This window comes from Leuresthes tenuis, unplaced genomic scaffold (genome assembly GCF_036924035.1).
Source record: "Leuresthes tenuis unplaced genomic scaffold, fLeuTen1.0.hap1 SCAF_19, whole genome shotgun sequence".
Classification (NCBI taxonomy): domain Eukaryota; kingdom Metazoa; phylum Chordata; class Actinopteri; order Atheriniformes; family Atherinopsidae; genus Leuresthes; species Leuresthes tenuis.
The window spans coordinates 3297547-3419442 of record NW_027325373.1 but is presented as its reverse complement, the minus strand read 5'-3'; the positions used below and the strand labels follow the sequence as shown (position 1 = coordinate 3419442).

Below are 121896 nucleotides of genomic sequence, written 5' to 3'. Positions count from 1 at the left end.
TAGAACATCATTTTTTAAGATTTTACTGGATGATAAAAAGATTTAACTGGAATAGAAAGATGACCTCTTGAGGGAACATAGCTTGATCATAGCATGCCATAGTTTTATCAGGATCGTCCAATAACTGGAAGGTCGGTGGTTTGATCCCCACTCTTCATCCCACTTTTATTCAGATTGATGAACTGACAGCTGGAGGGGTGGCAGTCCACCTCCTTGCCATGGCTGAGGTGCCCTTGAGCAAGGCACCCTTACCCCCAGGCGCTGTGATTGGCTGCCCACCGCTCCAAAGTCCTAATAAGAATTAGGGTGACTTTGGATTTTAAATACTGTCCTTATGGTACCAAATCTTTTAACATGGATGTGACACATATTTAGCAAACAATCAAGTTAAATATGCTTAAATATGAGCCACGCTGGAATTTTTTCTAACCTTTATCTAATCATCCAGTGTCAGCTTGTGACGGCCTTATCCAGGATAAACACAAGTGATGCAACCGCTGCAGTCTCTCTCCAGTGAGGCTATTCTCAGCGGATTTCATCATTTGTTCTTTTGAATCACAGAGCACAAAGTGCACACTGTTGACGGGAAAAATACTCATCGTGCTGTTGGTGGAAAATGCAAAAATACAAGAGCAAAACAAAGCTCTCAGAGGACTGAAGAACACTGGGTCCTTGTTCGTGACTCATTGCATGAACTGGGGCAGCACAACGAACATTTCTTCACTCAGGGAATTCCTGAACTCTTTACAGAAATCCTGCCCCCCTCCCATCTCCTACCAGGTGATTATATTGCCCGGCCTAGTTTGGTGCTGGATCAGACGATAACGCTGAACTCTGAGCAGCACATCATGAAGGTAAAACCCTCAAAAAAACAAAGATTTATCCAACATTCTTAAGACTGTGTGATAATGTCTGATGTTTAGCTTTAATAATCTGGATTTATTGGCAGGGGTGTAAAAAATGGGAAGTTTAAAAGGATTAAGAAATGTTCTTTTCAGATTGAGTAAAATACCTTTTTCCTCCTTGTCCACAGCTGAATTTGGCTGCCACTGTGGTGTTATCTCTTGCCTTTGTGTCACAGATTTGGTAGGCATACGCACACATCTACGTCTTTACATTTCGCCGCAGTTTATCAGTTGAATTGTCATATTAACATGTTTCTCTTATCCGTTTGTCTTGTCAGAGAGCTGTGGTTTTCACTTCTATTTCCAGTAGCTTATGTTATTCTAATAGAGCTTGAAATGTCCCCTTCTATCAGCTGCCAGCAGCCTGTACACTGCAGATGGGGATCTTATGGAGCTTGGTCCGACTGCGATGGCTGCACCAGGACGAAGGTAATTCAGAGCACCGCTCTCTTTATACTTTGGTTGTACAGACCTGAGTCACAAAGCTAATCTTATTCCAACATACATTTGACTGAATAAGTCTCACTGCTGGGAAAGACATGAACAGATGTTTGTGTTGACAGGACTTGTTTTTTTTCTTTTTTAGGTGCGAACTCGTCATGTGGAGGTGTATGCTCAGTTTGGCGGGTTGCCATGTTTAGGAGAAGTCTCTGAAACGCAGCCGTGCGTCCCACAGAAGAAATGTCCCCTGGATTCAGGCTGTGGAGGCAGATTTCGTTGTACCTCTGGTATGTTGTAACACACAGTAAATGAATAATATCTTAAATCTTTCATAGTTTCATTCCTGTCTGCTGCCTACAATATGTAGTAAAGACTGTTTTACTGAACCCTGATGCAGGTCAGTGTATCAGCCAATCCTTGGTGTGTAATGGAGACCAGGACTGTGAGGATGGTCTGGATGAACGAAACTGTAACCAAGACGACAGCCAGTACTCATGTGATCTTGCCAAAACACCTCCTAACTCTGACTTCACAGGCAGAGGGTTAGTAGTTACTGCAACCGTGAATTTACTGCCTAATAGCAGCGTGTTAACCAGAGCATGAAGTTAGGAGCAGAAAACCTGTTAGATAAAAGTTAATGAAAGCATTTATTGTATTGTCTCAAAGGTACGACGTGCTGACAGGGAAACTGAAAGCAGGCGTGATCAACACTCTGAGTTTTGGAGGGCAGTGCAGGAAAGTCTACAGCGGGGACCACAAAGTGACATATAGACTGCCACAGAATATACTCAAATACAACTTTGAGGTGAGTCAAAGGAGCAACTCTGCAGTAAATAAAAATACTGACTTTTTGTGGTTTAACTAGATAGTTAATAGTTAATAATTTGCTTTCATGGATTTTTTAAATCTAAAAGAAAAAATTGCAAATATTACAGTTTTACCATTAGTCATCTTGTCAGTTTGATCCTGTGAGATTGTGCTTATGAGCCATCTTATCTGTCTCATCTTCAGTAGACAATAGTCAGAGTTCTGTCTCCTCAGTTTGGAGAATCGGAAACAAATTCTGATGGACAAGCAAAGCTAAAAACTACTCAGAGGGGAGCCATAAGAAGAGTGAATCTTTGGTGAAAAATGGTGTCATCAAACACTATTAGTGAGGGGAGTATGTCCCGTCCATCCAAAAGTTGTGAAAAGTTGGCTCGAACACATAAAAATAGCTCATGCCGGTATTTCAGAAACACCAAAAGTCAGTACGGCTAAGTACAGAAGAATATGTTTTTCTACCCTCCATTTTCCAAAAATCACACGTTTACGAAAAAAGAAAGATCCATCCACTTGAAAATACACAATTGAAGCACTGAGTGCATGCAGCTTTTTTAAGAGGTGACCTCATTACAGTTTCCTGCCCTTCAATGTGTGGGCGAAGCAGCTCGGTCAGTTGCAAAAACGATGTCCAAGAAAAGTTTTCTCAGGGAAAAACACCATATTCTCAAAGCTGTCCCACCAATAGAGGTCAACGTCGGCATTGTTATCTGTGTTGTTTTCTGTAGCAGTGTACTCTGTTATGCAACTGCACATTTATGTGCAAAACATACAAAAAAGTCTTGCTAACAAAGTTAGCACCAGAGCTATCTTGGCTAAGTCCCTATTGCCATGCCGACAGAGGGGAGATCGGCATATGTTCTAACAGTAAACCAATGACACAATCTTATGTTGCAAAATAAACCCGGTTACCAGCTGGCACATAAACATTACAGTCAGTGAAAACCTTCATCCTGGAAGGTGTTTTTTTCCGAAAAAAAAGTGTCAAAAACTGCGTTTATTTGGGGATTAAAGGTGCAAATGCATAGAAATGTGTTTAGTGTGCACATACTCTAACATATGTTCTTTGGGGCCAATGATTATCTGCAAAAGCCTTCACTGCAGTCCACATTGTTGCTACTGTTGTTGAGTACATGAGCCTGGATCGAGGTGGTGAGCGAACAACTTTGCATCAATGTGGTCTTAGAGGCTAAGATCAAAACAGGCAATATTATATCAGAAGCTGCCCTAAGGATGGTTATTCAGGTGTGTTGCCTTTGTCTGTATCTTAGGTGCAAGTGGACAATGAAGAGAGTGATGAGTCCTATGAGAGTACCTGGTCCTACATGCAGCACATCCAGTCAAACGCCCTGGTGGGATATGACCGGCGCACCTTTCACAAAACGGTCACAGATGATAAGGTGACTGTATAACTTGATCTGCTTCACAAATCACTGCTGACATTAAAACGTGTTCAAATTAGACAGAAATGACATTCAGTCTTTTCCTAATTGTCCTCCAGGCTTACAGACTCATAGTCTTGAAGAATAAAGTGAAGCTGGCCCAGTTTCAAAACTCTGCCCCCCAGTACCTGACTCTGTCCGAGGCCTTCTGGAAGGCCTTGACTTCACTGCCCCTCACCTATGACTACTCGGCTTACCGAAAGTTGCTGCAGACTTACGGCACACACTACCTCTCAGAAGGGTCACTTGGAGGCGAATACCAAGGCTTATTAGAAATGGATCGTCAGGCATTCGCTTCAAGCAGTAAGAACTCTTTGTGTGAATACTGTTGCCTTTAGTATTAAACCTTTACATGTCCAAATAACCTGATTTAACTAATTAAATGTAAATGTAAATGTAATTTATTTATACAGCCCTTTACAACAATCCATTTCGGTACTAAAGTGCTTTACAGCAGATAATAAATAAAGAAAAGAATAAGTACAAAAGAATAAAATAACAGTAAACGCAAAAAAAAACAGCAAAATTGAATCAGATAATATAAAAGTGTCACCATACTACTAAATCTAAGGGGGAATTATGTCAGTTTATTATAACAAACTTATACAATATACAAATGTTACTTTCATGCTGGCGGATTATTCTACAACAAATTTCCTGACCTTTCAGTTGTAAACCCCAAACTTTAGATCCATTTATCCAATTATGTATCAATTATTCACAGAAAAATCGATCAAAATAAACCTTGATGTGTTTTAAGTGAGAATATATATATACATATACAGATATATCTATTCAAAGACATCTCTCTTATTCTAAAATATACACATATTCTGCAGTAAGAACTCTTTGTGTGAATACTGTTGCTTTTAGTATAAAAGTTTTACATGTCCAAATAACCTGTTTTAACTCATTAAATCTAAAGGGGAATTATGTCAGCTTATTATAACAAACTTAGGATATACAAATGTCACTTTCATGCTTGTTGATTATTTTACAACAAATTTCCTGACCTCAAACTTCTTTCTGTTGTAAACTTCAAACTTTAGATCCATTTATCCAATTATGTATCAATCATTCACGGAAAAATCTATCAAAATAAACCTTGATGTGTTTTAAGTGAGTAAATATATATATACATATACAGATATATCTATTCAAAGACATCCATCTAAAATTTGTTCTCTTATTCTAAAATATACACATATTCTGCAAGAACATTGAGTTCAAAATGTGTTGACTAACATGACACCTTAGATATTTGTAACTTTAAACATTTTAATATCTTTTTTTTTTACTAATTGATGGTGTGAAGCCCAGGTTGTGGTGGCATATTACAAGAGTCTAAGTTCATCAAAAGATCTGTCATTTTGTTTGGTATGACGCCATCTGCAGTGTTTTATTAATGTTTGTATCCGTCTTGTTTGCATACAGGCACAACAGATATAGAGTACCAAAGGTGCTGGAGAAAGGTGAAGCGCTTTCTTTTCTTTAAGAAAGTCAAAATCACCTGTGAAAAACTGAAAAAAGCTTTGGCATCCAAATCCAGTGAGTCAAAGTTCCCATATTGAGACTTTCAAATTACTCAAATAAAATCAGATAAAAAAAATTAAGTCAAACTATACAAAAAAAACAGATTTGATTGCCATTTTTCCACAGGACACGGTGTAAACAAGTTGCCCATTAAGATCAATGTGTTTGGCGGAGATGCTTCCTTCATAGCTGCTCTTTCTGTTCTGGATCTGGAAAACCCAGAAGCTAACGGACAGGTGTACAGTGACTGGGCCTCATCTGTCAGAGACTTCCCTGATGTTATAGACCAGAAGGTAGGAGCCACATATGCCCTTGGTGTTTCATAGGTATTGATTATCTATTTTGAGCATCAGTAAAAAATCTGTTTGGAGTTAGGTCGAGTTAGCACTGGCTCGAGGTCAGACCTCCTTAGGGTTTAACAAGCAAGCCTTTGTTTAGCCCAACAATCACTTTTGTTGTTTCCTCTGACCTTGCAAAGATTAAAATGATCTGACACACCAGCTGTTTCCAGTCTGAACCAGTAAACAATAAACTCATGTAACTGAGTGGTGTCTCCCCAGATCTGATACAACATCACAGATATTCCAAGAGATTAAAGCACTTCCATAGAAAGACATCTTTCCATTTTCTTCTTGGGGATGTCCACCACAGTTGTGTTTTCTTCCTCTAGTTCTGTTTCCAGTTAGGGCAGCAACTTCTACTAAAGTGTAACCACCACAATCAACCTCAAACCAGTCAGTGGAAACATGTGATTCACATTTCTTTTTTGCACCCTCTCAAATAGAGAAGTTTAGCTTAAGATTAGCTTAGTTACTCAATGGAAACCCAGCTAATGTTGCTGCGTACTTTCTTGTCTGGCCTAGGATATTTATAGTTACTGAGAAAACTCATATTATCAGCCAGTTAGTTGATGTTAACTCTGTAAACTAGCTGAAAACCTAATGAATTGGATTGTTATTGGCTTGAATTAGACTGTGTCTCTAAAGGGCCTTGAGATAACATTTGTTATGATTTGGCGCGATATATAGATCAGACTTAACTGAACTGTAAACTCTCTTCAGCTGGGAAAGTCTCCTAAAACCACACTTGACTGCTACATGAGAATCACATGTGGAGTTCCCCAAGGTTCCATCCTGGGACCTCTTCTGTTTAACATCTACATGCTCCCACTGGCACAGATTATAAAAAACAACCAAATAAACTACCATAGCTATGCAGATGACACACAGATATATATTAAAATGTCACCACGAGACCAAGGAGGCCTGTAGAGGCCCTTGGTAAATGCATTGAGGAGATTAATGACTGGATGTGCCACAACTTCCTCCAGCTAAACAAAAACAAAACTGAGGTAATTGTCTTTGGAGCCAAAGATAAACGATTGAAAGTCACCACAGAGCTTCAATCTATAAATCTAAAAACTACCAACCTAAAACCACACTTGACTGCTGCATACATAATATTTTTCTAAAAGGCTGAAGCTCTTTTTTCCTCTTGTCTAAATTAACGTTGATAAGCTGTGAACTTGTTTCCCAGCTCAGCCCCCTGTACGAGCTGGTGAAGGAGGTGCAGTGTGCAGGTTTGAAGAAGCTCCATCTGAAAAGGGCCATAGAGGAGTACATGGCAGAGGAGCATCCCTGCCACTGCCGGCCCTGCCAGAACAACGGCCAGCCGCTGGTGACGGGCAGCGAGTGTCGCTGCGTTTGCCGGCCTGGAACCTCCGGAGCGGCCTGCCATATAGGAACTGTGATCGGAGAACAAGCAGGTAAACAACCAATAATTGACCGTTAATGACCAGATTTTGAACAGGCATTTAGCCTAAAGCAGCAAGTTTGGACAGGGCATAATTCAGAGGTGAATGAAATGATTAAAAAGGATAAGCGGCTCCTTCTTTTGTTGGTGTGACAGACTCCCACTGAGGGAAAGCAGGACAAGAATGAGAATCTCTCCCTCTCATCCTCACAGGGGTTATCCATGGTAGCTGGAGCTGTTGGTCCTCATGGGGTTCTTGCTCTGGAGGTAAAAGATCAAGGACCCGAAGCTGCAACAATCCTGCCCCTAGAGGAGGGGGCCTCCACTGCATCGGGCTGCAGGTGGAGGAGAAGCGTTGCGAGGACCCAGATATCCAATACTTACAGTGAGGACACGCAAACCCTTGTTTTTATCCAGTAGGATAGCAATTTGAGAATGATTTAATCCCAAATGAATAGTCTTATGTATAAAATGTAGATTTCTATTGTACTTTTGTCACAGGATAATTATGACCAGTCACATTTTATTTAATCTACATTCTAGAAGAAGAACGAAAGCGTCACCGTGATTTCCATAACAGTTTCCTTCTATTTATTAAAAGTTTATATAATTGTACTACAATTTCCCTCAAATATATTTTCATCTCCAGTCTGAACAGTTTAGTTTCAGTAAAATCAAAGATTTTAACAAGCAGAAATGACAGTTGATGTACTTATGGCATCTTATTTTTTTATGTTTGCTCTCAGGACGATGGAGCCTCAGTGTTTTAGTCTTTCTGTAGCTCCACCAAAAACCTGTGGATCCCCTCCGCACCTGTCGAATGGCTTCATTCGGGTGAGGATATCAGCTTTTTTGAGCCTGCAGTGTCTTGCATGTGGCCCAAAAAGGTTCCTTAACCTTGTAAAGGCTAGAGAAATGATGGTTGGTTGGTTTTTCTCTCAGAATCCTAAAGATTTTTACACAGTTGGAGACAGAGTGGATTACACCTGCATACCGGGGTATTACCTCACTGGAACTGCTGAAGTCCAATGTCATGAAGACCAGAGTTGGAGCGCGGGAGCGAGGGTTTGTAAATGTACGTCTACACCTCAAAAAACAACCAAAACTCACCATTTTACTGTACGTCTAAAACTACTTACCGTAAAAGATCCAGGGAAGTTGTTACCGAACTTGTGGATGATCTGTGTGGGTCAAATCTAATTAGTCCATATGATATTTGATACAGACAAGATGCTTAGTGGCAAATTAGACAATCATGAAGTCATAAATTGCTGCCATGACTGTGAGGTTGTCTTCGCACATAAAGCATGTCGTTGTTCGTTTGGCTTCCTGTTATTCTAAATTCCTTTATTCTTGTTCCAGCTGCCACTTGTGAGATTCCTACAGTCAACAGTTTGGTTCAAGCAACGCCCACCAAGACCGTGTATGAGATTGGAGAACATGTGTCCCTGTCCTGTCCCGTGGGCTGGGTGCTGAACGGTGATGTCTCAGAGATTATGTGCAGTTCCAGTCTGCAGTGGTCTCCTTCTCCCAACGATATTCACTGTGAATCAGGTATAGCACATGCAGAATAAGCTCACTGTCACTGTTGTGTACCTTAAACCTGTGGCCGTCTCGCTGAACTGTGGGAATTTGTGACATCATCACAGTGCCATAAGTGTTTGTGGTAGTTACAGGTGCTCGAACTGACTGCAGTTTCAGTATCTCTGAACCTCAGCTTTGATCTTTCTACAGGGAAAATAGCTCTGGATCGTAGAGGAGAAGAAGTCAGAGAGGAAGCACACTATGCATATGCAAACATAACCAAATGATCTTAGCTTCCCTGTTTCACTTTGAAATGTTCATGAAACAGTTCCAGTAGCTGTACCTTGTTGGGTTTGGATGGGTCGGTCCGTGCAAACCAGGTTTTATAAGTTTGACATAAATCAGGAGATGCACTCTCTACTGCTGGGAAAGTCTCCTAAAACCACACTTGACTGCTACATGAGAATCACATGTGGAGTTCCCCAAGGTTCCATCCTGGGACCTCTTCTGTTTAACATCTACATGCTCCCACTGGCACAGATTATAAAAAACAACCAAATAAACTACCATAGCTATGCAGATGACACACAGATATATATTAAAATGTCACCAGGAGACCGAGGGCCTGTAGAGGTAAATGCATTGAGGAGATTAATGAGTGGATGTGCCACAACTTCCTCCAGCTAAACAAAAACAAAACTGTGGTAATTGTCTTTGGAGCCAAAGATAAACGATTGAAAGTCACCACAGAGCTTCAATCTATAAATCTAAAAACTACCAACCTAAAACCACACTTGACTGCTACATACATAATATTTTTCTAAAAGGCTGAAGCTCTTTTTTCCTCTTGTCTAAATGAACGTTAATAAGCTGTGAACTTGTTTCCCAGCTCAGCCCCCTGTACGAGCTGGTGAAGGAGGTGCAGTGTGCAATTTGACAGTTCCCTGTTTCACTTTGAAATGTTCATGAAACAGTTCCAGTAGCTGTACCTTGTTGGGTTTGGATGGGTCGGTCTGTGCAAACCAGGTTTTATAAGTTTGACGTAAATCAGGAGAAGCAGGACAGGCCGAAACCACCAAAGCATCTAGTGTGCCCGCTTTTGAAATGTCAATCTTCAGCACACGAGGGTGAAAACAGCATCCATAAACCAAGCATCGAGGGAATATTTAGCATTTTAGCTGCTAGATATTTAATCCTGTTCCACTTCTATAAAGTTGCCAGGTTTGTCTAAATTCTGATGCTGGAATAGTAAAGCTCTTCTCTTTCTTTCTTTTTATATAATTATATCTCGCTGTGAACGGCTGTAGTTTCTGTTGGGGTGAACAAAGACCCATCTTCTTCATTTCAATTTAGTTCAGTTCAGTTTTATTGCGCCAAATCACAACAAATATCATCTCAAAGCGCTTCAAAGATACAGGCCAATTGCAGCCAATTCATTGTGACACAATCAATTCCAATTCACGGAACTCCAAATTATTTTCTTCTCAGCGACCACAGCTCCGCAGCCTCCGAACGGCCTGAGGTGTAAAGTGTGGGAGAACGTGGGAAAACGAGGGTGTGTTTGTAAAATGCCGTTTCAGTGCCCGTGAGTATGATTTCAGGGAATTATTTATTATTTCTGTCTTTGCTACAAAGACAAAAACTCTAAAATGCTGCGCTTTTCTCCAAATGAATCTTCTTCCAGGGCTTCGCTTCAGTTGTGCGCCACGGTGACATCACAGCCCACACCCCGCTTATTAGGAGTCTGTCAGCTGGGAGCTCTGCGGTGTTTAGGACGGAGCTTCACGTTGACCAGTGACGGAGACTGTGACAGGTCGGAGGAGACGTTCACATCCTGCAACGACTGCCAGCCAGGGACAATCTGTCAAGGTATCTGTAACGTCTGAACACAATGTGACGTTTCTGTCTCAGCCCTGGTTGAAAAGCAAAACAGTGGACAAATCTTTCAACCTGTCGTTTTTCTTTCTTTTTTTTACTGTAGAACCTGGAAGAAAATGCATTTGCCAGAATGCATCAGAATGCCCTAAAGACAGCCCCCCCCTGTGCGTCCGATCCGGCGGTGACGGCGCCTCCGTGAACATGACAGAATGTGAGGTGGGGGCCAGGCGGTGCGCCGGCGAGCAAATCGAAGTGATCAGCATCGATGCCTGTCCAGAGTGAAGAAGGCGGTTATTTTATTTCTTTTTTATTGTAAATAGAATTGTCTAACGCTGTGTTTGTTGTGGTGCACTGATGTTTGAGGACGTCTCAGTTAATGTTTTGTCAGTTTTTGTTGTAGAAAATGATTAAAACATTTTTTGGAATAGTTTCGGATCTCCTGATTTTAGTTTCTCTTCTTATCGACCGATCAATCGAGGACGATACAAGTTCCTCCACCTATCGACTGAGGTGAAAAAAAGCGGCTATCAGAACATGCGATGTGCCTTTTCAATGTGTTCCACTTTATTCTGGAGCTCCATCTTAAAATGGTGGTCTGTACTGAATATGACAAGAATTCTTTTTGATTTTCCCTCCTTAGACTCAAAGACTGAGAAGAAGGGGAAAAAAGGGAAAGAAACAGTCACTTTTTGCATTTTTGTATCTTTATTCTTACACGTGAAACACATTCAGACTGTAAATATTCCACTCTGTGCCTGCATTTAGACTTTATGGACAAAAAAAGACTTCATGGATCTGTTCATCACACTAAAAGCTGTTGTTTAAAGGTTTGAGCATCATAGTTATGAGGAGGAACTTCAAATATCAGCCACATTTTCATCGATCTTTGTTTGCATAAAGTAACTGAAAGAAAAAGCGCTGAATTTATTCAGTCAGTTTAATTAAGCAGCTGCAACTGTAGAAGTTTCATGTCACTTACTGGATGTCAGACATCATGAGATTTGTTATGTGCGAATTGTATAATCGATTTCAGCAATTATCCAATACGGTCATATAGTTTTAAAGCTTCAACCGTATTTAGTTTAATGTTCCGGGACACTGAATCATCTTACTCTACCTCTCGGTTCAAACGGTTTACAGTGTACTCATTATTTTGACGTGACAGATGGGTCTAAATGGCACAAATTGGCAGTTTCAAGAGCTGACGGAGAAGAAAGCGTTATAAGAGCAAACTGGACTGTCTTAAAGTGTTAAAGTGACTTTTTTTTAAAAGTGGGATCATGTGAAGTGAAGTTATGAGCGGCCTATTTAACCCTAAAAAAGCTTCCTTTGCTTCCCTTGCCCTCGAAAAAAACTCAAACCGTAACCACGGTAACCAAAGACCGGGTCCTCCTAACACAAATCTTGCTGTGGTTAATATATATATTAAAAAAAAAAATTAAAACACAGCGTTTGCTCAAACTTCTGTCATGTTTAGGTTTGAGTTGATTTGGATGGTGAAAAATTCTCTTCCCTGGCTACTGTGCAACTCTCTTTTAATTCAACCTGCGAACATTTTAAGCAACACATTCTTCTGTCTTTGACTTTACGTCAATCACCGGATAGTTTGTGATACAGCTGTCAATCATTTGAAGCAAATACAAGCAGAAGAAGTGCTTCAGCTGTGAGTCCCTCGGACTTTTAACCCGTACACTGCCCTGCACAAGTCTCCTTAAATGCATTTTACATCTTAAATGTACATGTTTTATGATGTTATGTAAAGGTCTGACAAAACATGGTCTAAACTGGTCACGTAAAGTTAAAACACCGAAAGATGTCCCTTTTGTTTTGAAACTCTAACATCACGAACCAAGCGGCACAACGATGACCAAAAAACTTTCCAAACAGGTCGGGAACAAAACTTAGAAGAAATAGAGCTTAGGGTTGAATTGCTTATGAATGAATATGAGAAAAACCTCCTGAAAATATCCTGAAGCGCTCCATTAAATCCTTTTACTAAAGGATATATGTGGCGAAATAAGGTGGTGGCAGCATCATGCTGTGGGGATGTTTGTCATATAACTGAAGGAAAGGTTGAAGGCACTAAATATAGACACTTTCTTGAAGATTTCTTTCAGGAATGAGGATAGATTCCAGTGGTAAGATGTGCTTAGAAAGACACATTGCAGCCGTCCTTGTGGGGGGGGGGATACTTATGCACACCCATGTTTTATGTCTCCTGTCTTATGTATTGTTTATTTCACATTTTGCAACTTCTAAGTGTCAGAAAGGTTGTGTTTAAAAATAAAAAGTGAGTGAATCGTAAGCATTTCAAACAATGTGACCGTCTTTTACTGCTCATCTGGTCGGGCAGGGTCCCTCGCTGACAATTTCAAAGTTATGGCCGGAATATTTGGCGCTGGCCAATAAGCAGAGGGTGAGGCTACGCATCGACTCGGTGTTCGCCACCTTCACGCAGTACGTCTGCTCCTGGTCGGATCTGGGGCAGTTACGAGGACCTTTGCACTGACACTGATTCAAATCTGAAAACACATGAATTCATTTTAGCCTCAAACATTTTACATCAAACCTAATTTCTGCTCATGGAGACATCTAATGCAGCTTTATTACAAGAGGTTTAACTACACAGAATTAAGCTATTGTTAACTATCAAACATAATAAACTATCAAAGGAAATTCATGAAGAACTCCAAGTGGAACTAAAGTGGAAATCTGTTGTTGAACAAACTCACCGGAGCAGGTCTCCCAGTCGTAACATGTGTCAAGACTGCAGGGCACGTGAAGGGAGCTCTTGGAGGACATCTGGGCCCTGAACATGGCCCACTCCAGCTTGTTCACATCCGCCGGATCACACTTGCTCTCGCTGATGAAAAAGAGCGGATCACCGTGGCAACGGCCAGATTGGAAGGAGCAGAGGGACATCGACACGGCGACACCAAGGTCCACGTTCAGGATGCAGAGAGTCTCTGGACTTGAGCTGCGCACACGAGTAGATTCAAAGGTCAGATGGTTGCTGGGCAAATATTCAACATTGGCCACACATTTAATACTAACTCAAGATGTCTTATATGTCTCAAATAATAGATTTTAGACCGTGATGGTGCTTCACGCTCAGATAAATGCTCAGATAAATGCTGAAAACTTACAGGCAGCTCTCCCGTTCGATACAAACGCAGCGAGAGCCCTGGAGCTTCTGCCCTGGACCACACTGACCATCAGGAACAAACGGCTCCTCTACGCTCAGGAAACACAGGAAACCTTAGTTAGCATTAGTTTGCATTTTGTTCTGATCGATCGAAGGCTTCCCCTCCAGCCGATCAGAGCATCGCTGTTCTTAACACAGCTGTCATGATAGGCAAGGCAAGGCAAGGCAAGGCAAGGCAAGGCAAGGCAAGGCAAGGCAAGGCAAGGCAAGGCAAGGCAAGGCAAGGCAAGGCAAGGCAAGGCAAGGCAAGGCAAGGCAAGGCAAGGCAGGTTTATTTGTACAGAACAATTCAACGACAAGGTGATTCAAAGTGCTTTACAGAGACATTAAAACAGAAGAAATAATATATAAAAAGCATGATTTAAAATTTAAGCAAAAGAAAGAAATAGGAACAATAGATAAATTATATATATGAAAGATAAAGTCAGGAGTTAAAATATGATTCCGTTTTGAAACTCAAACTTATTCAAATGCAGCTGAAAATAGATGTTTTCAACCTGGACTTAAATACTGAGAGTTTCAGCTGATCTGAGGCTTTCTGGGAGTTTGTTCCAGACATGTGGAGCATAGAAGCTGAATGCAGCTTCTCCAGGTCTGGTTCTGACTCTGGGAACTGATAAAAAACCGGATCCAGATGACCTGAGGGGTCTGGGAGGTTCATGGTGGGTCAGGAGGTCACTGATGTATTTTGGACCATTCAGAGCTTTATAGACCAGCATCAGAACTTTAAAGTCTATCCTCTGATGGACCGGCAGCCGGTGTAAAGACCTCACAGCTGGACTGATGTGCTCCACTTTTTTGGTCTTAGTCTGATACCAGAATTTCAAACTCAGGAAAAACGCTCGATACGAGGTGCTACCGTACCATCAGTGCAGCGTAGGTCAGCGGGTAATGGAGGGTCCCAGGTGAGAAGGCGGTTGCAGGTGTAAAAGCCTGCTGGCGCTGGTATTAGGCCACTAGCTTTGCAGTTCAAACCCACAGAATCACCCACTTTGTAAATGTCTTTGGTGGGGAACAGCGTCATGTCATCAGGAATCTTTAGAGAAGGGCAGTATTTCCCTGAAGGTTAAAGGAGGCCAGATGTTAAGGATCTTAAGTGCAGAAACGTGTCCTGGTGAAGAAATCAACGAGATAATCCCAACACATAGATGCCAAATAAGTTTAAATATTGCACAAAAAACAGACTTACTGGTGCATTCTCCTGTCGGCTCACTCCAGGTTCCATCAGGAAGACAGTTGATGAACTGAAAACCCTCGAGGTCAAATCCAGTGAAGCACTGGAACTCCTCATCCTCACCAAAGCTGTAATACGGTTTCGCTTTCTGTTGGAGGGGAAATTATTAAGCACAAGAAAAGTGTAAATATGCACCCTGGAAATCATGCTTAACGTCTGAAATATGAGTCTTGAGCCTTTCCTGTAACCTTTCAAAGTGGTCTTTAACGCTTGTTCTTCCGGCTTTGCGAAGGTCTTTTAACAGTTTCATTCTGACTATTTTTTCACTGTTTTTCAGCCATGTTTTGAGGATTTTTTTGTTAGTCACTGACCTATGAATCATTCAAGCACTTGTGCACAGTACCGTAAACATTTCTTACAATGACTGTAACACGCTTCCGCATGAAATTTCATTAAAATACCAGCAGTAAGCATTATTTTAGTGTACGATTTTACCCTGAGGAAGCTGTTGGCAGGCCTCTTTGGCCTCAGACAGCCCTTCACACCAGGAGGCAGCTCATCCTTCCAGCCGACAGTGAAGTCGTCATCATTGTCACAGGAGTCTTGTCTGCAGAGGACAAAGGAAGCAGAGCAGCGAACCCCACGTTCAACCGACTTGTTTTCCACAAATTAACATGCACCAATGGTCTTTGTTCATCCTACTTTTCGAAAAGGGAGACGTGACACGGCTCATCTTGTTTGTCTGGACCTTCGCAGGTTTGGCCTCCTTTAAGGGGGGCAGGGTTGTTGCACTGCCTCGTCCGATGTCTCCTCATAAAGGCTCCGCACTTACTCCATGCCCCCCAGCAGCTCCAGTAACCATCCACTGCCTCTGTGGAAGTCACACACCACACATTTCAGAATAAGCATTTCCAAACCTGGTCAGATTTAGTTGTTGGTATCAACGGAGCATTGGCTCGAAAGGCTGAGCTCACACAGTGTTCACAGTGCACAAAAAGTAAAGTTCTGGAGTGTAGCCACCACTAATGGAGCTAAAAATAGTTTGTGTAATCCAGAGGGTAGAACTAATGAAGCAGAACAGCGACTGAGAATCACTTCCATCATTTCATTGGACTTAAATTAATTAAATCACATCGTTTCTGAGAAACAAAAATATCACAAGCATCGTTAGCACATGTCCTGTGTTTGTGTTAGAAAAATTAACTCACAGACAATGGCATGAAACCAAGAAAACCCTCAGAGGCCTCAGTATTTTACTTGCAAGGGGAGAACAACACACGAACCTTCTCTCTGCAGATTCACAAGAGTTCTCCAACGAGTGGTTGCCTCCCTTGCTCTTTTATTTGGTGACACATACATACAAATCTCTATATGCCCAGGTCTGGTATATCTCCTGAGTTTGGAGGCATCTCCTTATTTGGGGAGCTATAAAGATAAGGATCAGTGGGGAGACAACATTCCTTCTTAACACACAGTTCTCTTTGTCTCCCAACTTCTCCTTGTGGAGTTTTGATATGAAATGGCCTCTCTGGCTGTGACTTTTATATAATGATAATAAGCAAACTTTTCTGACAGTTTGCTAACAAACACCAAGGAGAAAGGTAAGCTGAGATGGAAAATTCAGCGTGGATGGAGACCCCAATTCTTAAAAAAGGTGAGAAACTGAATAAAATGCAGAGTTAGAACCTTCTATTTCCAGTGACCATAATATAGCATAATATAGATAATCTGCTGACTGAAGTTGGTCTGTGAAAACACTGATCATTCCCTCAAACCTGTGTCGCTTAAATAAAAGTTTTTGTTGGATTTTAGAAAGTTTTGACTACTTTTCCTGGTTATCACCCAGTTCTCATGACTTAAACTAGCAGGCACCGTGCTTACCTGCGGTGTAGTCAGGAGCCCGTTTCTCACAGTTGGTCCCGAAGGTGCCAGCCTGGCAGACACACTTGCACTCGGTGCCAGAGAGAACTGGTTTAGCGTTGTTGGGACATGGGGCGCACTTGCAGGTATCAAACTCCTCCAGGTACTGCAGCATGGCTCTCCTCAGGTGCCTCCTCTTTGTGACGGCACAGGGAATTCCTCGTACCAGATCTATGATGGGAAGCAGCTGGACAAACACAAACAGATATCAGCTTTCCAAAACGATGACAGAGAAGATGTTTCTGGGATGCTTTTAGCGAGGAACTCCAAAGTTAACCTGGTAATCAACCACAGAAGGGTTGTCGATGACGGACTTGGCCCAGTTCTTGAAGGATATTTTGTCCGGAGAAGAGCCCTGTCTCTCCCAGGCTAGAGCTGCTGCCTCTCTGGATCGACCTCCTTTTACCATGGAGAAAGACTTCTCTGATGCCTGAATGTATGACCCTGGACAAAGGAAATGGAATGGAAATAAGCAAACTGAGGCAGTAACACTGAAATCTGGAAAGCATTATTTCTGGAAGACTTTTGGTGGAACCTTCATATTTTTCAGTCATCTTGTTGTTAGTGCATCGGGATACACTGCTGTGTTCAGAGTAAAGGATGACGGTAAAGGTGCTGTCTCGTTTAAGGCAGCCTGTGAGGTGCTCTTCAGTTTCACCTGTCAGAGGGGAAGAGTGCACAGCATTCAAGAAACAAAAGAACTCCAGCGAGATTTTCTAGTTTCCTTTATACCGACTGCTTTCCAGTCATAGGCTTACATGCCTCAACCTTTTGGTTACACTACCTGACCAGGCTGTGACAAACTGCCGTACCTGAACTCTTCATCTCCTCTCTGCTGTACTGGTACAGCAGGTCATAGTGGCCTCCCAGTCTCCCTAAGCTGTGGTAGTGTGTTCCAAAGCGCTGGAAGATTTCCCTGTAGAGTGCGTAGTTGTACTCAAGGGGAAGAGCGTGGAGGAACTCAAGGAAAGGCAGTGAAAGGACGAGGTCGTCCGTGTCCCTCACTTTGAATGTGGACACGGGAAGAATCTGATGCACTCGGAAAAATTTGGAGTCCTTCAAAGCAAAGAGCAGGAAATAAAGAGACTTCGTACTGCAGGTGCAACCATCAGAATTTGTGCATGTGAAAAGAAACGTGCATGCATGATGGCGCTTGTATATACTGTGTGACATTTGATGACTGCATCGGCCACCTTTTTCTTGGAGGCTTCGAAAGCAGCCTTGTTAGAGCTGATCCGTGAGCGAGATGATTTGTGGAGAAGAAAGAGGATGAAGAGAAAGTCGTTTCGATTTGGACCGTAGCTTGTAGACGATGAACTGGACTTCAAATTGATGGGCTCGCTGTGCACCGCCTGGGGCTCAGTGCTGAAATCCTCCAGCACGCCAACCTAAACAGCAACAAATATATCAGCAACACAAAACAGTTCTCCTTTGTATAAGTCTCTAAGTTAAATTCATTCCAATCAACATAATGGACTTTGTGTGTGAATGATTTTTATGATTTTACTGTTTTGTATCTGCCTCACTGACATAATAATGAGTTCTAATGACATCTAATGTCTGAAAAACTATGATTATGAAACAAACTATAAGATTCTGATGATTAAAAGTTAAACTGATGCAATGGAAAAGAGTAAACTTGCCTGACCAGTTTCAGGCGGGTCATGAGCATAACTTACATCAAGTGTTCACTTGGACTGAGTTTCTCCACAAGTGAGAGTTTCACAATTCGAGCAAGAAGTACCTTCAGTGTTTAGGAGGCAGGGCAGCCAACTGGAACAAAGTCGAAATCAACTAAATCTATTGCCATTTTTTCCTGGAAGATACTTCCCTCCAACAGAAGCACAAGCAGCGGTCCATCAGACTATGATCTTGATGCACAACAATTATCTACAGCGTATTAACCTGCTTGGCCAGCTAGCAAAGATCTAAAGATGAGTGAGTAATGACAAGACCCATGTCACTTCAGAGCCCTGCTGTAATAATGATGGCGACATACTGTAAGAATAATTTCCATCTGATTGTTAACGAGGACACCTTAAGTCCCGAAAGGTGTCGTATCCTTCCTGAAAAGGCAAACATGCTAATGTTTCTGCACAAAAACTGTTATTGTGCAAAAGTTGATCATTGCAACAATGTTCATTTGAAAAAGTTCCCGTGTTTCAGCTTAAGCCAGCTTTGATTTAGTTGAAGTTGAGTGAAAAATGTTGGTGCATATTTGAAATTAAAGTGTTACTGCAACCAAAGCCATTTGTACTATATTTAACTGGATGAGAATCGATAAGAGAATCGATAAGGGACCGAATCGATAAGTGATATCGATAATGGAACCGGATTTGCTAAATTCTTAACGATTCCCATTGCTTGTTATTCAACATGAAATTGTAAAAAAATGGAATATTCCATTATCAGTCGATCATAACATTAAAAGGTTCCAAGAACCTGGAGATATTTCTATGGGACACGGACAAAAATGAAAACTGGATGTTAATCTGTTAAAAATAAAAAACATGGGGTATGTGCTGCTGAGGGAAGGCATTTTGCATCTATTACAACAGCTCTGTTTTGTACTAAAAGAATCCAGGTGCAGGGCTGACCAACTAAAAGCCCATCATAAAATGCAAACTACAACACAGAAGATCAAGGCCTGTCGAGCAGCTTCGATCCCATATCAGACTCGAGTGGAACAGCATTTCTCTCCCAAAGGTGCAGCACTTTCATCAGTTCCCAGATGTTTCCAGACTGTTGTTAAAGGAAGAGGCGATGCTACCCAGTGGCCCAACTTATTTTGAGGTGTGTTGCTGCCGTCAAATTCAAGATGAGCTAATATTTTTCATGAAATACTAAATTGTTTCACTTTTAACTTTATCTATGTTTTATCTTATTTACATTAGACAGAAACTGAGAAATGAACATGGCAGTAGCGAAAGAAATGTGCCTTTAAAGTCAGTCAAATTCCTTCACTCAATTTGGTTGTGCTCTACTTTGTTACCTTAATCCAAACTCTTAAAGAGGATTCCAGGACTCTTGCTGGAGAGAATCAATCAACATTTTTTTGGTTTGGCCCAAAAACTCCTCTGAAAAGGACTTTCCTGTTCAAGCTCTGAGACTCGGGGCTTGATTTACTTCCTTATTTCTTGGAATTATACCCAAGGGCCGAAGCAAAGGTGACAAATAGCTTGCAACATAATTTACTTGATCTGCTTAATGGAAGAAATATTTGTTCTCTATCTTACAAATAAAAGGGAGTTAATTCTGGAGAAAATGGGACTGTTATTGCAGCTGCCTTTTTTTTTTTAATGTTCCTGCATTCCTTATTTTCTACACATCATGAATTGTGACTGGACTCTCTGACTGTTATAATCCTTCAGACCTCATTTGTTCTGGTTCTAAAAATGAGATAAAAGTCAGAAGAAAGACAATATAAAATATATTCATTATACATCAACTGCAGGCATAGTATTTACCTGAAAATTGAATTAATCCGGAAACACAAGCTCTACATGAAGCGCTTCCTCATTTGCTGACAGGTGAGGAAGTTGGCAGCAACAAAAATCTAGATGTCATGCTGCAGCTTACTGCCACAGCGGGTGGTTTCAGCCGTCTTACATGACTAATATTGGGCTGGATAGTGTAGTGGTATGATTGCCACCTTCCATGTGGGAGACCTGGGTTCAAATCCCCTGCATGAAAGGTATTACCTCCAGTAGGGGTCCTTAGGCAAGACCCCCTTATTACAATGTAATCCCTTGGTCATTCCTATATAAGGTTGATTAGGGCGATTAGATGTAGAACTCTGTGATAACTGGCCGATGGCTTCTCCGGTCAGTGAAAACATCTGGTCAGTGAATGCAGGACAACAAAACCAATGACTACCTTAATTTCAAAGCTCTCCATGTTGTGAGGAACGCGATGGTAGGTGTTTAAGGTTCGGGGCCTCTTGATGGTGCAAGTTCCTCCCATAAACATGTTGTCGAGCACTGCTCCCCTCGGCTCCTCCGCAAGAGCATCAAACCTTCAACACACATCAAGGTGGAGTCAGATCTTGTATGTCTATTGAACTTTAAGTCTTTAAGGGTATCACAAGATGTGGTTGATACGGTGAGGCCACCATTGCAGGGATTTGCTGGTATTACTGTACATGTACCCTGATTGTGGCCTATATGTGTGGTTTTCTGTCTTTGCCAGCACTCCCTTGTAAAAGAGATAGTTTATCTCAATAAATGAATGTCAGATCAAATTTATAACGTAAATAAACAAAAGGTGTCTACATCTTTACGTCTGACTTTAGATGGCTTCATCCACTGAGCCAGGCGCAAAGTGAGGGCTGCATGAACATTTTCAAAATGTTGATCGACATTAGGCAAGGCAGGTTTATTTGTAGAGCACAATTCAAAGGGATTTACAGCTACATAAAATCACAAGAAGGAAAATAAAATCATTAAAACATAAAAATAATCACTAATTAACTCAATTAAAAGCGAAGCGTGCAGATAAATACTTTCAGTTGTCATTTGCACAGCTAAATAAACTGTTTTCAGCCTGGATTTAAACAGAGCTGAGGCCTGTCTCACATCTTCTGGAAGACTTTTCCAGACTTTAGGAGCATAAACCTGAAAGGCAGCCTCAGCTTGTTCAGTCCTGACTCTGGACACCAGCAGGAGACCCCCCCCCCAGAGTCCCAGCTGGTTCATATGGCTCTAACATGTCAGAGATGTACACGAGCAGAACTGTTTTAAAGTCTATTCTCTGAGCGACAGGAAGCCAGTGCAGAGACCTGAGATCTGGACTAATATGGTCGTATTTCCTGGTTCTAGTCAAGACTTGAGCAGCAGAGTTCTGGATGTCCTGCAGCTGTCTTACGGCCCGTTTAGAGCCCAGTGAGACAAACGCATGGATTAGTCTGGTTTAGACACTATTCCTTTGATTCTGGCCATGTTTTTTAGATGGTAAAAAGCTGCTGATGTTTTTTATTTAATGTGGCTGTTAAAGTTCAGGTCTGAGTCTAATATTACCCCCAGATTTCTAACCTGATTATTAGGTTTCAGAGAGAGACTCTCAAGGTGACTGATAACACTTTCTCTTTGTTTCTGTGGGCCACAGACAATGATTTCAGTTTTGTCTGAGTCTAGCTGGAGAAACTAGTTTTGCATCCACACTCTGATCTGTTCAATGCAGTGACACAATGTCTCTACAGGGCCGTGTTCTCCTGCCATATTCACCATTAGCTTACCCATTTCCCACCAGGTCAAGCCCGGGGGCAACTGCCTTGTCAGCTGGGCATACGGTTGTGAAGCTGCTACAGTCCCTCTCATCGGAGTTATCTCCACAGTCATTCTGTTTGTTGCATGTTAGTGTGGCGTTAATGCAGCGCCCTGCAGCAGGAGAAACCTTTTTTAGTGTGTCTATGAAAACTTATGGCAAAGTCTGTGTTCAGAGAAAAACAAAACTTTTTCTGGTGGTGTAAGAAAATAAAGTTAAATAACTAAATATTAGAGAAGAAAGAGCAGGACTCACCATTTCCACACTTGAATTTCTCTCTGCAGTCAATGGATGGTAACTTGCACTCTTTGGAGGGATAACAGGGCCTCTCCTCTGCCAACTCCACACTGCAGGCTGATCCTCCGAACTGGGACGCTCTCTCAATAGACCGAGTACGAAACTATGTCAAAAGGATAAGAGAGTCTTTAAATTAAATGACATTAGAATCTAGCCAAGCACCGACTACTCCTTGAGCTGAACATGGCAGCTGAAACTGGAGAAACTGGGGTTAGAATCAAAGAAGATACATCACAGATATGCATTTACTCTTGCAGCCAGTGTGCCATGACATGAAATTAACTGCGGAAAGACATGAAAAGTCTTACCGTTTTCATCCTGCAGGTTGGGCGTTACTCTCTTTTCTGAACTGAAGAAGCTAATCTGAGTTAGCCTTTCTGCCAGGATGCATTTTGTGCAGACGTGACGCGGCTGTAACAACCCAACCACGTGTTTTCCTGGTTTCTAACAGGTTTCTAATACGTTGCCAGCAGGCGAAGTTCATCACACACATTTCTTTCTTTCTGGGGGACGATAATTCGCCTGATTCTTGTTCTTTCCTGGCCTTTTGCAATCTTCCTGGTATTTTCTACGATTTTCTGACTGTGATCTGTTCATCCACTTTTAGGTTTCATGTCTGGATACACCTGACACCAAAACCCTGCATGGAATGTGTAAGCATGGATGAAATAACACAACAGCGAAGGCATGCTTTGGTGTGATCGCGTCTTCCTTGCCTGTTTCTTGGCGCAGGGCGAGCAGTCAGACCACGGGCTAAACTCTGTCAGAATGCAGTTTATCGGACATGCATGGTCATTGCATGCGCCCGTGTCATAATGCACACACATCTGGTGGCAGCTGTTCTTCCAGTAATAGTCATCATAGTTAATGCGCCTGTTGAAGAGACATGGAAATCTCATTTGGATGCATGAACTGCTGCATTAGGTTCTCAGTTAAACTGATTAAATCAGGAGAGAAAAGATCATTACTCAGTATAGCATTGCTAACATCATCTCACCAGTACCTTCTCTGTATATGGAGCACGGATGCATGTGCCGTCTCACCTTTGTCTGCTCCGAGTACCGTGGTTGCAGGACCTCGAGCAGGCGGTCCAGGGGGTCCACGGGTATCTGTCACAGTGACAGGCCAGACCGGCTGATATGCAGCTCAGGAGCTGCAGCAGCAGGATCAAGCTGCTGGAGGGAGCCATCGTGGGAGCTCCAGCTGTTTTAACCTTCTCTGAAAATCATTTCACACAACCACGATCAACAACAATCCCTGATTATTCATCTGAGACGACGGGTTTAGCTGTAATATCTGCTTTTAATGATAAGAAGAAAGAAAAAAGATACATTTGAAATGTTAAATAGAGAAGTTGAATCTGACTCACCACTCCTAATGAAGTCCTCCTCTGCAGTTATATGAACAAATACTAACTGGATACAGCTGATAAGAGCAGAAGAGGAGTCTGTGGTTTGTGCACTGCAGCCAGATCTGAATCTGAAGTTTGTGCCTGGGTTGACTGCAGGGTTATTAACTCCACTGTGATTCCCCTGGGAATCAACTTCCTTATGAGCTCATATTGACCAATCAGTGTCCAAACATACATGATAACAATAATAACAGAAAATACATCAATTTGTTTTACAAGCTTTTTGTTCCTCGTTGTTACGGGAAGAGCTCGAGAGTTTCCCAGCTGCTGAGATGTAAACCAGATGTTCTGTGTTTGGAACTTGACAGCTTAAGTTACAGAGTGCAGAGGACCTTTCCTCACTTTCTTTAAACTGCTCGAACATTTTCACAATCTGGGAATTTACACAATCAACCCATTGTTTTGGTAAAACGGCACATGAACGACTTCAGCCCAATTTGTACAGTTGCAACACAAAAAAACACAAAAAAAACACTTTTATAGAAAACTTTATTGGTGTTATAAAATTCCAGAGGCTGTACATGAGTTAAGCCATGTTTTTCTACATTGCAGGACACGTACACTGAGTCATACACGTGCCAAATCAAAAGATCACCAAGGGCACAGACACTTATTTACAAGTCACTATGCACTTACATTCAATGTGACAATGGCTGGACTGTTGAAGATGAAGAACCACACGAGTAGGTTTAATTGGGTGTTTTTGGTATGTGTGCCTTTCAAAGTATGTGGAACATCTGCTTTTTTTGTTGTCATTTTGGGAGGGAAGACTGCTGAGCGATGAACACACTGAGGGCATTATTATATCCCAAAAATATGCCAGTAAAAATACGCATTTAAATTAGAACAATTGATTGAATTGTTTTACAACAACGGAGCATGAAAAGTGTTCTTTTGTTTTATCAGTTCACAGAACTCTTCACGCTTTGACTGCCAGTGCTTCTGTTGTGGTCAAATGTGATGCACCAAAGTGAAATCTTTGTGCTCATGCTCATGGGCACAATGAGAATGGGACCAGTCAGTCAGAATAAGGAGATTTATGAGCCGTTTGTGACTGTTAGCTATAAAGCAGGCAGTGTTGTTTCCTAACCAACTAGTTTTTAACAGTTGACCCTAAAAAAGTAACTATTAAATTCTGAGTAATGCAGATGTAGATGTTTGAATACATGTTAGAAAATGACTTCTTAAAAAGACTGAACTGTGTTGTTCTGTATTGTGGAGTTTAGACATTTTTTCATTGTTCTTCAGTTCAGGGCCTTTAGGACATTTTTGAGTATTAAAGGCAAGCAAAAGTGCACCCTGCCCCTAAAACTGTACGGGTGAAAACAGGCCTAAATAGTTACAATAGTTATAATGCATTAGCCACAAACAAGCCATGCCTTGCTGCTTATATGACAACTAGCTGGCTAACGGTTCTGCCTTCATCGTGGAAACGCATCTTCCTCGGATGCTGCAACTTTCAGAGCTTAGGCTGTTTACTTAAACTGCAGAATAATACTGAGGTATTCACCTGCATCACTCAAAGCTCCTGCAGATGGGTATGTTTTCAGTGCAGATGGACAGACGTGCAATACTCCAAGAAGCTATCAGCGCATAGGCCGTCTAGAAGTTTGCTCGAGCCTCGGGGGCCAGCAACATCAGATTTCATAATACAGAGGGTGAAGCACCAAAAACTATAAACAAAGATGCCTAGGTGAAAAGCACAGACAGCAGCTGCAATTAACAACCTTCATTAGCTAACATTTAGTTAAAGCAGATCTTTGTCCACCCTGACTTCTGTGATTTCAAGCAGATAAGCAAAGCTAAAGCATCAACAACATCACCAACACAACCAAGAGCGGCCCACAGCTAAATTTCTGATTCTCCCCCCAGGTGGCAGGAAAATGCCAAAACATGTAGACTCACATGTGCAAAGCCCCACAGCAGGGAGTGGAGGGGGCTACATTAATTTATACTCAGTGGATGAAGGGTCAAGGTAACTATACTGAACCAAAAACTGTTCAAAAAACATCCTCCTTCAGAGCCACACTCTGAAATGTCTTAGCATTAAAAGGGGATTATCCACTGAGGAGAAGACTTGCAAATCAATGATACATCTTCGGATTTAGACATGGAACAGAAGGTTTTGGCAGATGATAAAGCCGAGGTTAGTAATGTCAGTGATATCCATCCACTGGGGACCCTCAAAATCCATATAATTGATAAGTTTTTAAGGACCGATTGGAACTGCAAAAAGTTCAGAAAGTTACCAAAAGCGATTAGAAACCATGATCTGTCCTAACTGGGTCTATCTGGACAGGCTAACTGACCAACATTAATGTGTTATACCAACAACATCAAAGCAAAAAACAAAAGCCGACGTAGAAACACTTATTTTTTATTTCTGGCATTAAGTTTTATATTTTTATTTTTTATACACATACTGCTGAATAAATTCTAAATTCTTTTTAATCTAGAGTAGGAGAAATGCTCTAAATCAAGGAGCCATAATACCGTAATACCCTAGATGACTTGCTTTGTCTATGTGGCTTCATATCACACAGGTTAGCAGAGAGCCGTCGGTCTCCACTAAGAGTCGCTCAGATGAGCTTAATGTGTCACACTGTGACACAAATACGGAGGCATGAAACAAGCAGTGAGACAGCTGATAACTGAAAATGCCTGTGCATAGCCTCAACATGTACATTTAGTGAGATCTGAGGATGTGCCTCTTAAAAAGCAGTGTTTGTAAAGCTCAACTCAATTGAACCTGAACGATGCCGCCAGTTGTAAAACAGCAGCGATATATATGCTTAATTTCACTCAGTACCAACTGGAATCCCTCCGGCTAGAATGTATTTGCTGGCTCTGAGACAAAGTTCCTGTTAGAATATATCTGAAAATAAACCAAACCCAAATAATCTGAAACTGTGCACACATAAACATGCTGAACCTAAACTAGCTGAATCGTAGAAGTCTGAAGAAAGCAATGATCAAAATGAGAAAGACAAACAGCAAAACAATTAGATATTCCAGGATTACAATTTTAGATATTTGTTTAAAAAAAAAAAACGTGAGGAATTCAGTTAAATAGCCTCTGTAAATAAATATTATACCACTTAATGAAACAGCTGAAGTGAGTGTCCTTTCCTCTGCGGTGCTGCCGTCACACTGTCAGCCAGACACCATGCAGCAGAGTCCGGGGAAACGTCTCTTCCTCTGTCTGACCAGTGGGTGTGGCGTCAGATTTAACAAGCTGCTGTCATCTGCAACAGACAAACATCACAAACATCAAACATCACACCGTTCCGTTTCCATCACACCGTTCGGTTTCCATCACACCGTTCGGTTTCCATGACACCGTTCGGTTTCCATCACACCGTTCGGTTTCCATCACAACGTTCGGTTTCCATGACACCGTTCGGTTTCCATCACACCGTTCGGTTTCCATCACACCGTTCAGTTTCCATGACACCGTTCGGTTTCCATGACACCGTTCAGTTTCCATCACACCGTTCGGTTTCCATCACACCGTTCCTTTTCCATCACAACGTTCAGAAAGGTGGAAACACTTTATTAAAGTCAATCTTTAATGCGGTGTACAGATTAAGACGTCTGTCTGGGCTTAGATGAGTCGAGTCAAGTCAGCTTTATTTATAATTTGCTATATTTGCAGGACTTGCAGCTAAATTTGGGGGGAAATGCAAAGGAAAACTTAAAAAGAGAGCACTAAACGACAACAAATTAGTCATAAGCTTGTAGTGTTTGCTGCCTTCTATGTCTTCTCTGTAATTTGTCCCTGATTATCTGATCTCCATGACAGGAGTTTTATGCTGAATTGTTGTTTTATAGAACAACAATTCACATAGTTCTAACTATACGATAGTATTTGCTAATAAAACTTAATATACTATTTCACTTCAGTCGAAACAGTGTGCTGCTTTCTGCAGCTTTGTTTTCTGCCTCCTTATTATACACATGTATGGATTTGCTTTCCAGTTCACAATAGTTCCCAAGAGCCAGTGAGCTTCCACCTGTTCTTCACTAACTTCAGCGTCGAGTAGCATCTCTCAGGCTTTAGTTTCTCACTGTTGATTTACCCATAATTAAGAAATGACAAACTGATTTTGCATGCAGCACGTGAAAAATCCTGTAAAATTCAAAATGTCCTGTGAACGCAATGCAACAGACTTAACAAGATGGTGTTTTGAGCCAGGAGAGACTACTACTTTCCAACTGGATCGTGTTAACATCCAAAGAAAATGGACGGCCTTCTTCTCACGTTTGAGAAATACAAAGCAGGCTCTTATCTCCCCGACTGGTTTGTGTCTCACAGTTTAAGTGGGGCCACAAATCTTCAGCTCTGTCTCTGACTTCACAAACGAGGAGATAAGGATGTTTGCCAGATGTGCAGGAAACCTTGTTTTTCCAGTAAATGTGATATTTTCACTTTCTTTTCTCGTATTCTGCTTGGTTAATTACAAATGGGATGTTTCTAGGTCACCGTGAGCTCACAGCCCTAAAATCACACTAAAATGAATAATCCACCATGAGAAATGCTGTTTACTTGGAGGGAAATCTATTATATCATCATCTTTTTTCAACAGTTTTCCATATAAATAAGGTTAGTCTTCCCTTTACACTTGTTGTACTTTCGTGTTGGAGGCAGATAGCTGACAAGTTGGTCTGCGTCTCCAGAGACAGAAAAGGCCACAAAGCATATAAAGAAGAGATTTCACGACCTTTGCTAAGCTCTGATTCTGAGCTCATGGACACAGGCAGTTACGCTAAATCTCCTGTCAGAGTTTTCTGCTTAGCACCATCATTTCCTTCCACACATTTTAGATTTTCAGCTGCTAAAACAGGAGCGTGTTGACTCCATGTGTTGAATCCATATTCATCATTTATTCGAGCCTTTCAGAGCATGGATGCTTAAACAGTTGAGTTTGTGAGCGGCGGCTTGGTGTCAGAAAGATAAAAGCAATATATAAAAGCAATTCAGCATTAAATGATTGTTTACTTGAAAGATAAAAATAAGATAATGTCACTTTGCATCAAGCTCAGGATCCTCTGAGGCTTCTTTCATCTTCAGTTTTCTTCTTTTCCTTTCATCACTCGATCGTTTTCATGTACTCATTTTACTAGAATTTTATATTTTTCAAAGATTTACTCACAAACCGATAAGTTCCCCAGCTACACGCATAAATTACCTTGGTTTTTCAGTGGCAATGGCATCGTCTCCCTGAGTTTGCTGAGTAGGTTTCGCATCTGTCTCATATCTCTGTGAACACGAAGAAAAAAACTAATCAGCTGATGTTTCTGATGCTTTGCCAGCATCAGAAAACAGGAGAAAAACTGCGATTAGAGGGTGTACCTCTCTATGTTTTCAATATCCGTCCCCACCAGCCACTGCTCCTGAGGGAAATCAATGGGAGAGGAGGATCGATCCTCCAGGATTGGAACATCCGAGCTCTCATCCACCCTGAAGTCCATTTTTGGCTCAGAGTCTGTACCTGCAGGACCAAACAGAGACAACATTTTTAGCTACTGTTTAAAGTTAAAATGACTCCTGCCCCTAAAACAAGACTCTGTTGAATTCCCCATGCTGTATCCAATGATGCTCACATCTGTGTGGTTTCAATCATTCACTGCTTTAAGAAACAAGTGGGTGTGAGCATGTCTCATTTGTCTTGGTGTGGCCCTGTGATGGTCTGGCAAACTGTCCTGGATGCACCCTGCCTCTTGCTCCATGGCAGCTGGGACAAAGCTCCAGCCCCCGCGACCCTGAATTGGATGAAGCGAGTGCAGGAAATGGACGGATGAAAGTGAGTCCGAGGGTCCCTGTAAACATACAACTCTGCTGCCCCCTGCTGGTACAACAGGGTGCAGCAACAACTATGATTTAAATTAGGAAACTTGGGTTTTTTATCTTTTACATTTGATTAATTGATTTTGGGTTGTCACGACCATCAGTGTAAAAATATCTGCTGGCCAACACATGTCTGCAGATATTTAACAAATACTTAAATGTGTCACATGAAACTGAACTTATATTTCATGGGATTTAGGTAGGAAGCTGAGGCAAAGTTGTTCGAGACAAGAACTTCAAAATGCTGAATATACATCTGACTTGTTTTGGTAGCTTGATGCATCACTGAAAAGTGGAAGGATTTTCAAGGTGTTCCAAGGCTGAGAACTCCAGGATCTTTCTTAACTTCTACTTCAGGGAAGATAATCTCCCAGGACAAGAAGATTTAAGATCATACATGCAAGTATGACTGAATTCACCGCACAGATGTTGTCTTTAAGACACTTGAATGGTGATTTTGTCAGATGAGGTTTGGTTTATAAAACCAGGATTTTATTGGAGCAGAGCGACAGTCTAGAAATGCTTTATGGGCTGCTTTTCAATCTCAGTTTCTGCTAAGTTTAACCATCTGACAAAAGAAACTAAATATATATATATATATGCATGTGAAAGAGAGCAGCTTTATTTGAAACTTGGCTATTGTACCGCATCACTGTTTTTACAGAAAGATGTACGCTAACCCTTGTAGTTATGCTTTGGTTTTACCAGCTTCTCCTTCTGTGATCTAAATGGGAACTTCGGAGCATGTGCAGAGCAGCTCAGTTGGACGAACATAACACAAAATGCACTGAATACTATAATACTCACATATACTCAAGGCTTTCTGCAGCTTAAATACATGAAAACAATGCGCTCACTGGCTTGTCTGTCCTATTATTGGAATGCGGTTCTTGTGAAGAACACCAATGGAGCCAAAAAAGACCCAATAAAAGCAGCGTGAACAACACAGAAGAACCACAGAAAGGTTCCTGCAGTCTGAAAGCATCTTTACACGCAGGGAGTCTGCAGAAGGTTTTAATCTGAATGTTTGCTGCTGAAGGATGTGATGTCATCATGGCAAGAAGAAAAAAAAAAGCTCAAATGCTTCACGACGAAGGCAGATACTTATGAATCTTTTAAAAGATCTGCAAATGACTAGCAACCAATCTGAGGACAGTCCTCTAAATGTGGCACACAGATTTCAGGGCAACTTTTCAAACATTTGTCACCCCAGAGCTGTCCCTTCAACCAGAAAGAGATCGCACAGCTTTGGCCAGCGTGAGAGGCTTTGGTCATCAGGAAACCAGCTGAACAAGTTTTACAGTGAACATGCAGGCAGATATCAGGCCGTTTTCTTTGAATAACGCAGAAGAGATCAAGGAAAAACGAGCAGACCTCTTTACGGCAGAAAACCCTCACACCGGCTGTGACGCCATGCTTCTGCATCAGTGTTTGATGGTAATATGACACCATGTGTCGGGGCGTGAATCTTCCTGCAAGTTAACGAAGACGGGCAAAATCAGAAAGCCGTGGCTCAAGAAGGAGAAGAAATGGAGGGTTGTGGAACTGTCCCGCACACATTCAAGGTTTCAACTTTGCAGTTTTTGTAAGAAAACCCTCATAAATCTCGCTATCATTAAGATTTTTCAGTTACATAAAAACCTACGAATTATGGCAGCTTCTGAGTTGCTCAGACCTTTTTCAAAGAAGAAAGGAACATTTTCATTCAATAAATGCTTGGGAGAGGCATTTATTGCAGTCGAGTTTAAGTACATCGGTGCGAAAATATGGTTTAATCTTAAAAACCCAAGAGCATCAATGAGATGATGGCTTCAATATATTCCTGCTCTTCCCACCATCCGCTCTGTCTTAGGCTTCGAGGAACAGATTCAAACGAGAGCAGATTATGTCAATGAAACATATTTAAATGGTACATAAGTGGTTCCTGTCTGAAGAATATCTTCATATCTTCATCCAAATTAACCGCAGAGACTGCGTCTCATTGGTGCACTTCATATTTTGATCAACTTTTTTCAAATGAAACAAAAGAAAACCCTAAACCACTGAAAAGAGAGTGTATTCTTTCTGTGACGGTACTTTTTCTGTGCAGCTGCAGCACCCCCAGCAGGCACATGGACTTGAGCATCTCCGTTACGAACATCTCCAGGCAGCACTGCAGCTGGATGAAGAGCCGACAGATTTCAGGATGGATCTCTCCGTCCTCTGGCCTGTGGCGTGCAGAAAAGAGGGGAAATGGAGGGAAAGAGGAGCCTCAGTCACACCCATCACACGTTACATTCCAGCTCTTTAACGTGCTCTTTGCAGGGTCTTTGCAGGGTCTTTTCTGTTCGGATAACACGATTTACACCTACAGCAACATAACATTAATTCAGATAAATCAGCCCCCCCTCCCTTTCCTTTTAACCTCTCTATAAATTGTATGGTTTCAAACACAAAACGTCTCTCTGTAAAACATCAATTTATTAAACTGGAATAAAATATATGGAGCTGAGGATATCTTAACTGCCTTGTACGTTGGTCTTAATTTGCATTTAGACAGCTTTTTTTGGGCTTCACTCTATTCCTGTCATCTCATTCTTTAACAACACAAGACTTCATCTGCTTTGGTGTTAATATGACGTTTTTCAGTGACAGATGGCCTTAATTCAGCTGTCATGTGGGCAGTGTAAGGAAAATGAGCTTTGTTTGCATGATCACTAACATACCAACGCACAGGCCATGACTAATAACAGTGAAGCTCCCGTTACCCTGACACGGAGATGACGGCCAGGTCCTGGTACGCAGCCCGGGCCATGAAGCATCCTTTGGTCCGCGTGTGGTGCATCTGAGCCCGCAGCGACGGACAGTCGGCGGAGATCTCCCCGACGGATATGACCTGCTCCCGGTACAGCGCCACCAGGGTGTTGAATTCCTGGACAGTCTGGACAAAAAGAACCCAGTCAGCACACCCGACAGCTGGTTAACCTTGCAGACTGCGGTATCACAGCCGAATATCATTGACGGAGCTCTTGTCACTCATTGGCAGCCTTCTTTTTTCTGCACCCACCATCCTGCTGTCGTCCAGCTCCCCCTCCGTGCTCGCTCGGCGCTCGGGCTCCGTCTGCGCCCCTTTGCTGATGGGAAAAATGCTCCCTGAGGATCTTGGGCGCTTTTTCCGCCCGTACGGTGCAGAACACATGCATGCACACCCGCCGCCCGCCGCCCACCCAGACGCAGACAGACGCACCGAGAGATGTCTCGTCTTTTCCGCTGCCTGCGCCACCTATGAAAGAAAACAACCCCCCCACCCCCAAAAAAGCGCTTTTTTTCCGGCTCGGTTTTGGTTGACGCTCAAAGGCCCCGCGGGAGCGCGCGGTTAATGTCCGGAACAGGACCCGTGTTTCGGGCCGACAGGACACCCAGCAGCTTCCTCTGCATCCCAGCCGAGAGGAGAGTCACCTTCAGCCCCTCCTGAAGGCCGAGAGGGAGGCTCCTCCGTCTTCCGCGGCCGCCTCTCGCTCACGTGTGATGGAGCCAACAGCGAAACAAGCCGTCAACCTCCGACGAGCAATTAACTGTTTATCAGCACCACGCTCAAATCAAATTATCCCCTGCTTCCATCCAACTGCGCTTAAACGCGTTTAATATCTGCACATATGTTACTAAACAGAACTAATACATGAAACTTAAAAAAGGACCATTAAAAAAAACACATTTAAGCCAAAAAACACGCTTTTAACTTCATTTCTACCACCGGCGGAAAATTCCACATCATAATAATAATGTTCACCTCAGTTCATTTACAGCCATGAGTCACTGAGCTTTTACCTCGCCTTTGGTCTCCACCAACTTGTTGTCGGTGCTTAGTTTAAACGGGATCATCCCAGTGATGTCTTGGTTTGGCTTCAGCTCAACCTGGGATCATTTTTACCAAGATTTTTTGCTATTAAAGTAAAAAAAAAATGGGAAAAAATGTAACCTACCAATCAAAGGGTTGATGATTCTCCAGTCCAGATGTTGAAGTGTGCTTGAGGACAACACTGAGCTCCTCATTAGCCCTGATGGGGACTAATGAGGAGCCAAAAACAAAGATAAGAAGCTAAAGAGTGGAACTGCATCACTGTGCGGTTCCTTCTTTAACAGAACTGTGCTGGACAGCTCTTACAGGCTCCATCTGCTGCCATCTTTTCTTGACCTACACTACCAGGCATAGATTTGTTGGTCACTGTGTTGCAGCAACTTAAACCAAGTTATTTCGGCTACGTAGAGAAAGGGGGAATAAAAATAATAATAAGCCACTTATAGCCTCTCAGTATGAGATATCCATCAGTCAGACTTGATTTCACCTGAGAAAACAAACCACATGTAAACAGATGTTTTTCTCCTGCAGCGTATTCCATCTTGTTGTCAGTTTATCAAGCAGCATGTGCACCTTTAACCTAAACTGTCACCTTAACATCCGTCATATACTTAAAGATTAATAACACATGAACTCTACGTGTATTTCACTGAAACCTTGAGGTGTTCAGTCCTTCTTTAACAAACCGAGCAAAGGCGCCATCAGAAAGTTCTGCACCTGCTGGACTCCTCCGCTCAGGAGCTAAGCTCACCAACAGATCCCCAACAGATTCCCAACAGATCCCCAACAGACCCCCAACAGACACCCAACAGACTCCCAACAGATCCCCAACAGACCCCCAACAGACTCCCAACAGATCCCCAACAGACTCCCAACAGACTCCCAACAGACCCCCAACAGACCCCCAACAGACTCCCAACAGACCCCCAACAGATTCCCAACAGACCCCCAACAGATTCCCAACAGACCCCCAACAGACTCCCAACAGATCCCCAGCAGATCCCCGACAGACCCCCAACAGATCCCCAACAGATTCCCAACAGACCCCCAACAGATCTCCAACAGATCCCCAACAGATTCCCAGCAGACCCCCAACAGATCCCCAACAGACTCCCAACAGATCTCCAACAGACCCCCAACAGATTCCCAGCAGACCCCCAACAGATCCCCAAAGACCCCCAACAGATCTCCAACAGATTCCCAACAGATCCCCAACAGATTCCCAACAGATCCCCAACAGACCTCCAACAGATTCCCAACAGACTCCCAACAGATTCCCAACAGACTCCCAACAGACTCCCAACAGATCTCCAACAGACCCCCGACAGATCTCCAACAGATTCCCAACAGATCCCCAACAGACCCCCAACAGACTCCCAACAGATCTCCAACAGATTCCCGACAGATTCCCAACAGATCTCCAACAGACACCCAACAGATCCGCTCTGTGAATAAAACACAAATTCAAACAAAGCTCATCTTCAGATTCAGATTCTGTGGGTTTGCTTAAAAAAAGGAAGAAAAAATGTGGGACTGAAAGAGCACTTGATTTTAAAAGCTGTTTTATTGCTTATAGACTTTTCTTTTTTTGGGTGTGTTGTGATCTAAAAAAATAAAATAACAGCATTTGCTTTTAGAAAGAGAGAAAAATCAAAAGATGTAGCGATAATGTAGTGACTAAAGTCATAAAGTGACTTTATGACGATATAAACTGAAATATTACCGTTTATGCTGACGAAGCAAGACTTTTCAAAAGATAACCCTTTTGTTCTGTAAATGCAGCTCAAAAACTGACAAATAAAAGCCTGATATTAGGCAGAATTCTTCAAAACTTCACAGGGTTCTAATGCTAAACTTGGTAGAATAAACTAAGATACATGAGTTTCGTTAGCATTCAGCCTAAAAGGGAAACAAATCCATTTCCTTTCGTGATTATTAAAACAAAACGACTCAAATATTCAACAGAAAAACAGCAGCATGATGTCGTACAAAGTAAAAAAGTCCCGTGTTGTTGACTTTTTTTGTGCAAAAACAGATTATCAAGCCACTTTAAAGAAATACGACGCTGGAAACAGAACTCCTGAGCTCTCCTGGGTGTTTCAAACGAAGCAGTAGTACAGCAGGACACCGAGGAGCAGCAGAGCCAGGATCCAGTTGAGTGAGTGAACGCAGACGATGACCAGGCCGACGTCGAAGAGCCAGCCTCGCATGTCGGTGAGGTTCAGAGCTTCCAGCGGGAAGCCTCCGTGGGCGAAGTGCCAGCGTCTCCGTGCCGTCGCTGCATTTCTCCGATATTCTGAAGGACAACACGCAGAGGCAGTCAGCAGCTTTACTTCCAACTTTCTAACTGTTCTCATGCTCTAATGTGAGAAGCAATGAGCCAGACCAGGGGTCGGGAACCTTTTTGACTAAGAGAGCCATGAAAGCAAAAAAATTTGGAAATTTATTTCAATGAGAGCCATATAATATATTTTAAAAGTGAATTCAACTAAATGTCAGTATAATAAGCCTCTGAATTTATTAGCATATTATATTAGCATATTATTTATTAGCATACTCGCCATCTGTGAATGGTTTTCCGTTCCTCACTATTGCTAAAGATCCAGCTAAGCTAGCGGAATTATAGCCACCTTGTCGGGTTGCTGCTGGCTGCTTGTACCCTGCTCAGTAGCTCTAGCTTGTACCCTGCTCAGTAGCTCTAGCTTGTACCCTGCTCAGTAGCTCTAGCTTGTACCCTGCTCAGTAGCTCTAGCTTGTACCCTGCTCAGTAGCTCTGGCTTGTACCCTGCTCAGTAGCTCTAGCTTGTACCCTGCTCAGTAGCTCTAGCTTGTACCCTGCTCAGTAGCTCTAGCTTGTACCCTGCTCAGTAGCTCTAGCTTGTACCCTGCTCAGTAGCTCTAGCTTGTACCCTGCTCAGTAGCTCTAGCTTGTACACTGCTCAGTAGCTCTCGGCACGCTTTCTTTCTGCTGTCTCCTGCCGGGTATTTTGATGCAAAGGTAGCATGGCGCGTGTCGAAGTGCCGCTTTACATTCGACCGTTTCATCGATGTAATTTTGTCTTTGCAAATTAGACACACCGCAGAATTTGCTCTCTCCACAAAGGCGAATTCTTCAGTCCATTCGGCCTGAAATGTACGATACTCGTCATCTTTTTTTCTTCGTCGAAGGGTTAGCTTTGAGCTAATGACCGAGCAGACTGATTCAAAAGGGGGCGTTTACCTGTTTTACGCTGCAACGTAGTCCAGTATCATCCAATTAAAATAATGGACAGTTGCTCCTGCAGCCCTGAGCAGGACATGAAAAATCCATGGATGGATTAAAACAAGTGAGAATATTTACTTTTATCTGAGCCAGATGCAATCATCAAAAGAGCCACATCTGGCTCGCGAGCCATAGGTTCCCGACCCCTGGGCCAGACTGACAGTTCTTTCTGGAGGAACCGGCGCAGTTTCTCACCCCAAAAGGACCAGAAGTGCCTCCGGGAGCTGGGCAGAGGCCATTTTGCACACAACGCATTCTGGAAGTTGTGCCTGCGAGCGGCGGAGACTCTGGGGAAGAAGGTCTTTGCCGTCTGGTTGAGCTCTGATGGGGAAGGACAGCACAGAGTAAAGGGCAGAACTTCGCTGCTTTACAGCAAACGCACAGCGGTGGAGGCTCACCTCTGTGGAGGCTGGTGTGAGAGATGAGGGTCCGGCACAGAGGGCAGGGGGTGTTCGCGGGCCGGTTCTTGGCGAGCGTGCGGAGGCACGGCTCGCAGAAGACGTGTCCGCAGGGCTGACAGCTGTACGGACTGAAGTAGATGTCCAGACACACGGCGCAGGTGACGGCGTCCCTGTCCTCCTCCTCGCTGTCCAGCGGTGACCCGCTCACAGCTTCAGCCTGCACACAAACACCTGAAGAGTGAAAACACCTCCCCTCCGTGCTCCTGAGCTCTGAACCCGGCCTCTGCCACTCTCACATGTGACCACTTTACAGTCCTTTTCCACAGGTTAAACATTCTCTTCCATTACGGCTCCAATCCTGAAAAAGCTGAGCGAAATGCAAATAAAGACAGAAGGTACGGTAATAACTTCTGCTCTCGCACCGGCTCCTTCTCCTGCCGACGGTGCAGCCATCTTTCTCTCCTCCTCTGTTTCCTCCGCTGACTCTTCAGACGGTTCTTCTCCCTTTTGCTCAGCCCCAACAAGTCTGGAGAGACCTCCGAGGCTCGAGGCTGCGAGAACAACAGCAAAAAGCACAAAAGCAGACACTGAAGCTGGGAGGGGAGGAAACAGTTAAACTGCATGAACTCTGTTTACCTCTGCTTCCTCCTCCAGCTCAGCAGCTCTGTTTGAGGTGGATCTTCTCCTGAGAGAGGCCAGGGAATCAGAAAGCTCCCCGTGGACCGAGCTGGTCTCTGCTAAAGGTGGCACATCCGCCTCAGCTGGCGGCGGCTGCTGATGCGGAGGTGAGCGAGGACCTCCGGAGGCAGCTGAGCGGCAGGGGTTAACCGAGGCTTCCCTCGTGGGATAAGAACCAGAGGATCCCGACCTCATCAGATCGACGGGGCAAAAACACGAGCCGAGGTCTCCACCGTCCTCCAGACTGCCCCTTCTCCTGTGAGAAATGCAGTAAAGGGGACTGAAAGAGAAAGGCTGAGTGTTTTCAGCTTGGCTGAGCTGATGCGAGGCGTCCGCCGGGCTCATGTGAGACATGGCGGCAGAGCAGCTGAGCTGTAAACTGTCCACTGCCGTCCTGTTGAGCTCAGGCCTCTCTTCTTTGCTCTGAAGAGGTTTCATCCTCCTCGGCTGGACGATGAGGACGCAGCGTTTGTGGTCATGATCCACGCGGCTTTTGCTGAGGTGGACACTGGCGTCCTGACCACAGGGGCAGTCAGAGCGATTAATGAAGTTGAAGCCGCCCAGACGAGCCCCGCAGTTATGGCAGTTCAGTTTTCCCACAGTCCACTGGGCCTGGACAGAAACCACAGCCTCAATTCATCCTTTTATTTTGATAAAAATGTCAAATCTGGAGTAAAATAATGGGATGCAACTACAGGCAAATGATTTCCTTCATTGATTAATCAAATTTCTCATCATTTGGCTTTGATTGTATTGAATAACACTGACGGAGCAGCAGGTGCAGGAGTTTATTTCAAAGCATGAGGAAACTGTTCAGAACAAAATGCCCCTGATCACATTCAGCATAAACACGGAAATCTATCAACGGCAGCAGAGATTTAATAATTCAACAGCCACTGACTTATCAGAACTAAAATATGTTTCAGGATATAACAAGAATAATTATAGCAGAGGTCTGGACTCTGACTGGACCATTGCAGCACCTTGATTCTGTTCTTTTTCACACATTCTGCTGTAGATCTGCTGCTGTGTTTGGGATCTTTGTCCTGTTGATGAGCCAGTTTCAGCCCAGCTTTAGCTGTGGGACAGATGGCCTCACATCTGACTCTAGAATACTTTGGTATCCAGAGGAGTTCATGGTGGACTCAATGACTGCAAGGTGCCCAGGTCCTGTGGCTGCAGAACCAGCCCAGATCATCAGCCCTCCACCACCGTGCTTGACAGCTGGTATGAGGTGTTTGTGCTGATATGCTGTGTTTGGTTTCCTCCAAACGTGCTGCTGTGCATTAGGACCAAACATCTCCACTTTGCTCTGGTCTGTCCAAAGGACATTGTTCCAGAAGTCTTGAGCTTTGTTCAGATGCAGCTTTGCAAACCTAAGCTGTGCTGCCATGTTCTTTTTAGAGAGAAGAGGCTTTCTCCTGCAGCCCTTCCAAACAAGCCATCCTTGTTCAGGCTTTTTCTAACTGTGCTCATGACCCTCCCTTCTAGGCTGGGACTGGTTCTTAAACACATCCCAGGTACATGTTCGTCTGAGATCGCAAACCTTAGAGCGTAAGGAGGGTGACTTTAGATATCAGTTCAGCAGAATTAAAAACATGAAACACTCACCTGATGCACTGAGGTCAGTATCCACTCCGGCAACTTGTCAACATTCACATGCCAAATGGTGCAAACAGCAGCTGGACTTTCATCTGCAGCCTGAAGTTAAACACACAGAATCAGAGAGGTCAGCTCCCACGGACAGCCTCCTGCACGCCACCTGCTGGCCGCCGCCGCCGTGTAACTCAAACACAAACGGTTATCTTTTAGAGCGTCAACAACCCCGACTGCTTTGAATCTGCATGTCTCTCACAATTTAACAAGATATCACTGCTGCAAACGTTGATTCAACATTTTCAAATAAATGTAAAATGTGATTTATTTCTACAGCCCTTTACAACAGTCCATTTCGGTACCAAAGAGCAGATAATAAATAAAGAAAAGAATAAGTACAAAACAATAGAATAACAGTAAACGCAATAAAATACAGCAAAATTGAATAAGATAATATAAAAGAGTCACCATACTGCTGGGTATTAAAAGTCATCTGAAGCCCTGATTTAAAGAGATTTAAAGAGATTTAAAGATTTAAATAAGACCTCTAACTGGAGATACAATCAGCCACAGTTTGGGATATTTGGGTTTCTCTGCACCAAGGCACTTGACTTTTTTTAAATCTTGCAACACTCGAGTGAAAACGTTCCACCGGCAGAGTAACAGCTGTTAGATGAAAGCTGTTTCGTGCCTAATTCTGAGAATTAATCACAATTATTCATGGTGATAAAACACGAGTAATGCTTGCTACCTGATTTGGCCTGAATGTACTTTATTTACTTTAGTTTTTGGTGAAAAACACGTGAAAAACAACATCAACTCCACATCTTATCTTTGATGTCTTGCTTTGCTCCATAAACATCGGCTGTTTTGCACGCAGGAGATTACAGAACTCAAGGTTTTCACCAACCATTGACAAGCACACCAAGTCTACGACGCCCTTCCGGCACCTTCTGCAGCGGAGCATGGTTCCCCCCCTCCACGGCAGCGTTTTCAGTCCATCTGCTGCTTGTGATGACGGCAGCCGGGACACTCAAGAGCAGAACATGTCCACAGCTGTGCTGAAACCAAACCATAAAGACATTCTGTTTCAATCTGGTGAGTAATGGACGATTAATCTGTTGTTCAGGACCTCAGTCAACCTCAGGTCCTGGGTCCTCTGAGGATCCAGGACCCTCTGAGGACCCAGGACCCTCTGAGGACCCAGGACCCTCTGAGGACCCAGGACCCTCTGAGGACCCAGGACCCTCTGAGGTCCCAGGACCCTCTGAGGACCCAGGACCCTCTGAGGACCCAGGACCCTCTGAGGACCCAGGACCCTCTGAGGTCCCAGGACCCTCTGAGGATCCAGGACCCTCTGAGGATCCAGGACCCTCTGAGGTCCCAGGACCCTCTGAGGACCCAGGACCCTCTGAGGACCCAGGACCCTCTGAGGACCCAGGACCCTCTGAGAACCCAGGACCCTCTGAGGATCCAGGACCCTCTGAGGACCCAGGACCCTCTGAGGACCCAGGACCCTCTGAGGATCCAGGACCCTCTGAGGACCCAGGACCCTCTGAGGACCCAGGACCCTCTGAGGTCCCAGGACCCTCTGAGGACCCAGGACCCTCTGAGGTCCCAGGACCCTCTGAGGACCCAGGACCATCTGAGGACCCAGGACCTTCTGAGGACCCAGGACCCTCTGAGGACCCAGGACCCTCTGAGGATCCAGGACCCTCTGAAGACCCAGGACCCTCTGAGGACCCAGGACCCTCTGAGGACCCAGGAACCTCTGAGGATCCAGGACCCTCTGAAGACCCAGGACCCTCTGAGGACCCAGGAACCTCTGAGGTCCCAGGACGCTCTGAGATCCCAGGACCCTCTGAGGTCCCAGGACCCTCTGAAATCCCAGGACCCTCTGATGACCCTCTGAGGACCCTCTGAGGACCCAGGACCCTCTGAGGATCCAGGACCCTCTGAGGACCCAGGACCCTCTGAGATCCCAGGACCCTCTGAGGTCCCAGGACCCTCTGAGGACCCTCTGAGGACCCAGGACCCTCTGAGGACCCTCTGAGGAACCAGGACCCTCTGTGGACCCTCTGAGGTCCCAGGACCCTCTGAGGACCCTCTGAGGACCCTCTGAGGACCCAGGACCCTCTGTGGACCCAGGACCCTCTGAGGACCCAGGACCCTCTGAGGACCCTCTGAGGACCCAGGACCCTCTGAGGACCCTCTGAGGACCCAGGACCCTCTGTGGACCCTCTGAGGACCCAGGACCCTCTGTGGACCCTCTGAGGACCCTCTGAGGACCCAGGACGCTCTGTGGACCCAGGACCCTCTGAGGACCCTCTGAGGACCCAGGACCCTCTGTGGACCCTCTGAGGACCCAGGACCCTCTGTGGACCCTCTGAGGACCCTCTGAGGACCCAGGACGCTCTGTGGACCCAGGACCCTCTGAGGACCCTCTGAGGACCCAGGACCCTCTGTGGACCCTCTGAGGACCCTCTGAGGACCCAGGACCCTCTGTGGACCCTCTGAGGACCCTCTGAGGACCCAGGACCCTCTGTGGACCCAGGACCCTCTGAGGACCCTCTGAGGACCCAGGACCCTCTGTGGACCCTCTGAGGACCCAGGACCCTCTGTGGACCCTCTGAGGACCCTCTGAGGACCCAGGACGCTCTGTGGACCCTCTGAGGACCCAGGACCCTCTGAGATCCCAGGACCCTCACTGACCACACTGAGCCTCTTTGAAACAGCTGAAGTTCTGCAGAAGCAGCACATTTGTGTCCAAATGATGCCCTTCTGTGGCAGTACAAAGATGTTCCCTTCACTGGCTACAAGTGCCATGAGCGTGTGAACGAGCTCCACGACGGAAGAATGCAGGTTCACATACTTTAAGCATGGAATTTCTCCACTTTACACCAGCAAAGCCTGTTGATCTGAGCTCTTAAGCTACGAGGCGAAGCATTCAGCCATTTCTCCTCGTTTCTCTCGCCTGAACCACAGCGGTGACATCGATGTTCATTCTTCCACATCGTGTCTTGTGTGAAGCTGACAGCAATGGTGGCAGAATAAATAAAGCCCCGCTAACTTAGCTGCTTCGCCACCTGCCTCCATGAACAACAACAACAACAAGCTGTCCCGTGGCGGTTTTCCTCCCCTCGAAGGAAGACATTTTGAAGATAAAGATAAAGTTTCTTATGACTCTGCTCACCACACAACTTGGAAGAGTTCCCCGGTTGATGTGACGACGTACATAAATCAAAGAAAGACTAAACTAAAGAGGGAAGTCTTCTTTCGGCTGTAAATATGGCTGTGACGTCACAAAAAGTGGGACTCTACGGGATGGCCAATAGGCCAAAAATCATCTCGCGCTGAAAGCTTAAAGGTCATATCTCCCATTTTAAAAAGAAGAGAAGCAAACGTCTTGTTTTAAATCTGAAATAGAGATAATTAGAAATACAGAAATTAAGAGGAGATCACATATTTAATTAAAAATATTTAATTAAAAATACCACCAGAAACTTAGTGGTATTTAATAAAAATTAGGGAAATTAAAGTGAATTAAATAAACAAATGTAAAAATATAATATATTGGGCAGCTCGTTGGCATTTTGTCTCATGTAGTTTTTGCTTATCTGCAGACAAATTAGGTACATTCAGTACATTTTCAGACACAGTTTTATTTGTGCCACAAACACATTGTACAAGTTTTCTTGAGCAATAGTTTTTTCAGAAGAATGCTTTTCTTTTTCATTTGTGAAGCCACTTATTACCAGCCAACAAATCATTCAAGTATAAAAAAAAGGCACGCAGGGGATGAACCATTGTTATGTCTCCACATTAATCTTTAGGTGCTTCTTTGTTAGCAGCCTGTCACAAAGACAAATCATTTGTTCCCATTTCTTTTGTTGCATCTACAAAAAATGGCAACAATAACACAGTTTGACAGACATAAAGTGGTGTTTTTGCACCAACAAGACGATTTCCAAAGAGCTATTTGCTGAATTTAGGCATTGCGTACAGTGAAAAAATTAGACTAAAAAGATGAGCATCTGAAAGTGATGTCCTTAAGAAAGAGGAAAAAATCCAGCTGTGACCTGACAGGACCTGAGAGATGCATCTGGACCTTCAGCTGATCCATCTACTGTTGGCCCAAGCCTCATCAGAAATGGTCTCCATGGAAGGGTGGCTGTCAAGAAGCCATTCTTAAGGAAGGGAAACAGGGAGAAAAGGCTGAGCTATGCCAAATGACACAAGAAGTGGACTGAAAATCAGTGGCAACAGGTCTTATGGAGGGATGAATCCTCCCCAGAGCCCGGACCTCAACATTATTGAAGCAGTGTGGGATCATCTGACAGAGAACGGAACAAAAGGCAGCCCACATCCAAAGAAGAGCTTTGGGATGCCCTTCAAGAAGCCTGGAGAACTATTCCTGAAGACTCCTTAAAGAAATGACAGAAAGCTCGTCTCAGAGGGTTCAGGCTGAGTTGGAGAATAAAGGAGTTTAATTTATTTGTGACACATAGGCTTCTAGGGAAGTACGATATACTTCTGACTGTATTTGATTACTGATGTGTGTATGTTACGTATTGCAGAAATAGTGCTGTTGATTTAGACAAATATTTGTAGCACTGCGCAGTAGTTCTTACCTATTTATGTTTTTAGGCCTTCTAGGGAAGTGAAACATCCTTCTTACTATACTTGACATGCATTTTTATTAGATAAATAGTGCTGTAGATTTATTTATGACATTAGGCTTGGTAGGGAAGGGCAATATGCTCTGTTTTAGTGTTCTATATTTAACTGATGTGTGTATGTTTATGTGTTAGACACATAGTGCTGTAAATGTCTGGTTCAATGTCTGTTTATAGATTATATGTCAATGGCTGTACTGTAAAACAAATTGCCTCTCAGGGACATTAAAGTTTTCTAAGTCTAAGTCTAAGGAGCTCAGACCAAATACTGACTTTCATGTTAATTAGAATTCAATAAACTAGTGCTGTTCTTTATCAATCTGCATTCTTACCTGAGTACAAATGTGAATATTTTATACACGATCATTTGAAATTGGCCAATGGTTTATGCATTATTCAAACTGTTAGAACACTGTTTCTTCTGTTATGACAGCAGGCCAACGCCAGGTGGCGGTGTCACTGCCATAGATCTGTTTGGACAGTGCCGCTGAAAACGGAGGATACAAAGTTAAAGAAGAAAAACAAACACATTCTTACTGACAGGGCTCAGTTAAAACATCTAATTAAATGTGGAAAAATGGAAAACTGGGAAACTCAAAACCATCAAACTTCAAGAAGATTCAGTTTCAACACATAAAGAAAATCATGAAGAGTAGCAAATACATGCCTTGAGCCGCAAAATGAATGGAAATATTGCTGTTTAAGCTGATTTTTGCATTGCTGCCACAACCTCGTTGTTTGAGCTGCCGACTAAACAGACACAGCCAAACTAAACCAGCCAGACTCTGTAACAGCCTCACTGACAAATGACGCATTTTCCATCACTGGTATAAATACGCAGCATCATTCTCTGTCAGCAGCCGAGACTTGCAGTTCACAGCTGTTCTGAAGCACCCCACAGTCCACGATGCGCCCTGCGAGGTGCCACTGCGCGATGAACGCTGGGCTCTCCATGGAATAACCGAATCTCTCCAAACGCAGAGTTTACCAACAATGGAGGGCGCAAACAACACGACGGCCTGGCCCCAGTTTGAAAACTCATCAGTCAAACCCCCCATCCCTGAGGATGAGGAGGTGAAGCTGAGTTATCAGGTGGTCACGTCCCTCCTGCTTGTCGCGCTCATCCTGTGCGCAATATTTGGGAATGCCTGCGTGGTTGCAGCCATCGCGTTGGAGCGGTCCCTCCAGAATGTGGCCAACTACCTGATCGGTTCTCTGGCCGTGACCGACCTGATGGTGTCGGTGCTGGTGCTCCCCATGGCGGCGCTTTACCAGGTCTTAAACCGGTGGACGCTTGGGCAGGTTCCGTGCGACATCTTCATCTCTCTGGATGTGCTGTGCTGCACGTCGTCCATCCTGCACCTGTGCGCCATCGCGCTGGACAGATACTGGGCGATCACGGAGCCCATAGAGTACATGAAGAAGAGGACGCCGAGGAGAGCCGCGGTTCTCATCAGCGTCACTTGGCTCGTCGGGTTCTCCATCTCAGTGCCGCCCATGTTGGTCATGCGCTCCCAGCCCAGCAGCATGGCGGAGGACAGGGCGAATCCCAAGCAGTGTAAGATCAGACAGGACCCCTGGTACACAATATACTCCACATTCGGGGCTTTTTACATCCCGTTGTCCCTGATGCTGGTTTTATATGGACGGATATTCAAAGCTGCCCGTTTTCGGATCAGGAGGACTGTGCGTAAAACTGAGAAAAAGAAAGTTTCCGACTCCTGTTTGGCGTTGTCTCCCGCGCTGTTCCACAAAAAGCCCAACGGAGACTCACAGGGAAAGAGCTGGAGAAGGAGCGTGGAGCCCCGGCCGCTACCGAGCGCCAACGGCGCAGTGAAACACGCAGAGGACGGCGAGTCTCTGGAGATCATCGAAGTTCACAGCAACTCCAAAGGCAACCTGCCGCTGCCCAACAACCCGAGCCCCGTGCCGCTGTTCGAGAGCAGGCAAGAGAAGGCGACCGAGGCGAAGAAGAAGATCGCGCTGGTGCGGGAGCGCAAAGCAGTGAAGACTCTGGGCATCATCATGGGCACCTTCATCCTCTGCTGGCTGCCCTTCTTCATCGTCGCCCTTGTCATGCCTTTTTGCCAGGAGTCGTGCTACATGCCCCGCTGGCTGGAGGATGTCATAAACTGGCTGGGCTACTCCAACTCCTTACTCAACCCCATCATCTACGCATACTTTAACAAAGACTTCCAAAGCGCTTTCAAGAAAATAATCAAGTGTCATTTTTGCAAGCCGTGATGGTTCCACTTTTTGTCTCTTCGTCTTTTTAAAAAAATTTATTTCTTTTTTCGTGGTGTCACTACGGACTCATCAGAAACTTGATCTGAAGGCACCCGGGTCAAAAGAGATGCGCCCAGGAACAAACAGCCTTCAAAGGAACCTTCTGAATCAAGAATGGCGCTAAAGTTGAAGAGAGGGCTCAAGATCGATTATTGTTGACAATCACCGTCGTTAATATCTCCAGAAATGTCTGTAGCCTATGCATAGATAAAGCTGTGATTGTTTGATTGAAGCTCCGTGTTCCTCACTCATCCTGCTCTGTAAAGTCAAATAAAGAAGAACTTTTTAATATCTTTTTTTCTGAATTCATCATTCCAACATTGCATAGACAGATTTGAGCTGAACAGTCTCCAGGATCATTAGCTGAAAATCGCATTAACGTCTTAAAACTGCACAAAAATTAAGTTTGAATCATTATTTGGATTCAGGTTTTAGTGGAAATTTGCTGCTTTTTGCAAATTTATGTTCATTCAAATGAACATTTTGAAATATGCCTTGTTTTAAAACTCTGAATCTGAGAAAACCATCACTTCATTTAAAACAGTTGAGCTTTTTTCTTTAACAGTGACACTAATAAGCAGCTTCTCCTCCACTATACATTGAGTCTTTAACACTTTTCATGCAGCAATCAGTCAGTTGGAATTTAAAGCCCGGTAATATTCATAATAGTCACATATGATCTGTAAAGTTAATGAAAATGGTGGTTTTCAACATCTGGCCCCTGCAGCTGCAGTGTCTCTCTATGCAGGCTGCAATAAGACACAAGAAGCTGTCAGGAGTCCAGTCTGCTGCATCCTGGCGTGGATTGCTTTGGGTTTTTTCATCTCTACGTGAATGTGTAGCAGAAGAAATATATGATTCATACACGGTGATTAAATAACCTCCTCAGCATCACTGGCCTTTTGCCAGGTCAGTCCAAACCCATTCAGTGCTTGCTGCTTAAACTCGGAGAACTTTCTCATAAAATCTGGTGGAGATCTCATAAAAACACTGAATTTTGGGGAAGTATGCGTATGATACACTGAAAATGTCTAAACTGCATACAAGGAGAAGCCTTTGGAATATATCTGGCTGTATGAATATCTCAGTGTCCCTGCAGAACTGGAACAGACCGGAACTGATTAGATATGCGATCCTGACAGACTGTGTGATAAATGATCATTCTTCAAAAAAATCTCATTTAAGGGGAATATCCTCATGTTAAGAACTGTCCCGGCGGGACTCGGGTGCATCTCTTGCATCAGAGAATATTTTTCTCTTCATACGGCCTCCTGGGACTTCAGATGGGTTCTGTTGGTTTCCATCTCCTGTCATGCATGTGTGGATCTGCTGTTTGCTAATCAAAGACAATCTGCAGAGTTTAGTCATTCCACTGCAATGACATAAGCAACATTTCGGGGGTGCTAAGAGGGCAAACATGTAGACAGATAGATTCATTCAGAGAGAGAGAGAGAGGCAAGAGAAGAAAAAACAACAAAAAAAACAGGAACACTCACAAACACACACTGGTCAAGGTTGAGGTGGAAGAAGTTCCACTCGTGGTGCCTTTCTGGCCTTTTCCTTCACCACCCGTCTTCTTGCAACATAAAAGTCTGTCTTAAAAATGGTGTGAAGGCGGCGCACGGATGGATGCTGGAGAGGTGGTCACCATAGCGACATATGGGGAGTGCAAACTCCGGGGGCCGTGGAGCAATTACCTGATCAAAGGCCTGCTGGGACACAGGAATACAGAGGTGCGTATGAGCGGGTCCACAGCTGGCAGCTTTCACAGACAATAAACAGGTGTAATTTTCATTGTGTCTACTTATGTATTCATGTAAGGACCGCTGCTGAAGAGTAAGATCAGTGCAGTCGAATCTTCTCTTTTTCAAAGTTGGACTACTGATTGTTTTCTGACTGCCAGCAGCAATGAGCTCGGACAAGCTAAACTCATGTGTTTTTTCAGTATCTAATAGGTTTTAATGTAGTTAATCCATGTAGTTTGTATTTTACAGGTAGATTTGAAGTTGACATGACTATTTTTGTTTAACTCATCTAAAGCTAATGAATAAATAACTTAAAGCAGTGTAGACGACACAGGAAAGTCAAAAGTGGCATAACCAAAATGATCAGAAATCATAATTTGGGAACATGGATTTGCTTTCTGGGTTCCTCTTAGAACGATGTTAAGAACGAGTCAGATGGAGAAAGCAATGCAAACAGATGTGATCTAAATCTATGAATAAGTTTGGATACTGGTTCAATATCTCAAGACCAAACTAAACTGAAAGATTCGGAAACATGTGTGATATATATTAGGTGTGTGAGAGTGTATGGGAACACTTTATCCTGCTTCTGTTGCATGTCTGCCAGCTTTGTGCAACACGACATCACCACAAAGGTCACAAAGTCACACTTCTTCCTATAAGCAGAGTTTGTCAGGCCTTTTGTTAAGATAGAGCCAGAGAAAATATAGAAGTTTCTGACTAAAATATCCAACTCTCACCTCAGAGGAGTCAAACTCCATGAGGTCACTTGAAAGTGTGTCTGATACTAAAATCACTAAAGTGCTTTTTGATCGTGCCATTTTGAATGTCTCTGAACATCCTCAGAGACGGCTGCTGAGTGCACTTGGCTGTAAACCAGCCTGCACACTGGTAGAGGAGAAGAGCTTGGATTCATTTTCGTCCGTATGCTCTTGACCTGTTCAGCCATGTTTCCCCTGCAGGGCTGCTGGTGGCGTTCTGCTGTCACGGGAATTACGTTCCGGCTTTTCACAACGGCCTCTTTCTTTGTTTCTCTCATTTGTGGGTGTGCTTAGAGAAAAACAGCAGAAACATTTAAAGTAGTACTCTTTTACGGTATATTTGATGGTTTATTCATGGAAAATACATGGTTACTGTAACGGTTTGGAACTGAGACATTTAAAACTGTTCTTCTGCTGCAGAGTTACAGCTGAAGATAAAACAGTGGAACGAATAACTGTCTGAATTAAGTTTTCAAAGCCATAACTTGTGCATTTATTGTGATTAACCTTCTTTCTTAATGACAGACTACCACCTATTGAAGCTTAAGCAAATAGTTGCTCTTCTTTTACGAAAATTCCTTGAAAAAACGCTTAAAATTTCTCACTTTCAAATGGTCACGAACAGGTCAGGAACTCGCTGCATCACTTTTGAACGCGGAGGGTACTCTCTCTCCCTCATTTGGACTTGCAGGGTTTCCCAAGTTAGTAATACAGTCACAGCACACACAGCATTACAATGCAGGTGGCCTTTAAGCAAAGCTTTCCCTCAACAGAATACATCAGTTGTCTCTTTCAGTGCTTAACCGCGATGTTTTTCTAAACTTCTACCTTTCACCTGTTGCCTAAACTCTTGCCTCTTGCCCAAATACTTTTGCATCACGAAGCACAACCGTGACTTTTGTGTAGATAAAAACAGAGCACAATGATTCAGAAATCTCAAAACTTAACCGAATTGACTAATACTTTATGAATGTTAGAGCAACATATGCTCCGGTCCAGATGGCATATTTTTCAGGAAAACTCTGCATATTTCAGCGAGACTGTCAGGTTATCGGGGGACTCAGGTGCAGGGTCGTGTGGGATTCAAAGGTTTTTATTATTTAAAGGCAGCACACAGAACACAGGAATTCAGGGCGATCTCCTGGCAGCGCAAAAAGGAAAGGGCTAAATAATAAAAAACCTAAGCGCGCTCCTCAGTAACTAAGCGGAGGAAGAGCGCAGCTATGAAAATGACAAACATAAAACTCTCCAACTGGGAGGAAAACAGAAAAGCTATGAACTTTAATGAAAACAAAGTCACGCTCTCAAAACGAGGCGGAGTAAAACAAAAGACTCACTCTGACCAAACAGAGGCTCTATGAGCTTTAAGGAGAACTCAAAACTCTCCTTTAACGGAGGGGACAATGAAACGTTACAATAAAATATATATATATATAATAATCACTCCTTGCAAACGGAGGAAAAACAAAGCTATGGAACTTACCGTTTTAGAATAAATAAACTAAGGCTATGGATAAGAATAACTTACAAAACCAGAAAGCACCGCGGGAGGATCGCTCACTGCAGGCTCGTGGAAACTATGGCTCAAAGAACTAGACGAAGGGCTGGTGATGATGCTCACATATAGAGACAAAATACTGGCACGAGACAAGGGAAACGCAGACTATTTGAACACATGAGGGACCAAAGGGGAACAGGTGGAAACACTTGGGAATCAGGGACATGGGAGGAAGGGCAAGGTACCTGAAATGAGAGGAGAAGGTCAGTGCTTTTCAAAATAAAACAGGAAATGACGAGACTAGACATGGAACAGAAAATAAACCGTGACAAAGACAAGACAAGGATCAACCACAACATTTAGCACATCATAAAATGCTGAATAAAATAAAGACGACCTGTTTTACATTTTACACAAAGGCAACCTTAATATATAGAAACTCTAAGTGAACTAAGTTGTGATAAAGATCAGAAGTGCAGGTTCTATAAGGTTTACAGAGAGGTTAGTTTTACTATGAGAACCTGTGGCTTGGTTACATACAGTAACGAAAGAAAGGTCATAAAGTCTAAAGCAATTAGATTATAGCACGAGCACTGACATTTTTAAATCCAGGTTAAAACATTTCTTTTCTCATGAAATCTGCACGATATCTTTTAACTTATCGAGACTGTTGCTTGCTTCAATTCATTTTAATTATTCTATGTCTTTCTATTTAAATTATTTTACATATTTTTAATGCTTTTTCTGCTCCCCGCTGCAATGCTTTTATTCTATGTAAAGCACTTTGACTTATTTTGTACATGAAATGTGCTTCAAATAAATCTGACTTTTACAAAAAAAACAAGAAATGTCAAAAAAGGCCATTTTTGGCTTTATGGGAGATTTATGTGTTGTAACCGTCTCTTTGCTACCTGCTATTCTTTGTTGTTTTGCTTTGATGAGCTTCTTTCCCTTCGCTCCCTTGTGCTTTTTTCCCAAATCTGACACCCTGTGCTGACCCTTGTGAACCTGCAGCAGGTGTCAGTGCTGTGACTTTGTTTGGTTTCACAGTCAGACATTTTAAGTGGAACATCAAACAGAGGCTTGTTGTTTGATACCTTCTGCAGGTGTTCCTTCTCTTTTCTACGTGATTTGAGCACATGTGTGTACTTTTCTGTGTTCACATGGGTCATTTTTTTGTCTCGTTTTAACCATTTTACATCTTTTTGATGCTGCTTCTATTTTAGTGGCAATTTTAAGCTTCTTTAGATGAGCCCCAAATGTTGCTACTTTTAAATCAAGGCTCAAAACTTTCTTGTTCTGTCAGGCCTTTGAAATGTGATGATGGGTGCCAATGGTTAGAGTTGAGTGTCTATTATCTCCTTTTTACTTGTCATATCCTTTTTTTTTCTTACCAAAGCATTTTATTAATTCTATCTTGCACTACTTCTGGTTCCGGCTGTTACAGAAGGTTTTATTGTCTTTGTTTTACGTGTCTTTGCACGTTTTTATCTTTTCATCCTTTTATTCTGTTATTTATTTCCCTGCTATGTAAAGCACATTGAGTTGCACTTGTGTATGAAATGCCCATACAAATAAAATTGACTTGTCTTCTTTAATTTGACTTCAGCTTTGCATTTTGATGCGAATAATGAAATGATTTTTTTCCCCTCATTATTATTCATGTAAATCTTACATTAGGTAGTATTTGCTCCCAAAGACTGTTAGCTGCAGCCAGAAAAATGTTAGCTGGGGAGAACTACAGTGTTTAAAAACATTACTCATGTCACAATCATGCTTGGCTGTGTTGTTTTGTGGTTTCTGAGTCGTAGGTGGGGCTGGGCTGGTTTCCTGGGAGACCGGGGTGGAGTCTGGATTACTCACCTGCTTGTCATCTGCCCTCATCAGGACCCCTTTTTCAGGAGCTGCAGGAGCAACCAGTCTTAGCCGGGTATTAGCCATCATTGCCTGTCTATGGCATGACTTTAATCTTTATAATCAAGGTAATGGAATGTGTTACCTGTTGCCAACATTTCAAAATCAGGTTACACAGAATTTAATTAGTTAGCAGTAGCTGCACATACTGTGATGCTTTGCTTTGTATTATTATTGTTATCACTTGCTTTTCGACACTGAATAAAAATCACATCTGTCCCTATCGAATAAACACCTAATGAAATTACATGTTTGATGCATTCTTAATATGATGTTTCTTTTATTTCTGTTCCGTGCTAAACTTCTGCTATGCAAAAATTTTTAAAAAAATCAAGATTTTAACCTTGTTGTTATGACCATAAGATTTTTTTTGTGCGAGCAAAATCAGCCATCAATGCTGTGGCTGTAGCATGCTGCTCTGCCCCAACAACAGGTTCAGATCAGACATTTATATATTCTACATAAAAGACTGCAGCTCAACCCTGACAACCTGCAGGGTGGGGCTGTAAAGCTTTATTGCATGCATTCTCAGAAACTGATGAAATGTGAAGGCAGAGCAACTTATGAGGAGAAGTTAGCTGGGGTCTAGTTGCCTTGACCCAGCCAAGGGTTAGGTTTAGGAAATCAAAACAACATTGTTACCCTGAACGCATCCTTTCATAAAGTTAACTTGACACCACGTCGTTTTGAAAGTTTTCAAATTATTGTGATTTATTTTCATCCTAAATCTCAAAACACCCAGAGGTAATGATCCTAAAACTCACTCTAGTAAAGGTGCTTTGAGTTTTTTGTGGCACTCGTTGCTTTTGCTGCACACTCAGAGGGGAAAGCTGACGTGGGAGGTTGCCAGTTTGGGTTTTAACAGGGAACTACATCCATCTCACTGGGCTTAAAGAGTAAAGTTAGTCACGTTTTGAGTTATGTTTTGTCTTGTTTTCAGGTTTCTTAGTTAATTTCTTGGTTAATTTCTGTCATGTCACTTAGTTTCACTCAAGTCACCTGTTTTCTTTCCCATCAGTAATCATCTCCCCACAGTATTTAGTTTCCAGGTTTCCCCTCATTGCAGAATCCTCACCTCACGTCGTATGATTGAAGTCACCATTACTCAGGTCAGGTCAGGTCAGGTCAGGTCAGGTCACGTCAGGTCAGGTCAGGTCAGGTCAGGTCAGGTCAGGTCAGGTCAGGTCAGGTCAGGTCAGGTCAGGTCAGGTCAGGTCAGGTCAGGTTTTTGCTTCGTAGCCAAGTCTTATTATTTATCTGTAGTCTTGTTTAGTCTTTATTTATTTTCCACAGTTGGAGATCTTTGATATCCGGCTCAGCCACGTCTTTTGTTCTTTGTTTTTTTGTAATAAATCAAGTTTGCTTTTGAGTTCTGCATCTGGGTCCTCCCTTCCCACGACGTTACGTGACAGTAGGCCTATGTCTTCTCTATAATATACAGTGAGTTTATAGTTTTACTGTGTAGCTACCGCAGCAGGACAGATTATTTCCTCAGAAATAGATCGAACCAAAGCTTATTTTCTGATTATTTCCTCATTTTTGCGACAAGGTCACTGCATTCTCTGTGCTTCCTGTCTTTCCCTCTGTATCGGAGCTACATTTAGTAAAAGATATATCACAGTAATGATATCTCTGACACATTCGAAGCAAACCGCGAACAGTGAAGCTGGTTAAATAGTGCGGCCTCTGAATAATTTTGCAACTCGGTGGCCAAATTAACACAGGAACCACAGATTCATCACTGTAACGAACCGCAGCAGAAAAATGTCCACAGTTCCTACAGCTCTAATAAGCTGATAAGACTCATTTTTCTTCAACATTTAATCATGTTTGCTCAAGCAGTCCCTCATTTATAATTTAATAGTAGTCACTGAGGGATTCATGAGGGTCTCTGTTTTGGTTTGTAGCTATTTGTTGCTTTCTGCTTGCCAAAACCTTTGCTTGGCATGCCTCTCCAGACTGTTAATCATTTAATATGATGTCTGCAAGGCCTCTGTCTCCATACTAAAAGCCAGTTAACTTAATCTGTGCATGCACCACTGCATTGTCTGCTAATTGGTTGCAAGCTAAGAGGGAAAGGATAACAATTTGTAACAAAATACTGCAGAGACAATAGAAATGAGTGCGTATTAAGCTGAGTGTTTAATATTAATCAGAGTTCCCCCATCTGAAATTGGTACTCATCCATTTTCAGAACCCTTTTTAAAAAAGGAGGCTGCTGCAGATGGTGCCTTCATGGCACCTGTATCTAAATGTGCATCAGAGCCAATATGTGACCAAAATTTTACCACATTATTTTTGATGTTGAGGTAAATTTGATTAATTCAGTTTTTACTATCCTGTAGTTTTTAAAACATTAGTCAAATTCCACATGACTAATGTCGGGGTCATCATTATTCTCAGCATAGATTGGGTTATTCGGGGCTTAAAGGCTGCAGAAGCATTTGATAAAGAAGTTGATTTACTGCATGTGCAGCATGTTTTAAATCTTTAAAGATCACGTTTTTCTATTTAAGTAACAATTGAAGAGAATTCTGTGACTGATGCTTTGACATTTTTCTTGGAAACACGCCGGCAATGTGACATTGAATTACGATTATCAGATTTCTTTACTCTGAGCAACTGGTTTTGTGCCTGTTTTTCCTCTTGGAAAACATTTAGTTTCCCACCTTTTAGCTTTTTTTACAACCAAGATTTTTCAGTCCCTGAATGCATCTTTATAACATCTATTTTCTGCTTTTCATGACACCTTTTTGTGAATTAATTTAAAAAGAAAACATTCATCAGCATGCTATTACAAGCTAGTGAAACCAAGCATTGTAAGCCATTCAGTTTCCTTGAGTTTGATGCTTAAACTTACGTAGTTTTTTTAACCGCAACCTAGCCAAAGACAAGCTAAAACTAAAAGTTGAAGAAAAGGAATAAATAACTATAATAACTATAACATTGTTTTAACCTTACCAACACAGGATAAAGACATAGTATCTGGGTGTATGAAGCCGGTCGTATGTTCACCTGTTTCACACCTGTTTCACACCTGTTTCACACCTGGACGGCGTGTTCACCTGTTTCACACCTGGAGCGTGTTCACCTGTTTCACACCTATTTCACACCTGTTTCACACCTGTAGCGCGTGTTCACCTGTTTCACACCTGTTTCACACCTGTAGCGCGTGTTCACCTGTTTCACACCTATTTCACACCTGTTTCACACCTGTAGCGCGTGTTCACCTGTTTCACACCTGTTTCACACCTGTAGCGCGTGTTCACCTGTTTCACACCTGGAGTGTGTGTTCACCTGTTTCACACCTGGAGTGTGTGTTCACCTGTTTCACACCTGTTTCACGCCTGGAGGGCGTGTTCACCTGTTTCACACCTGGAGGGCATGTTCACCTGTTTCACACCTGTTTCACACCTGGAGGGCGTGTTCACCTGTTTCACACCTGTTTCACACCTGTTTCACACCTGTTTCACACTTGGAGGGCGTGTTCACCTGTTTCACACCTGGAGCACACCTTTTTAAACTTTTAATCAAATGTTTATGGTAACATAAACAAATACATACTGCAAATGCTTTTTTTTTCGAACAGTGTATGTAACACGGCTGGTAAAAACTTTTTCTTCCAGGAAAAGTCATTAATCGCCTTCTTCATCTTTCTCCTGCGCACTAAAACTTTCAAAGTCTTCTTCAGTGTCCGAATTGAACAGCCTCAGAACTTCACTCACAATCTCATCTCAGGTTGATCGCCTTTAATTTAAAAGCTGCATCATTTGCATTTCTTTGTTTGTTTTCCATGTTGAGGGTGAGTACAAATGACTGATTTACAATATTTTAGTGGTGTAAGTGTGTTTGATTTATCGTGCAATTTCATTGGACCACTGTGAACTATTCGTTAATTTTATTGGTCTAATGTTACGAGGCAAAATGTTTTTGGCGGCATGGAAAAAAAAGAAAAAAAACATATATTATCCGCATCGTATTATAAGCCGCGGTGCTCAAAGCCTGGGAAAAAGTAGCGGCTTATAGTCCGTAATTTACGGCAGTTATGTCTAATCTAAGTAAGGTGAATTAATGAAAATAATCAAATGATTCATATAAGATATAAAAGCAGGAAGTGGAAAAATGCTGGTCACGTGGCTGGCCTCAAGCTTTTTCGAATTTACAAGGCCTGTGACTATTATCTCAAGATCCTGGCAAGAAGTTCCTGAGTGTCAGACACTGAAATGTTATTTTGTGTTGGAACCAAACTGTACAGCCACACAGTGTCTGATCATCACTAAAGTTGACTGTAATCTTTTCTGTTGAAGTTCAGAGAGATGAGTGTTCAAACAGGATGACCGTTGACTGGCTGGAGAGGCTGGACAGCCTGGAAGGCCTAAAAGCTCCAATTCGAGAATAAACGTCTGCGTCCGAGCAGGCACCCCAGGACAAGTGAGGGCTGGGTGGGGTGGTGTGGATCACAGGCAGGGGGATGGGAAGAGACAGCACACGAGGTGTTGGAGGGTGGGAACGCTGAGGATGGAAAGATGTGGCTGGTAAGACAGGAGGTGGAGGAAGTGGAAGGGTGAGTGGAGAATTTACAGGTGCAGGGGTGACAATAGCAGGTGTCACTGCAGTTATGGTTGGGATCGGAGGGGTATCCTCTGGGACCGTTCCATTCTTGGTAGGCATGTCCTGACAAGGAGTTGGCTGTTTGAGAGTATAGGTGGCGCTGTGGTAGAAGCTGTTGTACTCCAAAGCGTGCCTTGCCCTGGCCAACCTCAGCCTGCAAACAAGAACATTTTAAGAAGAATAAAATTGTGGCACAAGTCATTGTATCAAAAGCAGAGCTGTATGTAGTGGTTAGCAGTCCAATAGCTATGGCTGCCTCCACATGTAGAAAGTGTCGGGTTTTATGTATCAGGTCATAATGAAGAGTCAGACGGTCCTAAAATCAGGTAAGTTGAACCTCAGATGATAAACAAGACATAAAACACTGTGATCATTTATTCTTATATGCAGAAGCAGTGTATGAAAAACAAAGTACATCCCATGATTCAACAGCTTGCAGAACCACCTTTATCAGCTATAACTGATTACAGTTTGCCTGTGAAAAAGTTATTGTTTTCTGTGGGATGTTATAAGTTTTACACATCATTAAGGAGGAATTTTGTCCCCCTTCTTCTCTACATTGTTGCTTCAGCTCACAGAGGTTTGCTGGCATTCATTTATGCTCTTAAGGAGTTATTAAGGTCCCACCATTGATTGCATTTCCTCAGATTAATCTCTGGACTTTGACTGGAGCTCGGCAACACCTTGATTCTTTCTTTTACAGACATTCTGTTGCAGATTTGCTGCTGCATTTGGGCTCTCTGTCCTGTGGAGATTTAATTCTCAGACAGATGGCCTCACATTTGGCTCTTGAATAACTTGGTAGACAGAGAAATTCAAGGTTGAATCAATGACTGCAAGGCGTCCAGGTCCTGTGGCTGCCAAATAAGCCCAAATCATCACTGCTCCACAGATGGTATGAGGAGTTTGTGCTGATATGCTGTGTTTGGTTTTCTCCAAACGTGATGCTGTGCATTATGACCAAACATTATCATACATGTTATATGTAATTAACAAACCAATACGGAGCCCCCTAGGGGACACGGTGGGGAAAAAAAAAAGATAGAGCATAAATAATTCAATCAGTTTCTCCAACTCCATGTTTGCATCTGTGTTTGTTTTTGTTCCCATGGACTTAACTGACCCGGATGTACATTGTTCTTAATATGATCTCGCGAAAGTTTGCGAGAAAATTCTGTCTTTTTTTATTTATTTTTTTTCACCCATCGTTTTTTACCCTGTGTCCCCTAAGGAGCTCCGTAAACCTAAGACGCGCTGCCATGTTATTTTTAGAGAAGGCTTCCTGATCAATAAGTCACACTTGCTCCATCTTATACTAATCGTGCTGTCATGAACTTAAGCACTGAACATGCTAACTGAGGCCCGTAGAGTCTGAGATGTAGCCTTTTGCAGTTTCTCTGAGCATTGCACAGTCTGGTCTTGGAGTGAACTTGCTGCAATGCCCTCTCATGAGAAGATTAGCAACTGTTTGCCACTTGGGAATTATGTTTCTTTCTGTAGAATGATGCACAATTTCTTTGGGAAATTACCTGATAACAGTTTATAGATTAATGGACAGAAACAATTGCTTTCCTAAGATCATTGCTGATGTATTTCATCTTTGGCATCGTGTTAACACACACTTGAATGCTCCAGAGCAGCAAACTGACAAAACTTATGCTTTTATAGAGGTGTTCATACTTTTTGAATATCAGTTGATCACGTGCAGTGGATTAGTAGCCCCTCACTGCTGCTTACCCCATTAATTCCTACTAGTAAACAAGTAACTAGTGCATGTATAATTCATTTTTCTACATTCTACTTCTGCAGTTTGACTTAGTTTTTGTTTAACAGATAATGACAGGGTAGTACCTTTTCTTCATAGTAATTCACAAATGTATATTGTAACATTGTAAAGTGAACCATTTGAGCTAATCGGTCACGTCTGTTAGGATAACTGTGAGGAAAACAGATGGGGTGGGGGGGACACGGCAGTGGGATTTGTTGTGGTAGTGGGAGAGTGAAGATCAAGTTGATCATACTGCTGTACACACCTGTGCCTCATCTGTAAGAGTTTGTACAGCAGCAGGAGGATCACAGCTCCTGCCAGAGTCACTAGAAGCACTGCCACCCTCAAATCCAAGTTCCAACAGGATTTTCCAGCAAATCCAGGTGAGCTGCAGTCCCCAGGGGGCAGTGGTGTCTGTGGCTGGAGGGGTTCCTCCATTCCCCGTTTAGGATTGATGATGGCCCTGACCAGGATGGGCTGGATGTTGTCCAGAAGTATTGGGTGTTGGCTTCTGAGGAAAGCAGTCTCCGCCTGGTGAGGGATCTGTAGAGAGGTACTGCTGGTGACCTGATGACCGAGCTGCATCACTGCCAGTTCGATTCGTTAGAGGGAGTGGTGGTGTGTTGCCTGATGTAAATTAGTTCTCCATCTGTTCTCGGAAGTGTGGTTAGGAGTCTGTAGCACGCATTTTTCCCTGTAAAATAAGAGTTCTTCGTTACCTCCCATTTTTTATGCAGTAAGAGGCCATTTTATACTTTTTGGGTATGTATCACAAGGCTCACCACTGTTGAGAGCACTTTAGCACGAGTTTTGACTTCCAAGGGGTCACTTTAGCACGAGTTTTGGCTCCCAAGGGGTCACTTTAGCACGCGTTTTGGCTCCCGAGGAGTCACTTTAGCACGCGTTTTGGATCCCAAGGGGGCACTTTAGCACGCGTTTTGACTTCCAAGGGGTCACTTTAGCACGAGTTTTGGCTCCCAAGGGGTCACTTTAGCACGCGTTTTGGCTCCCGAGGAGTCACTTTAGTACGCGTTTTGGCTCCCAAGGGGGCACTTTAGCACGTGTTTTGGCTCCCGAGGAGTCACTTTAGTACGCGTTTTGGCTCCCAAGGGGGCACTTTAGCACACTTTTTTGCTTCCAAAGGGTCACTTTAGCACACGTTTTGACTTCCAAGGGGTCACTTTAGCACGCGTTTTGGCTCCCAAGGAGGCACTTTAGCACACTTTTTGGCTCCCAAGGGGTCACTTTAGCACGTGTTTTGGCTCCCGAGGGGGCACTTTAGCACGCGTTTTGGCTCCCAAGGGGTTACTTTGGCACGTGTTTTGGCTCCCAAGGGGGCACTTTAGCACACGTTTTGGCTCCCAAGGGGGCATTTAGCACATGTTTTGGCTCCCGAGGGGGCACTTTAGCACGTGTTTTGGCTCCCAAGGGGGCATTTAGCACGTGTTTTGGCTCCCAAGGGGTCACTTTAGCACGTGTTTTGGCTCCCAAGGGGGCACTTTAGCACACTTTTTGGCTCCCAAGGGGTCACTTTAGCATGCGTTTTTGGCTCCCAAGGGGTCACTTTAGCACGTGTTTTGGCTCCCAAGGGGTCACTTTAGCACGCATTTTGACTTCCAAGGGGGCACTTTAGCACACTTTTTTGCTCACAAGGGGTCACTTTAGCATGAGTTTTTGGCTCCCAAGGGGGCACTTTAGCACGCGTTTTGACTTCCAAGGGGGCACTTTAGCACGCGTTTTGGCTCCCAAGGGGGCACTTTAGCACACTTTTTGGCTCCCAAGGGGTCACTTTGGCACGTGTTTTGGCTCCCAAGGGGGCACTTTAGCACACGTTTTGGCTCCCAAGGGAGCATTTAGCACATGTTTTGGCTCCCGAGGGGGCACTTTAGCACGTGTTTTGGCTCCCAAGGGGGCATTTAGCACATGTTTTGGCTCCCGAGGGGGCACTTTAGCACGTGTTTTGGCTCCTGAGAGGGCACTTTAGCACACATTTGGGGGCTGGAGCCTATCCCAGCTGCCATCCTTCTCAGCTAGCAAGACGCAGGCTACACCTTAGACGAATGTCGTTTAGGTTTACATGTTTTAAAAAAACATGGCTTGGGTTGAAAAATATTTGCATTGTCAAAAATACAGTTTACTACTTTAATACGACACAATGCTACCCTGTGCAATACTGGAATCTTTCAGTCTTTAAGCCTAGATCGTGGAGCTACTATGTACTGGATGTGTTGACACATTTGTCTATTTTTACTAAACCGAGTATCATCTTTCATTTGTTTGGCTGGAGCATTATACATTCTGCATGATGATGTCTTGCTTTCTGTCTGTGAAACAAAATTAAATAATCATGTATTAAATAATTAAAATATGAATCATACAGCTGGACATCTCAATTTATAACCATTTTACCGACAGCTGGCATTGTCTTTATGTAAGTGAATTGATTTAAGTATTTTGTTTAAGTAAATAAACTAGATGATGATTTTTAACAAAAATAACTTCAAAGAAAACTACAACTAAAGACATTTGAAATATATAAATATCCCATTTATCAAGAAAACCTCAAAGTTGCCACTCCCAAAATGCTTGTTTTACAAGAAATCTCAAACTTACGTCGTTCATAAGCGGCAGCGTTGTAGGTAAATTCATTAGAAAAACAAATGCTCTGAAGGAGTAAAAATGAATAAAACTAAAGCTCGGGTGAAGAACTGTGTAGTTGTCCAGGACCAAGTCCCAAGGCCTGAGTACACTCAAATGGAGAGGAAGCCCGTGAAAACAGCAGGAAACGTGGCACTTCCCTAACACACAGTACAAAAATATGATTGGAGAGCACTTCCTATCACCATGGTTACAGGAAACTGGTCAAGGATATCTTTTTTTATTGGACACAGAAAGAGACTGAACAAATCACAGACTTCTTTGTGAGCACATGGGGTTAAACTCAGCAGAATAGATGTTATGGGGTCTTTTTTTACAAAAGTAAGGCTTATCGTTCTTCAATTTGGACAAACTTCAATCCATGTTATAAATATTATTGAACTGGATAAGAAGCTATTTAAGCCTCTTATCATTTCATTTAATCATATCACTGTTACAAGGGTTTGCAAGGCTCTAAATGAGAGTATAAAAGGCTTAATAGAGCGGCAGTTTACTACCTTACCTTTAAATCTGAAGTTTAGCTGTGTAAAACTGCTTATTCTCAGCGTCTCTGCAACAGCCCCCGTTAGCCCCAACTGTGGCAGCACAGGTCAACAGATGCAGAGAGATGGTGGATGCAATGAAAGGCTGGTCACTATCTGATTGAGCCTGTATTCACCGACTGAATAAATGACATAGTCGCAGAAAGAGGCCGGCTCCGACATGAGTCCAGCTCTCATTTATCTGTCTAATAAGTTTTGATGCCAGGCCAAGCCGAGAGGGAGACACTCTTCCCTGTCTGACAGCCTCACAATCCTCTGATATTAAAGAGAGGAGTAATATTAAAAGATCTGCTATCAGAGGCCCATTTGTAGTTTGGGGGGAGGGGGGTGATCATCCCAGACAACCCACCAGAGAAGGATTCAGAAGCTGCGCTTCTTAAAATCACAAGGATGATAATACCTGCTTTCATTTAAATCTTCAATTAGTTAATTAATTCTTACTATCTTCTTAATTTTGTAGAAATCTGATTAATTCTGTTTTGTTGAGGATTTTGTACGATTACAATGAACACTTCTCTTGCATTACTAAGTCAGACAACTGGCTGCTTAAGCATTTCCTTTAGCTACTGTAGATGAATCAGTCGACTGTGGATGAGTCATCAACATAAATCACCAGTAATAGAGGGAAGAAAAAAGGTTCATAAAATCTCCTTTCATATTCAATTCTGACTTAAATTTGTAAAATTAATGCAACACTGTGGTGTGCTAAAATGAAATGTTAATATGTCACCTGTGTTCTTCACTGGAATGTTCCTTCAATAAAATATAAGTTTTTCATGGAAGCTGAGCTGAACGTTGTAAAAACATTTGTAAAAACCCAATTCCGAAAGAGTTGGGACATTGTGTAAAACTTAAATCTAAAAAGAAAGGGATGATTACCAAACCAATATTTTATTCACAACAGGGGTTGAGGTCAGGACTCTGTGCAGGCCAGTCAGGTTCATCCACACCAAACGGGCTCATCCATGTCTTCATGGACCTTTCTTTGTGCTCTGGTGTGCAGTCATGTTGGAACAGGAAGGGTCCATCCCCAAACTGTTTCCACAGAGTTGGGAGCAGGAAATGGTCCAAAATCTCTTGGTATGCTGAAGCATTCAGAGTTCCTTTCACTGGAACTAAGGGGCCAAGCCCAGGTCCTGAAGAACAACCCCACACCATCATCCCCCCTCCACCAAACTTTACACTTGGCACAATGCAGTCAGACAAGTACCGTTCCCCTGGCAACCGCCAAACCCAGACTCCCCCATCAGGTTGCCAGATGGAGAATCGTGATTGGTCCCTCCAGAGAATGCGTCTCCACTGCTCTAGAGTCCGGTGGCGGCAGCTTTACACCACTCTATCCGACGCTTTGCATTGCACTTGGTGATTTATGGCTTGGATGCAGTTACCATGGAAACCCATTCCATGAAGCTCTCTATGCACTGTTCTTGAGCTAATCTGAAGGCCACATCAAGGTTGGAGGTCTGTAGCCATTGACTCTGCAGAAGGTAGGCGACCTCTGCGCAATCTGCGCCTCAGCATCCGCTGACCCCATTCTGTCATTTTACGTGGCCGACCACTTCGTGGCTGAGTTGCTGTTGTTCCCAATCGCTTCCACTTTGTTATGATACCACTGACAGCTGACTGTGGAATATTTAGTTGTGAGGAACTCTCACGACTGCACTTGTTGCATCCTATCATGGTACCACGCTCCGGAGAGTGACCCATTCTTTCACAGATGTTTGCAGGAGTCGCATGCCAAGGTGCTTGAATTTATACACCTGTGGCCATGGAAGTGATTGGAACACCTGAATTTGATTATTTGGATGGGTGAGTGGCAATATAGTGTATCAGAGCTGAGTTCAAAAGTCTGCATCAGCTGCATCCATAGGCACGAACGGTACTGGATCCATTGGTGCCTATGGAACTTGCAACATCTGGAAAGGCAGCACCAAATCTGAACAGGTTTTAGAGCAACATATGCTCACTTCCTGAATGAGAATGAGTGTCAATGACGATGTGAAAATGAGACGTTGCCATTGGGAATAGTAAAGATTACACGAAAAAAGGTGTGATAATGATGATTGGGTTGACTAATATGAGAGAAATCCCTTAAGATGATGAAGCTGGGTGTTAAGACAGCAAGAAAGGTGGCAACAGTGGTGATGCTAGAGAATAATGATGCTGCCATTAACTAGTATTAACAATAATCATGACAATGAAAGATCTAAATATCGCATCGTGTTGAGTATTGTGTTGATAAATGTCTGCAGCAATATCGTTTTTGAGAATGATGATGATAGTGATGGTAATTAGTGTGATGAGTGCAATATTGCAATGAGAGAGATGTTGACAGAGATGATGGCAACCAATATGGCAACAGCAGTGACACTGACAGTGATGATAATGTTGGTATCGCTGTTAGTCATAAAGAAGGCGAGAGCAACGAGACCGATGTTGATGATAATGATAATTAATTAGGTGATATCAAAATGCTGATAATGAAGATGATGATGGTTTAAATAATGGCAATAATACTTGTGGTGTTAATCCATTGGAGAGAATCCTAGAGTCCAACAATAACAGAGATTTAAATCTATTCATGTTATCGCCCCGGTGACGGGTTAATATGGCTGTTTTTATGTGAGTAAGGGTCTGAGCTGACAACTGAAGTAGGAGTTCAGTGATTGGACCCCCTCCCCATCTCGCTCTCATTGTGCATGACTAACAACTACCAAGAAGCTGTTAAGTGCTCTATGGCTGGCCACCATTAACCCAAGCTCTTAAATCCAAGAATGTCCATCAAATCCCACGCACTGCAGATGCCATCAATATGCTACATGATGTGAATGAATGGAGAGCTTTAAAATCTACACGGAACATAATTAGTCCCCACAGTTTTAAAGTTAATATTCACAGAAACTGTGCCTTTGAACTCAGTATATGTTGTACTTTTTAATGGTATTTTGGACAATAATGGTCTTCATTTGAAAGGGGCTTGACAGGAAAGTGGGAAGAGTGAGAAAGGAACGACAGTAAGGGGGCCGGCTACACTCAGGGCCCTCAGTTTCTCTGCATGAGGGGTCTGCTTAACGAGTTGTGTAACCTTAGACATGTGAAAATATTTTATTTTGATGTGCTAGCTCATTTTAAGTATGAAAAGATGTATTCCTTGTCACAGAAAGATTAAGAATTAATAATCAGTTAAGAAATGATGAAGTTGAACAGATTTAAGCTAAGATTCAAATTAGTTATAATAAATTGCCTGTAATGCTCACAGGTTACTCAACTCATTACATAAAGAAAAAATGGAGAATTGATATCACAGGAGCTCAGTATCTTGCTCATGGCCATCTCAACACTGACTGTAGGATGAAAACTGTTGACCGATGTAATGTGTCTCACTGGGGACTGCTGGACAGAGTTTCCCAATACAAAAGGGAGAAAAAAAGAAGCTCTAATTGTTTAATTGACATGCAAAGTGCCCATATTAATGGTCTGACACCTCCCCATCCTCACACTCCACATCCATCAGTCAGTCTGAGTCCTGGTGGCTATCTGTGCACCCACATGTCTGTCTGTGGCCTTGGGCCTTCACTGTCAGATCAGCTTTCCACGGGAGACAGCACAAGGTCATCAGATGACGACCCTCAGCCAGGGCTACCCCGCGGTTGCTCAGCTGTCCACATTAATTTTCAGTCAGCCGTTGTCCTGCACTCATCAACCATCAAGGTGGCACCACCCTGCAGCCAAGAGGAACTTTCCACACAAATACTTTTGGCTCCTGACACATTGGGAAATACAAGGATTAGATGTCTGTGTGATAGTAAAATATTGACATCAGTTTAATTTCTAAACAGCCACTGCAGAGGCAACTCAGTTTTACATACGGCTGTCTATAATTCCTCGATCAACTGATTATCTATCTTAATTTAATCATTTGCGTGCAGATTCTGTCTGTAGTTTTTCTTAATCGTATATACTTTACTATCACATTATGCAGAGAGAAGCAAACATTTTTAATTGAAGAGAAAAGTTAACTTTGCTTGAAGAATAAGTAGAATATCTAACATATATCAGATGTCAGAATTAATTTGGCAGCAAAGAGCAATTAGTGATGTAAAGAGACGGTGGAGTAATGGCGGGCCTTGCCAGAGAACAAGGTCACTCCCTCTGTGCTGTAATCAGATCTTCTCTGTTAGTGGCAGCTGAGGCAGTTTGGTGCACAATTTAATACACGAGTCCCTGGAGGAGTCTGGAGAAATCATGTTATTCAGTGAGAAAAGCCTCCCACATCTGATCTATGATCAGAGCTATGCTATCCTGAGACTGAGGCGACATTCTGCTGAAGAGGTCCAAGTTGATCCTGGATTTGCATTCAGCTGCGTTCCGATCTTTGATGCCGGTGCACTGGGATGACACCGAGGGGTCTGGTGCACTGTGGCTCTGAGCGTGCCTGGTTCCAGGGATTCGTTTTGCATAGTCTGGGTTGAGAAAAGAAAAAAGAACACAATCCATTCAGCTCCATGGGCAGGGTGTTTTCAAGCGTTGGGTGGAGTGAAAAGGACATATTAAAACATAGATTTAGTTGTTCTGGTTGGGACTGTCGCCTCACAGCAGAGGGTTCCTGGTTCCAATCCCGGCTGGGGCCTTTCTGTGTGTGTCACAGTCCATGTTAATGTCACAGTTTATGTTTAATCATCTTGTTTTCATGTTCAGTTCATTCAAGTCACCTGGTTCATTGTTCACAGCTGCACCGCATTCACTGATCACTCCCTCCACAGTATTTAGCCTCCTGGTTTCCTTTCAGTCACGGCAGAATCCTCACCAACCCTTCATGCCACAGAAAGATAAGTTTAGTTACCTGCCTCATAGTCTTGTTTTGTCATAGTTATTTATTCACCGTCATAGTCCTGTTAATATAGTCATAGTGTTTTTTTCATAGCCTTGTTTTGTTTAGTGTTTTTTCATAGTTAAGTATTTTTGATGATCCGGCTCTGCTGCGCCTTTTGTTCATTCTCCCTGTTTTGTAAATAAACCTTTTGATTTTGGAAAAGAGCTGCATCTGGGTCCTACCTCACCACCGAACCGTGACAGTGTGGAGTTTGCATGTTTTCCCCGTGTATGCGTGGGTTCTCTCTGGTTATTTCGGCTTCCTCCCACCATCCAAAAACATGCATGTTAGGCTAACTGGTGTCTCTAAATTGTCCCTTAAAGTGAGTGTGAGCGTGCGTTTTGTTGTTCTTTTGGAAAAGAATGACAGAAATGGGATAAAATAAAGTTTTGTGAATGAGTTCTGACTGAGATTCAGCTATTTCTATCTCTACGATTCCAAGACAGCTGGTGATCGTTGTCGTGACAGAATGATCACAACGTACTCGGCTATGAAGAATTTCTGAAGACCTGAGCTTCTCTTATGTATTGCCAAGAGGACTGATTAAGTTTGTTTTCTTTGTTTGTCTGTTCTGTTTATTGCAGCTTATATCACCACCTCTTTATGATACTTCACAGCCCCATTTATTCGCTCCAACCAGTGGATTCTCATTTTCGACAAAATGACACTTCAAAAGTTTCCTTTAAATTGACTTGATAAGTGGACAGATGGTAGTAGCTGTGGATGAGCTATAAGATCAAACTCAATTTAACCGAGGCTCCTTGAAACAATGGGTCTTGATTTATGGTACATATGGAGTGAAACCAAACAAAACCACAGTGTTTTATATGATCAGTATGTACTTTTACAGTCTGGTCTCATGAAATAGTGTATAACCAACAAGCCAAGTCAAGAGGCATTTCATTGATTACTGTTTTAACAGTGGAAAGTGACCTGCTAAAAGCTTAATATGTGTGTAAATGACTTGCAGAAGTGTGCTTGAAGTAGCGTGACATTCATTGGCATTGCCATGAGAGTCAAGACTTTTAAAGTTAAACTATTAATTTGTTTACTGGTCCTGGTGATGAATAAAACAAACCAAAAAAAAGGTTCTGACTCAATGGATCATATCACAGAATGACATGTCAATGTTTAAAACTGTAAAGTCTTCACTTTTATAACTTACAGATCACACATTGGATCACTTATTTGATAAATATCCTTTCCTTGCAGTGATTAAGACCAGCTCTACTCTTACATCTCGCAGTTACGGCTAATCAATTAATAAACTAAGGATCTATCACCATGGTCCTAAAGTAACAATAACCCTGATGGCATAAATGCAATGCTCTGTGCAGTTTTGGCATTCTGTCCCCTAAGTCCAGTCCAGTAAACTTTATGTAGAATTACCCAGCCTCTCCATCTTTATCCAACTTCAAATAGTCAAAAGTTTAAAGTTCTTAGTTTTTGCTTTGCTCCTAACAGCAAATTCTTCCAAGAAAGGAAATAGGTAATAATTCTCTACCAAGTCTTTGCCTAATATTTCATGAAAATATTTAGCATTCTTTGCTGTTTTTTTTCCCAGATGGAAGATGAAAATGATTCATTTGTCACTGAATGCACCATCAGCAGCTCAGCCAACATTAAAATAAACTTCTTACCTTTGTTTAAAAGAAGCTAAAATGAGCAGCAGTTCTTATTGTTAGCCTGTTTGCATGTTCTCCCCGTGTATGCAGGGGCTCTCTCCAGGTACTCCGGCTTCCTCCCATCGTCCAAAAACATGCATGTCAGGTTAACTGGTGACTCTAAATTGACCCTTGGAGTGAGTGAGTGTGGGTGTAGATGTTCGTTTGTCTCATGATGGACTGGATGTACCCTTCCCCTCGCAACATGACAGCTGGGATAGGCTCCATGGATCATACTAAGCCCTAAAACAGATAGTGGATAAAGGAGCTGTTATACTGTCTCTGTGCTATGGACCAAAACAAGTAAGACAATTCCTTAAGATGTCAGGAAAAGGGGCATAATACAGATCTCCTCTAATGTCATTTTTATAACTAATGGCATGCTAGTTTGAAGGGTTTAAATGGACACATTTCCATGAACATAAGACTATTATTGCTGCAGTCTATCAGACACTTCAACCCTGAGAGAAGAGAACATGTATTTCGAGATGAGGTCTGTCAGCTCCTGATTCAAATGAATGCTAATGTCAGACTTTGTTCGTCTCGCATGTGAAGATGAGATCCAGGTTAAAAGCCTTTCATTAGTCTCCAGCCAACTTGCCTGATAAATGTTTCACACTCATCAAGCAATGGTCCATTTGACTGCATAATTTTCAGGCTTTCCATATTCATATCAGTGAAGTGGAGGTCAAAGTTTAAATATGGATATTAGAAGTCCATTTTTGATCTTGCAAACTGCAAAACTGCTGCATATATAAGTCTAATACAAAAGAAGTTGGGAAACCATACAAGAAGCAAATAAAAACAGAAACCAGTGATTTCTTTACAGTAGAACATAAGAAAACATTTCAAATGCTGAAGACATTTTTTGTGTCATGGGAAAATTATCAGCTTATCTTGAATTGAAAGGGTGCAACACATCTTGCACTGTATAGCATCCTCTATTCTAACAGCCCACATAATCTTCTAGGAACTAACCAGTCCCTGGACTTTTGGGAAAGGAGTGGTGTCCCAGTCTTGGCAAGGAAGGAAGGAAGGAAGGAAGGAAGGAAGGAAGGAAGGAAGGAAGGAAGGAAGGAAGGAAGGAAGGAAGGAAGGAAGGAAGGAAGGAAGGAAGGAAGGAAGGAAGGAAGGAAGGAAGGAAGGAAGGAAGGAAGGAAGGAAGGAAGGAAGGAAGGAAGGAAGGAAGGAAGGAAGGAAGGAAGGAAGGAAGGAAGGAAGGAAGGAAGGAAGGAAGGAAGGAAGGAAGGAAGGAAGGAAGGAAGGAAGGAAGGAAGGAAGGAAGGAAGGAAGGAAGGAAGGAAGGAAGGAAGGAACCCAACAACAGCAAACTAACACAGTTTAGAGAAGGATCTGGCACTGCACTAAGAAAATCAGGGAGTATTTGAACTGAGGGAAGCAACAACTTCATGCAGAGCAGGTGCAGGAAATACAAAAACCTAATATGTCAATTCAAACATCCACAGAACAAAGTCAAACACACCATGACATCCATGCATTGAATCATGTTGGTGAACACACTGAATATTCTGTTAATGTTACTGTTTGACAGCGAATATTTACACAAGCCTAAATCAAAATTCCTGCTAAATGTTCTTTATGAAACATACAAAATCACAATGTTACAGACGAAACAAAAAGTTTTAGGGTGAGCATGTAATGTACGACAGAATATTGTTGTACAGGACCAGCATCCAGCATCATCGGCTGTGGTGAAGCACCCAATTGTAAGTGTCAGTTTTTAGATAATAGGATAAAAAAAATCATGTTTTGATTAGTGATATTACTGTAAGTCTGACAGATGGTAATAGGTTTATGCACCAGTTATTTATTGATCTTCATACGAGTGTCTTGAGATGTTTCTGTTTTTATCAGACGCTTTTATCCAAAGCGACTTACAAATGAAGATATAACAGCTTTATAAAAAGCTAACAATAAACTACATAGAAGGAACCCAGGAGTCCGACTCTGTCAGAGGGGACAGAGTAGAGATAGGGTGCAGGCATAGAAGGAAGTGCAGAAAGATAAAGTGCAGAGATAGAGGGGGGAGTGAAGTACAAGGTAAGTGCTGGGATAGGAGATGCTCTCTGAAGAGCTGGGTTTTCAGGAGCTTCTTGAAGATAGACAGGGACGCCCCTGTTCTGGTAACGCTCGGTAGGTCATTCCACCATCGTGGGACGACACATGAACAGAGTTTGGATTGTCTTAGGCGTGGTGTAGGAGCTGCTAGACGACAATCCTGGGACCAACGGAGGGACCCAGTTGGGACAGAAGCCTTTGCAAGAGCATTCAAGTAGATGGAGCCGTTCCATTAAGCTCTTTGTAGCTAACATCAGGGACTTGAATCTGATGCTAAGGGCAGCCAGAGGAGTTCAATGAACAGAGGGGGGACGTGTTCTTTTAGGCTGATCCAAGATGACATTTGTTGTGATTTATGTTATGTTTATGCATTTAGCAGACGCTTTTATCCAAAGCAACTTACAGGTAGGCAGCTAGGGTAAGGGGGTCTTGCCTAAGGACCCCTACTGGAGGTAATACCTTTCATGCAGGGGATTTGAACCCAGATTTGAACCCAGGTCTCCCACATGGAAGGTGGCAATCATACCACTACACTATCCAGCCCATGATTTGGTGCCATTTAATTTAAACTGAAATGTAAAATTTTATTCTATCTTACAAATATGTTTAATAACGTAACAAAAAACTGCTAAAGCACCATAGATGTTCCATAGGACAGGAGTCAGCATGTACGTACGTGGAGTGGAAAAGCTGTAAATACGTAGGGGTAACTTATGCAGGTGTAGGGAGGGTAAGATCAGAGGTTGTGCTAGACTTCTTTGTTGTCCGTCATTTTGACAGACAGGGCAATAAAAATCCTGCATAATCTATTTTTACCCGTCGCTTTGATTTTAAAAAATGATAATAATGACATATGTTGAATAGAATTTTCATTCATTTTTAATTAACATTCAATCCAAACAAGCTGAACAGAGAATCCACACCGTGACCTCACACCAAGCAGATGTATAGCCTTACATGTAACTTTTCTCTGCAGGGACAAAACCGCTGAATGGGGCCCCAGTTGCTACATATGACCAATGAAATTAAACGACTGCACTTAAAATATGAACAGTCCCTCTTTTTCCACCTCTTTTACCAACACCATCATCGTTATTCGGACACTCAGCTGCCGTGACATTTAACGAGGTCATGCATCAAGAGACAATAGGTAATTAATGTGCTCACTCGCCACCAAGTGGTCAGGGGTGTGAATTGCAATCTGTCAAAATGACAGACAGATTTTACATTTTTCTGTCACCGTTTTGGTCACTATTCGGTTAACGCGACCCCTGGATAAGATGGAAAATAATAGTAGCCTGTTTTGATGCGGCTCGTTTGGCTAGCTTGTTCTGGCCTTTAGGGTGGAGGAACCATTGACCATTGAGAATAAAGCCGTAATTTTGAGGTAGAATACCATTTTAAAGACTGATTTAAAAGGAGGATTAAGTTGTCATACAGTTTAAAGCCAAAATGTCAAGTTTCACATCATCATCATGTGGAGGTAAACACAGTGGGGGGTGGTGTGCAGTCGCCTTCTAAACTTGATTTATACTTTTCCACCTCTTACTTTTCTTTTCTAGACAGCAGTAAAAAATGCATGCCGAATAATTTCTACAGTCTGAAGCCTCTACTGTATAATCTTTTACACAATTAACATGTTCTCATTGTAATCCAAGTGTGTCCATTTAACCGAATGACTTGAATGTCTCAGTCCTGACTTTCATAAACCAGCAGGTGCAAAATTTCCAATTGTTACATCTGCTATTAAGTGGCCTTTAGTCAGGCAGGTGACTGAGCACCTGTCAGCACCTTTGTTCTTAGTAAAACGTGTGCATTAATCCACACATGGATTAAATAATTACATTATTGAACTATTTAACTCTTTCCCCATCTTAGAAACTCACAAATACAAGAATCAGTTCAAGGGAATTTCTTGTATTTCACTATTTTTGAATAGCCAAATTGAAACTACAACATAAGACAAAAGATCAAGCGGACAAAAGTGTTGTTGATGCGTAAGATAAAACCTGAATATTCACCACCTTCCATATGTTCATTTTGGTAATGAGGCTACTAAAAGAAGACACTGCACTACAAGCTGACTTCTCTTCTAATCAAATTGTCTTGCAACATGTCCAGTAGCTGGTAAATGCTGGGGCATCATAAAAGAAATAGAGCAGACTGATGCAGGAGTTATTCAAACCCCAACCGCATTATCTGGAGTCTGATTCCTGATAAGCTTGATTTTAAACAATTTTGGTCAGACTAAAATGTTTAGATGCATTTTGAGAGTCCTTCTTTGGTTAAAGTAACACAATGATTTGTTAATCTAGTGTTGTGTAAATGTGCTGAGTGTCCTTACAGTTGTCTGTTCACACCTCTCTGCCATAAGACTAAATGCACTGGTCCCAGCCTGTATCTCAGACAGCTGGATTTCAAATTGAAATAATGGATTTTCAAATGGAAATTAGTACTATTCTGTTATTCTTTATGTAGTGGCCACTTCTTTTGAGGAAAAGCCTGAAGTGCTGGTCCCAGGTGACATGCACTTTTTTGGGAATTCAGCTTCCCTATAATACTGCAGCTGATGGAGTTGTATTGGAATAATGGGTACTTTGGCAAAAGTGCCAAAATAGAAATTTAAAACCAGCACATGTGGCCATTGAGCATGCTTTCAGCATTTTCTAGACTAAATTCATCAGACTAAAATGTATTTTTATGTAGGCCTTTGAAAATATCAGAGCAAAAGTCATGCCACGTGGCATTCTTTATTGCTTGCTTCCCAGCAACTGTATGGCAACCAAAACAAAGCTGAACCGTGTGGGTGTGAGACAAATGAGATAAATGTAACCTGTGGTATTCAAATTGGGTTGAGTTATGGCAGCAGAATTGTTTTCTGTATGATGTGGCCTCCAGCTCATACCATACCCGTGCAAAGAAAGAGAGGAAGTAGAGGTAGAATTGCAACTTGTAAGCAAATAAAAAAGCAGTGAACATAGTAATAAACACATAAGGCAGACATTTTTCGGTCAATCGGCTCATAAAACTTTGTCTCAAAGCAAAGTTATGTCACAGTGTCTTTACAATAGCATCTTACTATAATTCAGCAGGTTTCGTTTTCACACAGCCTGCCCACATCAATGTGCTTGTAATGAACTTATACATGGTTTAAAATGAAAGAGCAGAGCTGCCTTCGGACCCAGTCCCAGTGTCTCCCCTTGGCCTTACCTCTCCGGTGTAGAAAACTAAAGTTCCCCCTTTTATTTTGGGATTGTGAAGTAGTCATTTAGCCCTTCGATTGAAGCGTTGGGACCCAGAGAAGATGGATATAATGGATGAAAATTATATAAAATAATGAACTAATGAAACGAAACGAACGAACGAACGAACGAAAGAAAGAAAGAAAGAAAGAAAGAAGGAAATAAAGAAAGAAAGAACGAACGAACAAAAGAAAGAAAGAAAGGCTTGATAAAAAAGTTTATATGATGACAAATGCTACTAAAATTACATTATTTAAGCTTTATGTATTTACTTTGCTATTCATTTTTTAATTTCATTGATCTTTCTTTGCTGGAAAGTATTTATTCTTTGTTTATTTATTTCTGTATATTTCCTTTACATTGTATTTATTAATTTTTCCCTCCAAATGTGCATCTTTTATTACATTTTTGTAACTCATTTCTATTTAAAGACGTAGATTTTATAGATGTGCTCAGTTCCATTATTTGCATACTCTCCCGTTTATTTCTCCAAGCCCATTTGTTTACATCCTTGTCTCTGTTTTGATGTTCCTGTATGCATTTCTACCTCCTGATGCAAATGAAAGCTGCCTCCAGTTTTACGACCCGGAACAACACCGCCTTTGTTCGGTTGAGAAAATATTGAACAGTAAACAACAGTTAGATGTAATAGTGATGTGCTCTAAAATAATAAATAAAAAATACTATTTTGCATTTATCTCGCTGAACCCAGAATTTAATCCAATTTTACTGAGGGTCCAGTCCAGTTCAAGGGAACAAGCTGCCTGGAAAAAAAACTGGAATCAGAGACTATTTTAGGACCTGACCAGACTGTCTTTAGAAAGCAAAGGTAACTGATCTATATAGCTGCCGTTCATCTACCTGTTGTGCTGCTTTTGCTTTCATCACACTGCTTCTCTTGGAGTTTTTCCCTATTGTCAAAGAACAAGCTAGAAAAGTCCCCGTGAGTCTGTGTTCTATTCTTCAAGACTCGTGTTCTCGGTTTCTCTCCTTCTCTAACCGACTGTTTTCCGTGCCGAGTAGCACACCTGTGTATTATGACCTTGACTTGACCTTGGCTTGACTCCTGCTGTGCACACACCTGTGGAGGATCCTCTCCACAGAATAATTGAGTTCAGGGTTGGCAGCACTTAGCCTAGTTACATGCACTATATGTTGTGTTGTATGCAGTAGACCAATAGCTTCTGGTGATGGAGTTACTGTACAAATTTGCTTTAGTTTAACTTCAAGCTTTATACATTTGAATCCTTCCGCCTATGGAGGACCTATTTATTTCTGCTTTTTTTTTTTCTCTCACATCATATTGATCTATTTATTCCCTCCAAATGATCATTTTCTGTATCTTTTTGTAACACAAACTTGTGGAAACAGGAGAAAACCTAACAGAAGAGAACATTAGAAACCAGGAAACCAACTGAAACAGGACTCCAATCTGAAAACTCACATACAGGAATGTTAAAATCGAGACTGTGAAATGTTAAAAATAAAATAAACTGGCAATAGATAAACAGGGGAGAATGCAAAGGGGAAATAATAGAGAAGCAAATGCGTCTAGAAATAAAATAAACTGCACAAATGAAATAGAAGTATTATGAAAATTAAATCAATTAATCATTTTGAGGGAATAAATCACTGTGATCAATAACAATTTGGGATTTTGGTAGTTTCAGTCCTCTAAAAAATGCAGCAGTGAGCTTTCGTGCTCTTGCCCTGATTACAGCATCTGTAAAGCCTGGCCAGTAATTTGGATGAGTGCCTCTGAATTTGTCATTATGTGCCACAGGCATTTCTCCACTAGTAACAAGAAAGTTACTTTAGAAAAGCAAATCTTCCAGCGAGTCTAAACCAGCTAAGCTGCTAAAAACATGCCCATCTGTGCACATACTAACACTAATGGAAATGTAGCTTTAATTGCCACAAAGCCACCCGCTAAAGAGGGTAAACATTTCCCTCACGCACAGAATATGCAGTCTTATCCTTTTAACAGCATCTCTGCTGTGTTCTGAGAAGACACAAGCTTTTGTTGAACTGAGGGCAACATGAGGACACTCAATGCAGCTGTCCAAAAGCAGAGCACTTTAGTCTGTAGGCAAAGTGAATCAGTCTCTCTGAATGTCTTGTAGGTGTTTGAAAGTAGACATTTGCCTCCTTTACCACCTCCTCCGATGATTGTTTTTTTAAAAGTGAGGAAATTAGGAACCTTAAATCCTCACTTGCTGTACGAGAATTCCCACGAAGCTTAAGGGATACTCCAGCAATCTGACCACAAATTTCAATGGCATCTACACAGAAATAGATTAAAGACAAAATAAAGGAAGCACGGGTTAAGATATCCTGACTTAGTCATTATAACATTTACTTTAATCCAAGCTAATATCTAAATTTACTCCATCCCAAACTGAAACGACCTCAAGCCAAAGCTGATGCTTCCCAGAGGCTTTTTTAGTCTAACGGACAACATTCAGTTCAGTACGTGCAGTCATTTGGTTGGCAGGTTGACAAATTACCTAAACTTCCCTGCTCTTTGTAAGGAGCCGTCCAGTTTTTTCATGATTCTTTCTAATCACCATTGCAATCTTTTCTGGTCAAAGTCTATTAACAATCAGGGGCCTGAGGCTTATTCCGGCAAAGCCCTAATATTGCACACACCAGGCCATCAATCAACTCTTGAGATTCATATAATTAGCAAGTCCGTTACCTTATAAAGAAAGCATTGTTGGATAGTGTAAATTAAGAGATAGAGGCTTTTGGTTATTCCTAAAGGAACAGGAGGGGCCATCTTTGCCCTGACACATCTGTCTCTGTAAAGGTTTCCCAATAAGGTGGCATCCTTTGATTATGCTTCTTCGGATTGAACAAGAATGTTTTTTCACTCGTTTAGAATTTCTTGAATGAATATGTCATTAACTTCCAAGTTAAGCTGTTTGGCCTGATAATGGACTGGATTTTTTGTCTGCTCCCTTCTCCACCTTCTTGTTGCTCTCTGTATACAAAATGAATAATTGGTTATTTTGTACAACAAAAAGTACACATGTATTTAAACTTTAAATCTTTGATTCCTCTTCCTCCTACAGACTGTGCTGCAGTCATCTGTTTTGTCCATCTTGTACAAATGTAATGGTCTGAACTTAAAGGTACAAGATGCAGCAACTCAGACCAAAACAAATGGGAGTGAAAATCAGAACTTGAGGCCCTTCAGGAGCTCTGAGGGCTCTTCATCACTCCAGTCCACAATCTTATCCTTCTCTTTGAGAAGTCTTTTTTAAACCAAAGAATGGTTCTTCTGTCACATGAAAAGATCTGGAAAGTTACCTTGAGCTGAATGCTCCAGAGTGGACGAACAAAACTGATGTACAAATAATGCTGACAGTCAACTGCATACAACAAGTTAGCTAGCTAGCTTACAAGCTAGTATGCTACTTGTGATTTTAATCATAACTTATCTGAACAGCAGTCAATTCTAATTTGTTACTTTTTTATTGGGAAAGCAAATAAAAATCAAGATGGTTTTTCTTTCTGCTAGTGACAGAGCTGCACCTGTGCTTCTAATTTTCTCCTTTTTCCCGCCATTTTTCATCCTTGAAAGAGGGCTTCCGAGTGCCTCTTTTTCTTCTATCCCGAGGGCAGACTTTTTTATTTTTCTTCTTGTACTAATTATTTAAGGGCACTTTGTCCGTAGTAATAAACTAAATTGTGAGACAATTTACATATCAGAAATCAGTTATATTTGAGGCAATAACAGCGAGAACAATTAAAGAATGAGCATTCATTCATTCATCACACTTTACAAGCGCTCAGAAATTTGAAACGTAGTGAATATGAAGGACAAAAGGAAGTAAAAAATCTAGCTTATTTGTCCTGGTGTGTCTTTACATTGACTTTAAACAGGCTTTGCACAGTATTTGAATGAATCATGTCATCCAACTTGCTTTATAGATCTTAAGATATAGTTTTTATCTTGTGAGGAATGGCAATGTAATGCCATTCCAAGATACATGCTTTTAGTTACCATGGCTACTGTGAAGGGTGTAACTGTCACATAAACATGTGAAATACATTTAATAAAAATGTGGTAAACTTAATAATGGTCAGAACAGAATGGAGGCCATGTACTAAAATGCACACTTCATGTTAAGTGCATCGACTTTAAAGTCTCCTGAGAGCAGACGACATGGCCTGGAAGACCATGTGGAGAACTGATGTACTCCTACATTTGTCTGTTGAGAAAGGGTGAAAAGCATAGAAACAGCAAAGATATGGGAAGCCAAAAGAAAATCAATGGCATCTTACTTCTTATTGTGCAAACAATAAATAAATAAGGGGAAATAAACTTAAGAGTAGTGTAAAGGTCAAGTCTGCATAAAATGTCTTCAGGAAAAGGTATTCTGTAAACAGTGCCAGTCAATGGTTTTAATTTCAGTAAGTGGGTCTATATATATATTATTACTGTTGATTTGACTTTATCTATTTTGTATTCAAGCGTGGCCATGTGATCAATAATTCAGTTTTAAAAGCACACACAACCAGACCTTAAACAGGGTTTGCTTCTGGTATTACACTTGTTTTGCTTTTTTGTTATTATCCTTTTCCAGGTTGATTACTATTCCTTCTCTCTGTAACCTCTGAATATGTATCAAGTCCATTCTGAATCTGCCATTCCCACTGGTTAATGGAAGGCTAATTCTCTTACTGTATAAAACTGACTGAAATTGATTGAAAAATTAATATACACTTCTATATATCTATATAGATATAGATATATATAATGTAAGTAATTATGAGGAAGTTACTCTCTCCTATCAGTTGATATTTATAGTCGTTAAATCATTGTTCAGAGCATTTCTGTATGCTTGTTATAACAACACACTCACATATACCTTTGCATCAACATTAACATATAGTATTCCAAGGATCTACTTTTTTATTTATTTATTTATTTCAGTGATTTACTGCGATGATGCACTTACATTTGGAAATTTCTCACTCAATCTGCAGTGCCTCACATTGGTGGAAATCATGAGGGATGTCAAACATTTTTCTTTACTAAGAGTCAAACATTCAAAGTTGTCAATAGACCTCATTTAAAATCGGGGTTGAATCATGTGTCACACTGGATCAGCTGCATCTGAGCCACGTTGGTACGAACTCATAAAATTGTCATAATAAGGTACATTTTTGACCAATTTTAAAGCAGTTTGATTCCGTAAAAAGATCAGACTTTTGTGCACATTGCAATGTGTTTTCATACCCAAAGCTCTGTCTTTTGTAAACAATAATAATATTTCTTTAAACTACGGCTGTCAAACGATTAATTTGTTTAATCGTGATTAATCGCATTTTTTTCCATAGTTAACTCACGATTAATCTCTATATTAAAAATGTCATGGCAAATTTTAATGGCAAAATGTCTTATTTTTTATTTCTTTATTTAAAAAACACAGCACATAAAAAGCCACAACAATGTGGTCTTAAAACTGAAGAGGTAGAAGACAACAAACGACAAACAGAACAGGGCCTAATGACAGTTAAATGAATGAAAAACTGACACATCAGTTAGTCACTTAGTGACTTTTCTTCTATTTATTAAACCAATTGCTAAAAACACTTTTTTTTTTTAATTAAACCTACTTTAAACACATACTTTGCATAAAATTTCCCAAAGTGAGATTAAGATTACTTAATTACTCATCCGCATTTAACCCATCCACGTTGGCAGCTGCCTTGCTCAAGGGCACACCAGCAGTGGCAAGGAGGTGAACTGCTGCCCCCCCCCCAGCTGTCAGTCCACCAATCGTCTTGAGCGCCAAGAGTGGGAATCAAACCGCCAACCTTCTGGTTATTGGACGACCCACTCTAACCACTGACCAATGGCTGCCCAAGTAGTCGGGTCATAGGTTTTCTTTTCTTCGAAGTGAATATTAAGTATAATATATATAACATAAAGTGAATATTAAGTAGCTGAAATTCCATTATTTTGTTGATCGAGTAGAAGAAAGGGACTTTCGTCCACGGAAGCCACATAATCATAAAAAATCTAATTAAAATTTTAGAGACGTTTACATGTGGTTTCATAAACTTTCATACACTGAGTGAACTGCTGCCTTGGGAAAATAAACCAATTTCTTTTCCACTTTAGCTAAATTAACAAGTGCTGCTTCTCCTGCCAATGTGTATAATTAGTGTGTTTTTGTGTGTTAGGAAGCCAGCTCGGCTGAATTAGCGATATCTGGTAATTCTTTCAGGACGTTTAAATGTCAAGTAAGTAAAATGTCCCCAGCGATATCAAATGTCACATGATAAAGTCTCCATAATACAGGAGTGAAATTCTTATGTTTCATGGTGGTGTCTTTGGGAAAAAGCAATAACAGTGTTTATGTTTCTGTTTATGTATTTATCAGACGCTTTTATCCAAAGCGACTTACAAATGAAGATATAACAGCTCTATAAAAAGCTAACAATAAGCTACATAGAAGGAACCCAGGAGTCCGACTCTGTCAGAGGGGACAGAGTAGAGATAGGGTGCAGGCAGAGAAGGAAGTGCAGAAAGATAAAGTGCAGAGATAGAGGGGGTAGGGAAGTACAAGGTAAGTGCTGGGATAGGAGATGCTCTCTGAAGAGCTGGGTTTTCAGGAGCTTCTTGAAGATAGACAGGGACGCCCCTGTTCTGGTAGCGCTCGGTAGGCCATTCCACCATCGTGGGACGACACATGAACAGAGTTTGGATTGTCTTAGGCGTGGTGTAGGAGCTGCTAGACGACAATCCTGGGACCAACGGAGGGACCCAGTTGGGACAGAAGCCTTTGCAAGAGCCTTCAAGTAGATGGAGCCGTTCCATTCAGCTCTTTGTAGCTAACATCAGGGACTTGGATCTGATGCGGGCGGCTAAGGGCAGCCAGAGGAGTTCAATGAACAGAGGGGGGGCGTGTTCTTTTAGGCTGATCCAAGACCAGACGCACCGCCGCCTTCTGGACCATCTGCAGAGGTTTCACAGGCTGGAGACCAGTTAGGAGACCAGTTAGGAAACCAGTTAGGAAACCAGTTAGGAGAGCAGTTAGGAGAGCAGTTAGGAGAACAGTTAGGAGAACAGTTAGGAGAACAGTTAGGAGAACAGTTAGGAGAACAGTTAGGAGAACAGTTAGGAGAACAGTTAGGAGAACAGTTAGGAGAGCGTTGCAGGAGTCAAGGTGGGAGATGACCATGGCCTGCACCAGGAGCTGGGGGGCATGTTGGGTCAGGTATGGTCTGATCTTTCTTATGTTTAGGACAGGACTGGTGGACAGTGGACAGGACTGGGCTTGTAGATCCTTTATCAAGGTTATGACAAATGGTGCTCTCTCAAATTTAGAACTGTAAAAACCTACAGACAGCAGTCAAGGTGTTGCGCTGAACAATGTATTTTGTAGCTCTGAGAGTTGGGGACAAATTTATTGAGGTTTAACTGTCGAAGTCACAGAGAAAGCCTGAGACTTAAAATGACAGATAGCAAAGGGACCCGAAGCACATTAAATCGTTCTAAAACTGTTCCAGTAACAGAGTCCTCAGGCAGCCAATGAGCTGGTCAGTTATAGGGCCATTGGGTAACACCAGCTTTCACTTGGGAAGAGTGAGGGGGGGGGGGGGGTTAAAAATCAAACTTAAATAAACTAGAGTTACTGGAGTCAGCCACCGAGCAATAGCAGAGCAATCTGATACACAAGGCTGATGTTATTCCAGTTTTCCCCTTAAATATTAAAAAGATGCAAATAAAAAAGGGCCAGTAACCTAACATCACCATTCTGACACGTACCAGGGACATCGCCTCTCCGAACATAAACATGCTAGATGGGCTAATTTCAGAGAGAGAGTGATCAGGCGGCATCTTACCCACACAGCCAGTGATAGCTGCAATCAGTAGAAGAAGTAAGAAGGGACCTCAAGAGGGCAGCTCGTCAGCTCTGATAAGGCCTTTGGTATCGCTTCTGATTGAAATGGAACACTTAGAAGATGCTCTGTAATTGTAGTCATCGCTGTTAAGAACTGTGCGGGTGTGTTGTGTGGGGATCTCTGCCATTTTGGATCGGTGTGGGCGAGGATGTGGGTGTCCTTGTGTAAGTCAAGAGCTTGAGCTTGAATTTATAGATATGACATGGTCCATTATCCTCCATCATCAAATGTAATGCTCCATCAGATCAAATGTGAATGTAATACGAGTTGTGTTAGAGAAATAGATATATTTACACTACGGCCCTTTGACTTTACACCCATTATAGACCCATTATAGTACATAAAATAATATAACATAAAAGAATCACTGCAGTATAACTTTGACTGTAACAAAATACACTTTTAATGTCAAAGAAATTGACATAGATCTACATATCTCTATACAGAAATTTAATTAATATACTCATACGACACTATGAGCGCTTTAAGTTCTTTTAAAATACACAGTAGAGCCCTGGACTGTTTTCTTCATCCCGCTCCTGCTAAATTTCTGCTAAAAAACTTTGAGAATTTATGCCCGCACAATAATAGAAATGCATTGATTTTGAGTCTTCTCCCGTCCAGAAAGGAGAAAACACATAATTTTATAGGCTATTAATAAAGAGATTCACGGACAATTGAGAAACTGCTCCAAATGTCAGACTTGCCTTGCTTTGCTTTGTCTTTGTGCTGCAAAGACCTTCTTTGAGCTTCCTTTCCACATTATTTATTGACATCCTGTTGCTAGGATACATCCCGATCCAGCAGTGTTTTTTTTTTTTACCCGCCGCTCCCGCGAGATTTGAGTTGGGTCCCGATGGGACCTGATGGGACCCAATCCCAATGCATCCCATTAATACACAGAACGGTCTGAACGGTCACTCAGGGAGCATAAATTTTTTTAAAAAAACAAACATCCACGTAGATTATTACACATGTGCATGATTATTTTTCCCGCCTTTTTTTTTTTTCCTCTAGTCTTGCGTTGGGCCCCGGGCTTGAGCCCCGGTAAGCCTGTGCATTAATACGAGCTTGCATGTGATGCACATGCTCCAGGAACAGATGCACTGATAAACAAGTTCCCAGCTTTTAATACAGTTTTAATACAGTTTGATGAGAAGTTGTTTTTTTTTTGGGGGGGGGGTTATATAATTCAACAATCACTGTTTTCGAGACTATACATTTGGGTGTCTGCTGGTGACCAGGAGGTGAAGAACTCTCTTAAACACGACCCTGGCATTTTCTTTAGTGCTGCTTTGTTTGAAAGTGCCTCATTCAACGAGCCGTTCTGATTTTCATTTCATTTCATCCCTGCTCAAGGTCACCGCGCCTCCTTTTACCAAATGGCTGTAATTAATTAAATGAATCCAGTTCATCTCTGGGCCACAAAGAGGGCCCAACTCACAGTACCTGAACTTCAGAAGAGGGAAATCCAATTATCTTAGAAATAATCCCTCATGGTTAATTTATTCATTTATTTTTTCGATTAGCAGCAGCAGCTAACGCTAACAGCTTAGATAATGAAGATGTTATAATAACTTACTGCTGATACCGTTTCAAAGTTTAACGTTATTGCTACACCATCACTTTGTGAATCGAATGCTTTCTCGTTGAACAGTTACACGGTAATTTGGAAAATTTCAAACCTCTCCTCACTCTCGTTGCTACATTGAATGTCGTGTACTTGCTCTCTGTGTGTTAACATTGTTATATATATATATATGTTATGTTTTGCATGTTTTACATTGCATTGTTGGCATGTTTCTGATAAAGACGTAGGTCTCCAAGTACAATTATTTAATGATGTCATCATATATATTAAATGAACAGTTACTACACATGCATTACTAAGAGTTAGTCTGTAGACATCTCCAGCTTGGTCCATTTCTGTTGATGAGATTAGAAGGTTTACTTGCATCTGTTGCTAATTCACAGCTACTGAATGAACAGCTATTTTCCCTCTTGGATCAATAGATTAACTATCTACAGAACGCATGTTCATTTGAACTCATTCCATACTGCTGCTTCAGAGCACGGTTACCCCTTTAATATGACGTTACAACACACAGGGAACTGCTCATAATGAAACCTGTTACTACTTCACTATGCATTATAAAGAAAAGCTGTGCTTTAAAGCATTAAAAGTACTTGTTTGGGTAAAAATATCATGGTTAGGCGATGAGATACACAATAAAATGCATCAAGTACATTTTATAGCAGAAAGGTTCACGGAAATACATCCAAAACTGATGCTTTGGTCATCCCCAATGAGTTCAGAGCCCAGACTGCAGGCACCTGACGAAGCATGAGAATGTGTCGAGTTTGGAGAAAAATCGTCACTTTTACCATCTGTGCGTCTCTCTGAGCTGCTCAGGCCCATCATTTGGGCTGAGGATATACTGAAGCTCCTCTTTGACAAACGGTTTTCTGTTAATTCTATTGAACTGAATGAGTCCGAATCACATCTAAAAGGAGACCTTGGTGCTTTGCAGTCTAACTGGGATAGACAGTAACATTTACTCATCACTATAAAATGCAGCTTGAGCTGCATGCAGTCAGACTAAATCTAAATCTAATCCTAAATTAGCATTTAATGTGCTTATTAAAAAGAATCCTACTGATAGTGTAGTTTTCAAGGGTGAAGCTTGGAATATTAAAGAATATTTAAAAATACCCAGAAAAGGCATTTGGAAAGTGACAAATAGTGTCTTTTTATGAACATTTACTTAATGTGAATATATCTTTTTAAATTATTTCTATTTGGGGAAATGAAGTAAAAGAAACATGTCACTGCGCTCATTTTTCCTTCGGTGAGCTGACAGCTGCTCAGTATCTGACACCCCTGACATGGCTGCCAAGGCTCGTCGTAGTATTGCAGGAATTACAAGTGAGTATCACCTCAGATTGCAGGCTGTTGGTCTCACCTGGGATCTGTGCGACCTGTCATGCTCCCACCCTGCAGAGCCGAATGTAATGAGGCTGGGGATGGGGAAAAAGCATTATGAAGCCTGTATATCTACACCAACCTACATACTTACACTGACTCCCTCACATAAAGTACACTTCTAATATCAAATTCTTCTGTAATCTTGCTGATAGTGATATTTTCGACTGGTATTATAGGTCATCCTGATGCTAATTGCTCAAATAGACCGATGATGATCCTACTGTTGCCAGATCAGTACTGAACCTTCAAATAATTTAGTTATTTCATGCACTTTCAAATCCATTTAGCATCCAAACGGCCTGTAAGGTGCTTTTGTTTCTTTCCATATAAAAGAATTGGCTGGATCATGTTATTCCATATATAAAGCTGACACCTGCATCGACCTAGACCTCTCTGTACAGGCCACTGATCAAGATGGGGAGATGTATAAGACTTCATGCATGGGACACCCTTTTTGTTGAGTGGAGATCCGGTCATAGTTCAACTTGCCCCTTTAACACAAAGATGTTCATTAAATCAAACACAGCAGATAAGGCAGGTTGAGGATCTCCAGGCGGAGCAAACAGAAAAGGCTGTAAAACACCTAAGCACTCTCCTCAGTAAATATGGCTGAGTGCAGCTATGAAAGTTATAAAACAAATCTCTGCAACTCAGGAGGAAAACAGCAACGCTATGAAACGATAACCAAATAAACTCATTTATGAGACGCTCTCTCATAAACCGAGGCACTATGAAACTTTAACCGTAAACTTAAAACTCGCCTTTAACGGCGGCACAAAATCTTTCAAGAACAAAACATAAAACACTCCAAAACAGAGGAACAAAACTGGCTATGAAACTTAAACAATGAACTCCTCTAAGGGAGGTTTCTACGAAAGGTACAAATCAAAATCACTCCTAAAGCAAGGCTATGAAACTTACCGATGTTAAATAAATAAACTATGGCTTGGAATAAATGACAAAGCAAGATAGCTCTGCAGGAGGATCGCTCACTGCAGGCTCGTGGAAACTGTGATCGCTGTGAAATCTATGGACAGGAGGCGAGTCATGAAGCTCATTGGCCCAGGACAAGGGAGACTACCTGAACACATGAGGGTCCAAGGGGAACAGGTGGAAACACTTTGGGAATCAGGGAAGACAATCAGACGTCTGACACGGGAGGAAGGGCAAGGTACCTGAAACGAGAGGGGAAAGTTAGTGAATTTCAAAATAAAACAGGAAATGACGAGACAAGACATGAAGAAAACTGCCTGAACTCATTTGAATCAGGGTAGATACATGCAGGACTGATTCAAACCCCAGCTGAATTACCTGGCTGTGTTAATTCACTTTTAAGAAGCTCAATTTTGGTGAAACTTACAGAAGTAAAATACGTATATATACACACACAAATTGAGAGCAAGTTAATGTAACGGATTGTATGAACCCTTAACAGATGAAGACAGATGTAAAAACGTTTATTTACAGTGAAACTTAACGCTGCTGTGCTGAGGGGAAAGGATCTGCTGGTGGAGGTTTGAGGCAGGCTGCAGAGAGGAACTGTGCCGGTGGATCTCCAGGTAAGGATGAGAAACAGATATACAGCGAGTGTGAAAGAGTTTTACCCACCAGAAGGGACTTTTCCCCAAATTTCCACCTTCCTGGAGAATAGGTGATGGCGGTTTGGAGACTGGTGAGTAAGAGAAGTGGTGAGGCAAGTTCCTCCATGAATGCTGTAGTTCTGGGCTGCTCGTTCAAAGTCCTGTGGTGCTTCGAAGGAACTAAAACCAAAAAAAATCCAAAAGGTTCCAAGTATCCAAAGTTTGGGAAAACGAACAACAACTTCTTAATATAACATGAGACACAATACTCAGGAGGCTGCACAATAAAACCACAAAGAAGCAATAAACTCCGACACTGGTGAACGAGACGACCAATCAGCTTCTCCAGGGAGCCACGCCCCCAGCAGGTAGGTGCAGAGGTGAGTGAGGAAAGAGTAACAAAAACCCACAGAACCTAACAGTTAAGGTGACATTACACAGTACTACCGGTGGAGGTGGGGCATGAACATAAGGGAAAACTGTACAGACAGCAGTTAAGACAGGTGGACGGCTTCCACTTTAATTCTGTTGCCTGTGTCCCACCCTGTTCCCATGTGTGAATTAGCTATTTTCTCACAGTTTTCAGTCAGAACCCATCTGCTGATCATGCGGCTCTGCTTGTGGGTGGAGGGAGAAAAAAAAGGAAAAAGCCTTCAGCTCATTTTGGCCTTGGATTATAAACCTGTGTGGGGGAGCATTGAAAGTCTCTGCTTGTCGCTTCAGGCTTCATCCTTTCACTAGAAATGGACTTAAAGGGGAAGTTCGGTTTTTTAAACCTGGGCCTTATTTCTGGTGTAAAATATGTTCATCTTCTCACCAATAACAGTTTGGTGAAAGTCGGCGTCCTTCGGAATATATTTCGATTACTCGAGATCCGCAGAGCAGGGCAGAGACAATACAGCCTCTAAATAAGGCATTATCTGTCTTTATTTCACCAATACTTTAAGAAGAATGAATGAATGAACGTGTGCTATAGCTCTGTTAGCTCATAGCTGCTGTGTTGTTGTTATTGGGCGCTATCGGGGGGGTTTCTACACACGCGTATAGTGGGATGAGGTCATTGCAGCACATTTACAAAGTTTGGTACTGCACTATGTTGCACAAAACTATCAGCAGCAAACTCTGTGTGAAGTTAGCCGACTGTCACAGAGCACTGAGTGAATAAGCTGTGCTGCAGCGGCGATGACTAAAAAAAAAACAAAAACTGCTCAACCCCAAGACCCAGAAACAAACACCACAGCCAAGCATGATTGTGGCAGTTTTTAGCTCTTTCATACTTTTGTTTTGTGAGTTTTAGTAACTTAGCTTTGCATGTTCCAGCGAACAAAGCTACTTAGTAGTTTTGACGCATAAACTCATGTGAATCAACAGTTTTCAACAGGGACACGGAGAAAATGTTAAGTTTATTTAATCATATCAGCTGATCGGCTGCAAAGTCGCGGCGAATTGCGCTTGCGCCACCGTTTGTACCTTCTAGGCCACTGTAATCAATACTCTGACGGAAGCGGTGTCCTTCCAGGTAAGCCTTTGTGTAGACCGGACCGCGTTATATGCGAATAAAAAGGCGAAATTTAAAGTAATAAAAATTTAACGACTCATTTCATAGGGTGACTATCAACATAGTTATGCATTATATTTAATTTCTGTTAATAAATCACCACAATTGCTACACACTGCTCTTAGAACAACATTTATTCACAAGGTGTAAACAACACCAGCTAAATTGTTCTGATTGACGATAGTAGGGACCAGAACATCTATTTACGAGTACCTCCTGCAAACACAGGGACTGCAATTTGGTCACCATCGATTTTTCACGGTGACTCGTTTGTGTGTTAGACGCTCAATTGTGATGATAATGTTATGGTGAGGGGAATGCAATTGTGTCAATGTCATGACCCTCTGTGTAGATAAGATGCTCCCAGGCAGATTTCCATGTATGGACAGTTTCCAGTGGTTTACTTTTCCTCTGCTGAGCCTGAAGCACCTCTTCCCTCATTCCTCACTCATGTAAAAATGCATTAATATGCAGCGCTTTACATTTTGAGAAACCTCCTGAAATCCAGATTCTGATCTTTGTTCCGGAGGGATTATTCTTGAATCCATCGCCACTTTATTGTGTTCGTCTTTCATCTGTTTAACGCAGCAGCTCTATGCACATTAGAGACAATTACTGTAAATCAGTTTGGCAATCACTGTTAGAATACAGCCATTAAACGCCCAACAAGATTTTTTTTAATGTGAAAAAGATGAGATAAAGATTCCTTTATTGTCCCTACATGCAGGCATCAGACAGTGAAATTGGGTCAGAGCTTTCATTTCAGCAGACTAGCATACATACATTCCTATGTGCTTTCACTCATGCATCCATTCCACAGAATAGAAATAGTGAATCTAAAAAAATTAAATAAAAATAGAAAACACCTGAAGTACTGTTACCATAAATTTTCTCCCAGAATTAGTTATCTTTATAAGTACAGAAACTGAATGCTGTGTTTCTCATCATGGGGGTAGCTGAGTGCTCAGTGACACCTTGGTGGTGTTATGCTCAATGAACGTTATTTCATATGTTAAATCTGGTGTTTGGGACTGTTGTCTTGACCGCTTGATTTCACACCAGTCAGCACTCTGGTCACTTTACATTTTACAGTCTTGAACTAGCAGTTATCAATCCCCCAAATTCGTACACTTGGAAAGAACTCTTGTGGCTTTAAAATGGCGTAAGATATAAATAAAAGGCAAAACACAAAAATACTAATTTGGTCCCACACATCTGCACCCTGGAGCAGCTAAAACCCAGTGGGTCCACATGATGGGATTAACTGGATTACAGCTACAGTTGGGTTCTGCTCCTTATCTGAGGGTAATTATCCTTGGATATATGGCGGTGAATGAATGGAATCACTGGCACAAAGCATGTCACACCCCGGTACCATAGGTGGCGCTGTCCCCATTTCAGCTATCGCTAATAGAGCCACTTCCTGTTGACGTCTTCACCACCAACAACAACAAACTCAGGTATTCAGAAAGATGGCGAACGCAGAGCGAGATGAAGCGGCGTCCCTCTCCATCTGTGATGAGCTGGTTATGGCACAGACGATGCACAACGGCGCATTCTCCATCGCGTTGTTTCTTTCTTTCTGACGGCGGCGACAACAACAGTAATATCGTCTCCTTCCACTTCTGGGTGGCGATCGCGGGAAAAAGTCTCGAGCAGAACGCTCGATCCGATCCACTGTCGTCTACATGCAGGTTTGGATCGAGATATCTCGGGGTCTTAATTCAATCACGAGTAACCGATTTCTTGTTGATTAAGCTTGTTACATGAGCTGAATTACTCAATCTTATTGTAATTTAGCCATTAATCCGATCCGATTGCCCGCATGTAACCGCACTGACTGCCTCCCCTGTTTTAGGAAGAAGAAGCTTATGTTCTAAAAGGTTGCATCAGAGTGCAAATCTCAGAATGACAGTGTATTCACCGTCTGTCACTCTCACCAATATCGGATATGCACCGCCTGCTACCGGCTAGCCAGATCCATGGCTGCTCAAATCTTGGTTGGCCAACTATACAGCTGTGGCTGCTAGCAGCTGCTGGCCAGTCCAGCACAAGCAGGAAGCTGCCACAAGCAAGCAGAAGCCTAATATGTAGGCCACGCAGGATGGCTAGGCCGGGCGGTCTAATTGCTAAGCCCAGCAGCCGAGGTGCAAAGCCAGCCTTGCTGATGGCTGTAGGCTAACCTAGAGCCACAGATGCTTAACAGGCTACTATTCTCAAAAGCAACAGAAAGTGAAAGCATTACTTCCCCTGCTGTAACAGCCATATCTGCCAATGGATAACTCCTCATAACTTGCTCTAGCTTCCGATTTAAGCAGTACTGTAAGTATAAACCTCCATCCAGCCTACAAAGGCTCAGGATTAGTTTCTCTAATATTCTATGTTGCCTTTCTAAGGCTGCAGAAAAAGGTGTTCTGTCAGAGGGGGACTTTAAGGCTACATGGATAGGCAGTGTTTGTTTAGTAAAATTGCCTTTAAATCTTTAAATGCATACACAGATGGACACCTTTGTCTTGGACTTAATCTCGCGGAGGCTAAACTCCAGCCTCAATCAAATTGTCTGTTTAAATTGCAGACCTTTCTCCACTTCAGAGATAATTACCCCCATTATTCTATTGATCAAGTGGCACCTGAAAATCCCTTTTATGTTTTACCCTCTTTGTATTTAGCAGGAGCAACATGGCTCTTGTGTCGTAAAAGCAACACCAAAATATTTCAAAAAAGGAGTTCTGAGGACTCTGTGGCCACAGGTTCAGCATACAGGAAAATTAAATGCACTCCCTGCAGCAAACTGAAGTGAAGGAATATCAAAGTAATCCTGCTACATATCTGTGCTTTCAAAGCACAAATGAAACCAGACCTCGTCACCTCTTGTACACTCGTCATTAAACAAAGAGATAGTTTTTCAAACGTTAGAGAAATCTCTCTCTTCACCAGAAGGCTCATCCACACAGAGGCTCCAGTGAACAGCAGCCATCCTCATTTGTTTTGCAAACTAATTCAGACCTATTAGCAGCCAGGCCAATTAATTAGGCAATTGGTTGGGAGCAGAGGGAGTCTGTCACAGCTGGAGATGTCCAATATTCTCATCTCCCACCGCGGTGCGAGTACATTTCCTACGGATGACCTCTGGCAGAAAATGCCGGCTGAAATATCTCCACACTACGTTTCCTTCACTGTCAGCCGCAGAGTCATTTTTGTGTTAACACGACAAAACTGTTTTTGCATCAAAGAAACTGACACTGACTTACTTATTGAAGTCTTGCCCACTGATTAGTGCCCACTTCCCAACACACTCGGCTGCAGCAGCAATCACTTGAACAAGTAGCTCATAACAGTCAAGTTACCGACTCGGAGCGCATGATTGCAGCAATTTCTGTCAAAAACTGGGGTCATTACTCTGTCAATTCTTAAGACACAGATATGAAACACATGCCATAATCATACTGAGGATATTACCTCTGATGACCGTTTGCTTACCTAAAGTGCAACATGCAATAAAAGGTGCAAGTTGGTCAGTATGTAAACGAGAGGCTGAAATTGCTGGTGTGTGGATGATGCTGTCCAACAGATGGTTGACGTACATATTACTGCATTCCTGTACTGTAAGGGCTCAGTTACAGGGGTTTAAACCATGTTGTTTTCACTTTTCTATGACTTCATCTGACTTAAAGGCACAAGCCAGTTTGAAAAGAAACATGCTGCTCTCTACTGGTTTAAAAATAAACTGAGATTCAGTATCTTTACAAATATAAAGGATAATAGAAACTGGCTCCATAGATTTGCTCACAAATTTAAAACAAGACCGAGAAGGTGATATTCTGTTATTCTCTCCTAAAATTTAAGATGATAAGAAACAGTTTGACATTAGACTGGGCTTTGTTACCATTTGTCACACATTTCTCCTGTTTGTCCTTTAAAGGTTCATGTTTTTGGTGACATCTTTCAATAAATTGAGACTGATCAACGTTCATTTTCATATTAATGATTTTTCCTTCTAAGGATGGTGCCCCTTCATCAAGTTTATTTCATTTAATAGCGAAAAACTATTTGTAAACCGTCTGGTCTGTTTCCTACGTAATGATCACAGCCTTATTACAAGAAACATTGACTAAGGTGTTACTTAAAGCTGTACTTCTGTCGCCCCCTAGAGGATTTCTGTGTTATTACAACGATGCGGCCGGCACCTCGATATGACGTATGGCCCGGTGTAACACGCCCCGCCCCGCCCCTCCCCTCCACCGTACGTGATATGTCTCTATTGTTGGAGCTTACACAGCAACATAAACGCAGAGTTTCTATCTGTCTACACAACTGTAGGCTACTACATTTACTCGTCACAGCACACAGACTCCCCGCAGTGAGTTACACACAACAACGCGGGCTACACACCTTGTAACTTACTGCTAGTTAGGCTAACGTTACACAATATGGCGAACACCAGGCTGCTAACAATACATTCACAGCACCATTTTCAAGAAAACAATAAAGTACTCGGTCCAGTACATGTAAGAGCAACACATCCTGCTCGTAATGAACAGAGCCACTTACTTATCCAGCAGTAGCAGGGCAACATCGGTGTCGGACCTCAGTCCAATCTCCTTCTTCAGGGCTCTCCATCGAGGAAAAGCGACGCTGATGCAAATTCTGGTTAGTCTCCCCCTTTTGTAACTCTCTCTCTTTGACAACAGACCTTCTGCCAAACGGAAAGGCCTTTCCTTTTTAGTGCAATCCACTTCTGAACCTCTGTAGCTACTTCGGGTTCTCCGCCATGTTGTTCAGAGCAGCGCTCTCCTCCCCCCTCCCTTCTCGTTGTCAGGTAAAACCGAGTAGGATGCGTCATTTCCTGTGCGCCAGCGCGGGAATGTCGCCCCACAACACCAAATACAAAAATGAAAAATACCGCCAGGTGTTAGAGGAGCCGATCAACGTTGTATCATCTCCTCTTGTAAAGGTTTGGGTGAAACGGATATTTAGAGACACGTAGAAGTTTTCCATATTGTTGACTCTGATAAATACATAAATAATATTGATAGCTGAATAATTATACAAATAGAAAATACCAAGTAAGGTGTTTCTTTTCTGTGTTGTAATGTGTAAGAATAAGAAATGTTTGCATCTGTTACAGTGTAAATTCTGGCCCAATTTTCAGATTGTCATAGTTACCAAAAGCTGCAGTGCTAATTTTGCTCCTGAAAGCTGTTGACACAGTAAAAGTTGCACCTGGCTATTTGCAACATGAGTCCTCAACCGTTTTATTTCCAGCTGGCTCTGTGTGTGCACACCAGAAGAAATCCATGCACTTTCTTGGAACACGGACCCTCACTTGCTTTAGTGACCCCTGGATACAACATAAAGGCTTCTATAGTCTCAGGTGATGTGTCAATCAAAAGCTGACACTGCTGCCCATATATTATTATGTATATTAAAATGACCATATCAAGAATGTTTACCAAGGCCATTTGACAGACATAGAAGAGAAACAATCTTTTTTATTCAAATTTCGAGACCTCTGCCAGTGAAAAGGACATTTTTCTCTGGATAATAAAGATATTATTAAGATACGTATGATAAAGATTTATAACAGAGTTGCTTCAATAATGTAATTTAAGACATTTTAAATGTCTTATCTGAGCAGGTAATCAGGTTCATGCTTAGATGTCCTGTGTTTGCATTAAGAAACAAGCTGCACGTAAGTCTGAGTGAAATATTTAACAGATATGCTACATGTCTGGTCACAGACTGGAACATGTCCACAAGCCTCACAAATGACATAGCTTCGAAGAGATCACACATAATAACTGATGACTACAGATTAATCAGTTTATTAGCTTCAGATCTGGGCCATTTGTCTGGTTTTTTTTTTTACTGTCTCGAAACAGTAGCTGTTAGCTTAGCTCCTCTATAGGAATTCCTCTTTGCTTCTCCAAACACGGAGTCTTCTGCCTGCTGCAGATGAGGCATCACACAACCCAGCTAAAAAAAAAAAACTAACCCTTTAAATCAGATTCAGTAATGATAAATAGTCAAAGTTTTGTAGTTATTTAGTTTGGTTTATTTACAGCGTACAGTGCCAAAAAAACATTTGAGAAATCTTTGAAGAAAAAGTGAAAAGTTCAGTCGAATACAGTTTAATTCAATCCAGTTATAATTCAATGCAGTCCAAATCAGTAAAGTATTTTTTGTAAAATTCATAAAGAGTTGTCAAGCTGCATCGTATTAAATCTTCGGTCCAGCTTGAGAATTATGACTGATCCCTGAAAGCCAGAGTAAAGTTTATGTTCAGCTCCCTGCCAACCCTACTGCTCACCACAGCGAGCAGAAAGCAGCACAGGTCCACATTCTGAGGGAAAGCTCACCGTGATGAGGGTCAATGTGGTGGCATGTGAGTAAACTCCTCCAACCTTCTGCATTTCAACGTTCATCTTGGTGCGTTTGAGATAATGTTGAGTCTCAGAATCTTATTTGCAGTCTTTACAAGACAGACATTTTAAGAAGTAAGAGAAAATATTTCTTTCATTTGTTTTTATTTCCTTTTATCAGTTGGAATTGGACAGAACAGTCACATGTTCAGATGTGCAATATAGAGTTCCTGATTTTCTGCATTCTCTGCAACATGCTATTTTATCAGTATACAATGTCCTGTTTCTCTGCAGCAAATTCCCCCAAAGCTTCAAATGTTAAAAAATATGAGGTGATTCTTTATAATCTAAGTTTATAATTAAATAAAATCAAATATAATGCTGCGTATATATGGATGAAAAAAGATTTGAATTGTTGAAATACATTTTGACTGATATTTTAAGATTATTTTTGTGTTAAGAATGACTTGAATGAATCTCACTCTTTCACTGCTGATATCAATTTTCTGGCTTCCATTTGTGCTGCAAAATACGACTGCACTAATAAAGTTTACTCATTGACAAGAGACTTAAAAGCAAGGAAAAACAGTTTAATTGCAGTGCACCTGTAACGCCATAAGACGCAGTAGGTCAACAGTTTCCCTTTCATGCAGTTTGGTAGACGTGCCATTTACTGGAAACAGAAACCTATCTCAGAGTCATGCACTGAAGGGCCAAACACTTACAACAAAGGAAGTGCTTCAAGAGGGATTAAAGCATGAAATTTAAGATGCACAACTGATTTATATATATATATAAAATTATAATTCACTGATCCAATGCTCATTTTACTCACCGTTGTATGTCTGACATCCACAAAAAATAAAAAATGTCAATTCTTTCCAAATGTTTCATTCAACAAACAACTGAAGCTGGAGAGGCTTTTTAGCCCTTACTGAATAACTGATTTATATCGATCTATATCGGTGTCTCTGCTGTTCAGTAAGTCTGTGTTTAATACATAAAAATGGCACTAAGCAAGCAATGGATACATGTGAATTAATGTAGCTAAAATCATCCATTCGTTCTGCTATTGATTTCAGTCCATCGGTTTATATGTCTGAACCAGAACTTGGTATTTGTTTCTGCACTAAACTAGCATCGCCCACTTATTGGTCAGCTCAGTAGTGACGACGTTCCTCGGCGTCAAAGCTGCTCTCTAACGCGAACCAATCGTCCATCTTACTCTCCTCCACTCCTCTGTCATATCGTTCCGGTCAGAGCTGCAACGGCAAGATGATTTCAAGAGATATGCAGGGATGCCCTTTTGGTTTTGCATCTCTTTCGCATTTTCTGGAGCATGTAGATTTACCGTCTCCACCCACTGGGTGTAACGGTGAAATTTTCGTCGTCATGCCCCATCTCAAACTTGGCAGGGTTTCACGTTCATGTGAAGTTGCAAAAAATTCGACTTGATGAACCAGAAAAATGAAACAACCTCCACCTTTTTCTCATGTAATTTGTGCCACACAAATAAAAGAATCTGACACAATGTCTCCCTCAATTAATTGAATTAAAATAGTTAAACTCAAGCAGTGTTTGTGTATTGATATCTCTTCATATAAAATTCATAGTGCTTTTCTAGCTGCGACGACCACTCAAAGCCTCGTTCACTCATACACCAATACAGCACATCGTAGTCTATACAGTGTCTATTACAGGCTATGCAGCGCTTTTTCTCTATCATACTTGGACGCAACGTGGGGTTCACTGTCTTGCTCAAGGACTTGTGGTCAGGGGAAGCTGGGATTCAATTAAGTATCAGAAACATATGCGTTTCACATTGTTTTGATTTAATCCCATATACAGTGTGTCATGACCCGTTGAGTTCTTTTGTGTTGAATCATGTTTTGTCTCGTCATTTCCTGTTTTATTTTGAAATATTCACCTTCCCTCTCGTTTCAGGTATCTTGCCCTCCCTCTTGTGTCTGATTGTCTTGCCTGATCCCAGAGTGTTTCCACCTGTTTCCTATGTTCCCTCATCTGTATATAAAGTCTGTCTCCCTATGTCCTGTGCCAGTGTGTTGTAACAATCATTTGAGAGTTCTTCATCCAAGCCTTCCAAGTGTTCCATAGTCTTGTGATTCATGTCCTTGAAGTCGAGCGTTTCTCCTTCAGAGTGATCCTTTGTTTGTAAAGTTTTGTATCATAGTTATAGCCTGGATTCGTTTAAGTTCATAACCTGTTTGGTTTCCTCCGTTCAGGAGTGATTTTCTGTTCTCGTTAAAGGAGCGTTTGCATTTTGGTTTCATGTAAAAATTCATAGTGCCTCCGTTAAAGGAGAGCTTTTTGTATCTTGTATAGTCTACATAGCACCTCTATTAAAGGAGAGCTTTTTGTATCTTGTATAGTCTACATAGCACCTCTATTAAAGGAGAGCTTTTTGTATCTTGTATAGTCTACATAGCACCTCTGTTAAAGGAGAGCTTTTTGTATCTTGTATAGTTTACATAGTGCCTCCGTTAAAGGAGAGCTTTTTGTATCTTGTATAGTCTACATAGCACCTCTGTTAAAGGAGAGCTTTTTGTATCTTGTATAGTTTACATAGTGCCTCCGTTAAAGGAGAGCTTTTTGTATCTTGTATAGTCTACATAGCACCTCTGTTAAAGGAGAGCTTTTTGTATCTTGTATAGTCTACATAGCACCTCTGTTAAAGGAGAGCTTTTTGTATCTTGTATAGTCTACATAGCACCTCTGTTAAAGGAGAGCTTTTTGTATCTTGTATAGTTTACATTGTGCCTCCGTTAAAGGAGAGCTTTTTGTATCTTGTATAGTTTACATAGTGCCTCCGTTAAAGGAGAGCTTTTTGTATCTTGTATAGTCTACATAGCACCTCTGTTAAAGGAGAGCTTTTTGTATCTTGTATAGTTTACATTGTGCCTCCGTTAAAGGAGAGCTTTTTGTATCTTGTATAGTCTACATAGTGCCTCCGTTAAAGGAGAGCTTTTTGTATCTTGTATAGTCTACATAGCACCTCTGTTAAAGGAGAGCTTTTTGTATCTTGTATAGTTTACATAGTGCCTCCGTTCGTGGAGTGATTTTGAGTTGTAATCTTATTCGTGCCTCCGTTACCAGGAGAGCGTCCTTTGTTTGTTCCGCCTCTTTAGAAGAGTGCGTAGAGTTTATTTATAATCTTTTATAGCTCTTTCTGTTTTCCTCCAGGAGTGTAGTGAGGTTTGATAAAGTTTGATAGTTAGCCTCAAACCTAGTTATTGAGGTTAGTGTATTAGTAGTTGGTGTGTTAGTATTTCACAGCCCCTTGTTTTCTCTGTTAAGGAGACCCATATGTGGTTTATTTAATAAACTATCTTATTTTGAAAGAACCATGCATCTGTGTCCTGTCAGTTTCTGACACACTGCTGTGTTTTATACTCAGCAGCAACTAAAGTGTTTTAACCTTCAGCGGTTAAAAAGTGCTCAAACAACATACAATTGATTTTTGTGACTTTGCAGGGCTGCTGACAGCGTCAACAGTGTTCTTTGCCAAAGCTGACAACAATGTCACCAATACCGTCACCCAAACCATACCTCTCTTGGGTCAGATGGGTCTCTCTGATTATGAAAATACTTCAGCAAGCAACAGAGGTTCCACTCCGACCACCAGTGATGTTGGTTCCACTTCAACAGGTATTACTGAATTTATAAACCCAAAGATGATCAGTACAGGTAAAACCAGCAGCCCCAGTACTGTTTAAGGCTTTATCTCCTCCTGAGGTTATTCTTCACTGTTAATCCTGTCTCCCACAGAGCAGCCAAAGACCTCCACTTCAACATCTGACCCAAAATCTGTGGCCCAGGCTACATCCGCTGCCGTCATAACCAGCAGACCTGGCACCACCTCTGTTGATCATAACAATTCCGGTAAGTTGGTCTGGCTTCTTCACCATAACTTAACTCAGTGGTTCCCAAACTTTCTCTGCTGGGCCCCCCTTTGGTACGTAAGAAAATTAAAAAAATAAACTAATGGATAAACAGTCAAATTGGTGATATTTAATTGGGATTAAAACAAAGAAAAACAATTCTATTCACCAACTTGATTTTTATTTTATTACAGCAGAGACAGAAATGAACTGAATCTATAGATCACCTCGAGGAAGATTAGCAATACTATAATAATAAAAGAATAACATTTCTGAAACTCCAACAATAAACTACAGATGATTTTTGTCAGTAATGCAAAATATTGTTGTCATCAGTTCATTATGGATGGAATTTCTGTTCTGTGATCAGAACAATTGAAATTTGAAATTCATTTTGTAAATCATGGATCCTTTGTACCAAAAAATAAAGGAATGAATTGCTCAGTTCAAAAGGCTGCATCCCTGATAGGTGGTGCTTTAATTCACATCTGACAAACTGGCAACTTGCACATCTGGAAAGGCACTATCAATGCCAAAAGACCTGCAGGTTTTAGAATAGTATGTGCTCCCATCCAGATTACGTCTTTTTCTTACATAATTCAGTGCTAAACCCTAAAAGACCATAAAGTCTAGCCAATGGTCTTCAGAAGTTTACAGACTGCTGTTAAAGGAAGAGGAGATGCACACAGTGGTAGCATGGCCCTGTCATAACTTCTTTTCAGATATGTTGCTGCCATCAAGTTCAAGATGAGCTGATATTTTTCATGAAATAGTAAAATCTCTCACTTTGAACATTTCACCTTTGTTCTATTAAAAATAAGATATTGTTTTATGAAATTTGCAAAAATTTTGTGTTATATGTTATAATATCTCAATGTTTTTGGAAGTGGGGTTGGAGAAATGTAAAACATCAAACCTGAATTATTTGATGCATTGTGTAAATACACTTTAAATATAATTTAAGGTATATTTTCTCCGTTGTCATCTTCCTTTGCAGGGAAACCAACAACTGCTTCTCCTGTCAGTTCTACCATGCTGACAATGGCTGTCACCACCATGAAAATATCTCTGAGTTCAACTCCTGGACCTGCACTGTCCACTAAAAATGCCTCCAGCCAAACTAGCAATATGATCACATCTCACACGTCTGCAGTCACACAATCGCCCACGATAGCCAGCACTGACAAAAAGACCTCAGAATCAACAGCGTCAACCTCTTCTTCTCCATCCTCATCATCTGCTACAGTTAGCTACACTACAGTTTCAACCACCACACCCAGCATCACCAATACCAGCACTATACAAACAAATGGTAGCACTAATGCCGCCCAAACCACCAACACAGTCACTAACACCAACAAAACCCCTGGTACCACGACTTCACAAAATATCAGCACAACCAGTGTCACCACCACCTCCTCCTCCTCTGACTCTACCACCTTGCTAAAGGAGGAACACAACTCTAAGAATTGGAGCTCAGGTAGGCTGCACAAAATACTATAAATCTACAACTTTTCTGGTATGACCTTTACCCTGCCAGCCTGGGGTCCCAGCTGCTCGGGTTCTGCTAAGGGGCAACTAACAGGGTTGGCTACGCTAGGTGGCTCTGCACCAACTGAAGGGACATGGTTAGCTATTGGGTGGAGAGCCTCACCTCCAAAACTACAAAAAGTCTACATTTGGCATATGTACCATTGTCGCTAAACAAGGCGAAGGAGTAACTAAACATCTGACACATGGAGCAAGTGAAAGCAGGAGATGGAGGGAGAGAACAGGCAGCCACACTAAACTAGAGAACCAAGTGCACCGCTAGAAAAGTGAAATTGAAGACCAAACTGCATTGTATTGTAGCAAAGTCAAATCAAGAAAAGTATTGTGTCTTAAAGCCTTCATTAATCCTCATTTGCAATGGTTTAGTTTGGTTTAGATTTTGTGCAGCAGCCTACACAAAAATGGTCAACAGGCTAAAAAAACATTATAGATTAATTTGATTGCATGTCAAATAGACCGTTTAAAGGAAAACGGTGCTGATGGCTGCCTGGTTTGTTTCTAGACAATTAACGACACAATGGACAAAGTCGGTGGTTATCTTACCAGTTGACCATAACATTGGATGACGATTGCACATATATGTGCTTTGATGCATTGTGGAAATACACTTTGAATATAATTTAATGTATATTTTCTCCGTTGTTATCTTCAACAGATTCCTTAACAGAGAAACCAACAACCGCTTCTCCTGTCAGTTCTACCATGCTGACAACTGCTGTCGCCACCATGACAAGATCTCTGAGTTCAACTCCTGGACCTGCACTGTCCACCAAAAATGCCTCCAGCCAAACTAGCAATATGATCACATCTCACACGTCTGCAGTCACACAATCGCCCACGATAGCCAGCACTGACAAAAAGACCTCAGAATCAACAGCATCAACCTCTTCTTCTCCATCCTCATCATCTGCTACAGTTAGCTACACTACAGTTTCAACCATCACACCCAGCATCACCAATACCAGCACTATACAAACAAATGGTAGCACTAATGCCGCCCAAACCACCAACACAGTCACTAACACCAACAAAACCCCTGGTACCACGACTTCACAAAATATCAGCACAACCAGTGTCACCACCACCTCCTCCTCCTCTGACTCTACCACCTTGCTAAAGGAGGAACACAACTCTAAGAATTGGAGCTCAGGTAGGCTGCACAAAATACTATAAATCTACAACTTTTCTGGTATGACCTTTACCCTGCCAGCCTGGGGTCCCAGCTGCTCGGGTTCTGCTAAGGGGCAACTAACAGGGTTGGCTACGCTAGGTGGCTCTGCACCAACTGAAGGGACATGGTTAGCTATTGGGTGGAGAGCCTCACCTCCAAAACTACAAAAAGTCTACATTTGGCATATGTACCATTGTCGCTAACCAAGGCGAAGGAGTAACTAAACATTTGACACATGGAGCAAGTGAAAGCAGGAGATGGAGGGAGAGAACAGGCAGCCACACTAAACTAGAGAACCAAATGCACCGCTAGAAAAGTGAAATTGAAGACCAAACTGCATTGTATTGTAGCAAAGTCAAATCAAGAAAAGTATTGTGTCTTAAAGCCTTCATTAATCCTCATGTGCAATGGTTTAGTTTGGTTTAGATTTTGTGCAGCAGCCTACACAAAAATGGTCAACAGGCTAAAAAAACATTATAGATTAATTTGATTGCATGTCAAATAGACCGTTTAAAGGATTCTTCAACAGATTCCTTAACAGAGAAACCAACAACTGCTTCTCCTGTCAGTTCTACCATGCTGACAACTGCTGTCACCACCATGAAAATATCTCTGAGTTCAACTCCTGGACCTGCACTGTCCACTAAAAATGCCTCCAGCCAAACTAGCAATATGATCACATCTCGCACGTCTGCAGTCACACAATCGCCCACGATAGCCAGCACTGACAAAAAGACCTCAGAATCAACAGTGTCAACCTCTTCTTCTCCATCCTCATCATCTGCTACAGTTAGCTACACTACAGTTTCAACCGCCACACCCAGCATCACCAATACCAGCACTATACAAACAAATGGTAGCACTAATGCCGCCCAAACCACCAACACAGTCACTAACACCAACAAAACCCCTGGTACCACGACTTCACAAAATATCAGCACAACCAGTGTCACCACCACCTCCTCCTCCTCTGACTCTACCACCTTGCTAAAGGAGGAACACAACTTCAAGGCTCAAAGCTCAGGTAGGCTGCACAAAATACTATAAATCTATAATATCTACTGTTTTGAGCTTTTTTTTTTAGGAAAAGTGAAAATGAAAACCAAAGATCTCTAGCAGTGAGTATTAGAATAGAAAAAGTAACTTATATGAAGGAAATGAGTCATTTTTAGTAGTTCAAGGGAAGAAAGAAGTTCCACAGAACACAAACAAAGTAAAAGGAAGTGATGCAATACCTCTTACCGCAAAGCGGAACCACAAGATAGTAACAAAAAAAGTATCTCAGAGGAATATATAGTCTTATGTCCTCTATATTAGCAAGCTAACATTACATGTAATGGGTCAATATGAGCTCAAAGGGTACTCAAACAAGCTAAACATTATGGACCACATGCTTCATCTGACCTTTTGGCTAAAGTAAGAGGCTAATTGATTTGCAGACATTGCTTGATTAAAGATTTAAAAAATCCTTAATATTAACATGTTATTTAGACACAGACTGGTTGGTTGTGTTCTTTTTGTGTCCAGGGCAACAAGTTCTGTTCTCAGAGTGCCTATTTTCTCCCTTATTGTCTCTTTCTTTGTCGACACTCTTTCCAGGAAGTATTGCAGCCATTGTTTGCTTGTTCATCCTGGTTCTAGTGTTTGGAGGGCTGTACGTTTATTCAATCAGGTAAGTCCAGTGTAAAATGAGAAAAAAACAGACACATTTTATGCTGAAAATTCAGTGTCATACAAAGTTTAATCAGGTCAAATATTTATCCCTCCTACTTACAAAGCTATAATTACTGACCAATCTTATGTCTAATTAAGAGGTCAACAGTATTTTGAGAGGTGAGAAAATTAAGATGTACTATGCGCTTCCCTTATCTCTTTAAAGATCTGTATGGTAGAGCTTTCTTAATCAGTTTGGTGTATTTTGTCTACTTTCTATTTCTTCATTTTTTGCCACTCAGTTTAATCGCTTATATTACTTCTTTCTTTCTTTTTTCCATTACATACGGGCATCATACAGTCCTCTAATGGGCAGGAATGACGACAGCACTATGGGAAATTTCAATGACCCTTGATTCTTGGCCCTCGACGTCCAATCTCCAAAGAACGAGAGTTCTGCTGACAGAGCCATTGTGACCAGAATGTGTTTAACAGTACGTGAATGAGGAGTTCGGGCCAAATTTTAGAGGTGTGAGATGCAGCATGATTGTGCTAAATTGCAATATGCAAAACAAATGGTACACTTATTTTGACCTTTGCTCAAGTAGCATAATTCATGATGGAAAGAAACATTTTGGCTTTGACTCTTTATACTCATGACTCATTTCTAAGTACATTACTTTGTGTGAAAAGTCAAAGTTAAATAAGTATGTGAATCAGAAATATCACGATCAGAGGTCTTCACTGGTCCAAAAAGTGAGACAGGACCCCAAAAGATGCCAAGAATCCAAGAAAGTTTCTGCTGTTTGCCCTTTTTATCAATTATAAGGTTGTTACATATCTTTCAGCTTTCTATCGTCTGTGCTGGCCGACTCTTTCTCATCACAACACACACACATATGCATGTTTATTCCACAGTGATTAACACAGATGGTCATGAATACCTCTTCTCTGATGCTCTCAGATTTTACATTAAATGTTAAATCCATCCACCGTAAGAGAACCCGATTTGGATGAGAAACTGTTCGGGTCCTGAGTCCTGTCTCTGGTATCATGAGCAAGATGGGCTCGTTTAGACCTCTAATAACAACTTTAAAACTTTAAGCTGCAAAGTAGACCTAGCAGAGAAAATTTAGAGCAACAGTGGAAAATTTGGAAAAATAAGAAATGCAGTTTGATATTAAAGTGCAGATCATGCACAGTAAATATGAATCATGATTGAAAATATGTATATCTTCATATGAATCTCAGTTGTGAACATGAACTAATGTTTAAAAATGGGAGAATTCAGATTGTATCTATCAAATATTCATGTTCAAAGCACCAAATCCCCACCAGCTGCAAATGCTGGAAAAACACATTGCTTCTATCAGCCAGTAGTTTCTTTTATATCTCATTTACATCACAGTGGCCTACAGAGTAGTAGGAACAGTTTTAGTTCCAGTCTAAGAGTGATGGTTTATTCATTTTCTTTTTGATTGAATATTACTTTATGTTTGGAAATCTTTTGTGATTTTGCTTTGAGGCCAAATGATTGTAGTTTTCACTCTGCTTTCGTGTGTGTGTTTAGATGAGCAGTGCTGCAGCTGTGATGCTTTTGACTATATTGTATGATGTGATATCATTGTTTTTCCGTGTGTGTAATTGATTTTTTTGTGAAATAAAAGTGTTTAAAGAAAAGTGAGTAATTGTGTTTGATGGTTTTTCTTTATCTTTTTGAACAATAACAAATAGTGGCACTTTGTCATGGTTACGTTGTAATGTACATTCCACATTATAAATTGACAACAGTGAGTTGTTTAAAACCTTTATTTTAATAGACTTCTTGCACACAAGAATGTAAGTTTGGTGTTGTGTCAAGCCTCCGAGTGTTTTAAAAGTAGCGAGTTTGACGCAACACTTGAGAGTGCCCGATAATGTCCCATTAAAAAGGCAATTGCACCCCAAAAACGTATACACTTGATCTCACAAATGGCGCTTACATCGTAATTATGCTTTTAAAAGGAATGTTTGACTCCCGTACATTAAAAAAAAGCCCAAAGTTTAATTCTGGCGCTAGTTTTGCTTTAATCTACAGAGTCTGGATGCGTTCATGTTACAGCTGTAAACGTGAAAAATATATCATAGCTTCTTCTGCTGACCGTGACGTCACCTGTTAGCACAATGGAGAAAGCTGTAAAGTCCTAGGACTTTTTAAATATGATGACGAGTAAAATAAAACCTTCACAAAAAGGCCAATGTTTAAGTCTGGCGCTAGTTTTGCTTTAATGGTCGCAAACTACACTTCTAAACAAAATGGAGCTTCAAAACCAATGAAAAGATTAAAAACTCTTATGTCTGAATGAACCTCTGAACTCAGTTGAGCCACAAACTGCTTCTGTAAAACTTAACACCTTTCTTTTTCCTTCTTCCACAGGCAGAACGTCTGAAGATCTACGACCAGTAAGCGCCATTTTCTGTGGTTTTGGTTGGCCGCCGTGCCGCTCTTTCTCCTCTCTGATGGCCGGTTTCTCTGTGCCTTGATTTGAATTTGATGTCACGAGGTGACAAAAATAGTTTGCAGTTAGTGTCGAATGGGATTGTTTTCAGGGTGGAAACCTTTTTCATTGGGTTCTCCTAAAGGTTAGTGGCTGTCTTGACTTTTTTTTACAGGTTTCCTGTTTGACGGCTGCTCCCCATCAAAATTAGTCTGTCCAAAAATAGCTCAAAATGGCTTAGTTGCCAGTTTGTCCGTAAAATCGATTAATTTGTAGCAGAATTTCGATTTGGATCTAGGATCTAAGGAATGCCACACTCTGTAAGGTTAGGATTGTTTTCAGGTTGGATCTGGATCTCCCAAATGTGATTGGACAGGTTGTTTCTTGTTTTTACAGGTACTCCCAAATGTTAGTGGCTAGGTTGACTTTTTTTACAGGTTTGCTGTGTGATGACTGCACCTCATTTAAAATTTTCTGCCCAAAATGTCGCGTCAAAATGGCTTAGTTGCCAGTTTGTTCCTAAAATCGGTTTCGATTCATTTGGAGCAGAATTTCGATTTGGATCTAGGATCTAAGGTATGACACACTCTTTCAGGTTGGATCTCCCAAAGGTTAGTGGGCTAACATGACTTTTTTTACAGGTTTGCTGTGTCACGACTGCACCCTCAATTTGTTGTCTGTCCTAAAATACCCATCAGTCGCGTCAAAATGGCTTAGTTGCCAGTTTGTTCCTGAAATCGTTTTCGTTCATTTGGAGCAGAATTTTCATTTCGATTTGGACCTAAGGTATGACACATTAGTCTGTCTGTCTCCTCTTGGCTGCCGAGCCCTTCTCTCTTTGACTTCCTACTCCCAAAGCTGTCGTCTATAGTCCCGGGCTCAATCGCGTACGTAATCCCGTGATTTATATGACACACATGTAGGTCTGTTATCTCAAACTGTAAATTATTTATTTATTTTTTTTAAGATTAGCCCTTATTGTGTTAATGGCACCTTCAGTTTCATATAGTCTCTTATGATTTAGTAAGTTTTTACTTTGGTTGTGAGAAGCTTGCAGTCTGAAAGGCAAGGAAGACTCATTAGTTCAGGACTGATGTGGTGCAAAATTTGGCAGTTGGTCAGTTGGCAGATTGCATGTCTTTGGATAGATGGATTAATATTCAGGAATGGAAGATGGTACATTAGTACCTTTTGGCATGAAGTTTGTGCTTGTTCTTCCAATTTCTTTCACTCGGCCCATTTAAAAGGAAAGTGCCTTGTTTGGGCTACAGTCCCAAAATGTGAGTAGTAGCAGAAATGTACAACTACTTGAGTTCTGTTGATAACTTCCCTTTACATTGCTTCAACTAATTTGTCAAAAAATAAATAAATAAAAATCATACTAAATACTTTCAGTCATTAGAAAAAAGTATGTATTTGGGATCCAGAGGAGTTCATGGTGGACTCAATGACTGCAAGGTGCCCAGGTCCTGTGGCTGCAGAACCAGCCCAGATCATCAGCCCTCCACCACCGTGCTTGACAGCTGGTATGAGGTGTTTGTGCTGATATGCTGTGTTTGGTTTCCTCCAAACGTGCTGCTGTGCATTAGGACCAAACATCTCCACTTTGCTCTGGTCTGTCCAAAGGACATTGTTCCAGAAGTCTTGAGCTTTGTTCAGATGCAGCTTTGCAAACCTAAGCTGTGCTGCCATGTTCTTTTTAGAGAGAAGAGGCTTTCTCCTGCAGCCCTTCCGAACAAGCCATCCTTGTTCAGTCTTTTTCTAACTGTGCTGTCATGAACTTTAACCTTTAACATGCTAACTGAGGCCTGTAGAGTCTGAGATGTAGCTCTTGGCTTTTTTGTAGTTTCTCTGAGCATTGCAAAGTCTGACCTTTGGGTGAACTTTCACTCCTGTATCATTTACAAAGATTTTGATGCTGCACTTTTAATATCGAGCCCAAAAAACAGTGCGTGTTTCCCTTCTAATCACACCCAGGGACAGTTTGTGCCATTATCTACAGTAGTAGCACCTGGAATCCAGGAATCTGACATGATATAAAAGTGGTCAAAATATTGACATCACCAGCATGGCAGCTCTGTGTTAGTGAACATATGAACGGACAGAATGAGTTCAAGAGTGCATTTTTTTGCCCATGGATGTGTGCAGATGTTTTTTATTCCTGGTATTATAATAGGATAAACAGCAGTATCAGAGGTGCTCAGAGAAAATGTTTTGCTGTGTGAAGTATGGTGAAGAATCATAGTTTTCTTTAGTTCATTCACTGCCTTCAATAAATAGAAATGGTGTCAGACAACAGGAAAGGGCCTTTTCCTCCCACAATCTTGATTTGCTGAAAGCTTGCAGCAGTTTGAAACCACAGACTGACAACAGGCAGCGTTAACACACAATAACCAAGGTGGCACACATGCTGCAGGTCACCATTTGAGACGGTTGCTGCTAATTCTCTAAACAAATCTTGGTTTTAAATCGATTAACTGACAGTGTTAAGACTAAGCATACTTGTCATTTATCTACGTTACATATTGGAAAGATTACAGCCTCTCTATAAACCAGGATGATGGGCATCAACATCACCTTAGTTTAGCACATTTGTAAACTAACCTTCAATGCAGCTATTAAGCAGTTAATTTGAACTTGAGTCGGACGCCTTCGGTTTAAAGCCACCGGTTTAAACTGAACGGAAACCACAGTTTGAAGGACACATTTCAGAGGAACCTACCCCCTCTATCTTTGCACTTTATCTTTCTGTACTTCCCTCTATGCCTGCACTCTATCTCTACTCTGTCACCTCTGACAGAGTCGGACTCGTGGGTTCCTTCTATGTAGCTTATTGTTAGCTTTTTGTATAGCTTGTTATATCTTAATTTGTAAGTCGCTTTGGATAAAAGCGTCTGATAAATACAGAAACAGAAACGGGGAGGTTTTACTTTCGGAGTCTCACTGAGACGAAGATGCACACTGAAGCCTCTGTGCCTCTGGATTCAGCATGTTTTAACTTCAGAATTATGAGCCTTTACAGACACAACATGGGTGTAGAAGCCATTAAACAACCTGTGGGAGCAGTACATCACCTACAGTGGTAGCTGTCATCGTATCAAGTGCTAACCTCCTTAACCACATGTCAGTGGGGATGCACTAAAAAAAAAAAGAGGCAGCCCTAGAGATTACCTTTGGGGATTCTTTCTGAACAGAAACTTTGATGCCATCGGTGTAGTTTGAGTTCAACTCAATTAACAAAGCCAACATATATACCTACTCACAGCTCATGTGATTACACCAATGTGGCAAATGTGCCAGACATGAGCAAGGCCACCGTACCCCCGTGCTCCCCGGGAGCTGTGATTGGCTGCCCACAGCTCCAGTGTATGGCTTCTGTCTCCATGAGTGTGTGACCCTGTGAGTGTGTGTTCAACAGGTGCCAACCTGGATGGGTTAAAGGCGGAGGAGTAATTTTGTGTGACTACATGACAAAGTAATCTTAATCTACATAGTTAAATGTAAATCATTTGGATTGAACAATAACTCTGCTATCCATTGGCATTTTGAGTGGAAACTTTGTGGAGATTCTGTACACTGACTAGTTATTACATATGATAGGTTGCACATGCTGTATTTCTTACCAACACTAGATGTCAGTAACCACCAGGGTTTGAAATTCACAACATGCGGCACAGTGAAGACATTGATATGTGACACTATGTGTGAAGTGTTTGCTCCCCTGTCGACATCTTTCTTTTGTAAGCACCAGTTACATGTTTTTAAACTCAAATGATGTGTTCCTTTGACAATTTGACATAACAAACCAAAATACATGTACAGAAATGGGTATATGTCTACGCTTAGCAGTAAAGTTGACAACAGAATAGTTTTTAAATTGGTATCTCTAACTCATAATACTTAATGATATCAATCAGTAGAAATAAGAATCTCCCTCTCCTCTGACCAAGCACAATCTGACTCCTTTAACAACACATTTAATGGTAATACCACATAATGTGTTGAAATTAGAGTGCCGTACAAAAGTCTTGAGCTGCCCCTTATATCTTTATAGTTGGCTCCCAAACAGCTGGACTCTCTTGTAATCTTATAAAATGGTCTTTTGGCTTTCTGTCCTTTCGTTACGGCAAAAATCTACTTTAACAATTTTTCATGATATCTTAACCAAGTGTTAATGCTATCTGCAATTTTCAGCTGTTTTTAAGTCCCAGCCAGCTCCCAATAGTTTGATTCCGTGGAATCATTTATCTGCCTGCCTAACGATCCCGTTTATCGGTTTTACGTCTGATGCACTCTTGCCTGCATTCAAAACTTGAGAGCCCTGTAACGTAAATCTTCCAGGTCCTGTTGATTGTAATAATGTTAGCAACATACTGTATGAATAATTTCCATCTGATGTTAACATTCAGTTGACAAGGACTGCAAGAGTGAGCCAGGCTCCTGCATATCTGTTGCTTGGGCTAAAAGTAGGTCCTAATTGGCAAATGTAGGAGAAACCTCTAAAAATAATGGGCGTGTCAGTCTCAAATTTAGGACTCCTAATTTTTTTCATTAAGAGCAATTCCCAAAAGGATTTTGGGCCTAGAAGTAGCACCTAACTCTGGGAGAGCTTAAAAGTCCTCGAGAGGACTCCTAACTCAGTAAGACCTATTCACAAAGAATGAGAAAATGGCCGCAGCGAGACAGAATAACGTCTCAGACTTGCAGAAATAACCCGATCAGTCTGGAGACGAAATGTTTGGAAACACTACGATATTTAGCAACAGGGAAAAATGCAACTTTGCAATGCTGACGATTAAGTAATATCGCAACCATCACTCAGCCGTGCCATAAACCAAACCATCACCGCGCTCTCTAGAGCACATATAATGCAACAGTTTATCCGGTTTCCTTTGGATAATCAGCAACTACACAGGATCAAAGCTAACTTTATGGCAATTGCAGGCATGCCCAGTGTGGTCGGTGCCATTGACGGGACGCATATCAAAATTATTGCGCCATCAATGGACGAGGACAATCGAAAGAAAGTCCACTTCATCGCCATGCAGGTTGTTTTTTATGCAAATTTTAACATTCTTGATGTTGTTGCAAAGTGGCCTGGGTCTACCCATGATTCGCATATTTTAATGGAGAGCGGTCTGAGGCAGCTTTTTGAGAGGCGCCATGTACCGGTGGGATGCACTTGCTGGGTGACAGTGGCTATCCTTGCAAGACGTGGCTATTGACACCCGCTCAATCCACAACAGGGAGCGCAGTTCAAGTATAACATGTAAGTGATTACGCTTAGCCCTATGCGTTAAAACATATTGGCTCGTTGTCGCCTTTTATTTTATATGAATCCATATTTATTGTATAGTGTTTACCCAGAGCCAAATTTCCCCTTGATAATCCCTCTCCTCTCCAGCACAAACTGGGCCAGCAGCAATATTGTTTCACTCATCATGATCCTTCATGATTGAACTTGAACGGCTGATATTTAAAGGGTTTAAATGCTGGAAATATGCTTATTGGATAATTGATCATTTGCAGGGTGCAAGTTAATTACCTAGTTGATTTAATGGAATTGCATTTGTGTTGTTTGCGTTCTCTCTGTCTTTAATGTGCATAACGTCATTATTGTATTCTGCTAACTGCACTGTCCATAACTCTTTGATAGGAGTTAATTTGTAGCTTAGGCCATTTCCTCGCTTTTTATTGATTTTGATTTTGATTTTTGATTTTTTTTTGTTTGTTTTTTAGTGGGCTCGTTTGTGGGATGTTGCGGAAGAGTTTTGCCGAGACCTAACAACCAATCACCGTACAGAGCGCTTCTAAAGACATGCAAGAATCGACGTAATCCATAGCAACGGTGCATCACTTTTAGTTAACTCATAGCGATTTATCCTTAGTACGAGTAGGTCTTCGCAGCTTTGTGAATTACTTTTAAGGAAAGATTCCTACGTAAAATGTTTTAGGAACACTCCTAGCGGTAATATAAAAGGTTTTGTGAATACTGCCACAGATGGAGAGAGGTCCAGCTAGTGACCATGACTGACAACCTGTGTTGGTTTTCACATGAAACTGGCAAGTAAGAAAGCTTAAATATGACTTGACAACCTGGCGGTTCTATCTACTCCTCATCCTGCAAAAACCTCGTCTCTGTGTGACACTAAAAACAATATTCACTGTAGCAACCTTTGTGTTTAAGTGGAAAGACGAACTTGCAGATTGAAACGGGTACATTCACATACAACTTTGTTAAATCAGCTGCATGGTTTAGAATTTTCATTTAAATTTCTTTAATGATCCCACAGAGATGTTATCTTTTTTTCTAAGGAGTTGTTTTTACATGATACTCATAACATCCTTGTTATCACCACAGAAATTATGCTACTCCATTTCGTTCATAATTACAGCTTTTCTCAGTAATTAAATACCTTTTTTGTTGCGGTTGCTCTTCAGCTTTTGAAAAGAGTTTTAGAATATTAAAAGTTGTCAAAAGCATAAACTGTTGAAAACACAGTTCGACCACAAATTAGACTTAATTAAAACATTCCATCTACATGCTCTTCCCTCAGTGTTGTTTTTTATCTGCAAGTTCTGACAGAAAAGTTTACTGGGTTCATTTCAGGTCTAAATGTACCTGGTGAACAGAGGGGATCAGAGGGACTTACTTGAACTTATTTGACTTATTTGAAGATGAACTTGTTAGATCTTTTTTTAAGGTTTTCACATTTTTATTTTAACTATGTTTAACTTTACAATCTAAAACAGCAATGCAATATATGAGAGAAGGTTAGTTTAATGGATCAGAAACTGCAGTGAAATGTTCTTCAGCTGTGATTTAAAAGCCCATGCATGAAGCAGCGGGTCATTTTAAGTGACTGCATAGCCATGGTTACCAATCAAGCAATCAACATTTATTTATATAGCACCTTACAACAACCAGAGATTGACCAAAGTGCTTCACAATTCCAGAAATAGATTTAAAATAGGTTACATATAACACAAGACGACAACAAAAAGGTGAGCCACAGCTTCAGTGAAAAGCCAGTTTAAATAAGTATGTTTTTAATTTGGCTTTGAACTGAGGTATTTTGTCAGTGGTGGTACATAAATCAGAGAACTGCCACTGCGAAAGATCGGTCACCCCACTGCTTACACCTGGACCGGAGAACCTCGATGTTGACCAGCAGAGCGGAGAGCTCTGCCAGATTGGTGAAGCCTCAGGGTTTCACTTATGTAGGGGGGTGCAAGGCCATTAACTGCGTTGAAAACAAATAAAGTTTTAAACTGGATCCTAAATTAAAGTAAAGTACAGGTCTGATGTGGTCATTTTTACAGGTGTTAGTTAGGAGCCTGGCAGCAGCATTTTGTACCAGCTGTAAGCGGTGGACAGATGTTTGGCTAAGTCCAATGTACAGTGTATTGCAGTAATATAACCTTGAGCTAATAAAGGCATTGGGTAGCTGTTTCCAGGTCACAGCAGCTCAGAAACGGCTTAACTTTTGCAAGGAGGTGAAGCTGAAAGAAGCTTGCCTTCACTACTGTGTTAAGTTGTAGGTCAAATTTAAGACTGGAGTCAAATTTCACTCCCAGATTTTAAACAACATTTTTACAGTAGGGTGCCAGTGGACCAAGACCACGTGTAGTACTAGGCGGGTTTGATGAGCCAAACAAAATACATTCTGTCTTGTTTTCATTTAGGGAGAGAACATTTTGTGATAGCCAGAGTTTAATGTCACTCAGGCATTTGTGAATGGACTCTATGACCTCTGGAGAGTTTGACACTATGGGCAGATAGTTGTACATCATCTGCATACAGATGAAAGGAGATGTTGTGCTTTAGAATTATTGAACCTAATGGCTGGAGATATAGTGAGAACAAAACCCAAAACAAAGCCCAAAATGGACCCCTGTGGAACGCCAGAAAACTGAACAAGCTGATTAGGAGGAGAGGTCGCCAATCATCACAGAGAAAGTTCTTCCTGTGAGGTAGGACCTAAACCACTGCAGCACCGAACCTTGCAGTCCTCCATGTTGGGCACAACATGTAGTACAGTTATGGTAGTATCCACGGTAGGATTCAGTTAGATTAATAGAAATCCTGTGCCAAAGCACATGATCTTATTTTAGCCACTCATGAGGCATAAAAGTTTGGATTTTGAAGCGTCCGTTTGAAGCATCCATTCACCACTCACTTAATCAAATTCAGGTTTGTGGAGAAGCTTATACCAGTTGCCATTGGGCTCGAGGCGGGGTACACCCTGGGCTGGTCGCTCGTCCATCACAGGGTCACACAGAGACAAACCAAACAAAACACATGCATTAATCACTTACTCCTAGGGGATTTTGAAGCATGGTAAATGATAATTCAGCATGCAGAAATAGTACAACTGATAATATGTGAGCTTCAAAGCTGCTAAATATACAGACCGTAACAAAAGCACATGAAATGTTTAGTTTTTTTTAGTTTTTTTTTAAACCACAGCTAGGTCATCACCATAGCCACTGAGCCTTGGGGATTTAAAACAAATTATAACTTGCTGAGCACAGTTCCTGGAAATGACAACGGCTTCCTTCCCTCAAGCAATTAGTTAAAAAGAAACCCACTCCAGGGCCAGGTGAGTCATTTTACCCCTCTGGCCTACCCCAGTAACATGGCTTTTTTTTTAAGATAACATTTGCTTGTTATAAAGTAATGAAAGCACATCGGTTCTTAATTCCATTGTTGCCATTGTATTGCATTTGTTCAAACACTGTCCTTTTGATGAGGTTAACAGGAGCAGAGCAACATCCCAACCTCTCTTCTAATCATCTGGCAATCCTTCCTATACCTGGTTGACCCACTCAGCACCAGACGTGTCATTATCTCAAACCCAACCTTCGTCTCCACCCTCTTTCCCCATTCATCCATCTCCCTACTTCTCCCTCATTCATTCATCCTACACACCCCTCTTCATTTCTAATAATCCACTCTTTCCTACCTCTGCTCTACTCATTATCAGGTATCATTTGGATCTGGGGGGTCCACAGTCAACTCAGAACCTCAACTCTAAGCCTTCTAAGAGACCAATCACAAGATGTTCCAGATTAATCTGTCATTGAACTTCATATTCATCTGTATCCTCACTTCAGCACTCTACCTACCACTTTGACTCCTCATTAAATCATTAATCTTACACTTACATCAGAGTAAGGACCACACAGATGAGAGTGGTCCTTGTTGGTGAATATTACACTGAAACTTTAATGGATAAAATAAGATTAAGCAATAGGAGACGAGAAGTGGAGGAACATTTCTGTCAACACTGAATTTAATCCAGTCCATCCGGTGTATGTGTAAAACCTGAAAACTGCTACATCATTTCCTGGGTTTTGGAAACTTCTTTTGGAGATTCATGCAAAATTACAACTAATGCCCCCACACTGTCCTCACCTCAACCTCCAGGTCCAGGTGGTCACTGAACGCTGCTTTACATCCACTCCTGTCCTTAATCATTCAACAGGAAGTGATCTAATCGTGACTTTACCTTATTTGTCCCTATATGATGAGTGTAACTTCTTATAGGAAAAACAAATATCACCATTTTCAGAGACTATATTTACACATAACTGTGAACCAGTGACTTCCTTTATTTGAGTTGCTCGACTTCCAGATAATTGTGTACTCGTCTAAAACAAATTTTAAGCACATCCTGTACATGACCACAGACAGTGTGGGTGATGCTAATCATTGAACCATAACAGGATTTTCCCTGAAATGCCGCTGAATAATACAACTGTAGCCGTTTCTGTGATATTTTTAAAACTGACTCAGAACAAAATAACTGTGTAAGGGCACAGCAGAAACTGTGGTTGTGTCTCATGCTGCATGTTTGCGATAATTAGACTTAGATAATTAGACTTAGACTTAGAGTTTTATAAATGTAGAAGAGTTTAATTCACAATTAACCGCAAGTTGATATTAGCTAGTGAGCATCTTTATGACCATTACCACCTCGTCTGTACAAAAAATATATCAAATAGTAAGAGTTAATTTACCACACTGGGATCTCTAGCTGTATTAACACTTTTTCATTAAATACAGTTGGAATTCAAACCTGTTCTTCTGCAATAAACAGTACCATGGTTATTCCAAGCAGGTATTGCAGCCTATACTGAGGTTTCAGAAACATGCAGTGGAGTAAACGATTGCATGTGAAATCTCTGATTCTTATTGACGCCTAACCAAGACAGCCAAGGTTATGGAAAGTTATGGTTATGGAAACAGACACTAGAGTTGTGTTTAAGCTCAAGCTGCTTTCCCATTAGATGCACTCAGCACTGAGCTTCTTGTGCCAGGTGAGAATGAATCTTCGCTGTACTACAAGCTGCATTAAAACGACCATGATTTTTTTCTATTAAACAGGTAGTTTTGATTCCTAAACTTGACCAAGTGCTTTCAGCGCCTAATCCTAAAGAAAGAACGATACAGTGAGTAAAAACTAAAGAAAACAGTGACCAAATGTAATGTAATATGTATGTTATAATAGACGAAAAGTGGCAAAACCTATCGTTTCCATTGAATAAGGTCTCTGTTACCTTTTTGCTTAGTAAAGGCTAATCAATACCACATAAAATTTGAAAATGAGCACTGTTATGAGTGAAGATAATAGTAAGATTTTTGCATCTTCTGCATATACTAATTTCGAGGTTAAGGCAATTTGATTTATCTTAAAAAATTTAGCCATTAAAACCTTGTGTGTCATCATTAAATGCATGTATGAATATGTATCATTACTAAATATAAATGCTAGCATGAGTTCAAAAGGGGTTAAAACACTAAATGAAAACATTTATTTACAAATGGCTCTGCATGAGCTCATATATATTTTTGCTTTGTTTGTTGGGTTGATTCTCATTAAACGTCTGAAGGGAAACAGTCTTATGATTTAGCTTGTTCATGATTCATGCTGAGGTATTTGTGGGAATTTCGCAAGGAGAAGAGAGAGGAAGAGAGGAGGGGGAACTTTCAGTGAGTGATGAAGTAACACGCTGGTGTTGCGCACACGTCTGATCAAAGTATGGCTCCACTCTGTCTCTACTGTAACATTCCACTGGCCACTCAACACTCGTGCCGTCTGTCTTGGTGTTATATCATTCCTCCTCTGCGTCATCCAGACTTTTGACATCAGTTGTCGTTTCTCAGCTAGTCGCTTTCGTCATGTCATGCAAGGCAACATCTTGTGAAGAAACTTTACCAATTTCAAGTTGGGTTTTGCAAATAACTTCACTTTTTTTCTACAAAATGACAGTTACCTTGTAGGATGCCACTTTTACAATTCATATCCAGTTGGTCTCATGATCATAAAAGGCTAAAGTTTTCTTTAAAGTATGTATAGGTATTTATGTAAATAGGTTTTGGCCAGCAAGAACAAATGTCTCATTGAGATATGTTTGGGCATTCTCATTAGAAGCTCGTCACATACTGATAGTTTGTCAGGTGCCCATTGTGTTGGTTTTTAATGTGGAGGGTACCCCCCCCCCCCCCCCCCCCCCCCAAGCAATACCAATGGACCTGCAGAGTTTACCGAGCTGGTAACATAAATAGCAGGATAGCAGGATGGGTAAACATCCATCCAGCCATCATCTGCCGCTAATCCAAGGGTCGGGTTGCTGGGGCAGCAGCTTTAACAGAGAAACCCAGACGTCTCTGTCCCCGGCCACTTCCTCCATCTCTTCTGGGGGGACCCCGAGGCGTTCCCAGGCCAGCCGAGAGACATAGTCTCTCCAACGTGTCCTGGGTCTTTCCCGGGGTCTCCTCCCAGTTGGGTAAACATGACACTTTGAAAAATCCTGGAAATTCTTTCCGTAAATAAAGATAATATTGACTATTTTACCAGTTGCACACATCAAAAACTGACACAAAGGGTTCTTGACACGAGCAGAGAATGACAATGTGATGGACTTTTTTTATTTTTTTTAATAAATCTTTGCATATAATTACTATTATTACTGACACAGCTCGAATACAGAAAACAACTCTGAGCAAATTCTCTTTTGCATGTATGCATGCATATGACACTTGACTGCTCAGTCTACAATGATTGACCCATTATTAAAGGACTTTTTTTTTAAATAAAAAAAAAACGTTAAACAATAGTTATAGAACAGTTTGTTTCTGATGATCAAAATATCAACTGGATACATTTCATAATAAAAATCATAACAAGCCCAAATAAGCTCGCTGCTTGTTCCGGATTGTGTGGTAAACCTCCCGTTGGGCTCCTCCCCTCCACTTCAGCCTCAGGAAAACCAGTCTTACACAATCATTGCCTCAGGTCCCCTGTCCATCACAGCCCTCCCCAGACCAGCCTCCATGCCCAGGCGGCATATATGAGCAGCAGCCTGCATGAAACTCACAGCTGCAGAGAATCCCACTGACTTTACACAACTTTTAGACAACTAGAGAACGGATTTGATAGCGGGCAAACCGGTAAGTGTCAATGTTTTTTTTAAATTAACACACACTACATGTTTCAGTTTATATCTACACAGCATCATATGTTAAATGGGTAATTTATGTATAATTACATGTATAATTTATGTCTAATTAATGTCTAAATTACAGTTATATCAACCCTTCGGTGTAAATGTTATTGTAGTGCCCACCCACTAAGGACACCTCTTCTCTTGAGGCGATTAATGTGGCTGTGTGTTTGTGGTCTTCCTCCTTCACAGACAGTAAACAATCATAGATGGAGCTGCTGAAAACCGCCCTCTTTATCGTCCTTCTTTCAACAACGTCTGCTAATCCAGTAAGATCACCACAATCACTGCAAGCTTTGGTCATCTCCCTTCTTTGACAAAAGTTTTGTTTTATTGTCGTGGAAAATGTATAAAGTGTAAATGTTATGATCCTCGTGATAAATGTGAGGTGGGATTATCTTTGTCAAGAAAAAGAAACTGCTGAAGCTTTTGTGTAGAGGCCGAAGTAAACAAACTCTTACATTAAATAAGACCACTGAATGTAGTATTACGGCCACTGAAAAGTATGAAAAGTTAACTTTTATAACAGATTTTTTAAAAATTACTGAGTAATGTAGCCTAACTTCTAAACAACTTAAATAAACACATTGACAAATATAATTAAGATGACATGAAAAGTGTTTTTTGCAGCATCCTAAACTTAGCAGAAGTTCTGTCATTTATTCTCACAAGAGGTTCACTGCAGGAAACGTGCCATCGAATGACTTATAAGCTTGTTAAAAAGAAACTATATGTAAGCATTTGAAATTCCTGTCCAACTTTGGGGACAAAAACCCATATTTTTACTTATTTTTTTTACCTTGGACATTTTTTGGTACTTTTAGATACTACTGCAATGTTAGTGACCCTTAAAAAGTCATATCTTTGCATATCTGTGTTAGTAAAAATTAATTATCTGCAATTTCATCATCAAATTAATTGCTAATCTCTTAAATTCACACACTTTTGCCCTACTTATTCATCTTGTTTTGTATCTTTTACTTCTAGACCTTGACTGAAAATCTAAAGAGGTTTTAGGTCACACTTATATAGAGATATGGAGTCTACGAGGTTTTCAAATTTTCAAGCACCATTATATGTTTTCTGCTGTATTGGTGAGCTCCCGTTGAGACATTATATGAATCTAATGGTTCAGAGCATAGTAGCCTGGACCCTAATATTATTTTCTGCCTTTTCATAGGTTGCATTTTCACTGACAGTGCAATAATCTGATAAAGTCATCCAGTTTAAATGTAAAATGGAAGAACAAAGAGAGAATGACACCCTTTCTTGACAGGATTCGAGTGCCAATGTTTGTCTCTTTGGCTTTCCCTCCACAGATCCGCCAGCATCAAGATGCTGATATCGCTGAAAAGGATCAGACACATGGATTGCTGAGTTGGATTAACAACATAGCTGAGGATTCATCAGAGTCCTCAGAAAACGAGTCCTCCGAGTCCAACGAGTCCTCCGAGTCCACTGAGGTTCTGACCAAGCGGCCCGAACTGATCATGACCACCACGGCAATGACGACCTTCACCTCAGGAGATGGGAGTACCTTCACCTCCGAACCCGACACGGTGAACACAGGCGGACCGACAATGCTGGTGATGGAGACGATCAAAACGACTATGTTTGAGCCAGAAACCATGACCATGCCTGTAGATCACACGTCACCGTGCACCTCTCTGTGTTTTACAGAGGAGACTCCAACACAGTCTCCTGTGACAGAAACTAGGGGAGATAACTAAGTGTAAAAATAAGCGTTAATCAATTTCTTATCTTTTACAAGAACTGGAACTAAAGTTAGATCAAGTGGGGGCTGGTTTAATCTAACTTAGGAAAGCAGAAGTTCTTAAGCATTTTCTCTAAATGCATCTTTTTGTAGCAATTTTGAAAATTAATGTGCACTTAACAATATCTGATAACTTTGCAGTTTTTGCAAGCTACTCATTAAAAAAAATGCTTACACATATCCAAAATTATGACTGGTGCTCTTCTTCTATATGAGAATCAATTTGTTGTTTAATTTGAAATACATGCATCATTACCTGCTAAATGTATGTTCACATGTACTATTGATGTGCCTTTTTTAATGTAACATGATTTTGTAGACCTGCAGTGCTTGAGCCATCAAACTCTCATAGACAAACCACTTAGATATGTTGATATAAGGTTAACATAAAAACTAATCTGTGGCTTGTTTGCACGTTTCCTCAACCTTTATGGAGCCTTTGGTGGTTGGTTCTATGTACTGTGCAAAAGAAATAAACTTTTTCCACAAAGATATGCAAAAATACTGATTCATTTTCAGGTCCCAGGATGTTCTGGAGTCACACCTGGTTAAAACAAGGAGATTTTTTAGATTTCTTCCCAAAAATGCAACGTAAAACACGTTAAATTTGCATTATAACTTAACAAAACAAAAAGTTGCTCTTCTCCAAGTGGTATCCGGTTTATGCATGCCACAGCATTGTGTTTATAGACTGTGGAGGGTGTGTCGACTTTGTCTTGTTGTTTGTACATGCCGACAATGAATTATTGCCACAGTGGATAGTTTGATTATGGGTTATAAATTTATCTTTCCCCTGATTAGACTGAGCACAAGAGGCAAAAACAATACCTTAAAGTTTTTGGTTTGTATCGGTTTTAAATTCATGTTGTTAGCTGGACCAATAAGCTTAACTGTCTTATACACAACATAAGATGTTCTATTAAAGAAAAAAGTTCTTAAAAAATGTGTCGAACACCACAGAGATTTCAGAATGAAATATGATAGATTATAAGACATCGTTACCGCATTTTGACACACTCAAAATGATATACTATGACATCATAGTGGGAGTTGGAGATAATGTTTTAAACAAGCCACAGCATGAAAACTGTCAACATGTGAAGTTAATAATACTTGTGCCCCAGCACTTAAGTTGATATTACTTTGAGATATAAACTTACAACCCACATTGACATTTATATAGATAAAAGCCTTATGTCCATGTCTCGATGAGTGAGAGCTGGTTTTGGTGGAGTGAAAGGAGGCTATACAATATGACACAGATACCTTCACTGTTATTGCATTATGCTGTTTTTTTTAATTAATTTTTTTAATTAATGTGTTGGAGTTTTATGTTATGGACCAAAATAAGAAAAACATCCCTTATACAGGGGGGAAGCTCCTTGATTCAGCCGTTCCTGGTTCGAGTCCTGGCCCCGGGCCCTTTGCTGCATGTCCGCCCCTGTTGAGTCTATTCTTAGACACAACAGGGCAAACTGTTTCTTAGCCTACATGTGAAATTTTTTCCAAGAGGGGTTTCTGAAGGTAGTTAAGCAGGAAGGCGGGCAAAGAGAGTGAGAACTATTACCATTACTGCTGCTGTCGGAGTCCGCATTCTGTCACTTTCTCCTCCCACTTACTGCTCTTCACACTTTATTCTTTGTTAATTTACATTATAATGCTCATAGATTTCCTGTTTACTTTGTGTGATTTCACTGTGTCATAAAATGTTGTACCGCGATCCCATGTGGACCAAGCGGTTAAGAAGATGGATGGATGGATAAAATGTTGTCTGAGGTGGGTGTATTTGCCCTTTTTAAAGATATTTCAGTTGCTTATTTCCATCTAGTGGAGAAGATCATCCACTACAGTATATGTCTGCTGAGGTTTACAAACAGGTTCTGGGCCGATGAGGGCCTGTAGGCATTTTTATTGCCTGGAAGACCTCATTCAATCGACAAATCTATGTTTGAAAATGATTATACAGTACATGCCACAAGATAAAAAACTACTTTCTAAAATTAGTTCATTTTTTTCACATATTTTGGCTGTTAAAAGATAAAAGCCAAAGATAAACTTACTAAAGCAGCATAGAGTTAATATTTATGCCAATATATGACCCTGTAATATTTAAACATAGCCTATTTTATTGAAAAGGTAATGGCAGAGATGCATCAAATATCTAACACATTGTCCATATAAATAATATTGCCAACAGTCTATATATCATGTTGTGAAATATTACTTTAAGGTAAACACTAGACATTTGTGCTAATATATATATAAATAAAATGGACCAGACTCAGTGAATAATTCCCTATGTAGACCAATGAGCAGTGCTGGCCAACATGTCATCGATCATCAGGTAGGAACCTCGTTTCATTTATGTTTCGTCTAGGGGGGCCCATGACTCCTCCAGGAGGCTAGACAGTGATCCCAGAGTCACTCCCCTAATGCCAGCCATCACTGCTCCTCACACCACTTTCCTTTCTTTTTCCCAACCACAAACTACCCCAGCCTTTCACCAACTGCACACCAGTCATAACGGATACAAACCCTGGTTCGGGTGGGGGGTAGAAATAGAAGAGGCAAAGATAAGTAGGAATGAGATACAAACCCTGTTTTGGGTAGGGGGTAGAAATAGAAGAGGCAAAGATAAGTAGGAATTAGATACAAACCCTGTTTTGGGTGGGGGGTAATGAACGTAAATAGGGCACCAGAGGTGGAGGCACGACAAGACACACTAGCAGATTTAGCAGACAAATTCAACTAAATAATCCTACAATCACTTCAAATGCCAGCAAAAACAAGGCCATACAGGCTAATTTACCTAAAATGGCCGCCTGGTTTCAAAAGGCTCACATGGGCCACACCCTCCACTTAATACATCCTGGATTTCTTCCTTGCTTCTTCCAAGAGTCTGTTTACCCTAAGTGTTTCCCCTGCTGGGCCCCCAGCCACTACTGC

General features: G+C 41.5%; 5 protein-coding genes and 1 long non-coding RNA gene across 8 annotated transcripts; 3 read left to right on the top strand and 3 right to left on the bottom strand.

The window, feature by feature from the left end:
* The first annotated feature begins 562 nt into the window (after positions 1-562).
* c7b (complement component 7b) lies at positions 563-10724 on the top strand. The gene is made up of 18 exons (XM_072371827.1): positions 563-854; positions 1034-1086; positions 1259-1334; positions 1492-1633; positions 1744-1888; positions 2013-2151; positions 3440-3568; positions 3670-3913; positions 5045-5158; positions 5270-5436; positions 6680-6908; positions 7109-7280; positions 7642-7729; positions 7838-7970; positions 8258-8449; positions 9908-10004; positions 10104-10288; positions 10401-10724. The coding sequence occupies exons 1-18, from the start codon at positions 849-851 to the stop codon at positions 10577-10579; spliced, it is 2490 nt and encodes an 829-aa protein (XP_072227928.1). The 5' UTR covers positions 563-848; the 3' UTR covers positions 10580-10724.
* A 283-nt stretch (positions 10725-11007) lies between these two features.
* On the bottom strand, positions 11008-32948 carry c6.2 (complement component 6, duplicate 2). The gene is given in 20 exon segments (XM_072371831.1): positions 11008-12819; positions 13030-13274; positions 13444-13531; positions 14367-14561; positions 14692-14824; positions 15172-15283; positions 15379-15547; positions 16558-16783; positions 16874-17040; positions 17132-17254; positions 17409-17652; positions 17790-17984; positions 20473-20611; positions 21830-21971; positions 22114-22305; positions 23191-23330; positions 28920-29058; positions 31491-31621; positions 32162-32334; positions 32461-32948. Coding segments are annotated over 20 exon segments (3270 nt in total). The 5' UTR covers positions 32593-32948; the 3' UTR covers positions 11008-12634.
* Positions 32949-34797: 1849 nt separating this feature from the next.
* On the bottom strand, positions 34798-42519 carry rnf180b (ring finger protein 180b). 2 transcript variants are annotated; one of them, XM_072372274.1, is made up of 8 exons: positions 42383-42519; positions 40100-40250; positions 39205-39294; positions 37552-38205; positions 37338-37466; positions 36913-37132; positions 36710-36835; positions 34798-35548 (listed from the first exon to the last, which is right to left on the bottom strand). In XM_072372274.1, the coding sequence occupies exons 2-8, from the start codon at positions 40154-40156 to the stop codon at positions 35352-35354; spliced, it is 1473 nt and encodes a 490-aa protein (XP_072228375.1). In that variant the 5' UTR covers positions 40157-40250; positions 42383-42519; the 3' UTR covers positions 34798-35351. The 2 variants fall into 2 exon arrangements, with proteins under 2 accessions (XP_072228375.1, XP_072228376.1); XM_072372275.1 differs by having other exon boundaries at positions 40100-40245.
* A 2151-nt stretch (positions 42520-44670) lies between these two features.
* Positions 44671-46442, top strand: htr1ab (5-hydroxytryptamine (serotonin) receptor 1A b). Its single transcript, XM_072372405.1, has one exon. It carries the CDS (start codon positions 44859-44861, stop codon positions 46107-46109), a length of 1251 nt encoding a protein of 416 aa, XP_072228506.1. The 5' UTR covers positions 44671-44858; the 3' UTR covers positions 46110-46442.
* Positions 46443-55612: 9170 nt separating this feature from the next.
* LOC140276977 (uncharacterized) lies at positions 55613-65689 on the bottom strand. 2 transcript variants are annotated; one of them, XM_072371846.1, is made up of 3 exons: positions 65198-65689; positions 58714-59142; positions 55613-56834 (listed from the first exon to the last, which is right to left on the bottom strand). In XM_072371846.1, the coding sequence occupies exons 2-3, from the start codon at positions 59031-59033 to the stop codon at positions 56378-56380; spliced, it is 777 nt and encodes a 258-aa protein (XP_072227947.1). In that variant the 5' UTR covers positions 59034-59142; positions 65198-65689; the 3' UTR covers positions 55613-56377. The 2 variants fall into 2 exon arrangements, with proteins under 2 accessions (XP_072227947.1, XP_072227946.1); XM_072371845.1 differs by lacking the exon at positions 65198-65689 and adding an exon at positions 61062-61183.
* Positions 65690-117047: 51358 nt separating this feature from the next.
* LOC140276967 (uncharacterized) lies at positions 117048-118560 on the top strand. Its single transcript, XR_011909061.1, has 3 exons — positions 117048-117123; positions 117373-117445; positions 118496-118560. It is a non-coding gene; the product is annotated as an uncharacterized lncRNA (long non-coding RNA).
* Positions 118561-121896: the final 3336 nt, after the last annotated feature.

What these genes read in the sequence shown, in the direction of transcription:
- c7b (XM_072371827.1), top strand. An exon ending in CAGATTTCGTTGTACCTCTG is followed by an intron (nt 1,634 to 1,743) that starts GTATGTTGTAAC and finishes ACCCTGATGCAG; the next exon opens with GTCAGTGTATCAGCCAATCC. An exon ending in CCAGATATCCAATACTTACA is followed by an intron (nt 7,281 to 7,641) that starts GTGAGGACACGC and finishes GTTTGCTCTCAG; the next exon opens with GACGATGGAGCCTCAGTGTT.
- rnf180b (XM_072372274.1), bottom strand. Translation starts at nt 40,156, where the DNA reads ATGCTCCGCTGCAGAAGGTGCCGGAAGGGCGTCGTAGACTTGGTGTGC. An exon ending in GTCGGCAGGAGAAGGAGCCG is followed by an intron (nt 37,133 to 37,337) that starts GTGCGAGAGCAG and finishes GTTTGTGTGCAG; the next exon opens with GCTGAAGCTGTGAGCGGGTC. An exon ending in GCACTTCTGGTCCTTTTGGG is followed by an intron (nt 35,549 to 36,709) that starts GTGAGAAACTGC and finishes GTTGTCCTTCAG; the next exon opens with AATATCGGAGAAATGCAGCG.
- htr1ab (XM_072372405.1), top strand. Translation starts at nt 44,859, where the DNA reads ATGGAGGGCGCAAACAACACGACGGCCTGGCCCCAGTTTGAAAACTCA.
- LOC140276977 (XM_072371846.1), bottom strand. Translation starts at nt 59,033, where the DNA reads ATGCAGCTCGGTCATCAGGTCACCAGCAGTACCTCTCTACAGATCCCT. An exon ending in CTCTTACAGATGAGGCACAG is followed by an intron (nt 56,835 to 58,713) that starts GTGTGTACAGCA and finishes TCTTGTTTGCAG; the next exon opens with GCTGAGGTTGGCCAGGGCAA.